The following is a 144179-nucleotide window of genomic DNA, read 5'->3' on the forward strand; positions in this document are numbered from 1 at the left end:
TTAGCGCTGTCGAATGCGATTTCTATTAGTGGTTGTGCCATCGTTTGTTTGCAGGAGACTAAAAAACCTATTATCAATCTAGCGTTTATTAAAACTTGCTACCCTAAGCATTTCGATAAATTTTCTTATATTCCCTCTCACGGGGCTTCGGGTGGTTTACTCACAGTTTGGAACAGCTCCATGTTTTCTGGTTCGGTAGTTCTTCAGGAAGATTTTGCTCTGGGAATTCAATTCACTAGCACCATTTCTGCCCAAGCGTGGACACTTTTTAACATCTATGGTCCTTGTACTGGGCCTGCGCGGGACACTTTTACTCAATGGTTCTATGACAGGGACATTCAGGCAAATGAAGATTGCTTATTTCTTGGGGATTTTAATTATATCAGAGGGCCAGAAAATCGCAACAAGCCAGGGGGTGATGTCAACGATATGTCCACCTTCAATGATATTATCCGCAAACATAACCTTGTCGAATTACCTAGTAAGGGTAGGCTATACACTTGGAGTAACATGCAACACGATCCACTCCTCGAGCAACTTGACTGGTTCTTTACTTCCATGCACTGGACAAGTGTTTACCCCAATACCATGGTCAAACCTCTCTGTAAGACCACATCAGATCACACACCATGTGTTGTAACCATTGAGACTAAAATCCCTCGTGCCAAGCTATTCAGGTTTGAATCCTACTGGCTTCTACACCCGGGCTTCATGGATGTGGTTAAAAGAGTTTGGGACAAACCCATTGTGGTGAACAATGCAGCCACTGTGCTCTGTCGTAAATTCAAACGTCTCCGACAGGAGCTCAAAGCTTGGAGCAAAGGTATCTCACGGCTCTCAGTGGCTATTGAGAACACCAACAAAACCTTGACAGAGTTGGATGATCTGGAAAATCAGCGGTCTCTCACACTACCAGAGAGCAACTTCCGCAAGATTATCAAAAATCATCTCCTTCGGCTATTGGACTATCAGAAACAATATTGGAAGAAACGATGTACCATCCGATGGGTTAAGTTTGGTGATGAAAATACTAAATTTTTCCAAGCAATGGCTACTGATAGATATCGCAAAAACAAGATTGCTAATCTGCAAACTCCGGATGGGTTAGTCGTGGAAGATCACAATGGAAAGGAGGCCCTGCTTTTCCACGCATATTCTGACAGACTAGGCACCTCTAGCCCAACTCAAATGAATTTTGATCTCCCGTCTCTAATCCGGCCCAATGCAAACTTGGATCACCTCACCCTTCCCTTCACACATGAGGAAATTGACTTGGTAGTTAAAGAGATGCCAGGCAATAGGGCACCTGGTCCGGATGGATTTAGTGGTCTCTTCCTTAAAGCATGTTGGCCAATCATCAAAAATGATTTCTACTCGCAGTGTGATCAATTCCATGCAGGAACACTTAACCTCCAGAGCATTAATGATGGATTGATTACTCTTATCCCGAAGAATGGATCCCCATCCATAGTTAATGACTACAGGCCAATCACCTTACTTAATTGCTGCCTTAAGCTCATTACTAAACTCCTGGCTAACCGACTCCAGAAGGTCATTTTGAAAATTATTCATCGTAACCAATATGGATTCATACGTGGGAGATCTATACAAGATTGTCTTGCTTGGACATTTCAATACATTCACCAATGCCAAGCCTCCAAGAGACTGATTGTTCTGCTTAAGTTGGATTTCGCCAAAGCTTTCGACACGATCGAGCACGATCCCATGATCAACATTATGAGTCATATGGGCTTTAATGAAAGATGGATGTCCTGGATAAAGGTTATTTTTTCTTCAGGCCGATCCTTAGTTCTCCTAAACGGTGTTCCGGGCAGACAGTTCCACTGCAAGCGTGGGGTCAGACAGGGCGATCCATTGTCTCCACTCATTTTCGTGCTGGCAGCCGACCTCCTTCAAGCAACCATTAATGAAGCTTATAGAGAGGGCAGAATACAGCTTCCTTTTCCATCCATGGGACAAATGTATTACCCTATTGTCCAATACGCTGATGACACAATCTTGCTTATGCCTGCCCGCCCTCAGCAAGCCTTGATCATTAAAGACATCCTTACCAAATATGCACAGTCCATCGGCCTTAAAATCAATTTCCACAAGTCCACATTAATTCCCATAAACTTGGAAGCGGATCTGGCTGCACAACTTGCTGATATCTTTGAGTGTACAATTGGCACCATGTCGTTCACCTACCTAGGCCTGCCTCTGGGCACGTCTCGGCCTACCATTCATGACTTTATGCCCCTAGTCAGCATGGTTGAAAGAAGCTTGTCGTCAACACTGTCCCTCATGTCCCATGCTGGCAAGTTGACTCTACTCAACTCCACAGTTACCTCATTACTCATCTATACTATGTGCACGTTACATCTCCCACCCAAGCTCATTGAACTCCTGGACAAAATAAGGCGTCGATGCCTATGGATCAAAAGACCGAACAAGGTGATAAGTGTAACTCTCTGGCGGCTTGGGACATAGTATGTAAACCTAAAAATAAGGGGGGACTTGGTGTGCTTAATCTTCGTGTACAGAATGAAGCATTGCTTCTGAAGATCCTGCATAAATTTTACAACAAGTTGGATATACCTTGGGTGCAGCTCACATGGGACTCCTACTATACCCAAAAAATTCCACATGCCTCTGAACCAGTCGGCTCATTCTGGTGGAAGGACATACTCAAGCTCACACCTAAGTTTCGTGGGGTTTCTCAAATCAAAATTGTGTGTGGCACCACGACTCTATTTTGGAAAGATTTGTGGTCAGGGCAAATAATTCAAGACTCCCATCCTCGGGCTTTCTCTCACTCTCTAGACGAAGATATCTCGGTCAAAAACTTCCTAGAGATCACATCGCTGGGAGAAACGTTCCACCTGCCCTTGACCCCTCAAGCCCTTGCGGAGGTTAGAGACATGCAAACAATTGCAGCTCAGCTACAGCCATCCACATCATCCACGGATATTTGGCACTATACTTGGGGCAAGACCATCTACAAATCAACGGATTACTATAAATTCTTCTTCAAGGACGTCCAAGTGCAATAGATATTCTGCTGGATTTGGAAATCAAAATGCACGATGAAGTTGAAGGTCTTTGCCTGGCTGCTCTTCCATGACAGGCTCAATACGAGGAACATGTTGAAAAGGAGGCACTATAACATAGGAGATGACCACAATTGCCTCTTATGTGGAGTGAATATTGAGGAAACAGTGGAGCACATGATCTTCACATGCTCTTTCAGTAAGCTTTGCTGGGCCAAACTTGGGTTTAACTGGGAACCTTTCCTTGGCCGAATACAAGCTGTTGAAACTCACAGAAACATTCATCCCACCCCACTGTTCCTAGAGAAATTCATTGTGGCAGCCTGGAGTATTTGGAAGGAGAGGAATAATAAACATTTTAGAGCAATAACACCTTCCCTCAATTCCTGGCTGGACAGATTCAAGAAAGACTTTGGGCTTCTTCAACATAGAGTCAAAGAGGAGCATAGGCTCCTTGTGTTGAACCTTGTGCACTCCCTTTAGTGGTTTACATCTGTTTTGTTTTTTAGTTCACTTGTCACAAAGTTGGCAAGTTGTACCTCCACCTCCCCCCTATGTAAATACCCATTGTACAGTTTGACTAATCTTTTAATATAGTAACACAGTAGGAGCCTTTCCTACTGTTCCTGGTCAAAAAAACAGAAAATGCCACCCCCCCCCACGACGCACTTTTTAGATTGCAACTTTCCCCTACCCCCCTTACCTCCCACGTAAGTATACCCTCTCTCACCCTCCCCACCACCCACACGCCCCTCCCCACCACCCACCCGCCCCTCCCCCCTACACAGCTACTCAAAATCAACACCAAAGACCTACCCCTCCTCCAGATCTGGATCAACCCAGAGCAGATCATCAGGGAAGCGGTGGAAATTACCAGGGATACGGCGAAGAAATCACCAGGCAACATCACCTCACCCTGGTAAGAATCAAGACTCATCCAAAATCTCCAAAAACATCTGCTTAATACAAAGACTTACCCCACCCCCACCCCACCCCCATCCCAATCTGTGCAAAAATTACTATCCTTCCACCTCATGGAAACAGAATAAGCAAACTTGTCTCATAATTCTGCCTATTGCAGTGACTTACCAATCAACTAACTGCAAAATTACCAACCCCTCGTAGTTTTTGTTACCAACTTTATGCAACATAACAGAGTACCCCAAAAAATACCCCATTCCCTTGCTACAAAAAACATAGATTTTGTGTCTACCATGGAAAAATAAAGACAAATAAAGGAAAGAGGAACCTTTATTGACCACAAAAATCATTCTCTCATACAATGGAAGATGCATTGCAAAAAAGGTTCATTTTTCAGTCTACAAGAATGTTATACTGTATGAAGTAAACAAGTTATCAATCTGTACATAGTAAAAGTTATCATCCACTTTAGCTAAGTACTAACATTGGATAAAGAAAAGTGATGCCTTTTAATGGAGATGCTCATGTTGTACTGTAATTGTCCTGTTTAGTGTTCTTCCCAATCACCCCTGCGATTCTTGCCTTCAAACAATTGTGTAAAGAGTAAACAAAACAATGAGTTTCAAAAAAAGAGTCAACGCGTGTAAATGTATACTAATGTGCAAACGTAAAAACAAATCAAGAAGGAGTAGATAAATGGATGCTAGCAGAGGAGATAATGCAGAAGATGGAGGAGGAGGGAGAATGCATGAAGAGGACGATGCAGCGCGCACACCAAGCAGCAATTCTGCATACCCAAACATCATGGGAACAGGTAAAATTACCAACATTATTGTTTACATATCATCATGGAATGAAAAAACTCAGTCTTATACTTTACTATTGAAGTGGGTTTGAAAATTACAAGCATTGGTGCACACATATTACCAGGTCCAAAAATGCAAATTGCCAGGTTTTTTTTGGGCAGAAATAATACTTTACTATTGAAGTGGGTTTGAAAATTACCAGCATTGGTGCACACATATTACCAGGTCCAAAAAATGCAAATTACCAGGGTTTTTTAGGCAGAAAGAATGCTTTACTGTTGAAGTGGGTTTGAAAATTACCAGCATTGGTGCAATCATAATACTAGGTTCAGAGTATGCAAATTACCAGGGTTGTTTAGGCAGAAAAGAAAGATACATTCACTGAATCTTCAGAAAACTACCATGATGGAAAACTGTTATTTATCATGTAATATTCCACTAATCTACCAGGCCAAATTGCAGGTGCTCGGGCAATCAGCGCAAATAACAGGTTGCCCAGTGGTGGAACAAGTGCACATAGTGCTGGAACAAATGCAAGCACAAGAGCTGGGAGCCTTGGAGAGCAGACAATAAGCGAACCAGCAACTCCAGAATCTGCTGGGATCGATGCTGATATGGAAGGCAGCAACATGGAGGTGTATTCCACACCTAAGCCACCTTTACAAGGGACAAAATTTGACACCCTGGAGAGCGCACGTGACCACTACATCACCTGTGCGCGCAGGACTAGCTTTGCAATTAGGCAGCAATTTAAGAAAGAGAGAGTTGATGGAACTATAAGCAGGGTGGTACTAGTTTGTACAAAATATGGCAAACAACGCAAGGACAGGGATGAGCTACAAGATGTGGAAAACCCATCTAGCATTGTCAAGAAGAGGAAAAAAAGAAAGTTGTTAGGACTGAATGTGAAGCACACATGTACCTATCCCACAATGATGCATGGTGGACTGTTGACCGTTTCGAGGACACCCACAATCACCCCCTGATCAAAAATCCGACCCTAACAAAATTCTTATCATCACATCGGTACATTCCGAAGGAGGAGCAGGACTTCTTGAGGGTTCTTCATGGATGCAACATTGAGACTGCGAGGCAGATGCAGCTGATGTCATGGTTCTACGGGAGCACTAAAGACGTACCCTACACGACACAAGACATTGCTAATCAACGAGCTAAGTTTCGCTTAGAGCACCGCCACGAGGACATTGGGAGCAAAATTTCATACTTCCAAGAGATGAGGGCCAGATATTCATATTTCTACTGGAGAATCAAACTTGATGATGAGGACAGGGTTGAGAACTTGTTCTGGTTAGATGGCGCATCATGCAGGACATATGCAAAGTATAATGACTGTTTGCCGTTTGACACGACATACATGACAAACATGTACAAGATGCCGTGTGCACCACTCATTGGAATTAATAACCATGGTCAATCCATCCAGTTTGGGTGTGGCTTCGTTCGAAACGAACTAAAGGAAAACTTTGCGTGGCTGTTTAACACATTCCTCCATGCAATGGGTGGTGTTGCCCCTAAAAACATCATCACAGACTAGGACTTTGCAATGAGGAGTGCGATCGACGAGGTCTTCTTGAACATAATACACAGAAATTGCCGCTGGCATATAATGAAGAAGGCACAGGAGAAACTTGGAAAACTTATGGCTGATGATAAACGACTAAACAAAGTGTTCAATGACTGTGTCGACAACACCTTGACTGGTACGTACCTAATCTGTTGACCCATTTTAATTACCATGCAGCGAACTTGAGAAGCCATATGAATATATGTGATGCACAAGTTACCATGTGAGGGTCTACACAAGTTACCATGATCTTGTTGGTTATATTACCAGGGGCAATTACATATGTTGATACCAACTATTGGTTTAGAAAAGTTACCAGATCTGGAAAAATTGTTCAACAAAGTTACCATCTAACAACTAAGAAAAGTTACCAGCATACTTGTACTTTAATTACCAATGATTGTGTATGATGTTATAATTGTCTCATGTTTTGTGTATCACAGAGGAAGAGTTTGAAAACAAATGGTGGGAAATGATGGATGAATATGGCCAGATCGACAACGAACATTTTCACTGGCTGTGGGAAAATAGGAAATGTTGGGCCTCAGTGTACTACATGAAGCATTTCTTTCCATTCTTGCAGACAACTGCAAGGAGCGAGGGATTCAATGTTGTGCTCAAGAAGTACGTGAACCCCAACAACTCATTGATTAAATTCGCAACTCAATACATTGCAATCTAGGAGAAAGTAATGGTGGTTGTGGCGAAAGAGCAAGTGGACACAATTTACAAAGTGGCAGACATGTATTCATTGAACCCAATCAAGTTACAGATACGAGGGATATACACACAAAATCTGTTCTTCAGGTTCCAGGTAGAGATGACGCTAAAGACTGCTTACGGATGCGACACTTTGCAAGATGGAACCTTCAGGATGTGGTCGCTCCGAGGCATACTACCAAAGTATGGGGATAGGGACTACCATGTGTAGGCAAACAAGGATGAAGGGGTATACTCATGCACTTGCTGCAAGTTTGATCGCGATGGGCTATTGTGCGCATACATACTACGAGTAATGGAACAGATTGGAGTCTATGAGATACCGAGGAGGTATATCCTAGATAGGTGGACATGGGATCCAGAAGAGGATCTTTGTTGAGCCTGATTACCAACAACCAACGGTTAAGAAGGGTATGACAGAGGAAGGAAAAAATATCATGAGATATACGTCTATTCTGAATGATTTCAAGAAACAAGCAAAAGACGCTTGCACTACTGATGAAGGGATGTCATTGGCAAGGAAACACATTAATGCTTTCAGAGACGACATGGATACACTAAAAAAAGAGGCAGATAAAGAAAGCAAGAAAGGAAAAAGATGAGAGAAAAGAAGCACAAATGTTTTCTTCACCACTAGGGACTAGTGCCACTGAAGGTGTCCCAGTAGCGCATCAAGGAAGCATTCCTGTCACGCATGTGTCTGGAAATATTTTCCAGTTCCAGGGCACACATGCCGAGGGATCCCAATCATCAAACACAAGAGTGATACTAGACCCACCAAAGTCTACTACGAAAGGGCGTCCAAGAGAGAAAAGATTCCAGCACCCATTTGACATAGCAAAACCAAAAAAAGAAAGGAAATGTAGAGTATGCGGGTCGACAGATCATGATAAACGCAAATGTACCTCACCCATCCCGCACTGAGAAACTTGAAGCGCAAAAAAGTTAGATGGGCATTGAAATGCAAGTTATCGATTTTACTTATCAATTTTAACCATTTTATTGTGTAAATGGTGTCAAGACACCATGTAATGAAAATTTATCAGCACTGGAACATGTAAGTTATCGTACAGAATGTAATGGGGATTTTTAGAAATGAGAATGAGATTAGTTATCGTTCTTTGTTTGTGAGCAAAATGTTATGACGCCATGAAATAGAAAGTTATCAGCACCTGATAAAGTATGTTATCATCATTGACTAACATAAGTTATCAGCAAAAATGTATAAAAAAGATAGTAATCAGCCCAGAAAAAATGTATAAAACTATCATCGTTCTTAAACATAAATTCAAAACTTATATTGGTGCAAATTTCTCACCTCAATTACTCTTTGTTGAACAAGTGATAGCGCCATTGCCTGCATTTGTTAAGAGGATGGTCCAGCCACATGCTTGTCAATATCTTCCTCAGCGTCATGATCTGCTCCTGAGTTATTGCCGGGATATTTTTACCATCCCAGAACTCCAAGATCTTGAACGTGAAGAAACCGCAATCAGTGTTGTAAGGAAAAAAATGTGTTAAAAGCAAAAATAAGATATGCAAAAGGATGAACAAACTTTTAAAATGCTACACTACTAAGTTACCAGGTATTTAGATGGGGGAAAATGATGGAGTACTAGCCAAAAAAACTAACCCATTGTCCTGTTTGAACACATCGATGTACACAAGATCATAGTCTTGATCTGCTTACTCGAGTCCTTGTACGCAATCAACTAGGCTTTTTAATAACATTCATAAGCTTCGTCGCATGTGTGACGAGCGAAGGGCTATCTTGTGGACGAAGAGAATGAAGAACTTCAAATCGTTTTGCCTTAAGATTAAGGCACAAGACATACCAATGCCCGTCCTTTGGTAGAGGTCCCAACATTTGCAGTGTTGGAAACATAAGCTGTTAAAAAATGTGAACACATTAACACAAGAAGTTACCAATGCATTTATAGTTAAAAGGCAAGTTATCAGAACACTGACAACATATGTTACCAGTAGCCATACATGAAAGTTACCACAGAAAAGTAACAGAACTAGGTACCAGCTAAATTCATTAGTGGTAGAATGTGTGACAAAACCAAATTAAGAGCCTACTAAAATTTCCTGTTATACCAACTAAAAAACAACTTGTAGGATTTAAAAGCAGAAAAGTATGTAGTTTACATAAAAAATTGTACCTGATTTTGGTGACTAAGTATGTAGTTTACATCATGACGGAAATGTTTGATTAGGAACTTGCTCGTCATATCAGGTATGTGAAGATATACTGACAACAACCATGGAAAGATGATCTCCCCTGGGGATACAGAATCAGAAAGAGTTCGGATGTGGAGCTCTGCAATATTATTCGAAACATGACCACCTTCTATCACACTATTAGCAAGCTCCTCCAATGTGACCCACCGCCCATCGATGTCAATAACCCTAATACTAGAAAGCAAACAAAGAAAAAAAGTATATAAGCCAATGTTTTGCCAGTGAGGGGTCAAAATACTAGAGAAAAGGAAAACAGTAAATGTCATTACTGATTTATCCTGGAGTCAACTGAATCAGTGGTGTGCTTGATAACTTCTACGTAAATAACCTCTTAGAGTGCTGATGCTGTGAGGCCACAATATGGAGGCAGAAGGAACTGCGATGGGCGGCTTACCCTAACTTTCCGAATGTACGATTTAGGAGTCACACTGGCTGAATGATTACCATTGGGAGGTTCAATAACTGGTGTAACAAATTCAGGGCTGGTGGGGTGGTCTAGAAGAAAAGTGAAGGGAGTTATCAGAGTTGGGATTGATGAAATGAAATATTATGGGGAAACAAAAAGAAAAGAAGTTATCAGAGTTTAGAACAATAAATTATCAACATGAAGATAATGATGTTATCAAGGTTGGCAGTAGGAAAAAGTTTGTTAAAAAAATCTTCCTATCAGTACCTTTTACAGAAGCGTAATTTGCTTTTGATCTAACAGTGGCACGTTCGACTTCTTCAACCCACATAATTACATCATCGTCTTTAACATTCTCATCATAAACTCGAAATCGACGCTCTTCAAAAAGTTGCGATCAGGTCAGTTTGCGAACCGAAAAAAGGAATGTCAAATATGTGGAAAAACAGCTAAAGAAAAAAGTGATAGATAGTACAGAATGACGATATAATTACTGTAGAGAGAAAAAGGGAAGAAAATGAGGGGGGTCGGGATAGTTAAAGGGGCAGCATAAATGTATTAGAATGGTCTGTGTGTGCGTGAAGGGAAAAGAGGGGGAGGGTGTATTTACAGCATCAACAAAGTAAAACAAAGGGTTGAAGTTATCAGCATGGTGATAGCAGAAGTTATCAGTGTATGATCACAAATGTTACCATTTAAGTAACTAGTTAGCAAAAAAAATGAAAACATGTAGGTATCTAGTTAGAACAAAAAATACTAGCACAACATTCACAAAAATTTATCATGGTGAAAGTTACCATACGATAAAATGGTAAGCTGGAAAACAAGGTACAAATATCTTTCATGTAGAGCGCGGTATTTATCAGTTAAAAGTAGAGCGCTACAATTATCAGTCAGATGTTAGTAAAAGTTACCAGGAATAAAGGAAACAAAGGGTTGAAGTTATCAGCATGGTGATAGCAGAAGTTATCAGGGTATAATCACAAATGTTACCTTTTAAGTAACTAATTAGCAAAAAAAATGAAAACATGTAGTTATCTAGTTAGAACAAAAAATACCAGCACAACATTCGCAAAGGTTATCATGCTGAAAGTTACCATACAATAAAATGGTAAGCTAGAAAACAAGGTGCAATGTATTTCATGTAGAGCGCTATAATTATCAGTGAAAAGTAGAGTGCAAGTAATTATCAGTCGGATGTTAGTGAAAGTTACCAGGAATAATGAACAATAATAATCACATATAATACATCCACACACCACACAACATAAAAATAAAAGAGCGCGAATGTGAAACGAAAACACATAGTTCATTACATAGCACACACGCAATACCAGAAGTCATTACATGTGAGAGGGGGGCTTGTTCATACATAGGATAAAAAAAGCATAAATATACACACAAGGATCAAACTAAAAGCATAAAAAAGGTCTTCGAAAAGCAGACATCCATCCCATCACTCTTTTGTGATAAAGCGAAGACACATATATGCCTTCACTTACCAAGGTCAGCAGGCTCAGAGCATGAAAACATATTGGAGTCAATAGGATTATCTTCTGTGTTCTTTAAATCTCATGGTTCTGCCACCATATGATCAATTGAGGATGCTGCTGCTCGGTCTTGCGAAGCATTACTAACCGCTGGGACCACTGCTGGTGCTTGAGTTGTCGAAACAACCACTGGGGGCGGCGTTGGAACTACAGCTGGGACTGCGGCCGTCATATTAATATCTGGTCTGGGCGGTGTGGGGCCAAAATCTAGGCCAAGAGAGCAAGATGGTGGGGTGAAATCCCAGTAGGCCCTATCAGCAACAACATCTTCTACATCTGCATTAATGCTGAATTCTTGGGTGGCGACTTGGTCATCCCCAGGTTGAGCTTCAACAAACAATGCATCTTCATTTTCAACTGGTTCTGCCCCATTGGATTGGGCAGATTCAACTTGAGCTTGAACAAGACATGGTATTTTGACAGGAGCTTGGTCATCTTTAGCTACGGTAGCGCTCATTGGAGGAGCAATTCCTTGATCTTGATCAGCACAATTTTCAGCTACGGCAACGCTCATTGAAGGAGCAATTCCTTAAGGTTGATTAGCAGAAGTTTCAGTGACAACAGCACTCATTGGAGGAGCAATTCCTTTAGGTTGATTAGCATAAGTTTCAGCTTCAGTGCCAATAACAACTTTGGCAACTTCTTCTACCACTTGAGTAATAGTAGCTGCTGCTGCGAGCTCATCCACAGCTCCAAAACCAGCATCTGGTGAATTCCTCACAGGGGCATTATCTTGCACAACAGCCATTGGAGAAGTGACCATGGGGGAGTCTTTAAAATCATATTTCCCGTCCTTGGAAGCAACACGAGGAGAATACCTAGTTGCAACTGCAACTTTAGAAGACTTCGTAACCTTCCTCATAGTAATCTTGGTCTTCTTGCTGCACACAAAGAAAAATAAACATGGACATTACCAGCTTATAAAAACATTAGTTACCAACTTATATTAACATTAGTTATCAGATTATATTTGCATACAATAGCTAAATATAACATTAGTTACCAGCTTATATTGACAGAAGTTACCAGCTAAAAAATAACTTCAGTTACCATCTTGTATTCAAATTATTTGACAGCTTATGGCCAACTTGGTTATCCACATAATGCAAAAAATCAACATCGTCACGAATCATTAATGAAGATGGTAACTATGAAGATAACAAAGTTACCAACAAATTTATCATGCTAAAAATAACAGTAATATTGTAAGAGCTTTGACTATAAAAACTACCAGTCATTCCCATACAGATTATGATGCCACGTATAAAAGAGTTAAATTACCGGTATATATTCACCTAATTTACAAATGAAAAATAAACAAATAGAGAAAATCATTTAGATATGATATAGTGAGGAAAAATAACATTCATAATCACCTGCGTGACGTGTCAGACGAGTCAACATCTGCCGAAGAACGTGCAGGATTACTAGGTATCTCCTCAGACGTGATACCCACACTGGTAGACCGCGTTTGCTGAAGGTCGGCAACACTAATAGATGGAGCATTCGAACACCTAACAAGTTATTATTTGAAAAGGATATAGTGCACGTGAGAAAAATGTTACCGTAGACAAATAACACATGCTTACCAGCATATAATTACTAAAATTATCATGCAAACATAGTTAAACTACATATTGTTCAAATAAAAAACTGAAGTTATTATCGTGAAAATAACTACTAAAAGTTATCAGCCTTACCATGATATAATTACTATCCATTCTAGACAAAAACACAGGCTTATTAAGGAATAGAAACTATCCATACATAGTTACTTCTAATTACTAGAGGCTAGGTGCTAGGAAAAGTGATAACATAAAAGAGTAACAACAAGTAAGTATTTACACAAAGAAAAACAAACATGGACATTACCAGCTTATAAAAACATTAGTTAGCAGCTTATATTAACATTAGTTATCAGATTATATTTGCATACAACAGCTAAATATAACATTAGTTACCAGCTTATATTGACAGAAGTTACCAGCTAAAAATGCAATATAACAAATGAAAATAAAAAGAAATCAACTAGCAGATGATAAGAAACTCACTTGCGAGGATGTTGCTTCTTCCGCGTGGGATTGGTAATTACTGAGTTAGTGCCCTTATTAGGGCCTACAATGCCAAGCTCATTGATGATTATTGCCTTGATAGGACGATGTGTATCATCCAACGACGGCTGGTCAGAAATAGTTGTACCAGTGGCCATGGGCGGAGAAGGTAGGTGTAATTTCTTGCGACGCCTGGAATATTGCTTATCCAAGTTACGGACGAGAGAAGAACCACACCTCTTCACAGAAGCATCAATAGCAGCCTCATTTTGAGTATCCGTCATATCTGGCTGGTTATGCAATCCATCACTAGATACATTCCCGGAACGTGCAGTAAGCATAATCTGATACTCGAGAGGTTGATCGGTTCCTGCAGTAGTAGTTCCATCAATTCCGGCTGACCTTACCGACACATTGGCAGTTGCAAACATGGTTGCACCCACATCTGCAATCGCTGCGCCACTACCTGAAGCATCATGGGCATTCGGTCCAGCACTACCCCCACTACCTGAAGCCTCATGGGCATTCGGTCCACCTGAAGAACCATGGTAATGAACGTGAAAATCTAGATCTTCGTCAGAGTGACCATCACCGCCACCATCACTATCCTCATGATCAAAATCTGAACCTTCGACCGTTTGCTTGCCGGTATCTTTTACTTCATGCAAGCGGGATGCGGGACGGGTGCTTGCAGTCTTCCCGGCAGCAAAAGATAAACCCTTTAGTTGGCTCTCTAACACACGGGACATCCATGAGCTGTCTTCATCATCCAAGGACATGAACTCATTAACAAGACCACCCAGGAGGCCAACCATGCCAGATGAAAAGCGACCCACAATAGCAGAAGCTTTAGCAAGTTTCTGAAAGAAAATCATGAATGAAAAAACAAATAACCAGGTTGTGAGAGACATTAAGTACCATGCAAAAACAACTAAAAATACCACACAAAGATAAGTTCAAATGAAGTTATTCCAAAGTGAGAATCTAAAAAATAAAAAAGAAGTTACCATCCTAAAAATAGTACAAGTTACCAGGTCTTTATAACAATATTTACCAGGAAAAGGAAAACAAAAATACCCAAACGCACAAAAAGATTAAAATACATGTTCAGAACAGTTTTGCGGTGCATGAACACGCATGAATTTATCTAGACCTTGTAAGCCACCAAACAAGCAATAGTCTTGACCATATTGGGGCTTAATCTGAAAAAAAATATGATAAAAAACAAATTAAAATCTTGATAAAAAAGATGGCAATACATAGAAGGTAAGAAAAATGACGAATGGGAAATTACCGGTAATTTCCCATAAGAAAGCTGTAACATCCCAAATTTTCAATTTGGAATGTTATACATTAGATCATCATGCATATCATATTTTATTTTGCTTTTTGGTTGATCCTAGAAATTCTACGCGACTTAATGACCCACGGAGAGAGTTGGGGATTTCGTTATTTCAATATTTGAGTTTTCTCAAATTTTGAGAATAGGATCATTTGATTTTATTTATTTTATCATCAATTATTTCTATTACAAAAATATGAGAGAGGGAATAAAATGACTTTCCCAAAATAAAGAAATATTGAGGATTTAATAATAAAATCAAATAAGATTTTATTTCGGAGTTTTTCGGTGTTTTATTTGAATTTAGGAAAAAAAAGTGTGTTTTTCAAAATTGCATTTAGGTCCAAAATAAATGTTCACCTTGTGCGGCTTGATTTTAGAAGCCCGTGAAAATTTATTTCGGAATTTTTGGAATCCGTTTAGTATTTCTTTTTATTTTTATTTCGAGCGTAATAATTAAAAAAACGAACCGACTTCAGGCCATACCCGAGCGGGACACCGCCCGGGGGCCGCCTTTAAATAGCGCCGCCCCGAGCCGCCCCAGCCCATCAGCCCCGCCTCGATCCGCGCGCGCCGCCGGAGCCGCCGCCGCCGACGACGATCCCGCCGCCCGAGGTTTGTCGCGCCTCGTTTTCCGTGCCAAAAAAAAGAGAAAAAAAATTCAGCGTTCGTCGTTTTTCTTTTTCTCGGATTAAATCCGTGATTTTTCTGATCGCGATTCCTGATCCGATTTTTGTTTTAGTTTAACTTTTCGCTCGTTTATCGGAATCAGGCGATTCAAGCGCCTAGAGTTTCGTCTCGAAACCCTTTATCCGTTTAACCAACTTAAACAAGTTTTTGTTACTATAAAATTTTCCCTAGATCCAGATTACTAGAACGAAGTTGTTTTCTTTCGCCATTTGTCTTTCGTTGCTTTGTTCGATTTGATTCTTTTTGCCAACCGGAGTTCTTAAGTTGAACCTTCTGGTTAGATCTCTTATTTGAGTTTTACATGTGCATTAGATGAGTACTTATTGTATGCTTGTTTGTTTGTCTGCGATAGAATACCCGGAGTGCACCGCTTGTTACTTCGAATCGTTAGGTTTCGCGGATCATCAGCAAGGCAAGTAACACTTTGATCATACCTTTTCTACTACCCAGTTTTATTGCATTAGATCAATCCTCACACATTGCATGATTAGGATCTAATTAAATTGTGGGATGGGAAGTAGATGAGGTAGTACCTATTACCTGTTATTATCAGACCTTGGGAGTTACTTCTACGTTTGCTTATTATGCCATGCTATGCTAGTAGACGTGGATTGGGTGAGTGATATCCATGACAGATGTGATATTGTTAATTAATGGTTTATCTAAGGTGGCAATTTAAACACACATCTGGGTAGATTGAGGCACCTGGGTGTTCCAGGACTTGCCTGTTTTCTTTTGGACTGCCACCCAGGCTCAAAGGGATCATGAGACTATTCATAGTAGAAACTTCCGTGTGCAGCCACAAGCTATTATGGGCTCTAGCATAGTTGACTAAGTCGTGCGAACTCTTACAGTGGTAGACTAGCAGATGTAGGGGATGTAGGTGGTACGGTCTACCCATCGTAAGGTGCTAGCGCTTCTGAAAGACTATGTCTCGGTCATCCGTCTTCTCAAACACCATGTAGTGCGAGAAACCAAACGGAGGCGATCGAGTCTTGTGGGGAAAAGTGCGCAAACCTCTGCAGAGTGTAATAAACTAATCATGGTTAGCCGTGTCCCCGGTTATGGACATCTTGAGTATCTAGTACCTGGATTTTCATGTGAATCTCAACATGTTACTCTAAATTAATTTTGTTGGGTTATGTTTAATGATGATGCTTAATTGGGATTGAGAATGCTGTCAACCATTCTCAATGTTTAACAACCACCATGATAGTTAAATAAATTTATTCCTTTGAAGTAGGGAAAAATTGGCTTTACGCAAAACTGTAACCATAGAGCTTTCCACCAGCCAAATATGCATATAGTATAGCTGTTTCATTTCATTACTCTCTATGTGTTACCTTGCCAGCATATTCCATGTGCCGACCCGTTTTCGGGCTGCAACGTTAATGTTGCAGACTTTTCAGACGACGATTAAGGAGTTTAGGTCGTGGTTCTATACTCAATGATGCCGTTGGAGTTGATGGACTCACTTATCTTCCAAGCCTTCCGCTGTTATCGTTATTAGATGGCCTTAAGCCATATTTATTGTAATAAGTTCTCTTTTGAGACACTCGATGTAATAAGTGTGCGATTGCTACTTTGTTATAAATCCTCCGAGTACTGTGTGGTGTCAGCATTACTGATCCAGGGATGACAGCGGAGCACAGAGATCAGACTGTTTGAGGTCTGGTCGCTACAGAGATGGTATCAGAGCACACGCTGACTGTAGGACACGGCCACTAAGCTAAAGACGTAGATCACTATTCACTCTCTTCTCTTCTGACCTCTCATCTTTTCTACTCTTTAGGATGGCGGATGCAAGGAACAAGTTCACACTACCGGATGAAGATACACCCTTTGGACGCCACTTGAAGGAAGTCACTAGATACCTGAATATAGGAGTACCAAGCTTCACGGGAACCTACAACGCCACTTTACCTGAAGAAGAGCGCTGGATGATTCAAGTTCAAGTTCCAGGAAGGACGTTCATGCCAGTCACTGAGCCCATAGAATTTTCTTTTGATGCACCAACTTGGAGTCTAGGAAAGAGCATGGCAGCTCACATCGCCATGGGACGCATTGGAGAAGTCTACCGCAAGGATCTCAAGGATACTACCTACCAGATTTGTGGACGCCGAGATGAACACTGGGAGATGATCAGCACCAGGAAGGATAGATCAATTGCAGCTTTTATCCAGGAGTTAAACCAGCATATTCGACGACAGGAGAACCAGATGTGCGTCGACATGATAGATCTGAAGAAGGCTAAGACTAGAATCAAGGAACTGGAGGAAGAACTCAAGGCTACACGTGAAGATTATGAAGAGGAAATTGAAGTATTGGTGGAGAAGAATGACGACCTAATCAAGAAGATTGGAATATTTATGGGAGGCCCTACGTCAGTAGATGAAGACGAAGAACCCCAGGAGATTAGCCTGGAAGACTACATCATCATCGACGGCACCGACTCGGAAGCGGATAGTAGCGATGATGACTATGTTGATGAAGCTGAAGCAGATATCATGGAGTCAACGACCGTAGAATATTTCTAGTAGACCACCTCATCAGTAGTAGTAGTCCACCATGTAAATATAGTAGTCCGAGCACTTTTGTGATAGGTAGATCGATTGTATGGCCTTGGTTGATTGATTGAAGTGAATTGTTTGTTTTGCCTCATGTGCATATGGGTAGTGTTTTCTCTTTAGACCCCCTCTATTCTTATATCTCATCTTTTCTAAACCCTCAGATGCCTCCGAGACGTGACCTCGGATTTACCTTTCCACCGGAGCTCACCCAGTTGATCCAGCAGCAGAACAGATTGATGCAGTTGCTAGTCCAGAATCAGAATCGGGGAAACAACAACAACCCACCACCACCACCACCACCTGTTGACCACTTAGCCCATTTTCTTAGGCTTAATCCTCCGGTGTTTTCCAGTAGCACCGAGCCGATAGTAGCAGATGATTGGCTCCGCAAGACAGCTAGGGAGTTAACCACAGCAGGATGCACAGATGCGGAGAAGGTGAAGTTTGCCGCACATCAGCTAGAAGGACCCGCAGCATCATGGTGGGAGAATTTCACAACCACTTTCCCAGTAGACACTGTCACATGGGACCAGTTTCAGCAGGCTTTTCGTACTGCACATGTTTCAGCAGGATCTATGGCCATGAAGAAGCGTGAGTTTCGCAACTTGCGCCAAGGAGGAAGGACAGTTGGCCAGTATGTGGAGGAATTTAGTAAGTTAGCACGTTATGCCCCAGATGACGTCGCTACGGATGCAGCGAAGCAGGAGAAGTTTCTAGAAGGACTGAATGATGAGTTGAGCATGCAGTTGATGGTAGCCACCTTCAACAACTACCAGGAGTTGGTAGATCATGCTCTTATGATTGAAGGGAAGCAGCAGCAGATTGAGAATCGCAAGAGAAAGTATGGACAAGGAAAGTACAATTCAGGAGCTCAGCAGAAGCCACGTTTTACCCCTAGACCGGGAGGACATTTTCAGCATACCCATGGAGGAGGTAGCTTGCACAATCACAATGGCACCAAGAATGGTAAATGGCAATGGAGGAAGCAACGGCCAGAACCGCACCAACCCCTCAACCCCAGCCAAGAAAGACCTAAGCCAAGTCACTTGTTTTAAGTGTTCGAAGACAGGACATTATGCAAATGAATGTCCTAAATTACAAAATGGAAATAGCAATGGAAGTTCTGGGAAGAAGCCAAACCCTTTCAATAGGGGACAGGTGAACCACGTTAGCGTGGAGGAGGTTGAAGCTCAGCCCGATGCAGTAATAGGTAAGTTTTTGGTTAAGTCATTTACTGCACTCGTTCTTTTTGATACTGGCGCATCACATTCATACATCTCAAGGGGATTTGTGGATAAGTATAACCTACCAACCCAAGCCCTTAGGTCACCCATGTTAGTAACCTCGCCCGGAGCAGAGTATGTGGCTAGTCTATGGTGTGATCGGTTACCATTAAGGATTGGTAACCATGTTTTTCCCTCAGACCTAATAGTATTGGAATCTCAAGGATTGGATGTGATATTAGGCATGGATTGGTTATCAAAGTATGAAGGGAATATTGAGTGTTCTAGTAAGTCAATTTTGCTTACCACACTAGAAGGGAGAAGGATCAAGTATGTATCCCGGCATGTGCCAAAGAGGACTCAAGTAAATTTCCTAACAGGAGTTGTGCAGGAGGAAGTACCAGTGGTAAGGGATTTTCCTGATGTATTTCCGGAAGAGTTGCCAGGCATGCCACCGGATAGAGATATTGAGTTTTTGATTGAGCTATTGCCAGGCACAGGTCCTATATCAAAGAGACCATATAGGACGCCAGCAAAGATTTGGTGGAAGTTAAGAAGCAGATTAAGGATTTACTAGATAAAGGATATATTCGCCCAAGTTCTTCGCCTTGGGGATCGCCAGTACTTCTGGTGGAGAAGAAAGATGGATCGTTAAGGATGGTTGTTGATTATCGAGGATTGAATGAAGTAACGATCAAGAACAAGTACCCATTACCAATGATCAATGATCTGTTTGATCGATTGCAAGGAGCTAAGGTATTTTCCAAGATCGATCTGCAATCAGGATACCACCAGTTGAAGATTCGAGAACAGGATATTCCTAAGACAGCTTTTACCACCAGGTATGGGTTGTATGAGTACACCGTTATGTCATTTGGTCTGACTAACGCACATGCCTATTTTATGAACATGGTGAACAAAGTGTTTATGGAGTTTTTGGATAAGTTCATCGTAGTGTTCATTGATGATATCCTGGTTTATTCGAAGAATGAAGAGGAACATAAGGAGCATTTGCGTTTGGTACTTGGAAAGCTCAGAGAACATCAATTATATGCCAAGTTCAGCAAATGTGAGTTTTGGTTGAAGGAAGTAGGATTCCTCGGACACGTTATATCTGGAGAAGGTATAGCAGTAGATCCCGCTAAAGTTGAAACCGTGACCAAGTGGGAAGCCCCAACAACAGTTGGAGAGATCCGGAGTTTTCTTGGACTCGTAGGATACTACCGGAGATTTATTGAGAATTTCTCAAAGATTGTGAAGCCTATGACGGGGTTATTAAAGAAAGATACCAAGTTCATATGGATAGAGGAGTGTGAGGCTAGTTTCCAGGAGTTGAAGAAACGCTTAGTTACCTCACCAGTATTGATCTTGCCAGACCAGACTAAGGATTATGAGGTGTATTGCGACGCTTCACGTCGAGGACTTGGAGCAGTGCTTATGTAGGAAGGGAGAGTTGTTTCATATGCCTCAAGACAACTAAAGCCTCATGAGTTGAATTATGCCACACATGATTTGGAGTTAGCAGCCGTAGTGCATGCATTGAAGGCATGGAGACATTTTCTCATTTGAAATCATTGTGAGGTGTACACTGATCATAAGAGTTTGAAGTACATTTTCACACAGAAAGAGTTAAATCTCAGACAAAGGAGATGGTTGGAGCTTATCAAGGATTATGATATGAAATTGCATTATCACCCCGGAAAGGCTAATGTAGTAGCAGACGCATTAAGCCGCAAGAGCCATGTCAATACATTAATGACGGGAGGAATACCAAGGGAGTTAGCAGAAAATCTTCATGAACTATGTTTGGAAATAGTTCCGAGAGGCTATGTAGCAGCATTGGAGATCCAGTCAACCTTGATGGATAAAATCAGGGAAGCTCAGAAAGCTGACAAAGAGATTGCCGCTATAAAGGAGAAACTAAGCAAAGGAAAAGCTAAAGGATTTTGTGAGGATGAGCATGACACCCTATGGTTTGAAGGCCGCATTTATGTGCCCAATGACCCGGAGATCAGGAAGTTGATTTTGCAAGAGGCACACGACTCACCGTATTCGATTCACCCAGGAAATACCAAGATGTATTTGGATTTGAAAGACATTTTCTGGTGGACCGGAATGAAGAAGGGTATAGCGGAGTATGTAGCAGTTTGTGATGTATGTCAGAGAGTAAAGGCAGAGCATTAGAAGCCAGCAGGATTGTTACAACCATTGTCGATACCCGAATGGAAGTGGGATAAGCTAGGCATGGATTTTATCATGGGATTGCCCAAGACTCGTTCAGGCTATGACTCGATTTGGGTTGTAGTTGATCGATTGACGAAAGTAGCTCATTTCATCCCAGTAAAGACCACTTATACCAGTGCTAAGTTGGCAAAGATATACATGACCAGGATCGTATGTTTGCATGGAGTTCCAAGGAGTATCGTATCGGATAGAGGAAACCAGTTTACCTCAAAGTTCTGGAAGCAGTTGCACGAAACTTTGGGTACCAGGCTAGAATTCAGTACAGCTTTTCATCCACAGACAGATGGACAGACCGAGAGAGTCAATCAGATTTTGGAGGATATGCTGAGAGCTTGTGTGCTAGATTATGGATCTAGTTGGGACTATAATTTGCCATATGCAGAGTTCTCTTACAACAACAGTTATCAAACCAGTTTAAAGATGGCCCCTTTCGAAGCTTTGTACGGAAGGAGGTGCAGGACACCGCTGTCATGGGACGAAGTTGGAGACCGCCAGTTGTTCGGGCCTGACTTGATTAAAGAGTCTGAACAGAAGGTGAAGTTGATTCGCGATAGGCTCAAGGTAGCCCAGTCCAGACAGAAAAGTTATGCAGATTCTAAACGCAAGGAGACAGTTTACGAAGTAGGAGACAGAGCTTATCTTCGAGTATCTCCACTTCGGGGAACAAAGCGTTTTGGAGTTAAAGGGAAGTTAGCACCATGATTTGTAGGACCATATCGAGTTTTGGAGCGTATGGGAGAAGTGGCCGACAAGTTGGAATTGCCCGAAGGATTGTCAGGAGTACATGATATGTTCCACGTTTCTCAGTTAAAGAAATGTCACGCGGAGATGGCTGACATACCGTTGAGAGACACAGTGCCATTGGAAACTATTCAGTTGGATAACGATTTGACCTACGAGGAGAAACCAATTAAGATCCTCGAGTTTGCCAGCCGAGTCACTCGCAGCAAGGTTATCAAGTTTTGCAAAGTTCAGTGGAGCCACCACACAGAGGATGAAGCCACCTGGGAACGAGAGGAAGATTTGCTCAAAGACCACCCTCACCTATTTTCTAGCCAACCCGAACCTCGAGGGCGAGATTCATCTTAAGGGGGTTAGGTTTGTAACATCCCAAATTTTCAATTTGGAATGTTATACATTAGATCATCATGCATATCAAATTTTATTTTGCTTTTTGGTTGATCCTAGAAATTCTACGCGACTCAATGACCCACGGAGAGAGTTGGGGATTTCGTTATTTTCATATTTGAGTTTTCTCAAATTTTCAGAATAGGATCATTTGATTTTATTTATTTTATCATCAATTATTTCTATTACAAAAATTTGAGAGAGGGAATAAAATGACTTTCCCAAAATAAAGAAATATTGAGGATTTAATAATAAAATCAAATAAGATTTTATTTCGGAGTTTTTCGGTGTTTTATTTAAATTTAGGAAAAAAGTGTGTTTTTCAAAATTGTATTTAGGTCCCAAATAAATGTTCACCTTGTGCGGCTTGATTTTAGAAGCCCGTGAAAATTTATTTCGGAATTTTTGGAGTCCGTTTAGTATTTCTTTTTATTTTTATTCCGAGCGGAATAATTAAAAAAACGAACCGACTTCGGGTCGTACCCGAGCGGGACACCGCCCGGGGGCCGCCTTTAAATAGCGCCGCCCCGAGCCTCCCCAGCCCATCAGCCCTGCCTCGATCCGCACGCGTCGCCGGAGCCACCGCCGACGATCCCGCCGCCCGAGGTTTGTCGCGCCTCGTTTTCCGTGCCAAAAAAAAAGAGAAAAAAAATTCAGCGTTCGTCGTTTTTCTTTTTCTCGGATTAAATCCGTGATTTTTCTGATCGCGATTCCTGATCCGATTTTTGTTTTAGTTTAACTTTTCGCTCGTTTATCGGAATCAGGCGATTCAAGCGCCTAGAGTTTCGTCTCGAAACCCTTTATCCGTTTAACCAACTTAAACAAGTTTTTGTTACTATAAAATTTTCCCTAGATCCAGATTACTAGAACGAAGTTGTTTTCTTTCGCCATTTGTCTTTCGTTGCTTTGTTCGATTTGATTCTTTTTGCCAACCGGAGTTCTTAAGTTGAACCTTCTGGTTAGATCTCTTATTTGAGTTTTACATGTGCATTAGATGAGTACTTATTGTATGCTTGTTTGTTTGTCTGCGATAGAATACCCGGAGTGCACCGCTTGTTACTTCGAATCGTTAGGTTTCGCGGATCATCAGCAAGGCAAGTAACACTTTGATCATACCTTTTCTACTACCCAGTTTTATTGCATTAGATCAATCCTCACACATTGCATGATTAGGATCTAATTAAATTGTGGGATGGGAAGTAGATGAGGTAGTACCTATTACCTGTTATTATCAGACCTTGGGAGTTACTTCTACGTTTGCTTATTATGCCATGCTATGCTAGTAGACGTGGATTGGGTGAGTGATATCCATGACAGATGTGATATTGTTAATTAATGGTTTATCTAAGGTGGCAATTTAAACACACATCTGGGTAGATTGAGGCACCTGGGTGTTCCAGGACTTGCCTGTTTTCTTTTGGACTGCCACCCAGGCTCAAAGGGATCATGAGACTATTCATAGTAGAAACTTCCGTGTGCAGCCACAAGCTATTATGGGCTCTAGCATAGTTGACTAAGTCGTGCGAACTCTTACAGTGGTAGACTAGCAGATGTAGGGGATGTAGGTGGTACGGTCTACCCATCGTAAGGTGCTAGCGCTTCTGAAAGACTATGTCTCGGTCATCCGTCTTCTCAAACACCATGTAGTGCGAGAAACCAAACGGAGGCGATCGAGTCTTGTGGGGAAAAGTGCGCAAACCTCTGCAGAGTGTAATAAACTAATCATGGTTAGCCGTGTCCCCGGTTATGGACATCTTGAGTATCTAGTACCTGGATTTTCATGTGAATCTCAACATGTTACTCTAAATTAATTTTGTTGGGTTATGTTTAATGATGATGCTTAATTGGGATTGAGAATGCTGTCAACCATTCTCAATGTTTAACAACCACCATGATAGTTAAATAAATTTATTCCTTTGAAGTAGGGAAAAATTGGCTTTACGCAAAACTGTAACCATAGAGCTTTCCACCAGCCAAATATGCATATAGTATAGCTGTTTCATTTCATTACTCTCTATGTGTTACCTTGCCAGCATATTCCATGTGCCGACCCGTTTTCGGGCTGCAACGTTAATGTTGCAGACTTTTCAGACGACGATTAAGGAGTTTAGGTCGTGGTTCTATACTCAATGATGCCGTTGGAGTTGATGGACTCACTTATCTTCCAAGCCTTCCGCTGTTATCGTTATTAGATGGCCTTAAGCCATATTTATTGTAATAAGTTCTCTTTTGAGACACTCGATGTAATAAGTGTGTGACTGCTACTCTGTTATAAATCCTCCGAGTACTGGGTGGTGTCAGCATTACTGATCCAGGGATGACACCGGAGCATAGAGATCAGACTGTTTGAGGTCTGGTCACTACAAAATCTTGTCCCTCTGGACATCCATCCGGAGAACTTTCGATGCCAACTCATTCGTCCACACATTAATTGCAAAAGGACCATTAGGCAAGATGATACCAAGGCCAGTTAAGTCAATAGCATCTATATACAGAAGCTGGAAAAACAGAAAAGGTCATTACAATCTAGCTGTTTGGCGGAATAAGATGTACAATCCAAAAATCATGGGAACAAAAAAAGAATAGGGGGACTAACATTGTAGAATAGGAGGCAGCCCGTCGTAGGCTTTCCTTTTGAAAGGGCTTTGTGAAGCTGATCCGCAATAAATTTGCACCAGTTGAGGTTTTTTACATTGCCAATATTTTGCTGCGAAAAAAGGAAACACATGAAACATAGAGGAATGTATGCACACAAGTTAGCAGGGGACATAAGTAGACACTTATAACACTGTTAAAGCATTGAATCACCAAGTACATAAGCATACAATTACCACATTATTGAGAAGTAAGTCAAAATTACCATATTGCAAGGCATAAATAAATTACCAGGTGCATTACTACATAATTACCACACTTTCAGAAAAAGTTATCAGGCGCATTACTACATAATTACCACACCTTCAGAAAAAAGTTATCAGGTGCATCACTATGTAATTGCTACACCTTCATAAAAAGTTATCCGGTGCATTACTATATAATTACTACACCTTCATATAAAGTTATCAGGTGCATTACTACATAAATACCACACTTCAGATCATAGAAAAATCAAAGGGACAGAAATTACCACACTCCAAAAATCAGGGAAAGTTATCAAAGTGCATATGTGCATAATCATTAGACTAAGAAGCAAAAAAGTTACCAGGTAAAAAACAAAAAAGAAAAGAGATAAAAAGTGTGAACTAGAAAGATAGCCAGATGTGCTTACCAACACAGGATACCATCTGGTGCTGATCTTGTTGGAAGTCGTCGGCACCATCACGGTGCTGGCAGCAAGCACAAGCCACAAGCACTTGAAATTGTCGTCATGTCGGTTAGTGCTCAAGATAAAGTTTAATACATCCACAGTTTTAGGAGCATATCCAAGATCAGCAAAAAGATCTCCCGCAAGCTCAAGCTGTGCATCTATAGGAACCTTGAAATCCACCGCAATATCACCTCGGGGCACACCCATTATACGATGCAAAGACTCTTCACTGACCGGTAACCTTCCGTTACCAGGTACAACAACCTCACGTGAATCAGGGTCATATAGACCAGCAAGCCATTGAGAAAGCCGATTGAACAGATTATCACACTTGATATTCCACAGACTAGTGAAATCCATGCCATCGATCGCGGCCATTCTCTCATCTGACATATCCTTACAGACAGTCACAAGAGCACTAGGAGAAGCCATGTTCCGATCTGCGGGAGGCTTATGCTTCTTTAAGGGGTTCACCTCCTCAAAGTCATCATCTAATTTGCGCTTCCTTGGCATTGTGACCTGGCACACAAGAATAACAAAAGAGAAAAAAGTGAGCATAAAGGATGCACATCTGTTGAATTAATAGTCACACACATATTCTTATGATACATTGGTAACTTGTGAACATGCAACAAGATAACTCATCCACAACAGAGAATGACAAGGACATGTGTGCTTCTACTAGATATTGAATACCTAAATTTTTGTTTGCTTATAATACACCGATAAAATGTATGTATCGGGCAAGATAACTTATGCAAATTAGGGATGGCAGCAACTTACACACAAACACATATATTGGACATCACAGAACTAAGTATTCAGTGACATGATAAATTTTACAGTGGACTCCTGATAAATTATTCACACCACATATGGTAATATTCACAATTAAAGTTCATGTGAGTTAAATGATGGCACATCCATCAGTTAGAAACACAAAATGCATCATGAAACGAGAAACCACTGATAGTGCTAACAAAGATCAGGGAAATCGAGCCGTGTAGCATTTAGAGAAAACCCTAGAAATCAGAATCATGAATGGATACATCACTGATGGCGAATCATGAATGTATACATAATGGTTTTGCATCTAGAGAAAACCCTAGAAATCAGAATCGAGCCGTGTAGCAGAGGGGATTAGTTCAAAAATTACGGCAACTAGCCACGAAATCGAAAACGGCAAATTAATCACTGGAACGATGTGCATGCGAAACAGGGCCTAACATAGGGATGGCAATGAGTAGGGTATGGGCGGGTACAACCTCCTTCTACCCAAACCCATACCCATAGAAACTTTTTATACCCACCCACTCCAATACCGATGGGTATAAACTAACACCCATGCCCATACCTATCGGGTATCCTATACCCAATGGGTATCCATTGGGTACAATATATAGCATTCAAATTCTTAAGAGGTAGAGAAATGAGTTCAAAATTCAAGTGATCATGGTAGAGTAGTATAGCACGTATGTGGCCTCCTCCAGTGGGTGGCCTCTTGGAGGCATCAGGGGAGTATGAGCAGCGGTTGGTGGAAGGCCGATGTAGTGGAAGGCGATGGTGGGAATTGGGGATCGCTGAATCGAGTGTTCGACAAGAGTCTGGTAGCGAAGAGTCGACATTTCATCTTTTTGAGGAGTCACATAGGACGTATGAGGAGTGGAGAGCAGGTGATTATGAGCCTATGAGCTATGACTTGATTAAGGAATACGAGATTTAGGGTTGGACCATATGAGTTGGATGTTGACCCCACATGTTATAGGAGTTATTTTCATTTATTAATTTTTTTGAGTATCCATTGGGTTACCCATGGGCGCTGAGGGAGTCCTGGATTCGGGGGTCTCCAGACAGCCGGACTATGTCCTTTGGCCGGACTGTTGGACTATGAAGATACGAGATTGAAGACTTCGTCCCGTGTCCGGATGGGACTCTACTTGGCGTGGAAGGTAAGCTAGTCAATACGGATATGTATATCTCCTTCTTTGTAACCGACCTTGTGTAACCCTAGCCCCCTCCGGTGTCTATATAAACCGGAGGGTTTTAGTCCATAGAACAACATACAATCATACCATAGGCTAGCTTCTAGGGTTTAGCCTCTTTGATCTCGTGGTAGATCAACTCTTGTAATACTCATATCATCAAGAACAATCAAGCAGGACGTAGGGTATTACCTCCATCAAGAGGGCCCGAACCTGGGTAAACATCGTGTCCCCTGCCTCCTGTTACCATCCGCCTTAGACGCACAGTTCGGGACCCCCTACCCGAGATCCGCTGGTTTTGACACTGACATTGGTGCTTTCATTGAGAGTTCCACTATGTCGTCACCATAAGGCTTGATGGCTCCTTCGGTCATCGCTAGCGATGCGGTCCAGGGTGAGGCTTTCCTCCCCGAATAGATCTTCATATTCGGCGGCTTCGCACTACGGGCCAATTCGCTTGGCCATCTGGAGCAGATCGAAAGCTATGCCCCTGGCCATCAGGTCAGATTTGGAAACTTGAACTACACGGCCGACATCCGCGGAGACTTGATCTTCGGCGGATTCGAGCCCATGCCGGACGCGCCGCACAGTCGCAACGAGCAAGACGTAACTCTGTCGTCGGACAGTGTTCGAGAGATCGCATCCGCAGCTACTCCGGTCGTTAATCCGAAGCAAATCGCGCCATCCGGGAGTAGAGGGATAGACCCCGCCATGGAGGCCGCACTCTCAGTGGCGATAGAGCCAGATACTGACTTCACCCCTTTCGAGAGCCGCATCGCCGAACCACTGGATTTATCCCCGCCACGGACTCCGAGCCGCCTACATCCGTGCCTGTCGAATCTGACGGGGCGCCAATCATGGAGTTCACCTCCGCGGATATCTTTCAGCACTCACCTTTCAAAGATGTGCTAAATTCATTAAGGTCTCTCTCCCTGTCAGGAGAACCTTGGCCAAACTATGTCCAGCTAGAATGGGATGCGGACGACGAAGAAATTCGCTGCCCACCTACCACCCACTTAGTAGCCACTGTCGACGACTTAACCGACATGCTCGACTTCGACTCCGAAGACATCGATGGTATGGACGACGATGCAGGAGACGAACAGGAAACACCGCCCACAGGGCGCTGGTCCGCCACTTCATCACATGACGTATACATGGTGGATACACCCAGAGAGGACAATGGCAAAGAGATAGCGGAGGATGCCCCCTCCAAGCAACCCAGGCACCAACGTCAGTGGCGCCGCTCTAAGTCTCGCCATAGCAAAAACAACGATAACAGCGCAAGAGGAAATAACAGTCCAGTGGACTCTAGAAGAAACGACGATTGCACCACCCCAGTGGCAGAGCACGATCAAGATGCAAACTGCAAACATAGTACGGATCCAACTTCCGACCACGACGACGCCAAGGATAAGCCTCATCAAACCCCGTCTGGGGAAGAAAACAGTCCGGACGAAGATGCACACATCATCCCGGAAACGCACTTGGAGCAAGAAAACCTCCGCAGAAGGCTTATTGCCACAACGAGGAGCCTAAAGAAACAGAAGCAAAGGCTCAAGGTCGCACAAGATACGCTTAACAGCAAGTGGAACAAAGTAACAAAGTATGGTGGAAGTTACCATAAAAATAGCTATCCAAGCGCAAGCTATTACCGGAATTCGACGATGAGGCCTTAGAGCCCATACAGCCGAAGAGTGATACGGCCAACCGGCCGGATCCACCACCTTCTGAACGCGATAGAGCGGCTAACAAAGTCGTGCATAAGTCAACACACGATCTACGTGAGAACTTGCGTCAAAAATCCGGCGCGACCAGATCTATCTATGGATCTAGGAAGCGCGCTATGGTACAAAACCAACACCGAATACTACAACCGTCCAAACACCATGGCGCATCCCAATACAGGAGTGCCGCACACCCCTTATGTTTCACTGATGAGGTGCTGGATCACGAATTCCTAGAGGGATTCAAACCGGTGAACATAGAGGCGTACGACGGAACCACAGACCCTGGAGTCTGGATAGAGGACTTCATCCTCCATATTCATATGGCTCGTGGAGACGATCTCCATGCCATTAAATACTTGCCCCTCAAGCTTAAAGGGCCAGCTCGGCACTGGCTGAAAAGCCTCCCCGAAAACTCAATTGGAAGTTGGGAGGAGCTCGAGGATACTTTTCGGGCCAATTTTCAAGGGACTTATGTCCGACCTCCGGATGCAGACGATTTAAGTCATATAATCCAACAGTCCGGAGAGTCCGCCCGAAAGCTTTGGAACAGGTTCCTCACCAAGAAGAACCAAATCATCGACTGTCCAGACGCCGAAGCCTTAGCAGCTTTTAAGCACAGCGTCCGAGACGAATGGCTCGCCAGACACCTCGGTCAAGAAAAACCGAGAACAATGGCAGCCCTAACAAGCCTCATGACCCGCTTTTGTGCGGGCGAGGACAGCTGGTTGGCCCGTAGCAGCACCAGCGACCCAAGCACATCCGAAGTCAGGGATGGCAATGGTAAACCACGATGCAACAAAAACAAGCGTCGAAATAAAGAAGGTAGCCCAGATAACACGGCGGTAAACGCCGGATTCAGGGGCTCCCGACCAGGTCAGCGGAAAAAGCCTTTCAAAGGCAGCAGAGAAGGGCAATCTAGCCTAAACAAAATTCTTGACAAACTCTGTCAGATTCATGGCACCCCAGACAAACCTGAAAATCATACCCACAGAGAATGTTGGGTCTTCAAGCAAGCCGGTAACCTAAACACCGAACACAAAGGGGAAGAGACACCAAGCGAAGACGAGGATGAGCCTCGCCAGCAAAGCGCCGGAGGACAAAAAAAGTTCCCACCAGAGGTTAAAATAGTAAACATGATCCATGTGACAAAGAGGAGAAGCAAGCATGCACTCTGAGGCACACGCGCCATAGAGCCCGTCACCCCTAGGTTCAACCCCTGGTTGGCCTGCCTGATCACTTTTGATCGTAGGGATCACAAGACAAATATCCGGCATGAAGGACTGATGGCCTTGGTGTTAGACCCAATAATAAATGGGTACCATTTCACACGAGTCCTCATGGACGGCGGCAGTGATCTAAATCTGATATATCAGGACACAGTCCGCAAAATGGGGATAGACCCGACACAAGTAAGCCATAGTAATACTACCTTCAAAGGAGTAATACCAGGCCAAGAGGCCCGCTGTACGGGCTCTCTACCACTAGAGGTGGTATTCGGTTCTCCCGATAACTTCCGAAGTGAAATGTTAACTTTTCACATCGCCCCATTCCGAAGTGGCTATCAAGCACTACTCTGAAGAACGACTTTCACTAGTTTTAACGCAATACCGCATTATGCTTTTCTCAAGCTTAAGATGCCCGGTCCACGTGGCATCATCTCAGTTAGCGGAAATACCGAACGTTTCCCACATACGGAAGAGGATGCGGCGGCTCTAGCAGCCGCAAACTAGATGGCCTCACCAACCAGAAAAATGGCAGGTCGTCAAGACCACGGACACGGTCAAATGAATCCGGTGTTCCATCATATATACATGAGATTGGTTTGATGATCAAACCCTCATAAATGATACCAGGGGCTTCCCGCGTGTAATCAGGGCCAGCCCGGCTCAACTTGGCTTCTCTTGAATTTTGATAGTTCATTGATAATAACCAACTCTTCTTTTTGGCACGGCAACTTTCACCTAAGTTCTTTCCTTTTGCAGATGACAATCGTGCTACACCCGTCCATGACACGGCACAACAGAGAAACATGCGCAGACGTGCAGCAGGGACCCGCTCAAAGGTTTCTTTTTAGATTAAGACCCTGCGTAAACCTTTTTTACTGTCTCTTGTTGCTCATATCCTCCGGATACTCCACAAAACCGAGAAGGATGCTGGCGTGATGTCTACTACACAACCTTCTTCTTGTAGACGTTGTTGGGCCTCCAAGTGCAGAGGTTTGTAGGACAGTAGCAAATTTCCCTCAAGTGGATGACCTAAGGTTTATCAATTTGTAGGAGGCATAGGATGAAGATGGTCTCTCTCAAGCAACCCTGCAACCAAATAGCAAAGAGTCTCTTCTATCCCCAACAGACCCAATACAATGGTAAATTGTATAGGTGCACTAGTTCGGCGAAGAGATGGTGATACAAGAGGTATATGGATGGTAGATAAAGGTTTTTGTAATCTGAAAATATAAAAACAGCAAGGTAACTAATGATAAAAGTGAGCGTAAACAGTATTGCAATGATAGGAAACAAGGCCTAGGGTTCATACTTTCACTAGTGCAAGTTCTCTCAACAATAATAACATAATTGGATCACATAACTATCCCTCGATATGCAACAAAGAGTCACTCCAAAGTCACTAATAGCGGAGAACAAACGAAGAGATTATGGTAGGGTACGAAACCACCTCAAAGTTATTCTTTCCAATCAATCCGTTGGGCTATTCCTATAAGTGTCACAAACAGCCCTAGAGTTCGTACTAGAATAACACCTTAAGATACAAATCAACCAAAACCCTAATGTCACCTAGATACTCCAATGTCACCTCAAGTATCCATGGGTATGAGTATACGATATGCATCACACAATCTCAGATTCATCTATTCAACCAACACAAAGGACCTCAAAGAGTGCCCCAAAGTTTCTACCAGAGAATCACGATGAAAACATGTGCCAACCCCTATGCATAGGTTCATGGGCAGAACCCGCAAGTTGATCAAAAAAAACATCAAGTGAATCACGTGATATCCCATTGTCACCATAGATACGCATGGCAAGACATACATCAAATCTTCTCAAATCTTTAAAGACTCAATCCGATAAGATAACTTCAAGGGGAAAACTCAATCCATTACAAGAGAGTAGAGGGGGAGAAACATCATAAGTTCCAACTATAATAGCAAAGCTCGCGATACATTAAGATCGTACCACCTCAAGAACACGAGAGAGAAAGAGAGAGAGAGAGAGAGATCAAACACATAGCTACTGGTACATACCCTCAGCCTCGAGGGAGAACTACTCCCTCCTCGTCATGGAGAGCATCGGGATGATGAAGATGGCCACCGGAGAGGGATTCCCCCCTCCGGCAGGGTGCCGGAATGGGTCTAGATTGGTTTTCGGTGGCTACGAAGGCTTCTAGCGGCGGAACTCCCGATCTATTGTGCTCCCCGATCATTTTAGGGTATATGGAGATATATAGGCGGAAGAAGTACGTCAGGGGGGCATGAGGGGCCCACAAGGGTGGAGGGCGCGCCCAGGGGGGTGGGCGCGCCCCCCTACCTCGTGGCCTCCTTGAAACTTCCCTTGCGTGGACTCCAAGTCTTCTGGGCTTCTTCTGATCCAAAAATAAGTTCCGTGAAGTTTCAGGTCAATTGGGCTCCATTTGATTTTCCTTTTCTGCGATATTCTAAAACAAGGAAAGAACATGAATTGGCACTGGGCTCTGGGTAAATAGGTTAGTCCCAAAAATGATATAAAAGTGTATAATAAAGCCCATAAACATCCAAAACAGTAGATAATATAGCATGGAGCAATCAAAAATTATAGATACGTTGGAGACGTATCATGGCGTTATTGGCATGTGGCCACGCCAGGATTTTGCACATACTCGGACACATGGGGTTTCTTATTAAGGGAATTGTTTAGCCCGGTATATGTTATAAAGACCGAACACCTTAGGGAGTGTTCGGCGTCGCGAGTTTGGCCCTATATGCATAAGCTCCGAATCATGTCTTTGGTCAAATGTTGGGTTTGCCCGGCTCCCACGTTTTGGTACCTTACGTTCCGTTATATCGGCTAAGGTAGCACTGGGAGAACTACTACGATTGTGCCCTGGTTCATCCGGATGAGCACCTCAGTAGAGAAAGCCGAAAACTGACTATCATGATATAGCGAGAGACTGGTCAACCACTCGATGACTCATCGGAATCTTCGGGATTCCTCCGCATTAACGAAGGGCCGTTTCCCGGTCATGTATGTACGCGCCCCGTATTAGGACGAGCGCAGAAGTACCAGGGGCTATATAGTAGCCCCACTGTCAAACTCCTATGGCTAAGTGAAAGTGTTAAAGCAATATAGTCCGATTGCCTCGTTCGATGCGCTATCACCTCCTTAACGGACCAAGACGTTGGATCAAGTGTGGATATGCATTTTTGCGAACACCCCCGCATTATATGCATGGGGGCGGAAGCCGACGACTGCAAACTTTCAGGTTATATACATATATACATAAACGGCCGCACAGGAGGCATCATAGTACTTTCGGGAAAAAGTATAAATACAACCTTGATAATTCAATAAAACATTGTTTTTACAATGGGAATACATGTCACTAGAACATAATATTCTTCGAGCACTGAGCCTCTATCGAACGAGCGCCTTCAAGAACTTCTTCAAAGTAGTGCTCGGCAGCCACTCGGCCTACGGCTGAACCCTGTGTCGCAACATTGGTGGCCTCCATCTCCGCCCAGTATGTCTTGACACGGGCAAAGGCCATCTGCGCACCCTCTATGCACGCCGATCTCTTTACAGCATCGAGGCGTGGCACAGCACCAAGGAATTGTTGCACTAAACTAAAGTAGCTATTCGACCTTGGCCCTCCCGGCCACAGGTGATCCATGACGGACCTCATGGCAAGTCCGGACAACCTATGGAGCTCGGCCCACTCGGCCAATCGCTCATTCAACAGCAGCGGATAGACTGGAGCGTGAAACTGTGACCAGAATAGCTTTTCCACTTCGGGACCTTTCTGATCCTTGAAGTACTCGGCCGCATCAGCAGCACTTGCAGCCAAATCCATGTAGGCGTCCGCAGAACTCCATAGCCGGTCCAGAGGAGCATACTTCGGATCTCCGAACTTAGTCTGCAACAAGAAGGGCTTCCTAGACACGATATCTGCAGCTTGATTTAGCTCCTCCTTCGTCGCTCTAATTTTGGAGCGGGCTTCCTTGGCAGCCACCAGGGCCTTCTCCAGGTCCGTCGCCTTCGCCCGGTTTTCTTATCCAAGAAGCTGGTAACGGTCAGCGGCTGCTACCTCTTGAGCACTGCATTGGTTTTCCCCGAAGAGGAAGGGATGATGCAGCAAAGTAGCGTAAGTATTTCCCTTAGTTTTCGAGAACCAAGGTATCAATCCAGTAGGAGGCTACGCGCGAGTCCCTCGTACCTGCACAAAACAAATAAATCCTCGCAACCAACGCAAATAGGGGTTGTCAATCCTAATAAGGCCACTTACGAGAGTGAGATATGATAGATACGATAAGATAATATTTTTGGTATTTTTATGATAAAAGATGCAAAGTAAAATAAAGGCAAAGTAAATAGCAAAGGAAATAACTAAGTAGTAGGAAATCAATATGATAAAAATAGACCCGGGGCCATAGGTTTCACTAGTGGCTTCTCTCAAGAGCATAAGTATTCTACGGTGGGTGAACAAATTACTGTTGAGCAATTGACAGAATTGAGCATAGTTATGAGAATATCTAGGTATGATCATGTATATAGGCATCACGTCCGAGACAAGTGGACCGACTCCTGCCTGCATCTACTACTATTACTCCACTCATCGACCGCTATCCAGCATGCATCTAGAGTATTAAGTTAAAAACAGAGTAACGCCTTAAGCAAGATGACATGATGTAGAGGGATAGACTCATGCAATATGAAGAAAACCCCATCTTGTTATCCTCGATGGCAACAATACAATACGTGCCTTGCTGCCCTTACTGTCACCGGGAAAGGACACTGCAAGATTGAACCCAAAGCTAAGCACTTCTCCCATTGCAAGAAAGATCAATCTAGTAGGCCAAGCCAAACTGATAATTCGAAGAGACTTGCAAAGATAAACAATCATACATAAAAGAATTCAGAGAAGATTCAAATATTATTCATAGATAGACTTGATCATAAATCCACAATTCATCGGTCTCAACAAACACACCGCAAAAAGAAGATTACATCAAATAGATCTCCACAAGAGAGGGGAGAACGTTGTATTGAGGTCCAAAAAGAGAGAATAAGCCATCTAGCTACTAACTATGGACCCGTAGGTCTGAGGTGAACTACTCACACTTCATCGGGGGGGCTATGGTGTTGATGTAGAAGCCCTCCGTGATCGATGCCCCCTCCGGCGGAGCTCCGGAACAGGCCCCAAGATGGGATCTCGTGTATACAGAAAGTTACGGCGGTGGAATTAGGGTTTTGGCTCCTGTTCTGATCGTTGGGAGTACGTGGATATATATAGGAGGAAGGAGTATGTCAGTGGAGCAACAGGGGGCCCACAAGGGTGGAGGGCGCGCCTGGTGGGGGTGGGCGCGCCCCCTACCTCGTGGCCTCCTGTTTTATTTCTTGACGTAGGGTCCAAGTCTCTCGGGTCTTGTTCGTTGAGAAAATCACGTTCCCGAAGGTTTCATTCCGTTTGGACTCCGTTTGATATTCCTTTTCTTCGAAACCCTAAAACAGGCAAAAAAACAGCAATTCTGGGCTGGGCCTCCAGTTAATAGGTTAGTCCCAAAAATAATATAAAAGTGGATAATAAAGCCCAATAATGTCCAAAACAGTAGATAATATAGCATGGAGCAATCAAAAATTATAGATATGTTGGAGACGTATCAAGCATCCCCAAGCTTAATTCCTGCTCGTCCTCGAGTAGGTAAATGATAAAAACAGAATTTTTGATGCGGAGTGCTACTTGGCATAATTTTAATGTAATTCTTCTTAATTGTGGTATGAATATTCAGATCCGAAAGATTCAAGACAAAAATTCATATTTACATAAAAATAATAATACTTCAAGCATACTAACTAAGCAATTATGTCTTCTCAAAATAACATGGCCAAAGAAAGTTTATCCCTACAAAATCATATAGTTTAGTCATGTTTCATTTTCGTCACACAAGAATGCTCTCATCATGCACAACCCCGATGACAAGCCAAGCAATTGTTTCATACTTTAGTAATCTTAAACCTATAAACTTTCACGCAATATGAGCGCGAGCCATGGACATAGCACTATGGGTGGAATAGAATATAATGAGGGGGTTATGTGGAGAAGACAAAAAAGGAGAAAGTATCACATCAACGAGGCTAACCAATGGACTATGGAGATGCCCACCGATTGATGTTAATGCAAGGAGTAGGGATTGACATGCAACGGATGCACTAGAGCTATAAATGTATGAAAGCTCAACAAAAGAAACTAGTGGGTGTGCATCCAACTTGATTGCTCACTAAGACCTAGGGCAGTTGAGGAGGCCCATTGTTGGAATATACAAGCCAAGTTCTATAATGAAAATTCCCACTAGTATATGAAAGTGACAAAACAAGAGACTCTCTAACATGAAGATTATGGTTCTACTTTGAAGCACAAGTGTGGCAAAGGATAGTAACATTGTCCCTTCTTTCTTTTTTATGGCCTTTCTCTTTTTTTATTCCTCACTTGGGACAATGCTCTCGAAAATGATGATCATCACACTTCTATTTATTTACAACTCAATGATTACAACTCGATACTAGAACAAAAGATGACTCTATATGAATGCCTCCGGCGGTGTACCAGGATATGCAATGGACCAAGAGTGACATGTATGAAAGAATTATGAACGGTGGCTTTGCCACAAATACTATGTCAACTACATGATCATGCTAAGCAATATGACAATGATGAATGTGTCATGATGAACGGAATGATGGAAAGTTGCATGGCAATATATCTCGGAATGGATATGGAAATGATATAATAGGTAGGTATGGTGTCTGTTTTGAGGAAGATATAAGGAGGTTTATGTGTGAAAGAGTGTATCATATCACGGGGTTTGGATGCACCGGCGAAGTTTGCGCCAACTCTCAATGTGAGAAAGGGCAATGCACGGTACCGAAGAGGCTAGCAAGGATGGAAGGGTGAGAGTGTGTATAATCCATGGACTCAACATTAGTCATAAAGAACTCACATACTTATTGCAAAAATCTACAAGTCATCAAAAACCTCGGTACTACGTGCATGCTCCTAGGGGGATAGATTGGTAGGAAAAGACCATCGCTCGTCCCCGACCGCCACTCATAAGGAAGACAATCAAATAACACCTCATGTTTCAAATTTGTCACATAACGTTTACCATACGTACATGCTACGGGACTTGCAAACTTCAACACAAGTATTTCTCGATTTCACAACTACTCAACTAGCACGACTTTGATATTATTACCTCCATATCTCAAAACAATCATCAAGCATCAAACTTCTCTTAGTATTCAAAACACTCTTAAGAAAATTTTACTAACTTTGAATACCTAGCATATTAGGATTTTAAGCAAATTACCATGATATTAAGACTCTCAAAATAATATAAGTGAAGCATGAGAGATCAATAGTTTCTATAAAACAAATCCACCACCGTGCTCTGAAAGATATAAGTAAAGTACTAGAGCAAAACTATATAACTCAAAAGATATAAGCGAAGCACATAGAGTATTATAACAAATTCCAAATCATGTATGGCTCTCTCAAAAGGTGTGTACAGCAAGGATGATTGTGGTAAACTAACAAGCAAAGAATCAAATCATACAAGACGCTCCAAGCAAAACACATATCATGTGGCGAATAAAAATATAGCTCCAAGTAAAGTTACTGATAGAAGTAGACGAAAGAGGGGATGCCTTCCGGGGCATCCCCAAGCTTTAGCTTTTAGGTATCCTTAGATTATCTTGGGGGTGCCATGGGCATCCCCAAGCTTAGGCTCTTGCCACTCCTTTTTCCATAATCCATCAAATCTTTACCCAAAACTTGAAAACTTCACAACACAAAACTTAAAGTAGAAAATCTCGTGAGCTCCGTTAGCGAAAGAAAACAAAAGATCACTTCAAGGTACTGTAATGAACTCATTATTTATTTATATTGGTTTTATACATACTGTATTCCAACTTCTCTATGGTTTATTAACTATTTTACTAGCCATAGATTCATCAAAATAAGCAAACAACACACGAAAAACAGAATCTGTCAAAAACAGAACAGTCTGTAGTAATCTGTAGCTAGCGCAAGATCTGGAACCCCAAAGATTCTAAAATAAATTTCTGGACGTGAGGAATTTATATATTAATCATATGCAAAAATAATTAACTAAATAGCACTTTCCAAATAAAAATGACAGCAGTTCTCATGAGCGCTAAAGTTTCTGTTTTTACAGCAAGTTCAACAAGACTTTCCCCAAGTCTTCCCAACGGTTCTACTTGGCACAAACACTAATTAAACACAAAATACACAACCAAAACAGAGGCTAAATAAATTATTTATTACTAAACGGGAGCAAAAGTCAAGGAATAAAATAAAATTGGGTTGCCTCCCAACAAGCGCTATCGTTTAACGCCCCTAGCTAGGCATAAGAAGCAAGAATAGATCTAGGTATTGCCATCTTTGGTAGGCAATCCATAAGTAGCTCTCATAATAGATTCATAAGGTAATTTAATCTTCTTTCTAGGAAAGTGTTCCATGCCTTTCCTTAATGAAATTGGAATCTAATATTTCCTTCCTTCATATCAATAATTGCACCAATCGTTCTAAGGAAAGGTCTACCAAGAATAATAGGACATGAAGGATTGCAATCCATGTCAAGAACAATAAAATCTACGGGCACATAATTCCTATTTGCAACAATAAGAACATCATTAATTCTTCCCATAGGTTTCTTAATAGTGGAATCCGCAAGGTGCAAGTTTAAAGAGAAATCATCAAAATCACGAAAACCTAACAAATCACACAAAGTCTTAGGAATCATGGAAACACTAGCACCCAAATCACATAAAGCATAGCATTCATGATCTTTAATTTTAATTTTAATAGTTGGTTCCCACTCATCATAAAGTTTTCTAGGGATAGAAACTTCCAATTCAAGTTTTTCTTCACAAGATTGCATCAAGGCATCAACGATATGTTTAGTAAACGCTTTATTTTGACTATAAGCGTGAGGAGAATTTAGCACGGATTGCAACAAGGAAATACAATCAATCAAAGAGCAATTTTCATAGTTAAATTCCTTGAAATCCATAATAGTGGGTTTAGCAACATCTAGGGTTTTAATTTCTTCAATCCCACTTTTATAAATTTTAGCATCAAGATCAACAAATTCCGAATTCTTGGAACGCCTTCTAGGTAAAGGTGGATCATATTCAGTCTCATAATTATCAAGATTCATATTGCAAAACAAAGATTTAATAGGGGACACATCAATAACTTTTAGATCTTCATCTTTATTTTCATAGGAACAAGAAGAACACGCTCTTATAAAGGCATCTTTCTTAGCACGCATCCTAGCGGTTCTTTCTTTGCACTCATCAATGGAAATTCTCATGGCTTTGAGAGACTCATTGATATCATGCTTTTAGCGGATGAAATCCTTTCAATTACCATACCCATTAGCATACGATGCGCTTTCGAGACGGCCGCTTGCCCCAGAAGATCCTTCAGCGCGTCCGACCGCACTCTGTACGGATCCTTGTTGTCGCCCTCCTTAGGAGCCGGATACTGGGGATCCCGGGTAGCCAAAGGGTTATCCTCTGGCCTTAGTGGATCCGGAGATACCATTCGCGATGACACTTCCAGGTCGCCCGCTTCATGAGGCGGGGTGTCGGGGGGAGGCGTTTCGCTCTCCATCATCTCCGGAAGAAGATCCCCTGAAGACAAACTCTGTCGAGACGGGCTACGATCCGGACTAAAATTTATAAGCACTGGTTATTGTCTTTGGAAGTAAGGTAGGATATTTCCACTATTAAGTACTTTTCGACTACTTACAGCTCGGTAGAGGGCTGATCCCCGCGCAGACATTGTGCGGCAAGAATACCCTCCGAGGCAGGACCCTCTGATGAAGATTTCTTCTCCTGTTTGGAAACCTTAGTTTCCGAATCTTCAGAGGTAGTCCTCTTCTTTCCCCGGGGAGCGAGAATGTCAGACTCTTCCCTTTGGTTGTCCTCCCTCGCGGAGGCGCTCATTCCCCCGGTTGGAATGAGTAGCGAGTGAGGCCCGCTTTCGCCCTCTCTATTCCCCCCATCATCTTCCTTTGAGGGCACTGGATAAGGCGCCGGCTCGAGCATCTTGTCCAGTACCGGATTGTCCAAGCCCTCAGGAAGGGGGGCCGAACACGTGATCATCATCGCCTTTGTTATCCAGTCCTGGTCAAAGAGCGGCTCTTTAGAATGATGCCATGATAAATAAAAGGATAGCAGGTTCGGCATGGGATTACTTACTTGGGCAGCGGGGCGGTTGCAGCTCGGGCCCACGTCCTCGGTGATGTCCGGACACTCTATTTGGGGTCCGAAGAACGATTTGTACATATCTTCGTGCGTCATAGCGAGGAAATGCTGAATAGCTCGCGGTCCTTCTGGGTTGAATTCCCACATGCGGAGGGGCCGGCGTTTGCAAGGCTGGACTCGACAAACTAGCATAACTTGCATTACCATAACCAGACTGAAATCTCTCTCAAAGAGATCTCGGATACGGCTTTGCAGTATTGGCACGTACTTAGCTGGACCCCAGCTCAGCCCCCTGCTGATCCATGACATCAGTTGTGGTGGGGCCCGAGCGAAAGGTGGGGGCAGCTACCCACTTGGCACTTCAGGGAGCTGTGGCGTAAAACCACTCCCGCTACCACAATCCGGACACCTCTGGGAAGGAACCCTCTGGCCATGGAGCGTCAGCGAATTTGCTTATTAAAGCACCTCCGCACACTGCGTGCTGCCCTTCGATCATCTTCGGCTTCACATCGAAGGTCTTGAGCCACAGGCCGAAGTGAGGGGTAATGCGGAGGAAGGCCTCACATACAACAATAAATGACGAGATGTGAAGAAGGGAATCCGGGGCCAGATCATGAAAATCCAGCCCATAATAGAACATAAGACCCCTAACAAAGGGATCCAGAGCGAGGCCTAGTCCTCGGAGGAAGTGGGAGATGAACACAACGCTCTCGTTGGGTTCGGGAGTAGGGATGACCTGCCCTCGGGCGGGCAGCCTATGCGAAATTTCGGCGGTCAGATATCTGTCCTCTCTCAACTTCTTGATTTCCTCCTCTATGACAGAGGAAGGCATCCATCGACCTTGAAGGTTGGATCCGGACATAGTTGAAGGTCCGAAGCACCTGACCTGAGCTTTGGGTGTTAGAACTCGAGGTGGGGGAAGGATTCGATTGAGCGCGGGAGGGAAAAAAGAAAAAGCCTTGTCCCCTTTTATAAAGAGGGTGAATATCAGGCGTCCTCCTCGTGGCCGTTTGGGACTTACCTAAGATCTAGGAGTCATACCAACTGGCACGGTCGGGTTACCCACGATGCAAAGTAAAATAAAGGCAAAGTAAATAGCAAAGGAAATAACTAAGTAGTAGGAAATCAATATGATAAAGATAGACCCGGGGGCCATATGTTTCACTAGTGGATTCTCTCAAGAGCATTAGTATTCTAGGGTGAACAAATTACAGTTGAGCAATTGACAGAATTGAGCATAGTTATGAGAATATCTAGGTATGATCATGTATATAGGCATCACATCTGAGACAAGTAGACCGACTCCTGCCTGCATCTACTACTATTACTCCACTCATCGACCGCTATCCAGCATGCATCTAGAGTATTAAGTTAAAAACAGAGTAACGCCTTAAGCAAGATGACATGATGTAGAGGGATAGACTCATGCAATATGAAGAAAACCCCATCTTGTTATCCTCGATGGCAACAATACAATACGTGCCTTGCTACCCTTACTGTCACTGGGAAAGGACACCGCAAGATTGAACCCAAAGCTAAGCACTTCTCCCATTGCAAGAAAGATCAATCTAGTAGGCCAAACCAAACTGATAATTCGAAGAGACTTGCAAAGATAACCAATCATACATAAAAGAATTCAGAGAAGATTCAAATATTATTCATAGATAGACTTGATCATAAACCCACAATTCATCAGACTCAACAAACACACCGCAAAAAGAAGATTACATTGAATAGATCTCCACAAGAGAGGGGGAGAACGTTGTATTGAGATCCAAAAAGAGATAAGAAGCCATCTAGGTACTAACTATGGACCCGTAGGTCTGAGGTGAACTACTCACACTTCATCGGAGGGGCTATGGTGTTGATGTGGAAGCCCTCCGTGATCGATGCCCCCTCCGGCGGAGCTCCGGAACAGGCCCCAAGATGGGATCTCATGGATACAGAAAGTTACGGCGGTGGAATTAGGGTTTTGGCTCCTGTTCTGATCGTTTGGGGGTACGTGGATATATATATAGGAGGAAGAAGTACGTCGGTGGAGCAACAGGGGGCCCACGAGGGTGGAGGGCGCGCCTGGTGGGGGTGGGCGCGCCCCCCTACCTCGTGGCCTCCTGTTTTATTTCTTGACATAGGGTCCAAGTCTTCCGGGTCTTGTTCGTTGAGAAAATCACGTCCCCGAAGGTTTCATTCTGTTTGGACTCTGTTTGATATTCCTTTTCTTCGAAACCCTAAAACAGGCAAAAAAACAGCAATTCTGGGATGGGCCTCCGGTTAATAGGTTAGTCCCAAAAATAATATAAAAGTGGATAATAAAGCCCAATAATGTCCAAAACAGTAGATAATATAGCATGGAGCAATCAAAAATTATAGATACGTTGGAGACGTATCAGCGGCATCTTTTAACTCTACAGCCATCTTGGCTATTTTTTCCTTGCTCTCGCAATGCGCGGCCTGTTCGGCCCTTAACTCTTCAGGCGCCTTTAGAGCGGCCGCATTGCTACTCCTTGCTTGCTCCTTGGCTCAGGCAAGCTCCGCCCGAAGGGTCTCCACGGTGGCAGCTCCATCTGCAGTCACAACATATTAAAGATACTGGCATCATGCTACTCTTATTATGTGACGATCACCAGAGAAATCACCCACCTTGTGCCTCATCAAGCCGCTTGTTGACAAGCATGATGTCGGCATCTGCCGCATCAAGTTGCCGCTTTAACTCGGCAAACCCATCAGTGCGGCTAGCCACCGGAGCTTCAGCCACCTGCACATAAAGGCGGTCTGGTTATTACGTGTCAGCAGATTAGATTTGTGAAAATATTATTCTCTCTACGGTGGTATGTGGAACTTATTTTGCAGGGTCGGACACTATCCTTATATTTCAAACTCTTCCATGGTGTATTCGGAGGAGGAACCCGCCTTGCAATGCCGAACACAATACTGTGCGCCGGACTCATTGTCATTGAAGTCTGGTTCAGGGGCTACTGAGGGAGTCCTAGATTAGGGGGTCTCCGGACAGCCGGACTATATCCTTTGGCCGGACTGTTGGACTATGAAGATACGAGATTGAAGACTTCGTCCCGTGTCCGGATGGGACTCTACTTGGCGTGGAAGGCAAGCTAGGTAATACGGATATGTATATCTCCTCCTTTATAACTGATCTTGTGTAACCCTAGCCCTCTCCGGTGTCTATATAAACCGGAGGGTTTTAGTCCATAGAACAACATACAATCATACCATAGGCTAGCTTCTAGGGTTTAGCCTCTTTGATCTCGTGGTAGATCAACTCTTGTGATACTCATATCATCAAGAACAATCAAGCAGGACGTAGGATATTACCTCCATCAAGAGGGCCCGAACCTGGGTAAACATCGTGTCCCCTGCCTCCTGTTACCATCCGCCTTAGACGCACAGTTCGGGACCCCCTACCCGAGATCCGCCGGTTTTGACACCGACAAGCGCAATTTCTTACCCATGCCCTACCCATATATTTTGCGGGTATGGGTACCCATTACCCGTGGGTAAAAAATCTCTACAAGTCTTGCCCATACCCATTATTTTCGGGTAGGGTACCCGCGGGTACCCATACCCATGGGCAAAATTGCCATCCCTAGCCTAACAAATAGCATCTGCACCACGAATTGAACGCATTCGGCGCATTTCTCGTCTGTTCTAACATGTGACCATCCCGACGAACATCCCGCCACTGATGGCGTCAAGAAACAGAGCACGAACTACTAGGGGCGGATGTGAGAGCGATTGAGTCAATACTCACCGGTGGAACAGAAGACCAGCGCTGAGAATCGATCGGAGAAGGCGTCGCCGCTCGCCGTCGACGGAGAGAGAGCGGGCGCGGAGCGACAGAGAAGTGGGCGTGCCGTTACCAGAGGAAATGAGGCGAGTGGTGGGGGAGGGGAGAGTTAAGTCGCGCACGACGAGGGAGACGGTTCGAGCGAAGCAGGCGATGGAGCGATGGCCCACACACCAGCGACAGAAAAACAAAACTACTCGCTGGAACGTGTCGCGTGTGTTGGATTTGAAATGGACGTCATTCAGGTGGTGTGGTGATTTTGCAATCGGGCACAGGGTTACCAAATACATATTTCGTTTTGATAGTAGATATAAATAGTTTTCTCTATAAATTTTGTTAAAGTTTACAAAGTCTGACTTTTCAAAAACTCTATACGCATGACATTATGGAAGCGGAGGGAGTACTACAGCAGAGCACAGAAAAATGAGGAGGGAGCATCAACCCAAGCCGCAACATCGAACATCAGCAGAGAAGTCATCAGGCACCTACTCATATGCGCTCACTCGTCGTCTTCCTCCTCGTCGGGGAAGAGCCATGTGGGCAGCACTGGACCGTCGTAGTCCTTGCTCCACTTCCGCGGCAGGAGGCCGGTGACATTCCCGATCGGCATGTCATAGACGCCTGCGTGGTACAAAGGCTGATTCGGACGGTCCATCGCCCGGAACCACATGCCGACCGTATCATCAAGGAAGAAGATCTGATGACCCTCCAATCCTTCCCGGTCCGCCCGCACAGCCCGTGAGCCCAGCCGGCCCAGAAAGAGCGCCTCTTCGCCGCCGAGGGCAGTCTGGCCCCATCGTGATCCCGAGAGATCCGCCTTGTACGCCTAGAACGCATACGCCGACCTACCGCCCTCCATGTTCCGATTGACCATGAGCAGCGCGCCGCTGCGTGACTTGACGAGGTAGTTCATCGCCCCCACGCCGACGTAGCCACAGCCTTCGATGACGGTCTCGACGGCGGAGATCTTGGGCTCGCCGGTGTTCTCGTAGCCGACGTCGAACGCGAGGAGTTCCCCGCTGTTGGTGATGGCGTGGAGCTTGCCCTCATAGTAGATCAAGTCCTCGTTACCACCGCCACTTGTCGTCCGCGCCGAGCGACCACGAGAAGCACTCGAGCGTGCAGAGTGCGACCTTGGCGAAGTGTTCGCGTCCGACGATTGCGGCGATCAGGCCGTCCGGGCACAGCACCAACTTACGCACGCACATATCCGGACCCATCGCCTCGTCCTGTATATAGGCGAGGCTGGGGAGAGCCCTCGTCCTCCCGGTGAAAGGGCTCGTCAAGCGGTAGCAGAAGAAGTCTTCGTCGATAAACAGAAGCCGGTCGTCACACGCGCCGCAATAATGCGCGCAGCCGTCGGCTGACGGTGCGGGCTTGGCGCCCGGGAAGCTGAACGTCTTCCCGTCCACGAGCGCGAGGTACACCACCGGCCCGTTGCCATGCCGTAGTCGCCGCCGCCGTGCGGCGGCGCGCCACTTGCGGCAGACGGCGCCGGCGCGGAGACGGTCGTCGCCTGTAGAGAGGCGACCAACGACTCTGTGCATGATGTTGATTGGGAGCGCAGACCAGTTTGGTGCACGTGTTGGTGCCATGGCCTGTAATCCCTTCGGCGGCGACAAAGACAACGATGCCATGTATTGATTGATAGTATTGACGGATAGTATTGACGATGAAGCCGTGGCATGTATAGGCCGTGTCCTGGAAAAGGTCGGCCAAAGGTTGGAATCCGGATTACTTGGAGTCCAAGCCGTATACGACTAGGATTAATTAGGTAGGACTTGTACGTAGGTCTAACACTGCTTCCATAGACCTGTTATTTGCCCTGCACCACCATTCGCATTTTTCGCGTCCGAGTGCGGACTTATGGCGGTCGTTATCCAGCACGTTCATATGCGTCTCATGATATGAAATGAGTCATAATGGTGCCAGGGCTAGAAAACGGATACCTGACATAATACAACCTACCGAGGTGAACAGGCGTACATGTTTAGCACATGTCAGGGCGACATTAGAGCATCTTCAACAGGCGCCTAACGCGCCGTGCGGTAAAAACAGATTTGGCGCGCTCATCGCCTGGTTTGACGCGGCACGCAGCGTTTGCTCCAGCAGCCGCGCTGAAAAGCCGTGCGCGCAGCTCCAGCAGGCGCGGTAAAATGCAGCGCGCGCTCATTCTACAATATTTTTTAAATTAAAATTACATAGATAAAAAAAACCATACAAAGATATTTTACATAGGTGCAACTACTATGACATAGATAGATAGATAGTTCGACATACATAAATAGATAGATACTACTACGGCATAGATAGATAGATAGAAACTACAACGGCATACATAGATAGAAAACTACTCCAAGTCGCTACCATCACCATCATCATTCTTGTCGGTGTCGTTCGAGGTTGAGAGCCATATGTCGTCCCAACGTTCATCGTCCGAGGTGAAGAACGACCTCTCACCTGCGGAGACGATGTCGCACTGCTCGTTCGCCACTGCCTTCCGCTGACGCCGGTCCGCCCGCTCCGAGCGGTGTCTTGCCGTCTTCTTCGCCCAGTAGGCACGCTCGGCGTCGACGTCCTCTGGGTGACGACGGCACCACTCCGCCATGGCTCGCTCGTCCTCCTCGGCGACGAGGAGACGGCGCTGCCGCCGAGAGTGGTCGGCACGGTGCATGTCCGTGATGAGACACGGTGGAGGGGCGACGCGCTGCGCCTCCTCGCGCGTGAAGACGTCCCGGAAATTCATCTGCAACCGGGGCCTCTCCAAGCGCCACGCCGTCGCGTCGTACGCGCGGGCCGCCTCGCGCGCGCTCCGGAACGTCCCGAGGCCAAGCCAGACGTCGCCGGCCCGTATCTCGGCGGAGTACCAGCCGTTGGGGCGCTCGCGGACGCTGCGAAAGCCCGAAGCACCCCGGCGGCGCGGCGGCATGGTGGCGCGGTGGTGGCGCAGAAAGCGGCGAAGCGGCGAGGTCGCGAGGAGGAGGGCGCGTGGATGTTCTGTGCGCGTGGCGAAGCGCGGGACTTTATAGGCGCGCGTGAAGCGGCGCGCCAAATCTACCGCGCCGCGTGTCGCTTTCTCCCGTGCGCGCGCAAACGCTTCCCGCGCGCGGTAACTTCCCGCCACCGCTGGAGCGCGCGGAACCAATCGGCACGCGCGAAAAACTGCTTTTACCGCGCGGGCGCTGTTTTGCCGCGCCTGTTGGAGATGCTCTTAACCAGCACAAATCCCGCTCCTCTCTCTCTGTGTCTCTCCCATCCATTCCGATCTCATCCTCCATCTGTTATAGTTTTAGATTCTCCTAATCATCTACTGCTAATTGTGTGCAAACTAGTGTTTTAAAATTGGAGTTTCTTTGATTTTTTTTTTCTGTTCGGGCAAGTTTGTTGTAGTATCAGACATCTGTCCTTGAACATATAACTTTCATGAGCCAAAAATCAACGACATGTAATACAAAATGTGGCATTTGTGCCAATTAATTTTTACAGAGAAATAACTTATGTGAAATTCTTTCTTTTTTTGCATCAATTTTGTAAGCGTTAATCATTGTTACAAATTATGTGCAGTAAATATTGCACTGCTATGCTGTTGACTTGAGATGATGGTTATAGTAAGCAATCCACTTATGGTGTGCTAATGTTTGGATCAAGGGACTATGCAGTCTGTGCTGAAAAGTGCAACGCCTTGTGCTGTGACGTGACGGCACAAACAACAGAACAGAGAAACTTTTTTTTAGGGAAGGCCTTATGGCTAGCTTTATTAACTTTTAAATAATGCTTACATCATCCGCAAGTAAATTTAAAATAAAGCCAGGTGGGCTGTCCAACCACACAGACGGTGGATCATCCCGACCATGCTGAGCTAGCGTATGAGCTACCGTGTTTGAATCTCTGTTAAAAAATTCAAAGAGAACCTTCCCGAAGTCTGCGCATATTTGCCGACATTCATCTAGTATAGGGCCAGCCACCATAGAATGACCAGTACTGTTCACCATTGCATCCATAATTGTCGTGTTATCCGTCCGGGCGACAATGGAGTTAGCTCCCACTGACCGAGCAAGCTTCAAACCCTCCGGAAGTGCTGCCGCCTCTGCTGATTCAACATCCCCTACATGCTCCAATTTCGCCGTGGAAGCCGCAATAAAGAAACCAGCGCCATCACGGATAACTGCACCACATGATCCAGAGTAGCCTTCTTCTAGGAAAGAAGCATCTGTATTTAGAACCAGCTGGCCAAACAAAGGTCTCTTCCAGATATTAGTCATTGGGGTAACTGCCTTTTGTGTTGCCGCTCGAACAACGTTTAGGGCAACAGCTCGTATCGCTTGTGCTGAACGTTCCGGGTTCTGCACCTCCTCTCCCTTCTCGACTTGACGCCTCTGCCACCAAATATACCAAGAGGTCACGGCAATCATCTCAGGTAATTCAATTACATCAAAATAACTTTGTTGGTTTGATGAATCACACAGAAGAAATTCAAGGATCTCCGCTCCTGATCTGCCAGGCAGTGTTGCTGTTCGTATCATTTCATGCAGGTTAAGGCGTGACCAAATCAGCCTGGCTCTGGTGCAGCCAAAAATCGCATGTGCCACATCCTCCGCGTGGATCCTACATACTGGGCATTGTGATGTTGTGGAGATATGGCGATCTGCCAGTACGCCAAAGCAAGGGATGGCATTGTGTAATGCCCGCCATACGAAGATCTTCACTTTACTTGGCACTTTTAGGTTCCATAGCTTTTTCCAAACAGGATGGTAGCCTGAAGCGTTTGAAATAGAGCTAGGATTTCTGCTACCATACGAGTCTTCCCACTGCTTAAAGTACGCCGAGCGTACACTAAAGTTGCCCAACTTTGTCAAGTGCCATGCCACATAGTCCTCTGTATCTTCCTGGTGCAACGGGATCTGTAAAATCCGATCAGCGTCAATGGGCCAGAAGTTATCTCTAACGAGTTGTTCATCCCACTCCCCGGACGTTGGGTCAATAAGTTCGTTGACACGAGTCAGCACTCTATTGCCTCGAGGCATCACAATTTTCCTTGAGGAACTGCTAGGAATCTAGCAGTCCTCCCATATATTTAACTTTAAGCCGTTACCAACCCTCCAAATACAACCTTTTTTAAACGTTTGAGCTCCTGCCCATATGCTCTGCCAAACGAAAGAGGCCCCCTTCTTCAGTCCGCAATTTAGCAACTCTCCCGTGGGGTAGTATTTAGATCGTAGCACTCTTGCGCACAAGGAGTCGTGATGCTCAATAAGTCTCCAGACCTGTTTTGCTAGGAGCGCCAAATTAAAGCTATGAACGTCGCGAAAGCCCATACCCCCTCTTTCCTTGAGGATGCACATCTTCCACCAAGCGAACCAATGCATCTTACGTTGGTTTTCCCCGTCACCCCACCAGTAGTGCGAAATAGCATCCGTGATCCCCTTGCAATTTTTTCGGGAATTTGAATACACTCATCGCATACGTCGGGATGGCTTGGGCCACCGCTTTGATTAATGCTTCTTTACCACCATAGGACAGTGTCCTCTCCTTCCATCCATTGATCATCTTCTGGATCCTCTCAATGATGTGCTTAAAACAGTCAACACGGTCCACCTCAATCATGGAGGGGAGACCCAAGTATTTATCCGAGAGTGATTCCGTCATGATATCCAAGATTTGACACACTTCAACTTTCCTATCCACATCAGTATTGGGGCTGAAATAAATTGATGATTTTGCTGCGCTCACCATCTGTTCGGAGGCCAAACAGTAGTCATCAAGTATTCTCTTTAGGGTATTGGCATTTTCTGAGTCAGCTCTCATCAAGATCAACGAATCATCAACAAATAATAAGTGTGAAATAAAAGGTGAATCACGACACACCTGAACACCTTTAAGGTTTCCTGCCTCTTCCTCATGTGCAATCAGATTTGAGAGGCCCTCGGCACATAGAAGGAATAAGTAGGGGGAGAGAGGGTCCTCTTGTCTTAAAACTCTCGTTGGGCTAAAAGGAGCAGTCTCATTAGAATTAAACCTTATTTTGTACTCAACAGATGTCACATAGGCCATGATTAGATCAATCCATCTTTCATCAAACCCCAATCTTCCAAGTATTGCCTTCAAGAATACACATTCAACCCGGTCATAAGCTTTGTGCATATCAAGTTTTACTGCACAAAGTTCCTACCTTCCCTTTCTTCTTATTCTTCATTGTATGGAGGCATTCATACGCCACAATAACATTATCTGTGATAATCCTCCCCGGCACAAAGGTGCTCTGTGTCTCGCTGATTATGTTCGGAAGAAAGACTTTTAACCTTGCTGCCAACATCTTTGCGATCACCTTATAGACAACGTTGCAAAGGCTAATAGGTATGAATTCCGTCACTTTCTCTGGGTTGTCAACCTTTGGGATTAATGCAATAGTGGTAGTATTCCATCCCTCATGTATAACTCCACTATTCACTGCCTCCAAAACCTCCTTCACCAAATCTTGTCCCACGAGGTGCCAAAATTTCTTATAGAAACGCATGTAGCCCATCTGGCCCTGGTGCTTTTAGGTCGCCGATACTGAACATAGCTCGTTTAACTTCCTCCTCTGAGTACGGCGCCAATAGAGCTTCATTCATATAAGGGGCCACACGCGTTTTTACTTTATTAAGTACATCCACATGTGGTACATCAACCTCAGAGGTAAATAAAATTTTAAAGTAAGCCTCTATGATATTCCTCATTGAGTCATTATCCTCTAACCAATTACCATTTTCATCCATCAAGCGCCGAATGAAGTTTCTTTTCTTACGCGCAGAAGCAAAATTATTGAAAAATTGAGTGTTTCTATCACCGAACTTCAACCAATTTGCCCTGCTATACTGGACCCAATAGATTTCTTCCTTCTCCATCGTTTCTTCAATCTCAATGAGCAAACTGCGCTGTCGATCTGCCGACTCATCAGAAAGCGGCCCCGACCGCAGCAAATCCAACTCCTCCTTTAGTTCTTTCAAGCGCCGGTGAGGGGCTTTCAGAACCTCGCGATCCCACCTATGGAGGTCCTGGTGTACCGCTGCAGTGCGCTGAGCAAGGGTGTCCGAGATGCAAGTACGCTCCCAAGCCTCAGAAACACGCTGCATGACCTCCTCCTCCTGTAGCCAACGGGCTTCGAACTGCTTGGGTCTGATGTATGATTGTTGGTCCATGCCAGCAGCACCCTCTAGATCAAGGATCACCGGTCGGTGGTCAGATTTTGTATGCGGTGCATTGGTCACCGTCGCAGCTGGGAACAGCCCATGGAAAGGTCCATTACACACTGCTCTGTCTAGGTGTTCCCGCAGTCCGCGCCTCCGCCATGTGAATTGATCACCTGTAAACCCCATGTCCTCCAGCTCGCAGTCCACCAGCGCATCTCTAAAGTTTTGCATCATATTGACTGGCCGAGGAGCTCCGCCTTCTTTCTCATGTGAGTATAGGATCTCGTTAAAATCTCCTACGACCACCCATGGGATTTGTCCCTCATGATGCAGACCCCGCAGATAGCCCCATGTTAGATGTTTATCCTCCCATCTAGGCTCACCATAGAAGCCAGTAAGTCTCCAATTTCCCTCTGTTGGCCCTCCAACCATCGCATCGATGAAGTTTTTTTGTTTTATCATTTATGTGGATCACAACCGGGCTACGGCAGAAAAGGAGTAATCCACCGCTTGCACCCACACTCTCTACCACCTCCACGCGGTCCATCTTTAGTTTCATCATTAGTTTGTTTGCCCTAGCTGTGTTCAGATGCGTCTCGAACAAGAAGATCACATCCGGCCCCCACTACTTCTGGGTATCTAGAAGAGCCCTTTCTGCCGCAGTACTGGCCATACCACGGTAGTTCCAGCTGAGTGTTTTCATTGCGCCCGGCGATCCTCCTCACGGGAGGTCGCCGATCCTAACGTCGTTTCGTTCACTTCAGAACTTACCTCAGATCTCTACCTTTTGGGGTCATGTATATTTTGCGGGGTGCCCAACAAACTCTTGTCCACTAGTTCAGAGGTGCTGCTCTCGATTAGGTTCACTTTGTCATTTACATACCCCAAAGGAGGGATCTGCGGCGGGCCTACAGTTCTCACAGAGACAACACCATCCTGGCCTATCAGTCGTTTGCGCGCCATGGGAACCACTGCTCCCTCATTCTGAACCGAATTGGGGTCTACAATCATGTCCTCTTCGTCTTTCATGTTGGGCTCCCCTCTACTACCTCTCCCTCCTCCCGCAACTCCCCCACTCCCACTTGAGCCGCTTCCACGACCCATTCCATTCCCTCCTCCTCGGTTAGCCTGTTGCTCAAAATTCACGAGAAGCCAATCACCCCATTCGCAGTCCTCCTACTTATGAATGCCATCGCCACATTCAGTGGCCGTATGGCCCATGAGTCCGCAGAAGTAGCAGAACTCCGGGAGTTTCTCATACTCCACTGGATATTTCCTTCTCTCTTTCAGATTCAGCGGAACAAATCTCACCAGAGGCGTATCAAGCTTCACGAAGACGCGAGCGCGAAGATACTTCCTGGGATTAATTATCCCTTCATTAACAACAACACTGAACGGAGGAATTCCAACTTTTGCAGCTATCTTCTCAGCAATCTCTTTCTTCTTCATAAGTCCATCAGGTATACCAATGATCCTCGCCCACAACGGGATTCGATCAAGCTTGTAGTCCTGGACGTTGCTGATACTGTCATATTCCTCTATAACCACAGCATAATCTCAAAACAGCCACGGGTCATTGTTCATGTCCCGGTTCCAGTCACCCAAACATATAAATTGTGCCAGGAAAAAATTAAGGTTCATTGTTTTGAAGATCACGCCCTGTGCCGGTGCCCAGCCATTACGCAAAGATTTGAACAACGCTACATGGCTAAAGGGGCGTTGGGTGTGAACCCTAAAAATTGCGATCCATCTAGTCTCTTCGATGAGTTTTTCAACTTCACCCGACAGATCTAGATCCTCCTCCTCCTCGCCATGGAGGTTTAGTCCAACGAAGCGATCTTCCAAGTTGCAATCCATGTCGTGAGGACCACGGGGTCCCCCACTTCCAGATGCCGCCTCCGCTGAGGGCGTGCTCGCCGACGGCCCAGCCATGGGAAAACGCTCCTAGGGAGACTGATGCGGTGATGATCACGCGAGGAGCAATCCAAAGGAGCGATCCAACGTGAGAAAATTGGTATTTTTTGGTGTAGATGGGAGAACCCTAGCAGCCGCCAGGGGAAACAGGGAACCTAGCGAGACGCCAGGGGACATGATGAACAGGGGCAACAGAACAGAGAAACTAGTATACTACCATATGCATGTCTCGTGACTAAATTAGTACTGTATGTGTCAGTGGGTCCTGTTTCCTTTAATTAAGGATTGGTTTTGTGAATGTTCATGAGACACTCATGGTAACCATTTCCTACAAACTTGGTATAGCTAAGCCTTGTGATGTGCGTGACCAATGGGGCCTATTAATAACAAATGATAGCTTTTTAATTTCTGGTTTTGTTTGTTTCGTGAACCTCGTGCAGTAGTATATTACTCCTTAATTAAAGCCTTTTAATTTAAGGAGACAATTTTAAATAACAGCCTTCAGTTATACTTCATTTGTAACTGAAGGCTATTATTTAAAACTGTCTCCTTAATGACGCGCTATTTTGTGCCAAAGACGGGATAAATATACATGTGAAATTCATAAACTCTATTTGTGTGGGCAGCCATTCCTCCACGTACTACTCAACCAAAAATCTAATACCGATGGGACTGTGCATGCGTGTCAGATCTGTTGGGCACAAGAATTGGTTGGAGGGTCTCAGAGATTCTCTAGCTAGCGATAGGGCGCCTTTCAGCCTGAATACACGCATGCACTGCAGCATACGGTGCCAGCTGGACGCAGTATCCTCGCTAGTTGGGGATCACGAGGAGGGAGGACGGTCAGGACAGCACCCACCATGGTGGTCAACCACCATTCGCATTTTTCGCGTCCTGGTGGCCCTATATCCCGGAAATTCCTACTTGAGGCATTCCGTGTCAAGATGTCGGAGCTCGAGCGATCGCTGCGATTGGGTCGGCCAGTTTAAGCGTTCCCGGTCTTTTCTGGTTTTGAGAACCTTCTAGAAGGTTTCCAGAACCTTTTTTTTCCATTATCGGTTTTATTGTTTGTTTTTGGTATTTGACGATTTTTCCATTTTTCGTTTTTCTGTTAAATTTTCTTCTTTCTTTTTTTTTTTATTTTCTTCTTCCTTTTCTGTTTCTTTTTATTCATTTTTAGTTTCTTTTCTATTTTTCATGTTTTTTCCTTTTTCAAAAATTTCATAATTCATAACTGTTCGCAATTTGTATAAAATGTTCGGGCTTTTAGAAAATGTTCAGTTTCTCAGAAAATGGAAGTGTTTTAAAAAGTTGTTCAAAATTCAAAAAATGTTCCCATTTTAAAAAAATTATCACAAATTTTTTAAAAAAATCTTATTTTCAAAAAAAATTCAGGTACTAAAAAATTGTTCATGTTTCCAATTTTTGTTCAAAAAATTCAAAATATGTTCGTCATTTAAAAAATCATTCCCGCTTTCAAATTTCGTTCACAAATTCAAAAAATGTTCGTGTTTAGAAAATTTATTTGTAAATTTAAAAACAGTTTGCATATTTTCACAAATTCAATCTTGCTCAATTTTTCAAGTTTTGTTTATAAATTCAAAAAATGTTTGGGAATTGAAAAAAATGTTCCAGCTTTCCAAATTTGTTCATAAATTCAATAATAGTTCATATTTTTCAATTTTGTTCACAAATTCAAAAAATGTAAACATTTTTATTTTTTATTCACAAATTCAAGAAATGTTCCCTCTTTCCAAATTTGTTCACATCATTAAAATGCTCATGTTCTACAAAATTTGTTTAAAAATTCGGAAAATGTTTTTGTTTTGATGGAAATATTCGTAATTTCGGAAAATTCAGTTGTAGGAGGTCGTCGGTTCGACCCAATACATGGACTGTACTTTTTGGGATTTTTTGCTAATTAATGTTTAAGTTTTGTCATTGTCGTATAAATCTTTAATTGTCGCGCTGCATATTGAACATGAGAACATCTAGGTCCCAGTGGTTTGCATGCATGGCCAATTAGCATAGGATATCCCTCTCCCCGGCCCCTGATTTCAGCCGTGGGGTGCCCAGGCGCTAATACTGGCCCAACTAATTTGGGTCACATCAGCACGTAGGATTAATTACGTAGGACTTGTAGGTAGGTCTAGCATTGCTCCTTGGATAGAAGCCAATTACAATCCCTACCAAAATATTAGCCGTCCTTGTGCCCACATTTCTTAGCTGTCATGTTTAAATTTTTTTAAATGATTCAGATCTATTGTCAAAGTTTTTTTGTGTTGAGATCTATTATCAAAGTTGACCCAAAGTAGACTGTCAAAAAAGAGTTGATTGAAAGTACTAAATACCTCAAACATAATAAAAACTAAACGTTTTTGCACGCTTTGCTGCGCTATTGGTTTAGTTGGATTTTCAATTTTTTTACTTCCTATGTTTAAAAATATAAGGTGTATTAGTTTTTTGATGGAAAGTCAAACATTTTTAAGTCTGACCAAATTTGTAGAGAAATATATCAATATCAATAATCAAAGCGGTGTCATTAGATTCATTTATTTATTACTCCCTCTCTCTCAGTTTACAGGGCGTGCGCGTACCCCTAGGTCTTCAATTTGACCAACCTAATACAAGACATATATTACAAAAAATATACTAATATAAACTTCAGATGTTCTATTTTCAAACGATATAATTTTTGTGTTATATAGTCTATATTGGAGTGATAAAATTGGCAACCTAGGTATACGTGTAGGACTTGTAAACTGAAACGAAGGGAGTATTGTGGATGTCGATATTTTTGGCATTGAACTTGGTCAAAGTTAAAGAATGTGACTTTTCAAAACACAAATGCACCTTATATTCAGGAACCGAGGGATTATTTGGTTTGGCAAGTGGGGGAGATGATGGCGTGCGTTTTATTTTTGTTTATAATGCGGTGTTTTGGTGGACCTTTTGTGGTGTGATCTCGTGTTATCTGCTAATCGACACATACTTATGTGGCGGAATTTTCTCTGTTGGTGACCGCATGTACTATCACATGTAGGTACATCTTTTTCTCTAGGTGGTGAGAGGGTGTGCCCAATTGAATCTTTTTTATTGCCAATTGATTTTAAAAATTATTGACGTGGTGAAAATCATGAACCAAATGCAAAATTCAATGACTGAATCAAATGAACATCTCCAAAATTAGGGTGCATACTATATTAAAAGAGTTGAATGAGAAAGCTCACTGAAAAATTGATCCGCTCAAAATCGGATGACCCAAATCAAAATTAGAGATCTGAATTGATTGTGAGACCTTAAAAATTAGGGAGCACGGAAATTGTCAAAATTTAATGACCGTATTCCAAATTCAAGACCTCAATTGATTGTGGGACCTTAAAAAATAGGAAGCATGGACGCGCTTTACTGCGCCTTTGGTGTTGTTGGATTTTTAAAATAATTTTATAATGTTTTAAAATATAAGGTGTATTAGTTTTTTGAAAAGTCAAACCTCTTTAGGTTTGACCAAATTTATAGAGAAACATATCAATATCCAAAATATCAAATCCATATCAATAGATCCATCATGAAATGAATTCTCATATTTTAATTATTTAGTATTGTGGATGTCAATTTTTTGCTCTAAAATTGGTTAATATTAAGGAAATTTGACCTTTCATAAAATAATACCCCTTATATATTTAAATTGGAGGAGTATTTGGTTTGGTGAGTGAGAGAAAAGATGCAGTGTTTTTTTATTTACAAATGGGATGTTTTGGCGAGTATTTCACGGTGTGATTCTGTGTTATATGCTAATCAACTCATATTTATGTGAGAAGATTTTCTATGTACTAACTGCATATACTATATTGATACTACAACATCACATGTTGGCGTTTCTTTTCTTTAGATGATGAGAGAGTGTGCGAGATTAATTTGTTTTTTATAGGCCGGTAGTTACCGAACCAAATCCAAAATTGAACACATCAATCAAATGAGAGAGAACCAAAACTAGGAGAGCTCCTTGAACAATTGTGAACCTAGTCAAAATCGGGTTTTTCACATCAGAGACATCAAATGATTTTGAGGACTTGCAAATTAAGGAGCACAGTGTATTTACTAGATTACATCGAGATTCTGAGTCCACCAAACGACTACTACTGCCGTCAGGACGAGCTGCCAATGTGCCGTGATCGCTGCTCCCCTACAGGAGTTGGCTTGATCTTGTCGATGACAGCCGAAAAGTCTTTGTGCACGTGCCCCTATGGACCAGAGCCCTAGAGCCGTAGTCGTCGTTGAACCCTTGAATAGATCTGAAGCACTTATACACCAAATATCGTTACATGACGAGAAACCCTAACCTCGTCGTCCCTCCCAAGGAGACGACAAGAAGCTATGTTGGAGCTCTGTCGACTACGTCTAGATGGATGAACTTGAGCAGGATCGAGGCCCGGAAGACACACTCGAAGAAGATGAAGGAAATATGCCCTAGAGGCAATAATAAAGTTATTATTTATTTCCTTATATCATGATAAATGTTTATTATTCATGCTAGAATTGTATTAACCGGAAAAATAATACATGTGTGAATACATAGACAAACAGAGCGTCACTAGTATGCCTCTACTTGACTAGCTCGTTAATCAAAGATGGTTATGTTTCCTAACCATGAACAAGGAGTTGTTATTTGATCAACGGGATCACATCATTAGGTGAATGATCTGATTGACATGACCCATTCCATTAACTTAGCACCCGATCATTTAGTATGTTGCTATTGCTTTCTTCATGACTTATACATGTTCCTATGACTATGAGATTATGCAACTCTCGTTTGCCGGAGGAACACTTTATGTGCTACCAAACATCACAACGTAAATGGGTGATTATAAAGGTGCTCTACAGGTGTCTTCAAAGGTACATGTTGGGTTGGCGTATTTTGAGATTAGGATTTGTCACTCCGATTGTCGGAGAGGTATCTCTGGGCCCTCTCGGTAATGCACATCACATAAGCCTTGCAAGCATTGCAACTAATGAGTTAGTTGCGAGATGATGTATTACGGAACGAGTAAAGAGACTTGCCGGTAACGAGATTGAACTAGGTATTGAGATACCGACGATCGAATCTCGGGCAAGTAACATACCGATGACAAAGGGAACAACGTATGTTGTTATGCGGTCTGACCGATAAAGATCTTCGTAGAATATGTAGGAGCCAATGTGAGCATCCAGGTTCCGCTATTGGTTATTGACCGGAGACGTGTCTCGGTCATGTCTACATTGTTCTCGAACCCGTAGGGTCCGCACGCTTAAGGTTTCGATGACAGTTATATTATGAGTTTATGAGTTTTGATGTACCGAAGTTAGTTCGGAGTCCCGGATGTGATCACGGACATAACGAGGAGTCTCGAAATGGTCGAGACATAAAGATTGATATATTGGACGGCTATATTCGGACACCGGAAGTGTTCCGGGTGATTTCGGAGAAAACCGGAGAGCCGGAGGGTTACCGGAACCCCCCCCCCCCCGGGAGAAGTAATGGGCCATATGGGCATTAGTGGAGAGAGAGAGGGGCAGCCAAAGGTGGGCCGTGCGCCTCCTCCCCCCTGGTCCGAATTGGAATAGGAGAGGGGGGCGGCGCCCCCCTTTCCCTCTCCCTCCCCACTTCTATCCCCCTCCTAGTAGGAGTCCTACTCCTACTAGGAGGAGGACTCCTCCTTGGCGCGCCATAGAGGGCCGGCCGGCCTCCTCCCCTTGATCCTTTATATACGGGGGCAGGGGGCACCCCTTGACACACAAGTTGATCCACGTGATCATATTCTTAGCCGTGTGCGGTGCCCCCTTCCACCATAGTCCTTGATAATATTGTAGCGGTGCTTAGGCGAAGCCCTGCGACAGTAGAACATCAAGATCGTCACCACGCCGTCGTGCTGACGGAACTCTTCCCCAACACTATGCTGGATCGGAGTCCAGGGATCGTCATCGAGCTGAATGTGTGCTAGAACTCGGAGGTGCCGTAGTTTCGGTGCTTGATCGGTCGGGCCATGGAGACGTACGACTACATCAACCAAGTTAACGCTTCCGTTGTCGATCTACAAGGGTACGTAGATCACACTCTCCCCCTCTCGTTGCTATGCATCACCGTGACCTTGCGTGTACGTAGGATTTTTTTTGAAATTACTACGTTCCCCAACAGTGGCATCAGAGCCTAGGTTTTATGTGTTGATGTTATATGCACGAGTAGAACACAAGTGAGTGGTGGGCGATATAAGTCATACTGCTTACCAGCATGTCATACTTTGGTTCGGCGGTATTGTTGGACGAAGCGGCCCGGACCGACATTACGCGTACGCTTACGCGAGACCGGTTCTCCCGACGTGCTTTGCACATAGGTGGCTTGCGGGTGACAGTTTCTCCAACTTTAGTTGAACCGAGTGTGGCTACGCCCGGTCTTTGCGAAGGTTAAAACAGCACCAACTTGACAAACTATCGTTGTGGTTTTGATGCGTAGGTAAGATTGGTTCTTGCTTAAGCCCGTAGCAGCCACGTAAAACTTGCAACAACAAAGTAGAGGACGTCTAACTTGTTTTTGCAGGGCATGTTGTGATGTGATATGGTCAAGACATGATGCTAAATTTTATTGTATGAGATGATCATGTTTTGTAACCGAGTTATCGGCAACTGGCAGGAGCCATATGGTTGTCGCTTTATTGTATGCAATGCAATCGCGTTGTAATGCTTTACTTTATCACTAAGCGGTAGCGATAGTCGTGGAAGCATAAGATTGGCGAGACGACAACGATGCTACGATGGAGATCAAGGTGTCGCGCCGGTGATGATGGTGATCACGACAGTGCTTCGAAGATGGAGATCACAAGCACAAGATGATGATGGCCATATCATATCAACTATATTGATTGCATGTGATGTTTATCTTTTATGCATCTTATCTTGCTTTGGTTGACGGTAGCATTATAAGATGATCTCTCACTAATTATCAAGAAGTGTTCTCCCTGAGTATGCACCGTTGAGAAAGTTCTTCGTGCTGAGACACCACGTGATGATCGGGTGTGATAGGCTCTACGTTCAAATACAACGGGTGCAAAACAGTTGCACACGCGGAATACTCAGGTTATACTTGACGAGCCAAGCATATACAGATATGGCCTCGGAACACGGAGACCGAAAGGTCGAGCGTGAATCATATAGTAGATATGATCAACATAGTGATGTTCACCAATGAAACTACTCCATCTCACGTGATGATCGGACATGGTTTAGTTGATTTGGATCACGTAATCACTTAGAGGATTAGAGGGATGTCTATCTAAGTGGGAGTTTTTTAAGTAAATTAATTGAACCTAAATTTATCATGAAACTTAGTACCTGATAGTATCTTGCTTGTTTATGCTTGATTGTAGATAGATGGCTCGTGCTGTTGTTCCGTTGAATTTTAATGCGTTCCTTGAGAAAGCAAAGTTGAAAGATGATGGTAGCAATTACACGGACTGGGTCCGTAACTTGAGGATTATCCTCATTGTTGCACAGAAGAATTACGTCCTGGAAGCACCGCTGGGTGCCAGGCCTACTGCTGGAGCAACACCAGATGTTATGAATGTCTGGCAGAGCAAAGCTGATGACTACTCGATAGTTTAGTGTGCCATGCTTTACGGCTTAGAATCGGGACTTCAACGACGTTTTGAACGTCATGGAGCATATGAGATGTTTCAGGAGTTGAAGTTAATATTTCAAGCAAATGCCCGGATTGAGAGATATGAAGTCTCCAATAAGTTCTATAGCTGCAAGATAGAGGAGAACAGTTCTGTCAGTGAGCATATACTCAAAATGTCTGGGTATAATAATCACTTGATTCAATTGGGAGTTAATCTTCCAGATGATTGCGTCATTGACAGAATTCTCCAATCACTTCCACCAAGCTACAAGAGCTTCGTGATGAACTATAATATGCAAGGGATGAATAAGACTATTCCCGAGCTCTTCGCAATGCTGAAAGCTGCAGAGGTAGAAATCAAGAAGGAGCATCAAGTGTTGATGGTCAACAAGACCACTAGTTTCAAGAAAAAGGGCAAAGGGAAGAAGAAGGGGAACTTCAAAAAGAACGGCAAGCAAGTTGCTGCTCAAGAGAAGAAACCCAAACCTGGACCTAAGCCTGAAACTGAGTGCTTGTACTGCAAGCAGACTGGTCACTGGAAGCGGAACTGCCCCAAGTATTTGGTGGATAAGAAGGATGGCAAGGTGAACAAAGGTATATGTGATATACATGTTATTGATGTGTACCTTACTAATGCTCGCAGTAGCACCTGGGTATTTGATACTGGTTCTGTTGCTAATATTTGCAACTCGAAACAGGAACTACGGATTAAGCGAAGATTGGCTAAGGACGAGGTGACGATGCGCGTGGGAAACGGTTCTAAAGTCGATGTGATCGCAGTCGGCACGCTATCTCTATATCTACCTTCGGGATTAATATTAGACCTAAATAATTGTTATTTGGTGCCAGCGTTAAGCATGAACGTTATATCTGGATCTTGTTTGATGCGAGACGATTATTCATTTAAATCTGAGAATAATGGTTGTTCTATTTATATGAGTAATATCTTTTATGGTCATGCACCCTTAAAGAGTGGTCTATTTTTGTTGAATCTCGATAGTAGTGACACACATATTCATAGTGTTGAAGCCAAAAGATGCAGAGTTGATAATGATAGTGCAACTTATTTGTGGCACAGCCGTTTAGGTCATATCGGTGTAAAGCGCATGAAGAAACTCCATACTGATGGATTTTTGGAACCACTTGATTATGAATCACTTGGTACTTGCGAACCGTGCCTCATGGGCAAGATGACTAAAACACCGTTCTCCGGTACTATGGAGAGCAACAGATTTGTTGGAAATCATACATACAGATGTATGTGGTCCGATGAATATTGAGGCTCGTGACGGATATCGTTATTTTCTCACCTTCACAAATGACTTAAGCAGATATGGGTATATCTACTTAATGAAATATAAGTCTGAAACGTTTGAAAAGTTCAAAGAATTTCAGAGTGAAGTTGAAAATCATCATAACAAGAAAATAAAGTTTCTACGATCTGATCGTGGAGGAGAATATTTGAGTTACGAGTTTGGTGTACATTTGAAACAATACGGAATAGTTTCGCAACTCACGCCACCCGGAACACCACAGCGCAATGGTGTGTCCGAACGTCGTAATCGTACTTTACTAGATATGGTGCGATCTATGATGTCTCTTACTGATTTACCGCTATCGTTTTGGGGTTATGCTTTGGAGACGGCCGCATTCACGTTAAATAGGGCACCATCAAAATCCGTTGAGACGACGCCTTATGAACTATGTTTTGGCAAGAAACCAAAGTTGTCGTTTCTGAAAGTTTGGGGCTGCGATGCTTATGTGAAAAAGCTTCAACCTGATAAGCTCGAACCCAAATCGGAGAAGTGTGTCTTCATAGGATATCCAAAGGAGACTATTGGATACACCTTCTATCATAGATCCGAAGGCAAGACTTTTGTTGCTAAGTTCGGAAACTTTCTGGAGAAGGAGTTTCTCTCGAAAGAAGTGAGTGGGAGGAAAGTAGAACTTGACGAGGTAACTGTACCTGCTCCCTTATTGGAAAGTAGTGCATCACAGAAAACTATTTCAGTGACACCTACACCAGTCAGTGAGGAAGCTAATGATGATGATCATGAAACTTCAGAACAAGATACTACTGAACCTCGTAGATCAAGCAGAGTGAGATCCGCGCCAGAGTGGTACGATAATCCTGTTCTGGAAGTCATGCTACTAGATCATGATGAACCTACGAACTATGAAGAAGCGATGGTGAGCCCAGATTCCGCAAAATGGCTTGAAGCCATGAAATCTGAGATGGGATCCATGTATGAGAACAAAGTATGGACTTTGGTTGACTTGCCCGATGATCGGCAAGCAATTGAGAATAAATGGATCTTCAAGAAGAAGACTGACGCTGACGGTAATATTACTGTCTACAAAGCTCGACTTGTCGCAAAAGGTTTTCGGCAAGTTCAAGGAATTGACTACGATGAGACCTTCTCACCCATAGCGATGCTTAAGTCTGTCCGAATCATGTTAGCAATTGCCGCATTTTACGATTATGAAATTTGGCAGATGGATGTCAAAACTGCATTCCTGAATGGATTTCTGGAAGAAGAGTTGTATATGATGCAACCAGAAGGTTTTGTCAATCCAAAGGGAGCTAACAAAGTGTGCAAGCTCCAGCGATCCATTTATGGACTGGTGCAAGCCTCTCGGAGTTGGAATAAACGCTTTGATAGTGTGATCAAAGCATTTGGTTTTATACAGACTTTTGGAGAAGCCTGTATTTACAAGAAAGTGAGTGGGAGCTCTGTAGCATTTCTGATATTATATGTGGATGACATATTACTAATTGGAAATGATATAGAATTTCTGGATAGCATAAAGGGATACTTGAATAAGAGTTTTTCAATGAAAGACCTCGGTGAAGCTGCTTACATATTAGGCATTAAGATCTATAGAGATAGATCAAGACGCTTAATTGGACTTTCACAAAGCACATACCTTGACAAAGTTTTGAAGAAGTTCAAAATGGATCAAGTAAAGAAAGGGTTCTTGCCTGTGTTACAAGGTGTGAAGTTGAGCAAGACTCAATGCCCGACCACTGCAGAAGATAGAGAGAAAATGAAAGATGTTCCCTATGCTTCAGCCATAGGCTCTATCATGTATGCAATGCTGTGTACCAGACCTGATGTGTGCCTTGCTATAAGTCTAGCAGGAAGGTATCAAAGTGATCCAGGAGTGGATCACTGGACAGCGGTCAAGAACATCCTGAAATACCTGAAAAGGACTAAGGATATGTTTCTCATATATGGAGGTGACAAAGAGCTCATCGTAAAAGGTTACGTTGATGCAAGCTTTGACACTGATCCGGACGATTCTAAATCGCAAACTGGATACATGTTTACATTAAACGGTGGAGCTGTCAGTTGGTGCAGTTCTAAACAAAGCGTTGTAGCGGGATCTACATGTGAAGCGGAGTACATAGTTGCTTCGGAAGCAGCAAATGAAGGAGTCTGGATGAAGGAGTTCATATCCGATCTAGGTGTCATACCTAGTACATCGGGTCCAATGAAAATCTTTTGTGACAATACTGGTGCAATTGCCTTGGCAAAGGAATCTAGATTTCACAAGAGAACCAAGCACATCAAGAGACGCTTCAATTCCATCCGGGATCTAGTCCAGGTGGGAGACATAGAGATTTGCAAGATACATACGGATCTGAATGTTGCAGACCCGTTGACTAAGCCTCTTCCACGAGCAAAACATGGTCAGCACCAAGGCTCCATGGGTGTTAGAATCATTACTGTGTAATCTAGATTATTGACTCTCGTGCAAGTGGGAGACTGAAGGAAATATGCCCTAGAGGCAATAATAAAGTTATTATTTATTTCCTTATATCATGATAAATGTATATTATTCATGCTAGAATTGTATTAACCGGAAACATAATACATGTGTGAATACATAGACAAACAGAGTGTCACTAGTATGCCTCTACTTGACTAGCTCGTTAATCAAAGATAGTTATGTTTCCTAACCATGAACAAGGAGTTGTTATTTGATTAACGGGATCACATCATTAGGTGAATGATCTGATTGACATGACCCATTCCATTAGCTTAGCACCCGATCGTTTAGTATGTTGCTATTGCTTTCTTCATGACTTATACATGTTCCTATGACTATGAGATTATGCAACTCCCGTTTGCCGGAGGAACACTTTGTGTGCTACCAAACGTCACAACGTAAATGGGTGATTATAAAGGTGCTCTACAGGTGTCTCCAAAGGTACATGTTGGGTTGGCGTATTTCGAGATTAGGATTTGTCACTCCGATTGTCGGAGAGGTATCTCTGGGCCCTCTCGGTAATGCACATCACATAAGCCTTGCAAGCATTGCAACTAATGAGTTAGTTGCGAGATGATGTATTACGGAACGAGTAAAGAGACTTGCCGGTAACGAGATTGAACTAGGTATTGAGATACCGACGATCGAATCTCAGGCAAGTAACATACCGATGACAAAGGAAACAACGTATGTTGTTATGCGGTCTGACCGATAAAGATCTTCGTAGAATATGTAGGAGCCAATATGAGCATCCAGGTTCCGCTATTGGTTATTGATCGGAGACGTGTCTCGGTCATGTCTACATTGTTCTCGAACCCGTAGGGTCCGCACGCTTAAGGTTTCGATGACAGTTATATTATGAGTTTATGAGTTTTGATGTACCGAAGTTAGTTCGGAGTCCCGGATGTGATCACAGACATAACAAGGAGTCTCGAAATGGTCGAGACATAAAGATTGATATATTGAACGGCTATATTCGGACACCGGAAGTGTTCCGGGTGATTTCGGAGAAAACCGTAGAACCGGAGGGTTACCGGAACCCCCCGGGAGAAGTAATGGGCCATATGGGCCTTAGTGGAGAGAGAGAGGGGCAGCCAAAGGTGGGCCGCGCGCCTCCTCCCCCCTGGTCCGAATTGGACTAGGAGAGGGGGGGGCGGCGCCCCCCTTTCCCTCTCCCTCCCCACTTCTTTCCCCCTCCTAGTAGGAGTCCTACTCCTACTAGGAGGAGGACTCCTCCTTGGCGCGCCATAGAGGGCTGGCCGGCCTCCTCCCCTTGATCCTTTATATACGGGGGCAGGGGGCACCCCTTGACACACAAGTTGATCCACGTGATCATATTCTTAGCCGTGTGCGGTGCCCCCTTCCACCATAGTCCTTGATAATATTGTAGCGGTGCTTAGGCGAAGCCCTGCGACAGTAGAACATCAAGATCGTCACCACGCCATCGTGCTGACGGAACTCTTCCCCGACATTATGCTGGATCGGAGTCCAGGGATCGTCATCGAGCTGAATGTGTGCTAGAACTTGGAGGTGCCGTAGTTTCGGTGCTTGATCGGTCGGGACGTGGAGACGTACGACTACATCAACCAAGTTAACGCTTCCGTTGTCGATCTACAAGGGTACGTAGATCACACTCTCCCCCTCTCGTTGCTATGTATCACCATGATCTTGCATGTACGTAGGATTTTTTTTTTGAAATTACTACGTTCCCCAACAGAAGAAGCACCGTCATCCACAAGAGCGCTGCACCTGAATTGATGAAGGGAGAGGGGCAATATATTTAAACACTCCTCCTCACGTCTAGACTATTTTAGTCCTTAGGCATGGGATAGATGTAGGCCGTCGAATCATTTTTATTTAATACTACATTGGCAGGGTTTTAAACTCAAGACCTTTTGGCTCGGATATCATATTGAATTCATGCACAAGCCAACTCATCCAAAAGTCCAAATTGATAAAAGACGGGCAATATATTTCAACAGAGACGAATCCATAGACTCATTGGTCAAATCTGAAGGGGAGAGTTTATCCTAGTTGCCGAGGGATAGGGGCGGAAAAGGGTCCTAGTGAAGCGTTGAATAGCATGCTGACTTCATTTTTATCTCATCAAGGATGGTCCTAAAGCGTGAACTCTATTTTGTTTATGTATGAGAAAACGGTAAAGCTAAATTACAATCGACTGTAGTTTAGCAATAGTCACGTACGATCTCAGTCAGGGAACAGAATACATGTTGTCTGCAAAAATAATTGCCCTTCATAAGATTCGAACCATGGCATCTTCATCCGAAGACGAGGTCAATAACCAACCCGCCAACAAGTAGTCTGTGTCTTATGTAATCCAAGTACTTTATTTGACCTTGTATCAATACTAAATGCGAGTGAAAAAGAAAAAAAAAACAGCTAGTGGGATTTGAGCCTACTAGATGACGTTCCAGGATCGCTTGACTAATTCTCTCTTATGACTAGGTATAGGTACTTTTTGTACATCATTTAAAATACAAACTTGAAAAAAAGAACCCAGCAACCTAGGTTTTCATTAACCCTTCTGGCTATAAAATAGGTACACGTAAACGACAAACTCATATGTACATGATTTTTCACGTGGGATTTTTTCTTTGAAACACATCTTCGGTAATTTGTATGTAAATAGCACGGCAATTTATGCACCTCATGCATGTTAATTGACTTACAGATGTCGTGGTAACTTTGATCTGAGGAACTTATGTGTAAATAACATGCTAACTTACACATCGCAGACCCGAAAACACACTTTCCAGTAACTTTTGTGCATATAACATGCTAATTTATGCACCGTAGACCTTATAAGTTTTGTACAAACACCGCGGTAACTTTGATCCAATGAAAAAATGTTGATAACATCCCCTGATAATTTCTGTGTAAATAACATGGTAATATATGCATTGTTTGACTGCATGTCGTTCGGATCCGTTTACTAAAAGCGGAACGATCGGAAGTTAGCAAAGCCTAATAGCACGGTAACTCACACATCACATACCTGATAACTTATGTACCCCGGTCCTGGTAACTTTGGCGCCGGGGAGGGAGGGTGATAAAATATCCCCGTGGTAACTTTTATGTGAATAGGATGTTAAGTTGGTGACTCACACATCACAAACCTAATAACTTATGTATCGCGGTCCTGATAACTTTGGCATGGGAAGTGGGGGTTGATTAAATATCCCCCTGGTAACTTTTGTGTGAATAGCATGATAACTCACACATTGCAGACTTGATTACTTATGTGCACTCACACATCGCAGACATGATAACTTATGACCCCAGTCCTGGTAACTTTGGCGACCGGGGGGGGGGGGGAGTGGGTTGATGAGATATACCCCCGATAACTTTTGTGTGGATAGCATGATAACTCACATGTTGTAGACCTGATAACTTATGTGCCTCGGTCCTAGTAGCTTTGGGGGCGGGGGAGGAAGGGGTGATGAAATATACCCACGGTAACTCACACGTTGCAGACATGATAACTTATGCACCCCAATCCTGGCAACTTTGGCGATGGGGGGGGGGGGGGGGGGGGGTTGATGAAATATACCCCCCGGTAACTCACACACCACAAACCTGACAACTTTTGTACCCTAGTCTTAGTAACTTTGGCAACGGGTGTGGGATGTGGGAAGGTGTTTAAAAAACCCCGAGAACTTTTGTGTAAATAGCTTGGTACTGTACGCACCTTATACGTGATAACTTATGCATAAATACCACGACAACTTTGACCCAGGGTGGTGGGAGGGAGAAATTAGTTTGAAAACATACTCCTCCCGATAACTTCCGTACAAATGTCACGATAATATACGTACCATAGACTTGATAACTCATGTACAAACACCATGATAACTTTAACCTTGGGGGTGGAAGTTGTTTGAAAACATAAATTTGATAATTTATGCATAAATAGCATGGTAATATATGAACCACAGACATGGTAACTCGTGCACAAACACCGCGGTAAATCTGTCCCGGAAAAAATAGTTGTTGGAAATGTACCACGGTAACTCATGTGTAATAACATGATAATAGACACACATCCGAGCTGATAACTTACTTAACCCAGGCCCGGTAACTATTTGCACGGAAAAAAGTCGTCAAAACATATCAACATGGAATCTAGTTTCGTAAGTCTTGTCGCAACTGATTTTTTATGTGAAAACGATTTTCTAATCAGACCGACGCTTTGACCTATAACACATTTAAAAGTTTTAAAATATGTAGAATCAAGGATGCATCCATTTTTTCCCTTCTAATGCATGCATCCATGTGCATGTGAAGAGAAAATTACAAGAACTATCTTTTATGTCCCAGTAATTTCTGCGTAAATAACATGATAACTTATATACAACCGTATGATAACTCGTGTAGCACACGCGTGGTAATTTTTGACCTGAAAAAAAATATCGTCGAAACATACCAACATGGGATCTAGTTTCGAAGGTCTCGTCGTGACGAATTTTTTATATGAAAACAATTTTTCAATCGGACCAACGGTTTGAGCTACAAAATATTTTAAATTTTCGCATTGGGAAGAATCTTTGATGGCATCATCAATTTCGTTTTTTCTGCATGTACGTATATGATTAGTAGCTGCTAATTAATTGCTAATGGACAGTCACGCATAAAAAATAAAAAAAAGAAAATAAGATGAAGCTAATGCATGCATGCAAGCTAGGGAGAAATCGTGGGGATCTATTGCTTAACTTCAGTACGTGTGGAAGTTAGCACAGTCCATGAGAAAAATATATACTAGCAATTTGTATGGACTGAGTCTCACATGCAATGTCTTTACCGAGTCCAAATGCACCACTTATTTTCCACAGAAAAATAAACCCGCTGTCGTATTGGCTTCTTCCCGGGAATTAGAATTTTGGAACCCAACCAAAACATTAGCCAATCTATGTTGCCCTCCCGCAAGCTATATGGTTCCAAACCAAGCATAGGCCTGTGATTTTGCCAAAATGTTGGCAGATCCAAAGGCTACAACCCAAACAACCAAAGCAAACATGAAATGTGATGTCAATCCTTACCAGCCCAAACATACCATATAAGCCGTGTGATCTTTTAGCTAACAAAAATACTAACTGACGAACATTCTCTCAGTCCCTAAAAGGGCATGTCAAGCGACACATTTTCTTGCTAGTTTGAGTTGCGACGTGAGATCAAACGGTGACAGTTTTAGAAGAAAAATGTCTTCTTTTGAAGAAACTGTCATGCTGTTTTGAAGAAAAATGTCATACGAATCGGAAGAAACAGCCAGAAAAAAGTTCGCAAATGTCATCCCTCCTGGCGAAGGTTCTCTATTTTGAACAACTTCGCTGGTAATTTAGCTGTGAAGAGATGACGATTTCTTCGGAACAACATGGCAGTTTCTTCAGAAAAACACACTTTTTGTTCAGAATTGCCATCGTTCGAAACTGCCAGAAAAAAGTGTTCACCTGCCATCCACTTCTCAGCTGACGTTCGTCAGATAACATTACAGCAGCTAAAAAGGGGGAATGCGATGACCGGAGAAACTTCAAAGTAAAACAACGTGGGTCTTCCAGTAATAGGAGTAACAATTTAACATTTCCACAAGCTTTATAATAAAAGGAGCCATATAATAAAAAGGCACATACACACGGAGCACCGCATCTACAACTTCGATGGTGCTCTAGAACTCCGGCCTTGTATAAACTTCTGCATATTTGCGAATTGCTCCTTTGTCATGCCATTGTAATAGTTGACAGCTCTTTCCTGAAACCATAGCACCAATGCTAACATTAGAGGTGTGTCTTCACTGAGTATTGAAAGTTGGAAACTATAACAAGAGCAATTTCCGTTTCTTTCAGCTAGAATGCTCGCCCCTATCAAATTAAGACTTTATACGTTTCTAAGAACACTATTTCTAATGTACAATAAATATACTGTGGATGCTAACATATGATCTGCCGAGTTCTTCATGACCATATATCGGTTAAAAGTTTGCACAAAACAAAGCTGGGATTGCTAAAGAGATCCTTGAAGCATTTACAGCTCAAACTGGATTGGTATCAATTTCCACAAATTCATCTTAGTGCCCATATGACAACTGAAGAGAGCGTTTCTGTCTCCCGAATGACCCATGACCTCCTTTCCTCAAACTTATCTAAGATGACCCATGCCAGGCAAAACACTTCCCCAAGAATGCATATCTCCCTACCCTTGATGATTTTTCTTTTTCTTTTACGGAAGTACCCTTGATGCTATTGACTAGGGGTGCAGAGCGGTGCCCGATCCGCCCGCTTCGTAGTATACACAGATCAACTTAACTATAATTTCCTCACCCAGATTTAACTTAGTTTACACTATTTTCCTACTTATGCGGGATAAGCGGGACGCCCACTTGCATCCCTACTATTGACCGAAGACTTCTAGTGTCCTCCGTGAATCATATCATTATTATGGGAGGTAGGTTAACCTAAAGTCTGTTATCTTTTCAAAAGATGTATTACAATGGTTTCCAGAGAAGATTGATAAAATATCATTCTACTGCAAGAACGGCAACAAGGGTGCAATAGCTGAATACATAAATAGCAACAAATAAATTTCATTTTCTTTTTCCTGTTTCAAATCCCAACAAGGGCTACCAAAAACAGGAACACAAATTAACTAGAATGCATGGTCGTTGATACCGAAGAGGATTTAAGACTGTAAAGCAGTTTCATGGATATTCTGTCAAATTTCTAGTGTACCAAATCAATCTAATTCTGCCTGGTTTTTCATTAACACACTGTTGCTAACATTCACAAGATCACCTCAGAGTTTCATAATTTCAGCACCATATAGAATGGAAACAACAAATATTGGCTGTAAGTTAAGCCATGGATACATAATTGTGTCATGCACTTCATAAATTCGCACCTTTTCAAGAGCTCGGGCATGTTTCATGTCCAGCTGAAGCCCATCATTTATAACTGACTTGTATAGCACCACCAAGTTGCGGTTATTCCTCGCAATGGCCTCCGCGACCTCTATGGCCTTACTCAGCACCTGACTATCATCCACAATGTGGTTAGCAAGCCCCCACTTCTCAGCCATTTCAGCAGTGACAGGCATGCAAGCTAGTGACACTTCTCGTGCTCTGTTTGGCCCAATGAGACGAGAGAGCTTCTGTGAAAGACCCCAAGAAGGAAATATCCCAAACCTACATCAGATTGGACAAAGGCTGATTAGAAGACAACAAGCAAAGCACACAGATGAAACGGCAATGGCATGAGCAGGGTTTGTAAGTTGTAGGACAGTGCAGACACGCCCAAATTCAGGTAGTACAAACATAGGTGTTGAACACTAGCAACTCCAATGTATAAAATTTCCCCATACTGAATTGCAGGAGTACAAAAAGATTTGCAGCAAATCTTGTGTTTCATTTGCTCTGCCCACAGAAGAATTTCACTGGCATGGGTATATTGAGTTCGAGTGAGATTTTCCAGCTCAACTAGTAGTAAGAAGTTTTAATTAGCGTCTACTGAGAAACTAAACAGATTGACCACCAGCCAAGTTGGATTTTACTTCCGTGCAGAAATGAGATGGAGAAGCGTGTGAGGAGAGCTAGCTCACTTGGCGTGGGTGTCGAGGAATTTGGCGGAGCGGCCAGCGACAAGGAGATCGCAGGCGAGGGCGATCTCGAAGCCCGCGGTGACGGCGAACCCGGCGACGGCGCCGACGATGGGCTTCCGGCAGAGCTCCATCTGGGCGACGGGGTTAGCGGCGGGGTCGTTGACGTCGCCCTTGAAGACCTCCTCCGCCGCCGTGAGGTCCACCCCTGCGCAGAAGGAGCGGCCGCGGCCCGCGAGCACCACCGCGGCCACGCCGTCGTCGGCGTCCAGCCGCCGGAACGCCGAGGCCAGGGAGATCATCATCGAGCGCGTCAGCGCGTTCAGCGCATCGGGGCGGTTGATGGTCACCATGGCGACCTTGGACCCCGGGCTCGCCGGCTCGACCAGGATGAGGTCGCCGGAGTCCGGCGAAGTGGCGCCCATCAAGCTGGGCGGATGAAATCGGGCTAGCGTCTGGAGTTGGTTGATCGATCGCAGCTTGGGACCATGTGCTTGTGCAAGCAACCTTTTGACTTTTGAGAACTATACTCTAAATTGCGAAGTGCTGCACCGAACTGAAGAGTCAGGGCGGTTTAGCTTTGGTCAAGCTTTACAAACTTTGACTAAATTTATATACAAAAATATTAAAATATACAATAACAAATCAACAATACTAGATTTATTATTAAATATATTTTCACATCGTATACATTTATTATGATAAATGTCTATATTGTTTTCTATAAACTTGGTCAAACTTTATGAAGTTTGACTTCAGTCAATTTTAATATGCAGAGTAAATAAAAATGGAGGGAGTACTAGTCTACTATCACTATAAAAGAAAGAGAGGGCGAAGAACCAAATCATCCTATCCATCAAAACCTGCAATATGATGGTCTACATCCCTCCAACATACTAAACGCGTTTTACGCTTTAATTACCCATCATTGCCATTACTTAATTAATTACCAATCATTGTCATTGGGTTAACATCGTTCCCCGACCACGTCGCTCCCCTCTGCCCTCACGCAACCAGCAGTTTTGGCACCGCCCCACCCCTCGCCCGCCCTCTTGCTACAGCCGTGCCAGCCATCGCCTCGACCGCTGCCGGAGAACCTCCGCCTGTGCCTCCTGCGCTACGCACCGCCGCGCCGTCCGCACCCGCGCCTCCGCTCCGGGCTTCCTGTTGATAAACTCGAAGGCCGCGGAAAACGAGAAGACCACCAACCCTCCTCCGATGCATCTGAGAGCAGGTCGTCGCCCCGGGCGATCCACTTCCGACGGACGCAAGAGTAGGTCGCCGTCCTCGCCGCTCCTCCGACGGAGACGAGAGCAGGACGGTGCCCCCGCCGCTCCTCCTCTGCTGTCGCATGTAGGCCGCCGGTCCTCTTCCGTTGGACGCGGGTGCAGGCCGCCGCCCCCGCCGCTCCTCCTCCAGTGGACGCGAGAGCAGACCGCCGCCCCACGAGTCTTCCTCCAACGGATGCGAGAGCGGGCCGCCGCGCCGCCGCTCCTCTTCTGCTACCCCAGGTACCTCGCCGCTGAACAGACATCACGGCCGCCGCCCGCGGCTCCTCATCGTCTGCACCCATGAAGATGCCACTAATTAAGGTGGCTTAGCGCTCTGCGGGTCGATTGATTTGTAGGATTTGAGTTCATAGGATTTTAATGGTTTCTTAGCGCTTTATTTGGAGGTAATTTCTGTCAATTTCTGATTCAAATTCTTGTGGTTCTTCAATCTTGGGCAGCGTCACCAGAATAGGAGGAGCGCAGCGGAAGGAGCATCAGGCTAGTGCTTGCGGTGACCGCGAAGACCAGAAAAGAGATGGATGGGTTCTCGCCAAGTTTTTGCGGCTCACGGTTTTCTTCCAGCTCTCTACAATAACTAGAAGATGAGTTACAACAACTTTTTACATAAAAGGTTGGATCTTTCAGCAGTTTGTTGTTGGCTGTGCCTACTTACTAATTTGATTTGATAAGTCAACCTGGGGAACAGCCGATTGGGTGTGAATGAAGTTGTTAATATGATTTTATTTATGTGTGCTAATGATAGATCTTGCATTTCTCTACTATATTTGTTTGAATGAGCTACTGCAGTGGATAAGGCCGACGTGCATCATTGTAAACTTTAGATAAAGCTTACAACACGGCGAGGAATAACCTTGATTTATGCATGAGTATTGTACCTGTACAATTTCATGCCGTGTTCCTGGAGTACCAACATTTGAGAATGATAAGCATTATGCATCAGATTTTTCTCTACATGACAATTAGTATGGTAGTTGCTTGACTAAATGATTTAAAGGTGTAAATTGATTCGAGAACATATCATGTGTTCTAATTTCTGAATCATATAGTTCAATATTTTGAAGTTGGACTAGATTGCTCTTTGAGTTTGCCACTTACTGCACCTGCACATGTACATGCTAAATTTGTAGCATGTTACCTTACAATAAAATGAATCAGATAAAAATAAGTGGATGTAACAAAATTAATTTAGGTAACATGTTACCTCTCTTTCGATGTTATTGGCAATTCCAATTGGATTGAATGTTCAGAGTTTCTTTGCAGCCTGTGTGATGTACAACACTTACATTATTAGTAAAGAAGAATAAATTTAATCGGAGATGCTTCTATTTATTATCTAATGATGTAATCATGTAACTTGTATGCTTTATCTTGTCAACAAGCAAGGTACTTCTTCCAGCAACTACTTTTGGAGGTCTGCTACTGCCATTTCATGGTACGCTTTGCTTTTGAAAATTATCAAAGGAAACTGATGCAGAAAAAATTGCCCATGAACTGAAGCTAGAAATGCAGGAAATCTGTCACCGTCATCTTAACATGATGAGAGTCCAACATCCCAGTAAAAAAATTTAGCTTTGGTTACTCAAAGGTGCTAAAACTTATGTCATGTATCATGGATTGCTTGAATTGATCTTTCCGTTTTATGCTCTTTAGTTCATATACCATATTCGGCTATGTATCTCTTGCTTTCCATACACTTCTTTAGCAGAACATCATCATATATTTTGCTCCTTAAAGAGACAACTTTGAATGAAAAATGAGTGAAGACATTGACTATTATCACAGCCAATAGCTTTATTTGTTGTGCCCTTCCGAACTGGAATACCCTTAATGCTAATAATTTATTAATTTTATTTAGATGACACCTCAACCCGTAAGTCATGTTTCCTGCAGTGTATTTTTTTACACTTCCTTAAAATTAATCATATAGGTCTAGAATAGTTGCTTCTTTAAATTAAAGTAGTCTGCTTATGAGCGATATAAAACTATCCAGTTCTCTGGCCATGAATAATGTGGGAAACTTCAAATTATTTGATGGAAAATTCTAAACACTTGAAAAGTAAAATAGGGTATTTTTGAAACGGAAGATTCTCTTGCATGCATTTTCTAAGTTGTCATACTCTGCCTTCACTTCCACAATAACACTGCTCATAGATGTACTATGCCTTGACATGCACAATAGCATTGCCTTGATGTACTATTTGGAAGGAATATGTAAAATTATATTTGCTCAAAGAATCATTTTAATTGTCTTCCTAACATAAATATATTAGTGGCACGGTATGCCTCACTCCAGGAACAATGTACCATTGCGGCCGCTTCTAATTGAATTTTATGTTTAATCATTTTTCCTCAAAGCGCATTGAACACCCATGTATCTTTCTTGAACTGATCGGTTCCTGGACTTCGGCAAATACATTTCTGATCTGGTAGTTTGGCTGTTGTTCTTTGGTTATTTACATATTGTTACATGTATATATACCAGTTGTAAAGTGCTCGCCTGTGTGGTCACGCCTGGATCAATATTGTTAGCATCCAACTATGGTGTGGCTCTGCATGCCAAGGGTGGTGTGTTGGCTCTGCATGCCAAGGGTGGTGTGTGGTTGGACAGGGTACAGGTTGTCGCCAGTGACGAAAGGATGAAGGAGAGCGTAAAGGAATTGGTGCTGGTTGTCGTGGTGATGGCGCATCACTGATGTGGTTGAGCACAGTTTGTAGGCAGTTAAGAGGAGAAAATAGAAGAGTTGGGTGCAGCTGAATCCGAACATGTATTACTGGAGTTACCTCCACATTGACTGGAGCCTAAACTAGAGGACATATTCATTCGTTATTTTCTTGATTTTGTGACTCTTCCACAAGTTTTATAGATTATCTTTTTATGGTACATGTTTTTCCTTTTTTGTTCTTTAACACAAGTTGCATTGCATTGTGAAATGGGTGTACCTATTATTATTATTTATGTGATCAGTGGAATTTTCAAAATACTATGTATATGATCTAAACAATGAATGGAAATCAATTTTAGTTGACACGATATTTGAAGTTATGGCTAAATTGTACAACATCCAATATAGTTTATAAATTTATGTGACCGTTATCATTTATATTAGTCAAGACGTGCGTTACACGTGCACGCTTACCAGTACTATTAGTATTACTTGGATGTTTTTGTTTTCTCCGGAAAAAGGAACTGATAAGGTTGGTGACGTGTCATGTGTCAGTTACGTGCCGTGCGCATGGTTTCGCTTCTACTCCTACAAACAAAAACATCAACGGCTACTCTGATTCCTGTGAACTGCAATTTTTCTTCTCCTCAAAACAAAAAAAAAAACAAAAAGAACTGCAAAAATTTTTTTTGGGGGAAAAAGAACTGCAATATCTGTTTGGTTGGAAACACCGGCGTCACAGCCGAAACAGCACGTCTTTGTCGGATCACAATATGTCAGCACGCGATCGATTCGTTTCGTTCGACAATACTTTTTTAAATACACACAAGCATGTGTATGATATATTCATAGAAAAAATAATCAAGATGACCAATACAACGCCTTTCGGCAAAGTGCTACATCAAATGGTTAACACCAACATCCACTAAGATAACACCGACACACAACTCGCCTTGCTCAAACTCAAACCAAATAATGACGGAGAGGGTGGACACAGAGCACACAGGCCGCGTCCCAACCGAACTGAACACCTCAGAGCTCGACAAAAACGCCAAAGTAAACTAGATCAACGCAGTCTCCATCATGGCGCCTAAGAGATCGGCAAGTGGACAACAGGAGCTAGCCCAATTCAATGAAGATGTCGCAGATGAGGCGTCGATGATGGAGTACATAGTGCCCAGGATGCTCATGCCCATAGCAAGAACCGGTACATGACAACCCTGCACCCCCAAGCCCCGCCGCCGAGGCGAACGAGACACCAACACCAGTTACTCCTTCGAAAGACACATCGATCACATAGGCAACGCCTTCAAGAAGGAAACGACGTTGTAACGTCGCCGCTGTCTGGCCCGACGAACTTAGCCTAGGGTTTCCCCCGGTGTCGAGCAGGGGATGGACAAGGCCATGGCAACGCCTAAAGGAGGAGACGGCGCCCACAGGCGTCACCGTTGCCCGCTGCCACAACAACGCATGAATTTCTCCTTGGCCTTGTCAATAACGTCTTCGGAGCGCAGCAAACTGGGAAGTAGGGGGCAAAGTCATCACATTTGGCCATCACCATGGAGAGGGGAAGTCGTATGCCGCTGCGCTGCCGCCCATGCCGTTGGAACAAGCGCATCCACCACCATCGCACCACCGTGCCACCTTGTCGCACGATTTTTCGGGGTCGCCGCCCCGGCTTCCCCCGAGAGGATCCGCCGCTCGGGAGCCACAACCCCACCATGGAGCCGTCCGACACCGAGCTAGGAAGAGCCCCAGCTAGACGACGCTACCACACGCGCTACCACCACTCTCCAGGGCTGCCGGATGAACCCCCGATGCCACCAACTGGATCTAGGCAGGAGACCCCAAATCCGTCGCCACCATGTCCTAGCCCGTGCCCAGGCAAGCTGCAGGGCAACGGGAGCAAGGCCGCGCTGGTTGGGCCACCACGACGTCGAAGAGGAAGCGCTGAAGCCGAGATAGGACCACCGCCCCGTTCTGTTGACATGCGCGCAACCCCCCGCTGTCCCGCATCTATCAGGGAGGGAGACCGCCCCGCCGCCGCCCACGTCACGAAGGCTTTGCCCCGGTGGCGCCCGCTGGTGGCGCCGAGGGGAGGAGGGGTTGCTGGCCGGCGGCAAGGAGGGCTCTCCCTGGTGGCCTGCGGGGGGAGCGACACGGGAGCAGGGACTGTTGTCAACCGTCGTCCTAAGAGCAACTCTAGCAGACCCCGCATCCGGCCCCGGCCCGCAAAATAACCGCCAAAGTGCGGGTCGGGGCGGGAAAACCTGCCCGACCAGACCCCGCATCCCGCCCCGGCCCGCAAATATTTTTGCGGAGCATGGCAAATCTTCTCCCCCAACCTCTAGTTTCATGGGTTGGGAGGCCGACCCGAGCTCAGCCCCTATCCGCAGCGAGATTTGGCGGGAGGGACATTTTCGCGCGCCCTTTCCCGCTCCCCCCACCCTCCGCCACCATTGCCCCGCCTCCCCACGCTCCGGTGCTTTCTCCCCGGCCGTCCCTCTGTTGGGGAACGCAGCAGAAATTCAAAATTTTCCTACGTGTCACCAAGATCTATCTATGGAGAAACCAGCAACGAGGGGAAGGAGAGTGCATCCACATACCCTTGTAGATCGCTAAGCGGAAGCGTTCAAGAGAACGGGGTTGAAGGAGTCGTACTCGTCGTGATCCAAATCACCGGAGATCCTAGTGCCGAACGGATGGCACCTCCGCGTTCAACACACGTACAGCCCGGTGACGTCTCCCATGCCTTGATCCAGCAAGGAGAGAGGGAGAGGTTGAGGAAGACTCCATCCAGCAGCAGCACAACGGCGTGGTGGTGATGGAGGAGCGTGGTACTCCAGCAGGGCTTCGCCAAGCACCGCAAGAGACGAGGAGGGAGAGGGGTAGGGCTGCGCCAAGAAGGAGAGGAACTCGTGTGTCTTGGGCAGCCCAAACCTCAAGTATATATAGGGGGAGGGGAGGGGCTGCGCCCCCACCTAGGGTTCCCTCCCTAGGGGTGGCGGCAGCCCCCAGATCCCATCTGGGTGGAGGCCAGGTGGAGGGGGAGAGGGAGGCGCACCAGGCATGGGCCCTAAGGCCCATCTGCCCTTAGGGTTTGCCCCCCTCCTCCCCTTAGGCGCCTTGGGCCCTTGTGGGGGGGCGCACCAGCCCACCTGGGGCTGGTCCCTTCCCACACTTGGCCCATGCAGCCCTCCGGGGCTTGTGGCCCCACTTGGTGGACCCCCGGGACCCTCCGGGTGGTCCCGGTACGTTACCGATAAACCCCGAAACCTTTTCGGCGACCAAAACAGGACTTCCCATATATAAATCTTTACCTCCGGACCATTCTGGAACTCCTCGTGATGTCCGGGATCTCATCCGGGACTCCGAACAACATTCGGTAACCACGTATATCTATTCCCTATAACCCTAGCGTCATCGAACCTTAAGTGTGTAGACCCTACGGGTTCGGGAAACATGCAGACATGACCGAGACACCTCTCCGGTCAATAACCAACAGCGGGATCTGGATACCCATGTTGGCTCCCACATGTTCCACGATGATCTCATCAGATGAACCACGATGTCAAGGACTTAATCAATCCCGTATACAATTCCCTTTGTCTAGCGGTACGATACTTGCCCGAGATTCGATCGTCGGTATCCCGATACCTTGTTCAATCTCGTTACCGGCAAGTCTCTTTACTCGTTCCGTAACACATCATCCCGTGATCAACTCCTTGATCACATTGTGCACATTATGATGATGTCCTACCGAGTGGGCCCAGAGATACCTCTCCGTCACACGGAGTGACAAATCCCAGTCTCGATTCGTGCCAACCCAACAGACACTTTCGGAGATACCCGTAGTGCACCTTTATAGCCACCCAGTTACGTTGTGACGTTTGGCACACCCAAAGTATTCCTACGGTATCCGGGAGTTGCACAATCTCATGGTCTAAGGAAATGATACTTGACATTAGAAAAGCTTTAGCATGCGAACTACACGATCTTGTGCTATGCTTAGGATTGGGTCTTGTCCATCACATCATTCTTCTAATGATGTGATCCCGTTATCAATGACATCCAATGTCCATGGTCAGGAAACCATAACCATTTATTGATCAACGAGCTAGTCAACTAGAGGCTTACTAGGGACATGGTGTTGTCTATGTATCCACACATGTATCTGAGTTTCCTATCAATACAATTCTAGCATGGATAATAAACGATTATCATGAACAAGGAAATATAATAATAACCAATTTATTATTGCCTCTAGGGCATATTTCCAACAGTCTCCCACTTGCACTAGAGTCAATAATCCAATTCACATCGATATGTGATTAACACTCAAGGTCATATCCCCATGTGACCAACACCCAAAGAGTTCTGGGTTTGATCATGTTATGCTTGTGAGAGAGGTTTCAGTCAACGGGTCTGCAACATTCAGATCCGTATGTACTTTGCAAATCTCTAGGTCATATTATAAATGCTGCTTCCACACTCCACTTGGAGCTATTCAAAATGGTTGCTCCACTATACGTATCCGGTTTGCTACTCAGAGTCATTCGGATAGGTGTTAAAGCTTGCATCGATGTAACCCTTTACGGCGAACTCTTTATCACCTCCATAATCGAGAAACATGTCCTTATTACTCCAAGGATAATTTTGACCGCTATCTAGTGATCCACTCCTGGATCACCTTTGTACCCTCTTGCCAGACATGTGGCAAGGAACACATCAGGTGCGGTACTCAGCATGGCATACCGTATAGAGCCTATGACAAAAGCATAGGGGACGACATTCGTCCTTTCTCTTTCTTCTGCCATGGTCGAGCTTTAAGTCTTAACTTCATACCTTACAACTCAGGCAAGAACTCCTTCCTTGACTGATCCATCTTGAACACCTTCAAGATCATGTCAAGGTATGTGCTCATTTGAAAGTACCATTTAGCATTTTTGATCTATCCTCATAGATCTTGATGCTCAATGTTCAAGTAGCCTAATCCAGGTTTTCTATTGAAAAACACTTTTCAAATAACCCTATATGCTTTCCAGAAATTCGACATCATTTCTGATCCACAATATGTCAACAACATATACTCATCAGAAATTCTATAGTGCTCCCACTCACTTCTTTGGAAATACAAGTTTCTCATAAACTTTGTATAAACCCAAAATCTTTGATCATCTCATCAAAGCGTACATTCCAACTCTGAGATGCTTACTCCAGTCCTTAGAAGGATCGTTGGAGCTAGCATACCTTTTAGCATCCTTAGGATCGACAAAACCTTTCTGATTGTATCGCATACAACCTTTCCTTACAAAAACTGGTAAGGAAACTCGTTTTGACATCCATCTGCCAGATTACATAAATGCAGCTAATGCTAACATGATTCCGACGAACTTAAGCATTGCTACGGATGAGAAGATCTCATCGTAGTCAACTCCTTGAACTTGTGAAAAACTCTTCGCCACAAGTCGAGCTTCATAGATGGTGACATTACAGTCTACGTTCGTCTTCTTCTTAAAGATCCATTTATCTCAATGGCTTGCCGATCATTGGGCAAGTCCACCAAAGTCCATGCTTTGTTCTGATACATGGATCCTATCTTGGATTTCATGGCTTCTAACCATTTGCCGGAATTCAGGCCCACCATCGCTTCTCCATAGCTCGTAGGTTCATTGTTGTCTAGCAACATGACTTACAAGACAGGATTACGTACCACTCTGAAGTAGTACGCATCCTTGTCATCCCACGAGGTTTGGTAGTGACTTGATCTGAAGTTTCATGATCACTATCATAAGCTTCTACTTCAATTGGTGTAGGTGCCATAGGAACAACTCCCTGTGCCCTGCCATACACTAGTTGAAGAGACGGTTCAATAACCTCATCAAGTCTCCACCATCCTCCCACTCAATTCTTTTGAGAGAAACTTTTCCTCGAGAAAGGACCCGATTCTAGAAACAATCCCTTATTGCTTTTGGATCTGAGACAGGAGGTATACCCAACTGTTTTTGGGTGTCCTATGAAGATGCATTTATCCGCTTTGGATTCGAGCTTATCAGCTTGAAACTTTTTCATATAAGCGTTGCAGCCCCAAACTTTTAAGAAATGACAGCTTAGGTTTCTCTAAACCATAGTTCATACGGTGTCATCTCATCGGAATTACGTGATGCCCTATTTAAAGTGAATGTGGTTGTCTCTAATGCCTAACCCATAAACTATTATGGTAATTCGATAAGAGACATCATGGCATGCATCATATCCAATAGGGTGCAGTTATGATGTTCGGACACACCATCACACTATGGTGTTCCAGGCTGTATTAGTTGTGAAACAATTTCCACAATGTCTTAATTCTGTGCCAAACTCATAATTCAGATATTCATCTCTATGATCATATCATAGACATTTTATCCTCTTGTCACGACGATCTCTCACCTTCACCCTGAAATTACTTGAACCTTTCAATAATTCAGAATCATGATTCATCAAGTAAATATACTCAACATCTACTCAAATCATCTGTGAAGTAAGAACATAATGATATCCACTACACGCGTCAGCACTCATTGGACTGCACACATCAAAATGTATTACTTCCAACAAGTTGCTTTCTAGTTCCATTTTACTGAAAACGAGGCTTTCAGTCATCTTGCCCATGTGGTATGATTTGCATGTGTCAAGTGATTCAAAATCAAGTGAGTCCAAATGGTCCATTTGCATGGAGTTTCTTCATGCATATACACCAATAGACATGGTTCGCATGTCTCAAACTTTTCAAAAACGAGTGAGCCCAAAGATCCATCAACATGGAGCTTCTTCATGCGTTTTATACCGATATGACTTATGTGGCAGTGCCACAAGTAGGTGGTACTATCATTACTATCTTATATCTTTTGGTATGAACATGTGTATCACTACGATCGAGATTCAATAAACCATTCATTTTTGGGTGCAAGACCATTGAAGGTATTATTCAAATAAACAGAGTAACCATTATTCTCCTTAAATGAATAACCGTATTGCGATAGACATAATCCAATCATGTCTATGCTCAATGCAAACACCAATCTCGATGGTAGAGGGAGCGTGCGATGCTTGATCACATCAAGCTTGGGAAAAACTTCCAACACATATCGCCAGCTCACCTTTAGCTAGTCTCCGTTTACTCCGTAGCCTTTTATTTCGAGTTTACTAACACTTAGCAACCGAACCGGTATCTAATACCATGGTGCTACTAGGAGTACTAGTAAAGTACACATCAACACAATGTATATCCAATATACTTCTATCGACCTTGCCAGCCTTCTTATCTACCAAGTATCTAGGGTAATTCTGCTCCAGTGGCTGTTCCCCTTATTACAGAAGCACTTAGTCTCGGGTTTGGGTTCAACCTTGGGTTTCTTCACTAGAGCAGCAGCTGATTTGCCGTTTCATGAAGTATCCCTTCTTGCCCTTGCCCTTCTTGAAACTAGTGGTTTCACCAACCATCAACAATTGATGCTCCTTCTTGATTTCTACTTTTGTGGTGTCAAACATCGCGAATATCTCAAGGATCATCATATATGTCCCCGATATATTATAGTTCATCACGAAGCTCTAGCAGCTTGGTGGTAATGACTTCGGAGAAACATCACTATCTCATCTGGAAGATCAACTCCCACTCGATTCAAATGATTGTTGTACTCAGACAATCTGAGCACAAGCTCAACAATTGAGCTTTTCTCCCTTAGTTTGCAGGCTAAGAAAATCGTCGGAGGTCTTATACCTCTTGATGTGGGCACAAGCCTGAAATCCCAATTTCAGCCCTCGAAACATCTCATATGTTTCGCGACGTTTCAAAACGTCTTCGGTGCCTCAACTCTAAACCGTTTAACTGAACTATCACGTAGTTATCAAAATGTGTATGTCAGATGTTCGCAACATCCACAGACGACGTTCGAAGTTCAGCACACTGAGCGGTGCATTAAGGACATAAGCCTTCTATGAAGCAATGAGGACAATCCTCAGTTTACGGACCTAGTCCGCATAATTGCTACTATCAACTTTCAACTAAATTTTCTCTAGGAACATATCTAAACAGTAGAACTAAAGCGCGAGCTATGGCATAATTTGCGAAGACCTTTTGACTATGTTCAGGATAATTAAGTTCATCTTATGAACTCCCACTCAGATAGACATCCCTCTAGTCATCTAAGTGATTACATGATCCGAGTCAACTAGGCCGTGTCCGATCATCACGTGAGACGGACTAGTCATCATCGGTGAACATCTTCATGTTGATCGTATCTACCATACGACTCATGCTCGACCTTTTGGTCTCTTGTGTTCCGAGGCCATGTCTGTACATGCTAGGCTCGTCAAGTCAACCTAAGTGTTTCGCGTGTGTAAATCTGTCTTACACCCGTTGTATGTGAACGTTAGAATCTATCACACCCGATCATCACGTGGTGCTTCGAAACGACGAACTTTCGCAACGGTGCACAGTTAGGGGGAACACTTTCTTGAAATTTTAATGAGGGATCATCTTATTTACTACCGTTGTTCTAAGAAAATAAGATGCATAAACATGATAAACATCACATGCAATCAAATAATAGTGACATGATATGGCCAATATCATATAGCTCCTTTGATCTCCATCTTGGGGCTCCATGATCATCTTGTCACCGGCATGACACCATGATCTCCATCATCATGATCTCCATCATCGTGTCTCCATGAAGTTGTCTCGCCAACTTATTACTTCTACTACTATGGCTACCGGTTAGCAATAAAGTAAAGTAATTACATGGCATTGTTCAATGACATGCAGGTCATACAATAAATAAAGACAACTCCTATGGCTCCTGCCGGTTGTTATACTCATCGACATGCAAGTCGTGATTCCTATTACAAGAACATGATCAATCTCATACATCACATATCATTCATCACATTCTTCTTGGCCATATCACATCACATAGCATACCCTGCAAAAACAAGTTAGACGTCCTCTAATTGTTGTTTGCATGTTTTACGTGGCTGCTATGGGTTTCTAGCAAGAACGTTTCTTACCTGCACAAAACCACAACGTGATATGCCAATTGCTATTTACCCTTCATAAGGACCCTTTTCATCGAATCCGTTTCGACTAAAGTGGGAGAGACTGGACCCGCTAGCCACCTTATGCAACTAGTGCATGTTAGTCGGTGGAACCTGTCTCACGTAAGAGTACGTGTAAGGTCGGTCCGGGCCGCTTCATCCCACAATACCGTCGAAACAATATTGGACTAGTAACGGTAAGCATATTGAACAAAATCAACGCCCACAACTACTTTGTGTTCTACTCGTGCATAGAATCTACGCAATAGACCTAGCTCTCATACCACTGTTGGGGAACACAGCAGAAATTCAAAATTTTCCTACGTGTCACCAAGATCTATCTATGGAGAAACCAGCAACGAGGGGAAGGAGAGTGCATCTACATACCCTTGTAGATCGCTAAGCGGAAGCGTTCAAGAGAACGGGGTTGAAGGAGTCGTACTCGTCGTGATCCAAATCACCGGAGATCCTAGTGCCGAACGGACGGCACCTCCGCGTTCAACACACGTACAGCCCGGTGACGTCTCCCATGCCTTGATCCAGCAAGGAGAGAGGGAGAGGTTGAGGAAGACTCCATCCAGCAGCAGCACAACGGCGTGGTGGTGATGGAGGAGCGTGGTACTCCAGCAGGGCTTCGCCAAGCACCGCAAGAGACGAGGAGGGAGAGGGGTAGGGCTGCGCCAAGAAGGAGAGGAACTCGTGTGTCTTGGGCAGCCCAAACCTCAAGTATATATAGGGGGAGGGGAGGGGCTGCGCCCCCACCTAGGGTTCCCTCCCTAGGGGTGGCGGCAGCCCCCAGATCCCATCTGGGTGGCGGCCAGGTGGAGGGGGAGAGGGAGGCGCACCAGGCATGGGCCCTAAGGCCCATCTGCCCTTAGGGTTTGCCCCCCTCCTCCCCTTAGGCGCCTTGGGCCCTTGTGGGGGGGCGCACCAGCCCACCTAGGGCTGGTCCCCTCCCACACTTGGCCCATGCAGCCCTCCGGGGCTTGTGGCCCCACTTGGTGCACCCCCGGGACCCTCCGGGTGGTCCCGGTACGTTACCGATAAACCCCGAAACCTTTCCGGCGACCAAAACAGGACTTCCCATATATAAATCTTTACCTCCGGACCATTCCGGAACTCCTCGTGACGTCCGGGATCTCATCTGGGACTCCGAACAACATTCGGTAACCACATATATCTATTCCCTATAACCCTAGCGTCATCGAACCTTAAGTGTGTAGACCCTACGGGTTCGGGAAACATGCAGACCTAACCGAGACACCTCTCCGGTCAATAACAAATAGCGGGATCTGGATACCCATGTTGGCTCCCACATGTTCCACGATGATCTCATCGGATGAACCACGATGTCAAGGACTTAATCAATCCCGTATACAATTCCCTTTGTCTAGCGGTACGATACTTGCCCGAGATTCGATCGTCGGTATCCCGATACCTTGTTCAATCTCGTTACCGGCAAGTCTCTTTACTCGTTCCGTAACACATCATCCCGTGATCAACTCCTTGATCACATTGTGCACATTATGATGATGTCCTACCGAGTGGGTCCAGAGATACCTCTCCGTCACACGGAGTGACAAATCCCAGTTTCGATTCGTGCCAACCCAACAGACACTTTCGGAGATACCCGTAGTGCACCTTTATAGCCACCCAGTTACGTTGTGACGTTTGGCACACCCAAAGTATTCCTACGGTATCCGAGAGTTGCACAATCTCATGGTCTAAGGAAATGATACTTGACATTAGAAAAGCTTTAGCATGCGAACTACACGATCTTGTGCTATGCTTAGGATTGGGTCTTGTCCATCACATCATTCTTCTAATGATGTGATCCCGTTATCAATGACATCCAATGTCCATGTTCAGGAAACCGTAACCATCTATTGATCAACGAGCTAGTCAACTAGAGGCTTACTAGGGACATGGTGTTGTCTATGTATCCACACATGTATCTGAGTTGCCTATCAATACAATTCTAGCATGGATAATAAACGATTATCATGAACAAGGAAATATAATAATAACCAATTTATTATTGCCTCTAGGGCATATTTCCAACACCCTCGCCGCCATGGATGACTCCCTGCTGTCCCCCGTCACGCTCCTTCCCCTCGGGCGGATCTCGTCGCTGACCATGTTGGCCCCGCCGCCGCCGCCCAAGCTAACGCCGTGCCTGCCCGCAAGTGGCAGGGCAACGTGTTCGTGCAGGGCGGGAATCCGGCTGCCCCCGCCGCGATGGCCCACGCTCTGGGCGTTAATGCCGCAGCGCGATCCCGGCCAGCGGTGGAGAAGGTCGGCAAGGTCGCCGGCGTAAAGCGGAGGAAGATTCCGGCTACAAAGAAGCCGCCTTCTTCATCCTCTCACTCCATCCCGGAAGATGTAAGTGGAACACTAACATTAGTGGGAGAAGCACCCTAGACGGGTCTCCTCCCAGGTGACGCGCCCCACTCCCACCTCACGCCGCAGGCCGCTCCGGTCGTGGCGTCCACCCACCACCGTCTAGCATGGGCTTGATACATCTCCAACGTATCTATAATTTTTGATTTCTCCATGCTATATTATCTACTGTTTTGGACATTATTGGGCTTTATTATCCACCTTTATATTATTTTTGGGACTAACCTATTAACCGAAGGCCCAGCCCAGAATTGCTGTTTTTGCCTATTTTAGGGTTCCGAAGAAAAGGAATATCAAACGGAGTCCAAACGGAATGAAACCTTCGGGAACGTGATTTTTGGAACAAAAAAGATCCAGGAGACTTGGACCCTATGTCAAGCAACCAACAGGGAAGCCATGCGGTAGGCGCACGCCTACCCCCCCTTAGGCGCGCCCTCCACCATCGTGGGCCCCCAGTTGCTCCACTGACATACTCCTTCCTCCTATATATACCTACGTACCCCCAAACGATCAGATACGGAGCCAAAAACCTAATTCCACCGCCGCAACCTTCTGTATCCATGAGATCCTGTCTTGGGCCTATTCCGGAGCTCCGCCGGAGGGGGCATCCATCACGTAGGTCTTCTACATCAACACCATAGCCTCTCCGATGAAGTGTGAGTAGTTTACTTCACACCTTCGGGTCCATAGTTATTAGCTAGATGGCTTCTTCTCTCTTTTTGGATCTCAATACAATGTTCTCCCCCTCTCTTGTGGAGATCTATTCGATGTAATCTTCTTTTTGCGGTGTGTTTGTTGAGGCCGATGAATTGTGGGTTTATGATCAAGATTATCTATAAACAATATTTGAATCTTCTCTGAATTCTTTTATGTATGATTGGTTATCTTTGCAAGTCTCTTAGAATTATCAGTTTGGTTTGGCCTACTAGATTGATCTTTCTTGCAATGGGAGAAGTGCTTAGCTTTGGGTTCAATCTTGCGGTGTCCTTTCCCAGTGACAGTAGGGGCAGCAAGGCACGTATTGTACTGTTGCCATCGAGGATAACAAGATGGGGTTTTTATCATATTGCATGAATTTATCCCTCTACATCATGTCATCTTGCTTAAGGCATTACTCTATTTTCATGAACTTAATACTCTAGATGCATGCTGGATAGCGGTCGACGAGTGGAGTAATAGTAGTAGATGCAGGCAGGAGTCGGTCTACTTGTCTCGGACGTGATGCCTATACACATGATCATACCTGGATATTCTCATAACTATGCTCAATTCTGTCAATTGCTCAATAGTAATTCGTTCACCCACCATAAAATACTTATGCTCTTGAGAGAAGCCACTAGTGAAACCTATGGCCCCCGGGTCTATCTTCATCATATTAAATCTTCCAATACTTAGTTATTTCCTTTGCTTTTTTACTTTGCTTTTATTTTACTTTGCATCTTTATCATAAAAATACCAAAAATATTATATTATCATATCTATCAGATCTCACTCTCGTAAGTGACCGTGAAGGGATTGACAACCCCTTATCGCGTTGGTTGCGAGGAGTTATTTGTTTTGTGCAGGTACGAGGGACTCGCGCGTAGCCTCCTACTGGATTGATACCTTGGTTCTCAAAAACCGAGGGAAATACTTACGCTACTTTGCTGCATCATCCTTTTCTCTTCAAGGAAATCCAACGCAATGATCAAGAGGTAGCAAGAAAATTTCTGGCGCCGTTGCCGGGGAGTCTACGCAAAAGTCAACATAACAAGTACCCATCACAACCCTTATCTCCCGCATTACATTATTTGTCATTTGCCTCTTGTTTTCCTCTCCCCCACTTCAACCTTGCCGTTTTATTCGCCTTCTCTCTCTCTCTATCCTCCCTCTCTTTCTCTATTTGCCTCTTTTGCCCTCTTGCTTTTTGTTTGCTTGTGTGTTGGATTGCTTGCTTGTCACGATGGCTCAAGATAACACTAAATTGTGTGACTTTACCAATACCAACAACAATGATTTTATTAGCACTCCGATTGCTCCTCTTACCGATGCTGAATCTTGTGAAATTAATGCCGCTTTGCTGAATCTTGTCATGAAAGATCCATTTTCCGGCCTTCCTAGTGAAGATGCCGCTACCCATCTAAATAGCTTCGTTGATTTGTGTGATATGCAAAAGAAGAAAGATGTGGACAATGATATTGTTAAGTTGAAGCTATTTCCTTTTTCGCTTAGAGATCGTGCTAAAGCTTGGTTTTCGTCTTTGCCTAAAAATAGTATTGATTCTTGAAACAAGTGCAAAGATGCTTTTATCTCTAAGTATTTTCCTCCCGCTAAGATCATCTTCCTTAGAAACGATATTATGAATTTTAAGAAACTTGATCATGAACATGTTGCACAAGCTTGGGGGAGGATGAAATTAATGAAACGTAATTGCCCTACTCATGGTTTGATTTTGTGGATGATTATACAAAAAATTTATGCCGGATTGAATTTTTCTTCTAGAAATCTTTTAGATTCGGCCGTGGGAGGCACTTTTATGGAAATCACTTTAGGAGAAGCTACTAAACTCCTAGATAATATTATGGTTAATTATTCTCAATGGCATACTGAAAGATCTACTAATAAAAAGGTGCGTGCGATAGAAGAAATTAATGTTTTGAGTGGAAAGATGGATGGACTTATGAAATTATTTGCTAGTAAGAGTGTTTCTTGTGATCCTAATGATATGCCCTTGTCTACTTTGATTGAGAATAATAATGAATCTTTGGATGTGAATTTTGTTGGTAGGAATAATTTTGGTAACAACGCGTATAGAGGAAATTTTAATCCTAGGCCTTATCCTAGTAATCCCTCTAATAATTATGGTAATTCCTACAACAATTCTTATGGAAATTATAATAAGATGCCCTCTGATTTTGAATCTAATATTAAAGAATTTATTACTTCACAAAAAAATTCAATGCTTTGATTGAAGAAAAATTACTTAAAGTTGATGATATGGCTAGGAACGTTGATAGAATTTCTCTTGATGTTGATTCTTTAAAGCTTAGATCTATTACTCCTAAGCATGATATCAATGAGTCTCTCAAAGCCATGAGAATTTCCATTGATGAGTGCAAAGAAAGAACCGCTAGGATGCGTGCTAAGAAAGATGCCTTTATAAGAGTGTGTTCTTCTAGTTCCTATGAAAATAAAGATGAAGATCTAAAAGTTATTGATGTGTCACCTATTAAATCTTTGTTTTGCAATATGAATCTTGATAATGATGGGACTGAATATGATCCACCTTTACCGAGAAGGTGTTCCAAAAATTCGGAGTTTTTAGATCATGATGCTGAATTTGATGAAAGTGGGATTAAAGAAATTAAAACCCTAGATGTTGCTAAACCCACTATTGGATTTCAAAGAATTTAATTATGAAAATTGCTCTTTGATTGATTGTATTTCCTTGTTGCAATCCATGCTAAATTCTCCTCACGCTTATAGTCAAAATAAAGCGTTTGCTAAACATATCGTTGATGCCTTGATGCAATCTTATGAAGAAAAACTTGAGTTGGAAGTTTATATCCCTAGAAAACTTTATGATGAGTGGGAACCAACTATTAAAATTAAGATTAAAGATCAGGAGTTCTATGCTTTATGTGATTTGGGTGCTAGTGTTTGCACGATTCCAAAGACTTTGTGTGATTTGTTAGGTTTCCGTGATTTTGATGATTGCTCTTTAAACTTACACCTTGCGGATCCCACTATTAAGAAACCTATGGGAAGAATCAATGATTCTTTTATTGTTGCAAATAGGAATTATGTGCCCGTAGATTTTATCGTTCTTGACATAGATTGCAATCCTTCATGTCCTATTATTCTTGATAGGCCTTTCCTTAGAACGATTGGTGCAATTATTGAAATGAAGGAAGGAAATATTAGATTACAATTTACATTAAGGAAAGGCATGGAACACTTTCCTAGAAAGAAAATTAAATTACCTTATGAATCTATTATGAGAGCCACTTATGGATTGCCTACGAAAGATGGCAATACCTAAATCTATCCTTGCTTTTATGCCTAGCTAGGGGCGTTAAACGATAGCGCTTGTTGGGAGGCAACCCAATTTTATTTTTATTTATTTATTTTTGCTCCTGTTTAGTAATAAATAATTAACTAGCCTATGCTTTGGTTGTTTTTAATTAGTGTTTGTGCCAAGTAGAACCGTTGAAGACTTGGGGAAAGTCTTGTTATCTTGCTGTAAAAAACATAAACTTTAGCGCTCACAAGAACTGCTTCCATTTTTATTTGGAAAGTGATATTTAGTTAATTCTTTTTGCATATGATTAATAGATAAATTACTCACGTCCAGCAATTTATTTTAGAATTTTTTGGGTTCCAGATCTTGCGCTAGCTACAGATTACTACAGACTGTTCTGTTTTTGACAGATTCTGTTTTTCGTGTGTTGTTTGCTTATTTTGATGAATCTATGGCTAGTAAAATAGTTTATAAACCATAGAGAAGTTGGAATACAGTAGGTTTAAAACCAATATAAATAAATAATGAGTTCATTACAGTACCTTGAAGTGGTGTTTTTTTCTTTCACTAACGGAGCTCACGAGATTTTCTACTTTAAGTTTTGTGTTGTGAAGTTTTCAAGTTTTGGGTAAAGATTTGATGGATTATGGAACAAGGATTGGCAAGATCCTAAGATTGGGGATGCCCGTGGCACCCCCATGATAATCTAAGGACACCTAAAAGCCAAAGCTTGGGGATGCCCCGGAAGGTATCCCCTCTTTCGTCTACTTCTATCGGTAACTTTACTTGAAGCTATATATTTATTTACCACATGATATGTGTTTTGCTTGGAGTGTCTTGTATTATTTGAGTCTTTATTTGTTAGTTTTACACAATCATCATTGCTGCACACATCTTTTTGAGAGAGACACTCATGATTCGGAAATTGTTAGAATACTCTATGTGCTTCACTTATATCTTTTGAGTTATATAGTTTTTGCTCTAGTGCTTCACTTATATCTTTTAGAGCACGATGGCGGATTTGTTTTATAGAAACTTTTGTTCTATCATGCTTTACTTAGATTATTTTGAGAGTCCTACAAAACATCATGGTAATTTGCTTTAATTATGTTAGGCATTCAAGATTAATAATAAAATTTTCTTATGAGTGTGTTGAATACTATGATAAGTTTGAAACTTGATAATTGTTTTGAGATATGGAGATGGTGATATTAGAGTCGTGCTAGTTCAGTAGTTGTGAATTTTAGAAATACTTGTCTTTAAGTTTGTGATTCCCGTAGCATGCACGTATGGTGAACCGTTATGTTAAGAAGTCGGAGCATGATGTATTTATTGATTGTCCTCCTTATGAGTGGTGGTCGGGGACGAGCGATGGTCTTTTCCTACCAATCTATCCCCTAGGAGCATGCGTGTAGTACTTTGCTTGGATAACTAATAGATTTTTGCAATAAGTATGTGCGTTCTTTATGACTAATGTTGAGTCCATGGATTATACGCACTCTCACCCTTCCACCATTGCTAGCCTCTCTAATACCACGCACCTTTCGCCGGTATCATACACCCACCATATACCTTCCTAAAAACAGCCACCATACCTACCTATCATGGCATTTCCATAGCCGTTCCGAGATATATTGCCATGCAACTTTCCACCGTTCCGTTTACTATGACACGCTTCATCATTGTCATATTGCTTCGCATGATCATGTAGTTGACATTTTAGTTGTGGCAAAGCCACCGTTCATAATTCTTTCATATAAGTCACTCATGCATCATTGCTATCCCGGTACACCGCCGGAGGCATTCATATAGAGTCATACTTTGTTCTAGTATCGAGTTGTAATCATTGAGTTGTAAATAAATAGAAGTGTGATGATCATCATTCATAGAGTATTGTCCCAATAAAAAAAGGCCCAAAAAAAGAATAAATAAAAAGGGGCAATACTACTATCCTTTTTTTCCACACTTGTGCTTCAAAGTAGCACCACGATCTTCATGATAGAGAGTCTCCTATGCTATCACTTTCATATACTAGTGGGAATTTTTCATTATAGAACTTGGCTTGTATATTCCAACGATGGGCTTCCTCAAATGCCCTAGGTATTCATGAGCAAGCAAGTTGGATGCACACCCACTTAGTTTCTTTTGTTGAGCTTTCATATACTTATAGCTCTAGTGCATCCGTTGCATGGCAATCCCTACTCACTCACATTGATATCTATTGATGGGCATCTCCATAGCCCGTTGATACGCCTAGTCGATGTGAGACTATCTTCTCCCTTTTTGTCTTCTCCACAACCACCATTCTATTCCACCTATAGTGATATGTCCATGGCTCACGCTCATGTATTTCGTGAAGATTGAAAAAGTTTGAGAACACCAAAAGTATGAAACAATTGCTTGGCTTGTCATCGGGGTTGTGCATGATTTGAATACTTTGTGTGGTGAAGATGGAGCATAGCCAGACTATATGATTTTGTATTGATAACTTTCTTTGGCCATGTTATTTTGAAGAGACATAATTGCTTAGTTAGTATGCTTGAAGTATTATTATTTCTATGTCAATATTAAAATTTTGTCTTGAATCTTTCGGATCTGAATATTAATACCACAATTAAGATAATTACATTGAAATTATGCCAAGTAGCACTCCACATCAAAAATTCTATTTTTATCATTTACCTACTCGAGGACGAGCAGGAATTAAGTTTGGGGATGCTTGATACGTCTCCAACGTATCTATAATTTTTGATTCTTTCATGCTATATTATATCCTGTTTTAGAAATTATTGGGCTTTATTATACACTTTTATATTATTTTGGGACTAACCTATTAACCGGAGGCCCAATCCAGAATTGCTGTTTTTTTGCCTATTTTAGGGTTTCGCAGAAAAAGAATATCAAACGGAGTCCAAACGGAATGAAACCTTCGGGAACGTGATTTTTGGAACGGACATGATCCAGAGGACTTGGACCCTATGTCAAGCAATCAACCAGGAAGGCACAAGGTCGGGGGCGCGCCTACCCCCCAGGCGCGCCCTCCACCCTCGTGGGGCCCATGTTGCTCCACCAACGTACTCCTTCCTCCTATATATACCTACGTACCCCCAAACTACCAGATACGGAGCCAAAACCCTAATTCCACCGTTGTAACTTTCTGTATCCACGGGATCCCATCTTATGGATTGCCTTCCAAAGATGGCAATACCTAGATCTATCTTCGCTTTTATGCCTAGCTAGGGGCGTTAAACGATAGCGCTTGTTGGGAGGCAACCCAATTTTATTTTTATTCCTTGCTTTTTGCTTCTGTTTAGTAATAAATAATTTATCTGGCCTATGTTTTGCTTGTGTTTTTTGTGTTTAATTAGTGTCCGTGCCAAGTAGAACCGTTGGGAAGACTTGGGGAAAGTCTTTTTAATCTTGCTGTAAAAAACAGAAACTTTAGCGCTCACGAGAACTGCTGCCATTTTTATTTGGAAAGTGCTATTTAGTTAATTCTTTTTGAATATGATTAATAGATAAATTCCTCACGTCCATCAATTTATTTTAGAATTGTTGGGGTTCCATATCTTGCGTTAGCTACAGATTACTACAGACTGTTCTGTTTTTGACAGATTCTGTTTTTCGTGTGTTGTTTGCTTATTTTGATGAATCTATGGCTAGTAAAATAGTTTATAAACCATAGAGAAGTTGTAATATAGTATGTTTAACACCAATATAAATAAAGAATGAGTTCATTACAGTACCTTGAAGTGGTGTTTTGTTTTCTTTCGCTATCGAAGCTCACGAGATTTTCTACTTTAAGTTTTGTGTTGTGAAGTTTTCAAGTTTTGGGTAAAGATTTGATGGATTATGGAACAAGGAGTGGCAAGAGACTAAGCTTTGGGATGCCCATGGCACCCCCAAGATTATCTAAGGACACCTAAAAGCCAAATCTTGGGGATGCCCCGTAAGGCATCCCCTCTTTCGTCTACTTCTATCGGTAACTTTACTTGGAGCTATATTTTTATTCACCACATGATATGTGTTTTGCTTGGAGCGTCTTGTATGATTTGAGTCTTTGCTTTTTAGTTTACCACAATCATCCTTGCTGTACACACCTTTTGAGAGATCCATACATGATTTGGAATTTGTTAGAATACTCTATGTGATTCGCTTATATCATTTGTGTTATATAGTTTTGCTCTAGTACTTCACTTATATTTTTTAGAGCACGGTGGTGGAATTGTTTTATAGAAACTATTGATCTCTCATGCTTCACTTAGATTATTTTGAGAGTATTAAATAGCATGGTAATTTTCTTAAATAATCCTAACATGCTTGGTATTCAAGAATAGTAAAAACTTTCTTATGAGTGTGTTGAATGCTATGAGAAGTTTGATGCTTGATAATTGTTTTGAGATATGAAGATGGTGATATTAAAGTTGTGCTAGTTGAGTAGTTGTGAATTTGAGAAATACTTGTGTTAAAGTTTGTGATTCCCGTAGCATGCACATATGGTGAACCGTTATGTGATGAAGTCAGAGCATGATTTATTTTTTTGATTGTCTTCCTTATGAGTGGCGGTCGGGGACGAGCGATGGTCTTTTCCTACCAATCTATCCCCCTAGGAGCATGCGTGTAATACTTTGCTTTGATAACCTGTAGATTTTTGCAATAAGTATATGAGTTCTTTATGACTAATGTTGAGTCCATGGATTATACACACTTTTCTTTCTTCCACCATTGCTAGCCTCTCTAATACCGCACACTTTTCGCTGGTATCATACACCCACCATATACCTTCCTCAAAACAGCCACCATACCTACCTATTATGGCATTTCCATAGCCATTCCGAGATATATTTCCATGAAACTTTCCACCGTTCCGTTTATTATGACACACTCCATCATTGTCATATTGCTTAGCATGATCATGTAGTTGACATCGTATTTGTGGCAAAGCCACCATTCATAATTCTCTCATACATGTCACTCTTGATTCATTGCATATCTCGGTACACCGCCGGAGGCATTTATATAGAGTCATATTTTGTTCTAAGTTTCGAGTTGTAATTGTTGAGTTGTAAGAAAATAAAAGTATGATGATCATCATTATTAGAGAATTGTCCCGGTGAGGAAAGGATGATGGAGACTATGATTCCCCCACAAGTCGGGATGAGACTCTGGACGAAAAAATAAAAAAGGGAAAAGAGGCCATAAAAAAGAGAAAAGGCCCAAATAAAAATAAAAATAAATGAGAGAAAAAGAGAGAAGGGACAATCTTACTATCCTTTACCACACTTGTGCTTCAAAGTAGCACCATGATATTCATGATAGAGAGTCTCTCATTTCGTCACTTTCATATACTAGTGGGAGTTTTTCATTATAGAACTTGGCTTGTATATTCCAATGATGGGCTTCCTCAAAATGCCCTAGGTCTTCATGAACAAGCAAGTTGGATGCACACCCACTTAGTTTCTTTTGTTGAGCTTTCATATACTTATAGCTCTAGTGCATCCGTTGCATGACAATCCCTACTCACTCACATTGATTGTTGGGTTTCGTAGTAATTTCAAAAATTTTCCTACGCACACGCAAGATCATGGTGATGCATAGCAACGAGAGGGGAGAGTATGATCTACGTACCCTTGTAGATCAACAACGGAAGCGTTGACACAACGTAGAGGAAGTAGTCGTACGTCTTCCCGATCCGACCGATCCAAGCACCGTTACTCCGGCACCTCCGAGTTCTTAGCACACGTACAGCTCGATGACGATCCCCGGGCTCCGATCCAGCAAAGCGTCAGGGAGGAGTTCCGTCAGCACGACGGCGTGGTGACGATCTTGATGTTCTACCGTCGCAGGGCTTCGCCTAAGCACTACAACGATATGATCAAGGTGGAATATGGTGGCAGGGGGCACCGCACACGGCTAAGGAACGATCTCAATGATCAACTTGTGTGTCTATGGGGTGCCCCCTGCCCCCATATATAAAGGAGTGGAGGAGGGGAGGGCCGGCCCTCTCTATGGCGCGCCCTAGGGGAGTCCTACTCCCACCGGGAGTAGGATTCCCCCTTTCCTAGTCCAACTAGGAGTCCTTCCATGTATTAGGAGTAGGAGTCAAGGCAAGGGAAAAGAGGAGAGAAGGAAGGAGGGGGCGCAGCCCTTCCCCCTAGTCCAATTCGGACTAGGCCTTGGGGGGGCGCCCAACCTCTCCTATCTCTTTCCCCTAAAGCCCAATAAGGCCCATATACTCCCCGGCGAATTCCCGTAACTCTCCGGTACTCCAAAAAATACTCGGATCACTCGGAACCTTTCCGATGTCCGAATATAGTCGTCCAATATATCGATTTTTACGTCTCGACCATTTCGAGACTCCTCGTCATGTCCGTGATCACATCCGGGACTCCGAACAACCTTCGGTACATCAAAATGCATAAACTCATAATAACTGTCATCGTAACGTTAAGCGTGCGGACCCTACGGTTCGAGAACAATGTAGACATGACCGAGACACGTCTCCGGTCAATAACCAATAGCGGGACCTGGATGCCCATATTGGCTCCTACATATTCTACGAAGATCTTTATCGGTCAGACCGCATAACAACATACGTTGTTCCCTTTGTCATCGGTATGTTACTTGCCCGAGATTCGATCGTCGGTATCCAATACCTAGTTCAATCTCGTTACCGGCAAGTCTCTTTACTCGTTCCGTAATACATCATCTCGCAACTAACTCATTAGTTGCAATGCTTGCAAGGCTTATGTGATGTGCATTACCGAGAGGGCCCAGAGATACCTCTCCGACAATCGGAGTGACAAATCCTAATCTCGAAATACGCCAACTCAACATCTACCTTTGGAGACACCTGTAATGCTCCTTTATAATCACCCAGTTACGTTGTGACGTTTGGTAGCACCCAAAGTGTTCCTTCGGCAAACGGGAGTTGCATAATCTCATAGTCATAGGAACATGTATAAGTCATGAAGAAAGCAATAGCAACATACTAAACGATCGGGTGCTAAGCTAATCGAATGGGTCATGTCAATCAGATCATTCAACTAATGATGTGACCTCGTTAATCAAATAACAACTCTTTGTCTATGGTTAGGAAACATAACCATCTTTGATTAACGAGCTAGTCAAGTAGAGGCATACTAGTGACACTCTGTTTGTCTATGTATTCACACATGTATTATGTTTCCGGTTAATACAATTCTAGCATGAATAATAAACATTTATCATGAAATAAGGAAATAAATAATAACTTTATTATTGCCTCTAGGGCATATTTCCTTCAGTCTCCCACTTGCACTAGAGTCAATAATCTAGATCACATCACCATGTGATTAACATCGACAGTTCACATCATCATGTGATTAACACCCATAGTTCACATCACCATGTGAGCAACACCCAAAGGGTTTACTAGATTCAGTAATCTAGTTCACATCGCTATGTGATTAACACCCAAGGAGTACTAAGGTGTGATCATGTTTTGCTTGTGAGAGAATCTTAGTTAACGGGTCTGCCACATTCAGATCCGCATGTATTTTGCAAATTTCTATGTCAACAATGCTCTGCATGGAGCTACTCTAGCTAATTGCTCCCACTTTCAATATGTATCTAGACCGAGACTTAGAGTCATCTAGATTAGTGTCAAAACTTGCATCGGCGTAACCCTTTACGACGAACCTTTTTTTTTCACTTCCATAATCGAGAAACATATCCTTATTCCACTAAGGATAATTTTGACCGCTGCCCAGTGATCTACTCCTAGATCACTATCGTACTCCCTTGCCAAACTCAGTGGTAGGGCATACAATAGATCTGGTATACAGCATGGCATACTTTATAGAACCTATGACTGAGGCATAGGGAATGACTTTCATTCTCTTTCTATCTTCTGCCGTGGTCGGGCTTTGAGTCTTACTCAACTTCACACCTTGTAATACAGGCAAGAACTCTTTCTTTGACTGCTCCATTTTGAACTACTTCAAAATCTTGTCAAGGTATGTACTCATTGAAAAAACTTATCAAGCGTCTTGATCTATCTCTATAGATCTTGAAGCTCAATATGTAAGCAGCTTCACCAAAGTCTTTCTTTGAAAAACTCCTTCAAACACTCCTTTATGCTTTGCAGAATAATTCTACATTATTTCCGATCAACAATATGTCATTCACATATACTTATCAGAAATGCTGTAGTGCTCCCACTCACTTTCTTGTAAATACAGGCTTCACCGCAAGTCTGTATAAAACTATATGCTTTGATCAACTTATCAAAGCGTATATTCCAACTCCGAGATTCTTGCACCAGTCCATAGATGGATCGCTGGAGCTTGCATATTTAGTTAACACCTTTAGGATTGACAAAACCTTCTAGTTGCATCATATACAACTCTTCTTTAGTAAATCCATTAAGGAATGCAGTTTTGTTTATCCATTTGCCAGATTTCATAAAACGCGGCAATTGCTAACATGATTCGGACAGACTTAAGCATAGATACGAGTGAGAAACGCTCATCATAGTCAACACCTTGAACTTGTCGAAAACCTTTTGCGACAATTCTAGCTTTGTAGATAGTAACACTACTATCAGCGTCCGTCTTCCTCTTGAAGATCCATTTATTTTCTATGGCTTGCCGATCATCGGGCAAATCCATCAAAGTCCATACTTTGTTTTCATACATGGATCATATCTCAGATTTCATGGCCTCAAACCATTTCGCGGAATCTGGGCTCATCATCGCTTCCTCATAGTTCGTAGGTTCATCATGATCTAGTAGCATGACTTCCAGAAAAGGATTACCGTACCACTCTGGCGCGGATCTTACTCTGGTTGATCTACGAGGTTCAGTAGTATCTTGTTCTGAAGTTTCATGATCATCATCATTAGCTTCCTCACTAACTGGTGTAGGTGTCACAGAAATAGTTTTCTGTGATGTACTACTTTCCAATAAGGGAGCAGGTACAATTACCTCGTCAAGTTCTACTTTCCTCCCACTCACTTCTTTCGAGAGAAACTCCTTCTCTAGAAAGTTTCCGAATTTAGCAACAAAAGTCTTGCCTTCGGATCTGTGATAGAAGGTGTATCCAATAGTTTCCTTTGGATATCCTATGAAGACGCACTTCTCCGATTTGAGTTTGAGCTTATCAGGATGAAACTTTTTCATATAAGCATCGCAACCCCAAACTTTAAGAAACGACAGCTTAGGTTTCTTGCCAAACCATAGTTCACACGGTGTCGTCTCAACGGATTTAGATGGTGCCCTATTTAACGTGAATGCAGCTGTCTCTAATGCATAACCACAAAACGATAGTGGTAGATCGGTAAGAGACATCATAGATTGCACTATATCCAATAAAGTACGATTATGACGTTCGGACACACCATTATGCTGTGGTGTTCCATGTGGCATGAGTTTGTGAAACTATTCCACATTGTTTTAATTGAAGGCCAAACTCGTAACTCAAATATTTTACCTCTGCGATCATATCGTAGAAACTTTTATTTTCTTGTCACGATGATTTTCCACTTCACTCTGAAATTCTTTGAACTGTTCAAATGTTTCAGACTTATGTTTCATCAAGTAGATATCCCCATATCTGCTCAAATCATCTGTGAAGGTCAGAAAATAATGATACCTGCTGCAAGCCTTAATATTCATCGGACCACATACATCAATATGTATGATCTCCAACAAATCTGTTGCTTGCTTCATTGTTCCGGAGAACGGCGTTTTAGTCATCTTGCCCAAAAGGCATGGTTCGCAAGCATCAAGTGATTCATAATCAAGTGATTCCAAAATCCCATCAGCATGGAGTTTCTTCATGCGCTTTACACCAATATGACCTAAACGGCAGTGCTACAAATAAGTTGCACTATCATTATTAACTTTGCATCTTTTGGTTTCAATATTATGATTATGTGTATCACTACGATCGAGATCCAACGAACTATTTTCATTGGGTGTGTAACCATATAAGGTTTTATTCATGTAAACAGAACAACAATTTATTCTCTTACTTAAATGAATAACTGTATTACAATAAACATGATCAAATCATATTCATGCTCAACGCAAACACCAAATAACACTTATTCAGGTTCAACACTAATCCCAAAAGTATAGGGAGTGTGCGATGATGATCATATCAATCTTGGAACCACTTCCAACACACATCGTCACTTCACCCTTAACTAGTCTCTGTTTATTCTACAACTCCCATTTCGAGTTACTAATCTTAGCAACTGAACTAGTATCAAATACTGAGGGGTTGCTATAAACACTAGTAAAGTACACATCAATAACATGTATATCAAATATACTTATGTTCACTTTGCCATCCTTCTTATCTGCCAATCACTTGGGGTAGTTCCGCTTCCAGTGACCAGTCCCTTTGCAGTAGAAACACTTAGTCTTAGGCTTAGGACCAGACTTGGGCTTCTTCACTTGAGCAGCAACTTGCTTGCTGTTCTTCTTGAAGTTCCCCTTCTTCCCTCTGCCCTTTTCTTGAAACTAGTGGTCTTGTCTACCATCAACACTTGATGTTTTTCTCGATTTCTACCTTCGTCAATTTCCGCATTACGAAGAGCTTGGGAACGTTTCCGTTATCCCTTTCATATCATAGTTCATCACGAAGTTCTACTAACTTGGTGATGGTGACTAGAGAATTCTGTCAATCACTATCTTATCTGGAAGATTAACCCCCACTTGATTCAAGCGATTGTAGTACTCAGACAATCTGGGCACATGCTCACTAGTTGAGCGATTCTCCTCCATCTTTTAGCTATAGAACTTGTTGGAGACTTCATATCTCTCAACTCGGGTATTTGCTTGAAATATTAACTTCAACTCCTGGAACATCTCATATGGTCCATGACGTTCAAAACGTCTTTGAAGTCCCGATTCTAAGCCGTTAAGCATGGTGCACTAAACTATCAAGTAGTCATCATTTTGAGCTAGCCAAACGTTCATAACGTCTGTATCTGCTCCTGCAATAGGTCTGTCACCTAGCGGTGCATCAAGGACATAATTCTTCTGTGCAGCAATGAGGATAAACCTCAGATCACGGATCCAATCCACATCATTGCTACTAACATCTTTCAACACAATTTTCTCTAGGAACATATCAAAATAAACATATGAAAGCAACAACGCAAGCTATTGATCTACAACATAATTTGCAAAATACTACCAGGACTAAGTTCATGATAAATTTAAGTTCAGTTAATCATATTACTTAAGAACTCCCACTTAGATAGACATCCCTCTAATCTTCTAAGTGATTACGTGATCCATATCAACTAAACCATAACCGATCATCACGTGAGATGGAGTAGTTTTCAATGGTGAACATCACTATGTTGATCATATCTACTATATGATTCACGCTCGACCTTTCGGTCTCCGTGTTCCGAGGCCATATCTGCATATGCTAGGCTCGTCAAGTTTAACCTGAGTATTCCGCGTGTGCAAAACTGGCTTGCACCCGTTGTAGATGGACGTAGAGCTTATCACACCCGATCATCACGTGGTGTCTGGGCACGACGAACTTTGGCAACGGTGCATACTCAGGGAGAACACTTCTTGATAATTTAGTGAGAGATCATCTTATAATGCTACCGTCAGTCAAAGCAAGATAAGATGCATAAAAAGATAAACATCACATGCAATCAATATAAGTGATATGATATGGCCATCATCATCTTGTGCTTGTGATCTCCATCTCCGAAGTACTGTCATGATCTCTATCGTCACCGGCATGACACCATGATCTCCATCATCTTGATCTATATCAATGTGTCGTCACGTGGTCGTCTCGCCAACTATTGCTCTTGCAACTATTGCTATCGCATAGCGATAAAGTAAAACAATTATTTGGCGCTTGCATCTTATGCAATAAAGAGACAACCATAAGGCTTTTGCTAGTTGCCGATAACTTCAACAAAACATGATCATCTCATACAACAACTTATATCTCATCACGTTTTGACCATATCACATCACAACATGCCCTGCAAAAACAAGTTAGACGTCCTCTACTTTGTTGTTGCACTTTTTACGTGGCTGCTACGGGCTTTAAGCAAGAACCAATCTTACCTACGCATCAAAACCACAACGATAGTTTGTCAAATAGACTCCGTTTTAACCTTCGCAAGGACCGGGCGTAGCCACACTCGGTTCAACTAAAGTTGGAGAAACTGTCACCCGCTAGCCACCTTTGTGCAAAGCACGTCGGGAGAACCGGTCTCGCGTAAGCGTACGCGTAATGTCGGTCCGGGCCGCTTCATCCAACAATACCGCCGAACCAAAGTATGACATGCTGGTAGGCAGTATGACTTATATCGCCCACAACTCACTTGTGTTCTACTCGTGCAAATAACATCAAACCATAAAAACCTAGGCTCGGATGCCACTGTTGGGTTTCGTAGTAATTTCAAAAAATTTCCTATGCACACGCAAGATCATGGTGATGCATAGCAACGAGAGGGGAGAGTATGATCTATGTACCCTTGTAGATCAACAACGGAAGCGTTGACACAACGTAGAGGAAGTAGTCGTACGTCTTCCCGATCCGACCGATCCAAGCACCGTTACTCCGGCACCTCCGAGTTCTTAGCACACGTACAGCTCGATGACGATCCCCGGGCCCCGATCCAGCAAAGCGTCGGGGAGGAGTTCCGTCAGCACGACAACGTGGTGACGATCTTGATGTTCTACCGTCGCAGGGCTTCGCCTAAGCACTACAACGATATGATCGAGGTGGAATATGGTGGCAGGGGGCACCGCACACGGCTAAGGAACGATCTCAATGATCAACTTGTGTGTCTATGGGGTGCCCCTGCCCCCGTATATAAAGGAGTGGAGGAGGGGAGGGCCGACCCTCTCTATGGCGCGCCCTAGGGGAGTCCTACTCCCACCGGGAGTAGGATTCCCCCTTTCCTAGTCCAACTAGGAGTCCTTCCATGTATTAGGAGTAGGAGTCAAGGCAAGGGAAAAGAGGAGAGAAGGAAGGAGGGGGCGCAGCCCTTCCCCCTAGTCCAATTCGGACTAGGCCTTGGGGGGGCGCCCAACCTCTCCTATCTCTTTCCCCTAAAGCCCAATAAGGCCCATATACTCCCCGGCAAATTCCCGTAACTCTCCGGTACTCCGAAAAATACTCGGATCACTCGGAACCTTTCCGATGTCCGAATATAGTCGTCCAATATATTGATTTTTACATCTCGACCATTTCGAGACTCCTCGTCATGTCCGTGATCACATACGGGACTCCGAACAACCTTCGGTACATCAAAATGCATAAACTCATAATAACTGTCATCGTAACGTTAAGCGTGTGGACCCTACAGTTCGAGAACAATGTAGACATGACCGAGACACGTCTCCGGTCAATAACCAATAGCGGGACCTGGATGCCCATATTGGCTCCTACATATTCTACGAAGATCTTTATCGGTCAGACCGCATAACAACATACGTTGTTCCCTTTGTCATCGGTATGTTACTTGCCCGAGATTCGATCGTCGGTATCCAATACCTAGTTCAATCTCGTTACCGGCAAGTCTCTTTACTCGTTCCATAATACATCATCTCGCAACTAACTCATTAGTTGCAATGCTTGCAAGGCTTATGTGATGTGCATTACCGAGAGGGCCCAGAGATACCTCTCCGACAATCGGAGTGACAAATCCTAATCTCGAAATACGCCAACTCAACATCTACCTTTGGAGACACCTGTAATGCTCCTTTATAATCACCCAGTTACATTGTGACGTTTGGTAGCACCCAAAGTGTTCCTCCGGCAAACGGGAGTTGCATAATCTCATAGTCATAGGAACATGTATAAGTCATGAAGAAAGCAATAGCAACATACTAAACGATCGGGTGCTAAGCTAATGGAATGGGTCATGTCAATCAGATCATTCAACTAATGATGTGACCTTGTTAATCAAATAACAACTCTTTGTCTATGGTTAGGAAACATAACCATCTTTGATTAACGAGCTAGTCAAGTAGAGGCATACTAGTGACACTCTGTTTGTCTATGTATTCACACATGTATTATGTTTCCGGTTAATACAATTCTAGCATGAATAATAAACATTTATCATGAAATAAGGAAATAAATAATAACTTTATTATTGCCTCTAGGGCATATTTCCTTCATTGATATCTATTGATGGGCATCTCCATAGCCCGTTGATACGCCTAGTTGATGTGAGACTATCTTCTCCCTTTTTTGTCTTCTCCACAACCACCATTCTATTCCACATATAGTGTTATATCCATGGCTCACGCTCATGTATTGTGTGAAGATTAAAAAAGTTTGAGAATGTGTCAAAAGTATGAAACAATTGCTTGGCTTGTCATCGGGGTTGTGCATGATTTAAATACTTTGTGTGGTGAAGATGGAGCATAGCCAAACTATATGATTTTGTAGGGATAACTTTCTTTGGCCATGTTATTTTGAGATGACATGATTGCTTTGTTAGTATGCTTGAAGTATTATTATTTTTATGTCAATATTAAACTTTTATCTTGAATCTTTCGGATCTGAATATTCATACCACAATTAAGAAGAATTACATTAAAATTATGCCAAGTAGCACTTCACATCAAAAATTATCTTTTTTATCATTTACCTACTCGAGGACGAGCAAGAATTAAGCTTGGGGATGCTTGATACGTCTCCAACATATCTATAATTTTTGATTACTCCATGCTATATTATCTACTGTTTTGGACATTATTGGGCTTTATTATCCACTTTTATATTATTTTTGGGACTAACCTATTAACCGGAGGCCCACCCGAGAATTGTTGTTTTTGCCTATTTTAGGGTTTCGAAGAAAAGGAATTTCAAACGGAGTCCAAACGGAATGAAACCTTCGGGAACGTGATTTTTGGAACAAACAAGATCCAGGAGACTTGGACCCTACGTCAAGCAACCAACAGGGAGCCACAAGGTAGGGGGGCGCACCTACCCCCCTAGGCGCGCCCTCCACCCTCGTGGGCCCCCTGTTGCTCCACCGACGTACTCCTTCCTCCTATATATACCTACGTACCCCTAAACGACCAGATACGGAGCCAAAAACCTAATTCCACCTCCGCAACCTTCTGTATCCACGAGATCCCATCTTGGGGCCTGTTCCGGAGCTCCGCCGGAGGGGGCATCCATCACGGAGGGCTTCTACATCAACACCATAGCCTCTCCGATGAAGTGTGAGTAGTTTACTTCAGACCTTTGGGTCCATAGTTATTAGCTATATGGCTTCTTCTCTCTTTTTGGATCTCAATACAATGTTCTCCCCCTCTCTTGTGGAGATCTATTCGATGTAATCTTCTTTTTTGCGGTGTGTTTGTTGAGACCGATGAATTGTGGGTTTATGATCAAGATTATCTATGAACAATATTTGAATCTTCTCTGAATTCTTTTATGTATGATTGGTTATCTTTGCAAGTCTCTTAGAATTATCAGTTTGGTTTGGCCTACTAGATTGATCTTTCTTGCAATGGGAGAAGTGCTTAGCTTTGGGTTCAATCTTGCGGTGTCCTTTCCCAGTGACAGTAGGGGCAGCAAGGCACGTATTGTATTGTTGCCATCGAGGATAACAAGATGGGGTTTTTATCATATTGCATGAATTTATCCCTCTACATCATGTCATCTTGCTTAAGGCGTTACTCTGTTTTCATGAACTTAATACTCTAGATGCATGCTGGATAGCGGTCGATGAGTGGAGTAATAGTAGTAGATGCAGGCAGGAGTCGGTCTACTTGTCTCGGACGTGATGCCTATACACATGATCATACCTAGATATTCTCATAACTATGCTCAATTCTGTCAATTGCTCAACAGTAATTCGTCCACCCACCGTAAAATACTTATGCTCTTGAGAGAAGCCACTAGTGAAACCTATGGCCCCGGGTCTATCTTCATCATATTAAATCTTCCAATACTTAGTTATTTCCTTTGCTTTTTTACTTTGCTTTTATTTTACTTTGCATCTTTATCATAAAAATACCAAAAATATTATCTTATCATATCTATCAGATCTCACTCTCGTAAGTGACCGTGAAGGGATTGGCAACCCCTTATCGCGTTGGTTGCGAGGAGTTATTTGTTTTGTGCAGGTACAAGGGACTCGCGCGTAGCCTCCTACTGGCACTACAAAAAAAATACACTTCCGTGATGATACGTGTTTGTCACAGTAGGTCGCTTTTGTTGTCATGCATGTACATCCATGACAAATTTATGACAAAATCAAGATAGTCATACCTGTGCTGTCGTAGAAGTGTTCCATGACATTACCAAAATTATCATCACGGAAGTATCCACTTCCATTACGATAAATTGCGCGTCACGGAAGTGCTTTCGTCAAGGGTGACCAACACGTGGCATCCACCGTAACGGAACGCTGTTAAGCTATCAGGTCGGGTTTTGGATCCGATAACCCGTTAACAACCCCGACCAATGGGGATTTTCCACGTGTAAAATCATCATTGGCTGGAGGAAACACGTGTCGGCTCATCGTTGGGACAGATGTCAACCACTCATTGGACAGAAGGCGCCTATGATACGTCGACACATGGCACGGCCCAACAGAGGCCCATTCCTGTGAAAAGGCCGGCCTGTTTGACTTGGTCAAAACTGGCAGGCCGGCCCATGGAAAGCCTGCTAATGGCATGTTCGAATATAGCCCATTTACAGCCCGCTAACCCAAGGCCCGTTATGCCCTATCCGAATTAGGCCCAGTAGCGTCATCTGGGCCATCCAATATGATTCCAGCCCGTTTTCACTTCTACCCCATGTATGGCCCATGACGTCTTTCGGCCCATATGAGGCCCTATGTAACTCTTGGCCTACTAACGACCCGTGGTGAAACTGGCCCGTAATGAACAGTGTATCACTTTACACCCATTAACGGCCCGTGGTGAAACTGGCCCATAATGAACAGTGTATCACTTTATACCCATTAACGGCCTGTTATTCTGTTGGGCCATTTCCAGCCCATGTTATCTTTCGGCCTTCTCAGAGCCCATTTATTCTTGGGCTCATTTTCAGCATTCGTTTACTTACGGCCCATTACTGTCATTTTCTGCTTGTGGGCCAAATTCAGCCCGTGGTTATAGTCGGCCCGTTTGTGGTCCGTTAATATGTTGGGCCGTTTTCATAGCGTCATCAAATACGGCCTATTAACGATGGCCCGTTATGGTCGGCCCATGAACGGACGATTCCAACTCTAGCCCGTTTACGGCCATAATGCGGCCTGTTATTGGCCCATGTTTGGCCATCGATCATACTGCCCGTATAAGGCCCATTGATGATACGGCCCGTAAAAGGCCCACTGTTTCTACGGCCCGTAGGAGGCCCAGTGTCACTACAGTAAATATTAGCCCATGGTTATTGTGGCCTAGTTTTAAAAAATAGGTTATTGCAGCCACTAGAAAACCGCGGAAAAAGAACTGCAATGACTAGAAGCAAACAAATAAACAAGACAACAAGGAAATAAATAAGCAAGCAACTTACGCTAGGCTATCACGGCTATCACACATATTACATCCACTGGGCATCAAAGTTTGACACCAGTGCAAATAAACGCGCCGACAAAAGAATATACAAAAACTGAGAGCACTTCAGAAGACACTAGGCCTGGCCAGGTTGCCCCCCCAAATAGTTGAAGAAGCTGAGTATACCTCAGTTGTGTCAACGATAGATGCATCAACACTAGATTTAAGGCATGATGGTGCGCACGACAGTCCTCTGACATCTTCATTGCATCTTTGACTTCAAGTCGGAGCTGAGCTGAAGCAAGCCTTTCCGCTTTAAGTCGAGACTGAAGAAGTCGAACTGATTGAGGCAGCGACTGCACAGAGGTTGTCTCACACCTGCTGGTGAGTAGCTTCAACTCACTGTCTTCATCAAGACAGGACCTTGGGGTCATCTCGATGTCCTCAAGATGGTTTGGCTCACTATCTTCCCTAAAGTTCTGCCTGGCGTAAGAGATACGAGTCTGAAAGAGAAACAAGGAGACACGTAACAGGTTTCACAATTATATAAGCAAATAAATGGATCTGTTCTGCATAAGGAACATGTTTTTACAACTACAATTTGAAACTGGTAGTTGTTGCAAACATCCAATCAGATGTAAACAACAAAGAAAACAACAATGGAGGAAATGATGCCTATCCAAATCTATACTAGAACAAAGTTTGAAGGCTTGGGAAGGATGAACTTACATTACATGTTAACACGGGCTGGACAAAGCCCTTCTCCATGTTGATGGAAGGATAATTCAATAAATTCCCCAAAGAAAATTCTTTATAAGCGTTGCCATTATTCTACATTTTGCAAAGAGTAAATATAGATCAAATAATATTGGAAGAAACAGAGGATAATGAAGCTTAGGTGCAGACTGATGATACATAATCAAATAGCAATTAATTAAGTACATCGTTACAAGGCAAAAGAGAGAGAGGTACTGACAAGAGCAATGCAGAGCCCATTATTGTTTTGAGATCATATGATCCTTTGAGCAAGGAGATTCATCTGAAATTAGTTTTCATACAAGAGAGAAGGTAAGGCACAAGCAGAAATTTAGGAGTTCAAATTTTGAATTGATATCATAGACAGTACCTGACGCTGGGCTCCCAGCAGTTCTAATAGGGGTTTGGCCACTGGAGTAGGGGTAAAGTGTGGTACAGTTGGGCCTGTGTTTTCTATGGCTGCTGATCTATCTGATTTAACAGGTATCACTACCTTTTCCAAATACCTAGTTTGTACTCCTTGACGACCTGCACTCACCCTCTTCCTTTTGGACACCTATTATTAAAGAACAACATTTGACTGGAAAAACATAGTGTGACGACACATGGAATATGTACAGAAAATGGATAGGTATGGCATATACTCATATATGATGCTTAAACTAAGCAGATGGTGTAACAAAGTAGAAGTAATGCAAGAGGTCAGAAGCAAAATATGTGCGACCAATACAACTTTGCAAAGTTAGAGCAAGCACCTTGATGGGTGAATAAGATAGGCCATCCTCCACCATGCCAAGTTTGTTAGGCAGTGGATCATTCTGCAATATTCCTCTCATGCGCCCATTCTCATATTCATTTTGATAATGTTCAATATCTGACATGCATGAAAACATAAAAACAAGTGAGATTTTCTTTGTAATGCAGAAGTGATTCTAATCCAATACCGCCTCCCTGTAAACCCCTTTGTGCTATCTCTGCAATTCTTTTAAAAGATGCCATGCATGCTGTAATTTGTTGTGTGCATTAATATAATGTGGCCTACTACTCAAAATATGAGAGCTCCAGAAGTGATGACACTTCGCAGATGATAGCTTCAACATATAGTAAAGAAGAACAAGTTGACCTGACCTAACGGATTCAAAATATATTAAGGGAGAACAACTCGACCTGACCAGTCGACCGCAAGAGAAGAGTATCATCTTAAAGAAGAGCAGAAGAGCAAGCCGATTGAAGATATTACAAGTCTTTTAATACAATGTCGGTTGGCCACCCATGATGAACCAGAGCACACAGAGAAATACTATTCTTTCCGGCCTCTCCATATGTGGCTCACATGCATTTCGAAACTAAAGTAGGAACATTTAGCTAACCAATTAAACATCTCTCATTTTTACTAATATCAGCAATAATATCAGATATGAATTTGTACAACTAAGCTTGTTTAGCTCGATGGGTGGAGTAGTGCTATTACGACACGAACCACGTAGGCTGATTATGGTCATCATAAAATGGGGAAAACATAAGCATGATGAGTACAATGTTGACCGTGGCAGTGGGATGGCAGATCTGAAGCTGCAAACCGTGCAAAGGGTAGTTAGCAACCGATGTTTGCTTTGAAATAACAACTAAGATTTGGTATGGACAAGAAAGTACGGGCAACAAGTGACAAAGAAATGCAATTATGATGTCTCTCTATATGTCGTGACATGCATTTGGAAACTCAAGTGGGACCTTTAGCTAACCAATTAGATGTGTCGGTTAACTAATATCAGTATCATATCACAATCATATTTGAACAACTAAGCTTTCAAATTCCGAGTGCTGTGTTGTTTAGCTTGAAGGGTGGAGTAATGCTAGTACGACAGAAAGCACCTACGCAGATCATAGTAGAGTAGATAAAAGGGGAAAACCCTAAGCATCAAGAGAAAAATCAGGAAAGTGGAACTAGCTAGACCAGTGGGTGGCGCACATGCTTTTCGAAACGAATATAGGAACATTAGGTGACCAATTAAACATTCTCTGTTTTAGTGATATGAGCATCATATCAGATTCGTATTTCAACACGTAAGCTTTGGGTTGAGGTCTTGAGGAGCAGTGCTAGCACGACACGAAGCACCTACGATGATGGTAGTGAATATAAAGGGGGGAAACCATAAGCTTTACGAGTATAGTGCCCGTGCCATGGCGGATCTGAAGGTGCAAACCGGACAAAGCTACTTCGCAACCAATGTTTGCTTTCAACTAGCCACTACGATTTGGTACGGACAAGAAAAGTACAGTAAACAAATTACGATCTATTTTCCGGGTGAGATCAATAACTTAAGCACATATGGAAGAGTACCACCTCTCTTGTGACGCCGTGTAGGCCTATGCTGATACGTTGAGGGTGCTGCGGGTGCGATGGCTGTCGATGGCAGGGAAGAAGACTTTAGACGGCAGGCGGCTGGGTCGGGGGATATATCCTGTTGCCGTGGATGAGGCGGTCGTAGGAGCGGCAACGACGAGGTGGACGACGGCGCCGATGAAGCGAGAGGAGGCGATGAAAGGATGCTGGTCCAGCGCCGTGGATGAGAGACGTCCATCTCTTGAAGTGGACGACGGGGTAGGGGTAGCGGCTCCAGCAAGGTGGAGGATGGGGTGGCGGACGGAGGAGGCTGGCCGCAGTGCGGAGGTTGTCGTGCCACCGACGGTGTATGAATGGGGAAATGGAGGGGAGGGGGGATCTCAAAATTTGGGACACGCTTCTCTGAAATGGGGGAAAGTTACGAACTTATCCCCCGTTTAAAATTTCGGACATCGCGTCGGTTGGGGATAGGACGGTAATCTCGCATCTCCCAAATATTTGCTGGTAACTATTTCGGGCGAGGAGAGGGTGTTTTTCCGCCCACGGTTGGCGCCCACGGTGTACGAACGGGGCTGACAGGTAGGGCGGTTGTGTCACGTCTGATGGAAGTTACACATCTGCCCCTATTTAAAATATAAGCCTACATCGATTTCGAACGAGGAGAGTTTGTTTCGCCGCCCACCGTGTATGAATGGGGAAATGGAGGAAGAGACACATGTCTTTCAGACGAGCTTGAATCAAATGTGTTTTGCCGCCCACGTTTGGCGCCCACCGTGTCTGAATGGGCTCAGAGGCCGTCGTGTCACGTCTGATTGAAGTTACTAGTCTACCCCTATCGACAGTAGTGTAAATCCTGTCGATAAGGATGTCAAGTGTCAGGGGTAGACAGTAATTTCCATCTCGCAAACACTTGCTTCGAGCAGCCCACAAATTATAGTGGGTGTTTAGCCGCTTCGTTCAAAACTTGGGAGAATTAGCATTCATGTTTGCCCTGGGACCTGGCAAACTAAATTCAAATCCAATTTGTATTCGATTACGAATATCCACAGATAATTATACGTTTTGTTATTTATTTCTTCAAAACCACAACAAAGATTTATTCCACCTTTATATATGATTATAATTTAGAAATGCCGTGATCTTCGAATTCCGTAGGTTGGATACACTCTAAGTCAAACAGTTATTTCATCCAATACAATATGCTCACACGACAAACAGTTCACCTTATGTCAATCATACAAGTTCTGAGGATTACCTCGCCTAAAAAATTCGGATCATTACAACACATGGACAACATAGGGGGTCTTGCAACATAATCCATTCAGAGACATGACACAACATGCAAGTACAATAATCTAATGAAAATTTGAACTGGTATCTAAAGAAGATCCAGGATTATCTTGGGCTTCAGATAGCAGAAACAGCAGGACCTCCTCCATCTTCAAATGCAACATTCTTACTTCCTCCAATTCTTGGGTTGCTTGCATAATGCGTGCCGCTAATTCTGTAATTTCCAGCCTCAAGATAAATATTACCTCATTCATGGCAGCCACACCATCTCTTTCTGCCTCTAGTAGAGCCTCAAGCACTATAATATCTGTGCTCAGACTGCTCTCCGGCGGTGTTGCCTCTGAACTGCTACCATCTGGTAACATGGATGGCGCACTGCTTCCACAAATAGATTCTGGGGTTGTACATTGTGTCCTAGTGTGAACGGCATCCTAAAAGGTTTCCGCTGGACATCAGTAAGAGATAGTTATCATATGATCCAGGCAGTAAGCTTACATGGTAAACGACGGACGGATTATTGCCGAGCATGGCAAACTATATTTAAATGGTTCGAAGCAGCATCAGCCGAAAAGAAATTAAAATGGTAAGATGAAACTAGGGATGTAAGTGGCAAATAAACGAAATCCGCCAGTCCCATCTAGTTAGTTTTTGCTACCTCCCTAGTTCATTTTCCTCAAAAAAAACAAAAACTCTTTTGAACTATCATACCACTAGTGGACTTTAATCGGGATTAAACCAGACCCAGTTGACATCCCTAGTTGAAAGGGAGTGTACAACCGCTATATTTAAGTTGCCAAGGCATCTAAGCAGTTGAAATAATCTGAGAAAGCACTTAACAGTGTGGCCTCATATAAACTACGAAGACAGTCATGTGATGAAGTTGAGAGGAAAAGTTAAGGACTCCAATGAAATAGGCATGCATTTCTTTACGATAGTACAACAGGAACAGCTGACATATTGGCCAACTCGGGTATAGCGTAACAACAAATAAGCATTCGAATCAAGCAATACAACAAAGCAGATAAGTGAACTATTTGTAATTCAGCATGATTACACGTTGAGGGCACAAGCCAAGAAAGCAGCCCACTCGCATTACATTTCATATGTACTAAAACACACTGGCTTACCATATGTTGCTATGAAGCCTAGCTGCTGTTGCAATGTTCTTTGAAGATATCATCAGCATCCCGTGGTTGCAAATCTAGTTGTTGTAGTTTATTCTGCACCACCTATTTAGGTAAAATTAATTTTAATTGCATGCACTAGTCCGAATTGATCATCAATGGTTCATATAAACTAATGAAAGAAGGGTGTGTGCATACACGACAATACTCCCTCCGATTCTTTTTACTTTGCGTATAACTTTTTCTCAGTTTTCTCGTATTAGTCTGCGCGTTGCCGATTCCTAGCTCTGGTTTCCTTTTGTGCCCTGCCCCATCCGTCTCTGCCCTAATTAATTGGAAAATTAGTCCAGAAAAATTAAACCAGTGCCCTCCTTGGTATGCGGGTCAAGAGTTATGGGCAGAGTAAATAGAATCAGAGGGAGTATATCTGCTTCCCTCTATTTTTATGCTTGTTCGAGGTGCCAGCCCCAAAAGAAAAAATATTTTGCTTGATGGGGTTGGCAGCTCCATAATTAATAGAAGCATCAAATTAGTCATGCAACTTGGGAAGATCAAGAACACACAAACAAGTAATGAACAGAGGCTCGGAGCAGTGATGTAATAGCTAGCATCAGAAAATGTAGGGTAAAACGAACAAAAAGCAGTGGAACCACATGCTAGTTTGCTGATGTGTAATTAAGCATAGAGAACATTAAGTAGTCTGATGGAACCAACAGGTGGCATCAGGACAAAACTAAAGCATATTAACTATATGTGCACTGGTATGTAATTTAGCACATGTAACATGTTCACTGCCAGAATTATGGCCCTACAGGTGCAAGCAGAATAACACGTCTCATGAAAAATTGAATGATGCCCTGAAGAAATTCAAAGGTGCGGTGCTTATGCTAGGAAAGTGAACGTAGGCGCCGGCCGTTGGATAATAGTACCTGATTCTCGGCGGCGTATGGGTATAGTTGTCATACTTGATAGCTAAGGATCGTCGATGCTGCTCGTGTTGCGGTTGAGTTTGGGCCGGCTGTCACCGTCGCTGAAGCGGCTCCGGTGCTATGGTTGCGGTGCCTGTCGACATACAAGAAAGCTCATATGTGGTAAGTGAACAGTTGCACGATAAAGAGAAAAACCGAAGGAGTACAAATCGAAATAACCTGATGAGGCTGCGGCGTCGGTAAAGCAGGGCCGATGGAGTTGAATATGGCGTCCGTGGAGCGGGTCCGGTGCAGTGGACGAAGGCTTCGGCGGGCGCGTTGTACAGTGCTTTCGGTGAGGCGGATCTATTGCGGCGGACGAGGGCTTGTATGAAGGGCCAGCGGAGGGGCGGACGAGGGAGTCAGTGAAGGGCCTACGCTGTGGTGGACGAGGGCGCAGGTTAAGCAGATCCGGTGCGGTGGACCATGATGGCGGTCAAGGAGATCTGGAGCGGTGGACAAGCCAGTCGCTGAAGCGGCTCCGGTGAAGTGGTGAGTTGGCAGTTGGGGGTTCCAAGGTGCGGAAGGTAGATCCGACGGGGTGTGAGGTCCACCGCTGCGGCGGAGGACTAGATTCGGCGGCTTGCCTTGGTTGGGGGGGGCGTGGGGAGGGGAAGGGGAGGGGCTCTGGGGAAGAATGTTGGGGGGCAAAGAGGGGAAAACAATGGAGTTACCAAAGCAGCCTTTTTCCGTTCATGTGGCAGGGGTAAAACAGGAATATCGCAGGGCTAAACTTTCGGGCGCGTGATATTTCGATGTGAGAGGGAAGTTTGAAAGCTTTTGGCACCTAAAATTATAAGTATTCTGCTCTCGTACGGCCGACTATGATATCATGGCCAGAAATTTGTTTGTTTTGCACGCAAAAAAATGTGCAAGTTCTGAAAATCAATGTCTCCAACTCGAAACTTAGATTGTCCATTCAATTCAAATATGGATCATTGAGCTACTACAAGCAAATACCATCATACGGTCCAATTCAAATGAAATTCCAAATGTGTTTATCCTAAATATGATGACAAAAGCAAAAATGTGTATGTGTATGAATAAAGTGGATGATTATAAAGTTTGAACATGCCCGTATGTGTATATCTCTAGGTTTGATATATGAATTTGAAATCACGAAATCCCGGCTTAAAAAATGTACCTCCATTTAAATGAATTACAAAAGCTAATGATGGAGTCGAATTCCAAAATTCCAATCCTAGGTTTGTAATTCTGGTACATCAAGGTATATCACTCATGTTCAAAAGTATCGTTATCTCATAGTACAAACTGTGAAACAAATTGATCAACCATGAGTGCACAATATCTCAATTACGCTAAAGTGCCTCAAATATAGACACCTCACTCTTTATCTAAAGTCAACCCCCCCACCACACACACACACAGAGAGAGAGTTCGTCGTTCTCTCCCCCAAACACCAACACACGAGAACATTAACACCCCTCTCTCTTGTAAAGTCCGGACCCCAACATAGGTTTCTATCACTTTGTTTCTCGGGCATGCACACATCTCTTCCCTCACTCTCTAGGTCTCCCGCTATCTCTCTTACCCAAGCACACGCACTATGTAGAGTGTATATTTCCCATACACACAAAACATCGTCCCCAAACGTTTATCTCCCTAGTTATGTGGTTCTCGCGCACTCACCTCACACACCACCCCCACTGCAAACAAGCACACTTTGTCTCCTTGTGCACCACTCTCCTCTTTCTATCTCTCCCACATGCGGACCCGCCCCAACTCCTTCCCTGTATACATATATGTCGTGATTCTTTGCATAGCTCCCTAATGTATAATCGTTCTCGATTTCGCACATTGTTCTCTACACCATCTATTCTAGCTCTCTCATGAAGTCCCTATCACACACATGATGACTCGCTTCCCTTGCATCTCTGTTCATAGGCCAATTTCGGACAACATCAACATTGTCTCCCTATCTATACGCCATTTATGGACACAAACGACCCCTCTCGCCCCTCTCTTCCTCTCTCTCTCTCTCTTTCTCTCTCTCTCTCTCTCTCTCTCTCTCTCTCTCTCTCTCTCCGGCGCTAGCTCTCTCTTTCTCTCGTTCTCACACCCCTCTCCCCCACACACACTCGATATCTCTTCCAAATAGTCTGCTCCCCCCGCCCGCACCCGTGCTATCCCGCTACTACACATGTCACACCATTCCCCCTTCCCTTATACTAGGTTTACATCATCAGTGGTCTCTCTACTCCACATACACTCTCTCCCTCTCACACACAAACGCGTGCACAAACACACACAGACACGCACAAACACCCATTTACCTGGATCCTCATCTCTCCTCATGTCTGTATGTGTATCTCACACACTCACTCTCTAATTATGTATACGTGTCTCCATGTTACACAACACAAAGCCCCATGTACATGTCTCTCTCTATCCTCCACACACATAGACACAAAGAATCTGTTATCATTGCCTCAGTCTCTAACATATCACACACGCGCGCGCGCACACACACACACACACACTCTCTCTCTCTCTCTCTCTCGCAAACACGCTCAACAAGGGTTTCCCCGTGAATAACTTACCGTCTATTCATGAACAGTTGTGGCACTACGGCGAACACGAGACATGAAAAAGAATAAATCTACACGTGCTTAGACCACCTAGTATGACTACTAGGACTAGAGCAAGCCAAAAAGTGCGCCGCCATCACCCCTCCTTGTCGGCGACGGGAAAATCTTCATTTTACACAGTCGAGAAGTCATTGTGCTAAGGGCCCACATGCCGAGGCATTGAATAGAATGTAGATGCTAGTTTACGGAAGCAAGTATCGATAATACGTTTGTATCTCCATACTTATATTTCTTCTCTTATAAAAAACCGAGTTGGTGATGATGGTACGTGTGCCATCTTGCAATATAGACCGTCCGATCTATATCTGATGGATGGGAATTAAACTAAAAGATACCCGCACCCCTCTCCACATTTGCAGACAAGGCCTTCCCTCGTTCATCCTTATCTCCAAGAAACCTCATTGTTGAGCAATTAAGGAAGGAAGCCTCTCGAACAAACTGGCCTGGTGGCCGCTGCCGGCATCGTCAATCCCCATGCCTCCGCTCAGTTCGACCACCAACCACCACCACACCCCACTCCTCTTCACCTTATCTCATATTTCTCGAGATATGATTAGTTTTTACACATGGGATTACTCCCACAAGGGTCAATCACAACAAGTGTTTTATAAAAAAATTGCATCTTGATGTTCCGTGTAATGCACGGATCTTGCTAGTACTCCTACACAAGACTAAGTTGGTGATGCTGGTGTGTTTGCTATCCGTCGTTTCTGACCATTAGATCTACATCTAACGATTGTGAGGTAAGTTGTTGCCTTTTCTCACCAACATCCAACTTGTCTACCAATTTGCAGAAAAACTCATAATTAGTATCTTAAAACCAACCACATCCCTCCCTGACCTCACCAAAACAGCCCAAGGAATATATTCTAATTGAAACATAATATATCTCTAGTGACATATGTATATCAAAATTAGAGTGTTTTGTACCAAGTTTGTGAATAAGTATTATTATAATTATGATTTGTTGCAACGGACATGAACATTGCTAGTATTTCCAACCATGCATTTCTTTTCCTAGTATTCCATAGTTTCGAGTTTTCCATCAAGATATTAGTCACTCATGGTTGATATTTACTTTCAATCATGTACACATATGCACTATGTAAATAGCCTTGCTTATTGGCTTCCAAAGCTTAACTTTCACTCCTACTTACAATATGTAGAGTATTTAACAAAAAACTACCACTTTCAACCAGCCCTAGGAGGAATCTATTGTACAAAAAATAGCAAAAACATACCCAAAATTTCTTAATCCACGCCAAAAACTACCTAGTACTCCTACCGATTAGGTTCATTTAAACCCATTTATGACAGGGTTGGCCCACATGTCCGTGCTGACGAAGCAGCTTAAACCAACACATTTTGTTTGATCGTTGACATGAGGGACCCACATCTGACCTTCTATCCTGTTATTCCCCCTCAAATCATTATTTTTCCTGAACATTACTTCAAACAATACTGATGCGTGTTCGTCGGTGGCGCCGGTGATGAGCGAGTTGGCCGCCGCTCCGCCGGACGGGCTGGACGCCGCGCTGGCCTCCGCACGGGTTGGCAGGCTGGCCCGAGCGTGACTCAGGAGCGAGCAAGCCGCCGCGCTGGCCTTCGCTCGAGCCAGATGGCTGGCCTTAGCGCGGCGCGCGCGAGCAAGCCGCCGCGCTGCCTTGCCAATCTAGCTAGCAAACCTTGCAGACAAGCAGCTGGACGGAGCTATCTTGGCTAGCTAGCGGCCGCGAGCGCCAGACGGAGCTGGCATCCGGCCTGCCGCAACATGGGCTCCGCACCGCCGGTGGTTTTGACCTCGCCTTCTGCCGGCGGCGGTAGCTGCGTCCCATGGCCGAGGATGACTAGGTGGACGGCCCGGAGGTAGGAGGTCACTCGAGGATTTTTGTTGGTAAGAGCATGTATAATGGTTGATAAGGTAGTCTTATCTTAAGTCTGACTCGTATGCAAGTGGTAGTAGTTTCTTGGCATTTTAGTGGTTTCTTGCATTATTAGAGCAAGTACAATAGAGCTGAGTCAGCGGGCTATAAGAAATAAACTACTACTACATGTTGGCTATAAGATGGGCTGTAGATGACATGGCACTGGCTTATAGCCAGCAGCTGGCTATACTATTAACCATGCTCTTAGGGGTTTCTTGTAAGGAACAATGTATGTACTACTAGCGACAAAAGGCGATTCTAGGTTGCGTTGTACTCCAACGAGTATTACTAGTGGTCGCGGGAGTGTATACCTCGTTTTGTGGGTTCGATCCCGGCCGAACGCACGACGGCCTTTAAAAAAAATTAGTACTACTACACTTCGCTGCGAGCCAATATTTTACATGGGTAGTTTGAGTTTTGAAGTCAAACGGACGTGCGGCCCCACAATCTGGGTGCACTGGACAACCTAGCCACGTGAACGGGTTTTCCTTCCCAGCATCCCGTGGCTCGCATGCTCGCCCTAGCCGCACCTCGCTTGCAGCTTCCAGCTAGTAGCATATTTAAACTAGCGCCTACCAATTAAGCCCGAGGAGCCGGAAAAGCCTGGCGGGGCATTGGGAATTGTGCAATATGGCTCTGTACGTAAAGTGCTCTACTACTACTCCGTAGCTTGTGGCGTTGCATGCATGGACTTCACTCCGTTATCGGCTCTACTATAAAAGAAATTCCTCTTATCATGTTTTTTTTGAAACGGAGGCAAAAGCTTTGCTTCATCTCATTCATAAAGAAGGAACTACTAACAAAGTTCAACGAGATCCATTACACCTCCACAAATGGAAGCGAAAAGCCTAGTCTCGCTGTATCAAATAACTCAAATGTTCTGCCCCCGCAGTAACCGTCGCTGATAAACATGCTGCTAGTGTGTGCGTGAGAGGAGCAGCTGAGTAGGCCAGCTACGTGAGAGGAGCGGCTGAATAGAGCACCGAGAGTACCCACTAGGCCACTACGCAGGTGTACTTCCCCTGCATTGATAGTACAACGATGGTTCTAGAGAATAGTAGTACCCTCCACTTCCAACTGTAGCTCCTTGGCCCTGAGATTCAGGAGTTCAAAACTGGTGCACTATACTAGACTAGACTAGAAGTACAGTACATCGCACTACTAGTTGAGAAAAGTAGTACTAGTACTGCTACAGTACAAGTACGTACTCCTCCGTCACATAATGTAAGACGTTTTTTGACACTAGTTGGCGTGTACAAAAAATGGCAAAAACATACCCAAAATTTCTTAATCCACGCCAAAAACTACTACCTAGTGCCAAAAATTTCTTACTAGTGCTATTATTTACAGTATAATGCAATCCCATAACGTTCCATAATCCCTTTCTTTCAAAAAAATCACTTCTAGAGAGAAGATTGCTATCTCCACGCGAGCTTCTCATAGGCCAGCGCCACCGCATGCAGTCATGTGAGAGAGAGGGAGACATCCATGCAGCATGCAGAGAGAGGAGAACGCGGGCGGACAGCCAATGGGCTGCATGGGGCATTTATAGCTGCTAACTCCTCCCATCCATGCGCCAGGGGTATTTCCGTCCAGAAAGCATGCAGCGAGCCCCTGCCTTGGTATCTGGGTCTGCTCTTATGCGCAGAGTAAAAAGAATCGGAGGGAGTACTAGTAAATAATAGCCTCACCCCTTCGCCGAGGAACGATCTACAGTTGGAAGGGACGAGGCCCTGCGGTTACTATGCTCTTATCTCCTCCTCGCCAGTTCCCCTCCCCCGAAGAGAAGGCGGTTCGTCGCTGCTCCCATGGATTCGCCAGGCGGTTCTCCTCCTCGTCGGGGCTGGGAGACCTTGGACGGCGATCCTGTGGGAGAAATCGCACGCCGCTCCGACGTCCTCACCGCCACAAGACTCGGTGCTTCCTACACCAACTTTTTCAAGACGCTGCTTAAACAGGCCATGCTTGTTGGTCTTCCATGCATCCTCGAGGAGAAGGTTATTCTATGGGACAATCCTTCGAACAGTCCACCACTCCCTGGCCATGGTTGCACGTTGACTCCGCTAGAGTTGCCGACGTTGAGAGGTAGTCGGATTTTGTCCGACGAGCAGGTTAGTAATGGAGTTTGATCATGTAGTACATAGTTATTCCATTTCCATCCCGTAATTTCTCTACTGCCCACCGTCTTATATATAGGTCTGGGTCGGTGCCAACGAAGATTGGCTTGCATACCTCCGGCCGGATACCACCATCATTTTGCACAACATCCACAGCAGTGCGGCCATTCCGGTAGACCCCTTCTACACCATTGGGATCGGCCTTCCGGACTGGCTGGGCAAGAATATGTACGATGATGCCTACATGAGATTGAAGAAGATAGCAATTGCGGACCCGCCGACAAAGCGACGCGGCTACGACGATTACTATCTCATCGCGGTGTTTGACATAAGGATTGCCATCAATGCAGGAGGCAGTAACGGCAGAGGCTGGCGCATGTTGGCGGCGGCAGATTTGTACCCCTACACGTTTGAAGACGCCGTGCGCCATCTAGGCCGCATCTTCACGGTGACAAGCTAGGGGAGTTGTTTCATCTGGTTGACATCCTACGGTACGGGAGATTACAAACGGAATGCACAAACCATCATTTGCATCCCTAACGGTACTCCATTATTTTGCAGGGACCAGTCATCCCCCGATCAAAATAAGATCGTCGATCCTGGATGTGCATTTGCATCCGTGATTCGGTCTAAGCTGGAACCGTGTAGCTGACTTTGGCATATTGGGATCAACTATCTTAGTAGTCGTTACCCATGGTACCACTGATGTGCAACATGGTCACATAATCTACCACGATCGAACCGTCACCATCTACCCAGGTATTCCATTTTTTAACCCTCTCGCCTTCTCTTTCATTGTTGTACTAGTAGTATACTTTGTAGTACTAGTAGGAGTACTTTTTACCTTGGAGGACGCGTATAGCTAGCTAGGCCCTTGAAGACTTGAACCCACCATTTTTGTTTTTCCATGTGTTACTATCTCATCCATGTAGCCAAGAGTGGCTATATATAATAAGCCGGTTATTTTACTTCCTCTATACCGGAGTAGTACTATTTGCTGCACAGTATTACTGACCGCCACATTTGAGCACAACATTATTATGCATGGACCTTGACTATGTACGTCACCATGTGTCCAGATCTGGGATGCCACATGTACCAGATGAACGGCGCCGAGTTCGACCCCCGTGATGCTACGTGGGTGCCGAGGAACACTCTTGGAGAGTACTCGCTTTTCGTCGGGGACAGCTACCCCATTGTGAAGCGGATGCCACCTTCCGTGGACGACACGAAAGGCCTGCCATTCATGAAGCATGGTTGTGTCTTCAGTGCGCACCGCCGGATGAACGACATGCTGGGACACGTTGTCCCTGATTTATGCCGCTTCAGCTTGGATGAGTCTCCATCATGTGGAACAGGACTAGAAAGCTGCGACAATGATTCCCGTTGCCCACCGCTATGGATTGTGCCATCCATGAAGAACACCTGGGAATGGAACCTGGAGGAGGACATGTATCCCATCTATAACATGTATGTGGAGTACGGTAATTGTGAACGGTAGCGCTGTGAATATATGTAGACTAGTCGTGCACAAATTTATCACATGAGTTGGAGATGAACTTGTGTGGCATACTGGCATTTGTCCTTTAGAATTTATTACTAGTAAATGTGTTATGTGTACGTGCAACTTGTGTGGTTGTTGCACGGGCTCCAACATGCTCTTTGAGAAAAAAAGGTGGCATAGCTTTGGATATACGTGACGCGGCGGCATCATACAGTAGCATCGTTCGCTATAGTTGTACTAGTACACTCCTACTAGGACGACAACTCCTATAAAACCTTGCGCTTGGCTCTTTGCCTCTTCGGGAGGTCCAACAGTTCGTACTCGTGTGAACCTTGCACTTGGCTCTTCGCCTCTTCGGAAGGTCCAACAATGATGATACTAGAGTACAATATGCTTATGGCACTGACACCGATTGAACTGTTGCACGTCCATCGCGAGGGCGAGGGCGAGGGAGAGGGGGAGGGAGAGGGCACTGTAGTCAAAACCCTCTCCTCGTCCTGCGAACCACCGCGCGCGTGGGCGAGGGAGAGGCGTAGTAAGCAAGCTTCTCCTCGTTCCGCGAGTTGACGGGACACATCAAAGCAGTACTAGTACTAGTAGTAGTAGTCCATACTGCGTCCTTTCCGATTAATATGTCTTAATTTGAAACGAGAAAAATACACTGGCGGTCAACGTATGTAACAGTACGCTCTTTACGGTCACTATATATAGTTTTGCGGCGATTATGCGATCACTAGCTCATCGTAGAGCACCGTATTGCACCCTACTGACCGGCCACATAGTCGACGTGGCACTTTGTTGTCTGGTTAAATTGCCACTTGGTTTCTGGGTCCCACCTGTCAGTTGGCAGATCAAAGAAATCAGTTAAACAAAACTTTACGCAGGCGCGACACGAGTCCAACCCTTGCGCGCGAACCGCCCTGGCTGTGTATATGAGTGCATGCACGTGTCCTCCCTCGGTCTTCCAACAAAGAGTGTACTACATGATGTACATCTACACTTCCAATGTGTTTAGCCTTTAATCTAAATCGATATTGATTGACTAATGCACCAACTTGTGCTGTAGGTATAGGCTACATGTCTATCCTTAATTACAACATGCAACGGCCTTCATTTAATCTTCTTATCTCAATGGTCGCATGCACACATAAGTCTGCTACTTTTGGGCGTTAATTATGCCCTGGTCAATGTGTATATCTCTAAATGTACAGTCTTTCACGGATGTAGGGAGTAGGTTGAGCACTTGAGCGTGAGCGTGTGTGTTGCGTCGTGTGCTGTGTGCCGCATGGGTGCGTGAGTGTTGCGTGCGTCCATGTGTACGTGTGAGTGTTGCATGTTGCATGCATGCATGCATGCATGGGGCTTACTCCCTCCCATTGACACGTCCATTTGGCTATAGATTTCAACAAGTGACTAGGTACGGAGCAAAATGAGTGAAGTGAGCGTAGAGGCATAGGGATACTGTAGAAAGGAAGTCCTCGCGATCCATTTATTCCCCATCTCAGTCAGAGAGAACTATTCAACTAGTCTTCACAGTGAAGTGACAATACACACTGCAGCAGATGGGACACGTAATTAATAAGCTGAACCAGCGTGTTGGTGTTACTAAATCAGTCGGTTATGTTTGGTAGTCTCAAGTCATTGAAAGCATGCACAGCCCACATATCTTATTGGTTGATATGCCACAAAACAAAAAACGAGAAGGGAGTTAATGTACGGTGCCTAAGTGTTTTGGGATTATTTGGTTTTCGTAAGGTGACTTACACACCTAGACGGAGGGAGTAGTAGAATTGAGATTGAATGCACTTTCTTCCCCGTCTTCCACTATTCTGCCTCCTCTCTTCTTCCTCCTCCTCTCTTCCCCATCGTCGACCGCACACCATTTACCCCTGCTCACTGCTCGCCCGCCCGCGCCATCTTCCTTGGTACATCGCGCGTACCATATCCCCCCGCTCACTGCTCGGCCACACGAGGAGAAGCTTCTTCGCTCGCTCGCCCGAATCCACTTCCCCGATGGCTCACAGGCACCGAAAACCCCAATGGCAGAACCGACTGACACGCAGAGCCGCGATTGGAATTCCCTCCCCGATGTTCTCTTGGAGCAGATCTGTAGTCGTATGGACCTACTCAGCACCGTCCGCCTGGCCGCATGCTCGGTGTCTTTGTACCGTCTACTCGTCTGCAACCGGTCGGCTCTTTTCAAGACACCCTGCTTGCTGATGCCCGATCCTCGCAGGTGGCCCAGACACCGACTTGACGATCCTACGGAGGTTGCCGTGGTGGCCTTCGACATGATACCACTACCCGTCCACCTGTCCTTCATGCGCGGCCACTACTGGGCGGGCATGAAGGCCAACTGGATCATCCTCATCCACCACACCGGTAGTCAGTGGCGTCTCGTGGATATCTACACCCAGCGAGAGATCACCCTTCCATCATTGGATACCGCCACCATCGAGCCTCGCGGCCCGCTGGACACTCCTGCCTACTACGCACGAGACGCGTCAAGCTTTTGGCTCGACCTCTGTTTGCAGAAAGTTGTAATCTGCGAAGTGCCCACACCATCAGAAGACTACATGGATTACAAGCTCATTGCCTTGTTCAACAAGGGATTAGTCTATCTGGAATCCGGTCGCCATACATGGTTATGGCTCATCATCAATCTTGTTGAGGAAACATTTCTGTCTGATTCTATAGTGCACGATGGCATCATTTACGCGGTCGACGCACAGATTGGCTACCTATATTGGTGGAATCTATCATCGTGTAATTGTTCTATCTCATCTCATCTTTACCTTATGAATACGATTGCCTATTAATTTGTTACAAATTTAGAATGCATAGCATGTCTATAACCACATCATTGCTATATGTTCCTCTCATTTCCTAGATTTTTATGACCACACATGTTATTGTTAGAGTTGATATGAGAACAATTGGCATCTAATGATTGTTAGAATACATATTATGAGCATAACATCATGATTGCTATATGTTACTCTCGTTTACAAGATTTTTATAACAACGCATGTTATTGCTTAGAGTTGATATGAGAACAGTAGTAGTAAGTGCTATGGTAGAATATGAGTAGGCGTTGTCATAGATGTTTTCCTCTCATTGTTACATGATGTTTGAACCATGACATATTGCTAGAATATGAAAGCCATTGGCTTATTTATTTTTAACTTGGGGTATGATTATGACCACGGCATTGCAATTCTCTATCTATGATATGTGTCACTGTTATAGTAATCTTAATTCCACACATACTCTAAACATGATTGTTTATTTTTGTCCTTTTGGTCTCCAATTTGAATTGTTGCAGCAGACGCAAATGCGCTGGCCTTCATGATTCCAGGACCTGGAATCATACCAGCCGATGGGTGGTGGTTTATCGCTCGTTCAGCTGACGGCGGTCATTTGATGCTCATTCGCACGTACCAAATTAACCAAACCATTACATCAAACCACATGCAGTACAATGCATGGGGCGTTCGTGACATTGATGGCTATGGCTGCTTCGTGTTCGAGAAAGATCCCAGCTCCGTTGGGCCAGGCGTATTCAACTGGAGGTGGGTTTACAGCCTCGACAACCACTCCTTGTTCCTGGGGCTCAATTATCCGATCATCCAACCAATCATCGATTATACCACCGGTGATGATTACTGTGCTATGCAACTTCCATTCGAGAGGGGGGGGGCTGTGTTTACACATCATACCATGGGTTTCATGAATCACCATATCCAGAGATTCATCGACACAACTTGTTGCCAGATAATCTTCAGTGTGTGAAAGGCATCAAGCTTCCATGCGATGGATGGCTTTTGCAAACCCGACATGCGGCGATGTGGTTCATGCCAACAGCAAATATGCACAACTTGATTCGTGCTGATATCTAGACTGAGCCATGTATTCTGCTGCTGTAGCATGACCCTCTTTTGTTGGATATTATGTACTGTTGTTAGTTTGAAGCACTCCTCTGGTTTGAAGGATAGATACCTTCCTGGGATCAAGTGCATCCTAACTCACCTACGTAGGATGTACTGATAATGATAATGGAGATGCTGTGCAGAAGCCACATATATATATATCAGTTAGGCTTCAAGTGCGTACTTGTTAGTTAAACCTATGTATAAATCGTGACACTAAATACGACTAGTAAGTAGTACAGTAGCAGTACTAGTATACGTCGGTCAAATTATTCATCATGTCCACACATTGAATTGACGTGACAACATGCTGCGCGTGAGGTGACACAAGAATCCCGGCGGCGTGTTCGGGTATTCTGGACTTCAGATTTGGAGTACCACTTATCTGTTGAAATCTTTCATCATTCACTTAAAACAGTCGATTGATCATACACTGAGTACCATATAACTGGAGTTACCGATGCAAGTTGAAGAAGGATTGGCCCGTGCCGCCGGCTGGCATCAAGTTCGATCCCACGGATCAGGAGCTGATCGAGCACTGTCGGTGTCAAAACCGGCAGATCTCGGGTAGGGGGTCCCGAAATGTGCGTCTAAGGCGGATGGTAACATGAGGCAGGGGACACAATGTTTTACCTAGGTTCGGGCCCTCTTGATGGAGGTAAAAGGACTACGTCCTGCTTGATTAATATTGATGATATGGGTAGTACAAGAGTAGATCTACCACGAGATCGGAGAGGCTAAACCCTAGAAGCTAGCCTATGATATGATTGTATGTTGTCCTATGGACTAAAACCCTCCGGTTTATATAGACACCGGAGAGGTTAGGGTTACACAAGGTCGGTTACAAAGGAGGAGATACACATATCCGTATTGCCTAGCTTGCCTTCCACGTCAAGTAGAGTCCCATCCGGACACGAGACGAAGTCTTCAATCCTGTATCTTCATAGTCTAACAGTCCAGCCAATGGAGATAGTCCGGCTGTCCGGAGACCCCCTAATCCAGGACTCCCACAGTAGCCCCTGAACCAGGCTTTCAATGACGATGAGTCCGGCGCGCAGTATTGTCTTCGGCATTGCAAGGTGGGTTCCTCCTCCGAATATACCACGGAAGAATTTGAATAAAAAGATAGTGTCCGACCCTGCAAAATAAGTTCCACATACCACTGTAAAGAGAATAATATTTCCACAAATCCAATTTGCTGACTTGTTTTGGCAACACGACATTATTTCATGGCCCGGTGATTATTCGAACCGTTTCCTTTAACTAGCCCCGCACATAACGCGAGGCAGTTTTTTGACACGTCTTGTCAAAGCAGAGATCGTGTCCCCTTATCACGGGATTCTCATCAATACGGGCGTGGGTAACCCAACCGCGCCAACGATTATGGCGCTTGGGGGATAAGCGAGTTTTACCAGGCTAGTGGGGACGCATAGTTTCGTCCGCCCATATAAAGGGATAAGGATTCACCTTTTCATCCACGCCTTCTTCCTCCTTTGCTCATCCATTTTCGCACACTCGAGCCCCAGCGCCCAAGTCCGCACTTCCCACCTCAACCTTCTCCAACCATGTCCGGAGTGGGAGGCAGGTGGATGGTCTCCTCCGTCACGGAGGGACACATCAAGAAGCTGAGGAGAGCCGGATACCTGCCCGACAACATCGCGCACCGGCTCCCAAATGAGGGGCAGCTCATCCCCACCCCCAGGCCCCATGAGAGGGTAGTGTTCCTTACCCATTTCCTTCGTGGACTGGGATTCCCTCTCCACCCATTCGTCCGGGGGATCATGTTCTACTACGGCCTGGATTTCCACGATCTGGCCCCGAACTTCATCCTCAACATCTCGGCGTTTATCGTCGTGTGCGAGGCCTTCCTCCGCATCAAGCCCCACTTCGGCTTATGGCTGAAGACCTTCAATGTCAAGCCGAAGGTAGTGGGCGGCCGCTAGGCGGAATGCGGAGGTGCCATGGTGGGCAAGATGCCCAACGTCACATGGCTCGAGGGCTCCTTCGTGGAGACCATAAAGGGGGGGGGGCAATTGGGGTGGTTCTACATCACCGAGCTGCGTGACCCTGCATGGGCAGCGGCCCCTGAGTTCCGATCTGGCATCCCCACACGGCTCACCTCCTGGAAAGAGAAGGGCCTGTCCTGGGGTAGTTCGGGAGAGCTGATCGGACTCCAAACATGTATTCAAAACATGGTGAACAAGAAGCTCAAACTCGTTAACATAGTCCAGGTCATGCTCATCCGCCGGATCCTCCCGTGTCAACAACGGGCCTTCAACTTGTGGGAGTTCGACCCGGCCCAACACCAAACTCTGAACAGGCTCTTCGATAAAACACACGAGGATGCCTGGAAGGTGCTATTCAAGGGCGCTGAGGTTCCTCCTCCTACTACCGAGGATCGCGGATTCTGTGCGAAGCGCCAAGCCAGCGCGGTAAGCTATTTTACCTCTTACAAGATACTTGTTTTACATAGTTTGACTCTATGCGGGATCTAAGATCCCGTTCCTTTGACAGGACTGGCAGGAAATGGCCGGACAGATCAACTGTCCGGCTCCTTTGCCCGAAGGCCCAGCAAACGCTCTCCTGATGGAGATGCTGACTCCGGCTCCTTACAAGGTGCCAGAGAAGACCAAGAAGGCCAAGGGAACCCGAAAGAGTTCCCGACGCCAGGTGTTATCGGACTCATCGTCCGATGACTCTGCGGCACACTCCTCCCCCGAAGACGAGGAGGAAGAAGAAGATGCTCCCCCTCTAGGCGGGGGAGACAAGAAAAGGAAGGCCGTCCCAGGGGTGGGGGGCGAAGGGTCCAAGAAGGGAAGGACTCTCCTTCCGGACAGCTCCACCGCCGCCGCCGAAGGCGAAGACGAGTGGTTACCCAGGGCCAAGCCCCTGGGGAGGTCGTAAGTATTCGACTACCAGAGTAACTCATAGCATCCTTTGTCGCACTACTTCCCCTAACGCCGAACATGATTATGCAGGCCGCCACGAGCCAGTATCGATGTATCGTCGGACGGCTCCCTGGGCTCGTCGGATATGGATAGCGATCCACTTCCGACCGCCACCTCCCCTTGCCCTGCGGATGACGCCGAGGTGTTGTCTCAAGAGGCACCGGGTCGAGGGGAGACAGTCCCGAAGGCGCCTCAAGGCGACCTTCCGGACTCCGGGAGCCGAGGGGACAAGGCCCCTAAGGGCCCCGAGTTCGGCCCTCAGCCGAACACCGCGCTGGAACCTCCAGTGGTTCCGGACTCGGGTAGGCAGCCTCCTTCTAAGAGGGGCGAGACGCCTGTGCCAGTGACCTCTGTCCATCTAGAGGCGCCGGATAATCTGCTGGAAGCGCTTTGCAGCGCTTCCATCGACGAGGAGCACCGTACTGTTATGAGTGCGGTGGTCCAGAAGGTTCAGTCCGCCAAGAGCGGATTGACTGAAGCCTGTGCCAACCTTCTAACAGGCTTTGAGGTAAGTGTTTTGAAATATAGGAAAAATATTACTACATAGACAGTAGCCCCTGATGCTCTGTTCGGTGTTCGAAAAGAAAAGCCGAAGAGAGGATCAAATAATACCGCAGGAGTCTAACATAAGTATGTCTATATGCGTATGCAGGCTTCGCTACTGGCCTCAGCCGCACTGACTGTGGAGGTCACCACACTGAAGCAGGACCTCGAGGGGTCCAAGAAAGAGCTCGGCCTTGCCAAGAGGCAGCTCGAGGAGAACAAGGGTAAGTAATACCCTGTCTATAGATATGTATATATAAAAGAAGACGCGATTGCAGAATGACAGGATCATCTTATATTTGCCAGGGGCCACGACCGAGGTGGCGTCCCTGAAGCAAGCGCTATCCAAGGCCGAAGATAAAGCGGCCAAGGAGCGCACCGAGCGGGAAAGGCAAGAGGCTCGGGTGGGCGAGGTGTAGCGAGAGCTCCAGGCTCTCGTGACGAAGCACGAGGCGTTGGAGCTTGACTCGAAGATGCGAGAGTCTGAGCTTGCCGCGGCCCTCGAGAGCGCAAAGAGTGCCAAGGCCGAAGCCCAAAAGGCCCTCCAGGAGATTGACGCGATGAAGAAAATAGCGGTGGGTAAGGCATTCTATATGCAAAGCAAGCATGTGAAAGTAAATTACCTATTACTTACCCGGATCCGGAGCTCTCCAGGAGCATTCACAGATTTGCCCCGCAGCGTGTCGGATGCCGCACAATTTTACCAGGCCGAGGAGGGAAGCTCAATAGAGAAGTTGTTCTGGTCTCAGTATATTGGGACCGAACACCCGGTGCCTATGAGCGACCAGCTGGAGCAGCTGGTCGAGCTCCACAAGGCGGCCGAACAGGCCATGAAGGGCTTTATAGTCCGGCTGCGGCCTGGCGATGCCCTTCCGAACAACTACTTCGGCCTGGTGAGGCGGCTTGTGGATGCCTGCCCACGGCTGGAAGTCGTCAAGCGGTCCGTCTGCATCGAAGGTGCACGCCGGGCATTCGCCCGTGTGTAGGTGCAATGGGCCAAGCTAGACGCCGTGAACCTAATCAAGGAAGGACCGCCGCAGGGCAAGGAGCATCGCACCCCCGAAATTTATTATGAGGGTGTCCTGAAGGGTGCCTGTCTTGTAGCGGACGAATGTTCAAAGGATGTAATATTTGAGTAAACTTGCTCGTGTGATCCTGTATGATGAAAACTTGTTTCATATGCGCTATGCAACGCTTGTGTGAATTTAAAATATTGCCTTATGTTTGGCTGTTTATCCAATCTGAGAGATGGCTAGTCCTTGGCTTCTGTCCCCATGCCACGAGTGCTGGGGTGTTCGGGATAAACCTGAGCACTCTTGTTCCCATGTTTGGGTCCTTCGAGGGAGGTGCTCAGCACAACGAACAAGGCAACCGGACTAATAATGCTTTATCACTCTCACTTAGCCATAGAATTCTATAATTTTAAATTTCGGCGAAGCCCCTGGTATTCGGAAGGCCGAATTCGGGGCGCGATACACGCCTTTAAGCCGGACAGGGCCAGCCCCTCGCTCTAAGCGGCATAAGTCTTTAGGGACTCGAAAACCTCGCCGAACAGCGACCAGTCTCTCGCCTTATCATGACAGTCAGTTTTAGCTTTCTCTACTGAGGTGCTTAGCCCAGCAGAACCGGGACACAATCGCAGTAGTTCTCCTAGCGCTACCTTAGCCGATAGAGCGGAACGTAAGGTACCAAAACATAGGAGCCGGGCAAACCCAACATTTGACCAAAGACATGATTCAGAGCTGATGCATATAATGCTATAAGTTCGGGGTGCCGCACTTGTGAAAGTGTTCGGACTTTTCACACCATACTGTGGGGTATGTAAGCCCCTGGTCTATTGGCCGTACCAAAGTGTATGGTTGCAAGGCGTCATTAATGAACACATATATGTATAACAAGAATGCAATAATAGTCGTAATGTTATGCATTGTTTATTCAAAAAGGTGCGTTTAAAGCAGAATGATACAGATGGTGCGATAAGCAAAGAGTAGGACTATGTCCCTTCCAAGGGCAAGCTGAGGAATAGTATTAAATCAAATATTTCGCTCGTTATTGTAATCCACCTAGGAATTCCGTGGTGTGACGTAGCTCTCTGCCTCCTTGGTTGCTGCATCATGTGCTCGGCAATAGTGCTGCCGGGCAGGGTTTCCAGAGATTAAGGTCCTGCAAAAGAGAAAAATAACCAAATGGGAAGCCCCTAGTGCGGTTTAAGCCGTGTCTTGGGGCGTGCCGCAGTTGTGCCCCCCTCCCCACCTGTGCCCATGGTATTTTTAATGCGTAATTGTGTACGCGCGGCACGAGTTTCGCCGTTTGGCTGGGACTGGGGTGGGGCTGCATTGCTACGCGACCTCAGATCATGCCAGGCGGTCTAGTTGTCGATTGCTCTGAGCGCGCTTGAAGGTGTCCGGGTCTTGACACGCCGAACTGGTGGATTGCCTTGAGAGGCTGCTTTGCGCTTCTGCTGCGAGGGCCGCGGTGTGCTCCTCCGTTCGGAGAGAGCGCTCTGTGTTTCCATTTACTGTAATAGCCCCGCGAGGTCCTGGCATCTTGAGCTTGAGGTATGCATAATGCGGTACCGCATTGAATCTCACAAATACGGTTCGCCTGAGCAGTGCATGATAACCACTGCGGAACGGGACTATATCGAAGATTAACTCTTCGCTTCAGAAGTTATCCGGGGATCCGAAGACCACTTCCAGTGTAATTGAGCCTGTGCAATGGGCCTCTATGCCTAGAATGACGCCCTTAAAGGTCGTTTTTGTGGGTTTGATCCTTGAGGGGTCTATACCCATTTTGCGCACTGTGTCTTGATAAAGCTGGTTCAGGCTGCTGCTGCCATCCATAAGGACTCGAGTGAGGTGAAATCCGTTAATGATTGGGTCCAGAACCAGTGCGGCGAATCCGCCATGACGGATACTCATGGGATGGTCCCTGCGATCGAAAGTGATCGGATAGGAGGACCATGGGTTGAACTTTGGGGCGACTGGCTCCAACGCATATACGTCCCTGAGCGCACGCTTCCGCTCCCTCTTGGGGATGTGGGTTGCGTATATCATATTCACCGTCCACACTTGTGGGGGAAACCTCTTCTATCCTCCGGTGTGTGGCTGCCGGGGCTCCTCCTCGTCATCGCTATGTGGCCCCTTGTCCTTGTTTTCGGCAATTAACTTGCCGGCCTGCTTGAACACCCAATAATCCCTGTTGGTGTGATTGGCTGGCTTTTCTGGGGTGCCGTGTATTTGACACAAGCGATCGAGTATACGGTCCAAGCTGGACGGACCCGACGTACTTTGTTTAAATGGCTTTTTCCGCTGACCGGGTTTAGAGCCTTTGAATCCGGCATTGACTGCCGTATCCTCGGTATTATCGTTGTTAATGCGGCGCTTATGTTTGTTGCGACGTGACCTACTATTGCCGTCCTTGGTATCCGAAGTACCATGGTTCTTTGATATGTTATTACTGCGAGCCAGCCAGCTGTCTTCTCCCGCACAAAAGCGGGTCATGAGTGTCGTGAGGGCTGCCATAGATTTCGGCTTTTCCTGACCAAGGTGCCGGGCTAGCCATTCGTCGCGGATGTTGTGTTTGAAAGCCGCTAGGGCCTCTGCATCCGGACAGTCGACGATTTGATTTTTCTTTGTTAGGAACCGAGTCCAGAATTGCCTAGCCGATTCTTCTGGCTGCTGAATTATGTGGCTCAAGTCATCGGCATCTGGTGGCCGCACATAAGTGCCCTGAAAGTTGTCGAGGAATGCGGCTTCCAGATCTTCCCAATAGCTAATGGACTCTGCTGGCAAGCTATTAAGCCAATGCCGCGCTGGTCCCTTGAGCTTTAGTGGGAGGTATTTGATGGCGTGTAAGTCATCACCGCGGGCCATGTGGATGTGGAGGAGGAAATCCTCAATCCATACCGCGGGATCTGTTGTGCCGTCGTATGATTCAATATTCACAGGTTTGAAACCTTCTGGGATTTGATGATCCATTACTTCGTCTGTGAAGCATAAGGGGTGTGCGGCGCCTCTATATTGGGCTATATCGCGACGCAGCTCGAATGGGTCTTGCCCGCTGTGTTCGGCCCGGCCGGATTTACTTTTACTGTATCCGGCGTGATGTTTATCGTCTCGCATAGTGGCGCGCCCTCGTGATCCATAGATTGATCTTGCATGCTTTGCTTTGTCCTCCAATATGTCTCGCAGGTCTGGCGTATCTCCCCATGCCTTTTTATTTGAATGCCGTCGGGGTGCAGGCTGAGTTTTTTGATGGAATGCCTCTCTATCGCGGCCACGAGGTGGCCGATCAGCCGCGTCATACGCTTGTTCCTCCAGTCGGGGTAGCAACCTACATTTTGGGTAACTCTTGGAGGGGCGCTCGAGTTTGTATTCCTCGGCCGTGAGGACTTTAGTCCATCTGTCAGCTAGCAGATCTTGATCAGCTTGAAGCTGCTGCTGCTTTTTCTTAAGGCTATTTACCGTGGCTATAAGCCGGCATTTGAAGCGCTCTTGTTCGACAGGATCCTCTGGTACGGCGAATTCGTCGTCGCCGAGGCTTGCCTCGTCTTCGGAGGGGGGCATGTAATTATCATCCTCCGCCTCTCCATCTGCCGCTCTCTCAGGAGGGCTGGCTCTTCCATCCTCCTGCTCTAAATCTTGCTGGAGGGGATTGTTGTTGTCTTCGGCACTATCCGGAGTGTTATTATCTCCTGTGCCGGTATCACCACTTTTGCTTTGGCGGGACTTAGAGCGGCGCCGTTGACGTCGGCACTTGGGTTGCTTCTTGGAGGGGTCATCCTCCGCTATCTCGTCGCCATTGCCTTCTTTGGGTGTATCCACCATGTATATATCGTATGATGAGGTGGCTGTCCAGTGCCCTGTGGGCAGTGGTTCCTCTTCGTCTCCCGTATCGTCGTCCATACCGTCGATGTCTTCGGATTCGAAGTCGAGCATGTCGGTTAAGTCATCGACAGTGGCTACTAAGTGGGTGGTGGGTGGGCTGCGAATTTCTTCGTCGTCCGCATCCCAGTCCTGCCGGACATAGTTCGGCCAGGATCCTCCTGGCAAGGAGAGAGACCTTAATGAGTTCAGTATGTCGCCAAATGGCGAGTGCTGAAAAATATCCGCGGAGGTAAACTCCATGATCGGCGCCCAATCAGATTCGATAGGAACGGGCGCAGGCGGTTCGGAGTCCGTGGTCGGAGAAGGATCCGGCAGTTTAACAACACGACTCTTATGCAAGGTAAGGTCGATGTTTGGCTCCATCGCCGCTGAGGGTAAGGCCTCCGTGGCAGGGTCCATCCACCCGTCCATGGACGGCGCAACTGGCTCCGAATTGAGGGTCGGAGCGACTGCCTATGCGATCTCCTGAACACTGTCCGATGGTAGAGCTAAATTGTACTCATCGTGACCACGTGACACACAAGGCAGAGGCTCGAATCCGTCGAAGATCAAGTCTCCACGGATATCGGCCGTGTATTTTAAGCTTCCAAACCTGACCTGGTGGCCAGGGGCGTAACTTTCAATCTGCTCCAGATGGCCAAGCGAATTGGCCCGCAGTGCAAAGCCGCCAAACACAAAGATCTGTCCGGGGAGAAAAGTCTCACCCTAGACTGCATCACTATCGATGATAGTAGGAGCCATCAAGCCTAACGGCGACGACACAGAGGAACTCTCAATGAAAGCACCAATGTCGGTGTCAAAACCGACGGATCTCGGGTAGGGGGTCCCGAGCTGTGCGTCTAAGGCGGATGGTAACAGGAGGCAGGGGACACAATGTTTTACCCAGGTTCAGGCCCTCTTGATGGAGGTAAAACCCTACGTCCTGCTTGATTAATATTGATGATATGGGTAGTACAAGAGTAGATCTACCACGAGATCGGAGAGGCTAGACCCTAGAAGCTAGCCTATGGTATGATTGTATGTTGTCCTACGGACTAAAACCCTCCGGTTTATATAGACACCGGAGAGGTTAGGGTTACACATGGTCGGTTACAAAGGAGGAGATACACATATCCGTATTGCATTGCTTTCCTTCCACGCCAAGTAGAGTGCCATCCGGACACGAGACGAAGTCTTCAATCCTGTATCTTCATAGTCTAACAGTCTGGCCAATGGAGATAGTCTGGCTGTCTGGAGACCCCCTAATCCAGGACTCCCACAAGCACCTTGAGGCCAAAGTGAGTGCTGACAGTGCGAGATTTTAGTCTCTCATCGATTTGTTCATACCAACCATCGACAGCGAGCACGGCATATGTTACACCCAACCTGAGAAACTTCCAGGTAAGACACCGATCGGCCATCTACTTGCACAAACATATTCCTTTGTTTATAGCTCTATTTTTCTTTTTAGACGCAGACCTGGTGAAGCAATTACAATTTGACAGTTAATAAAAAGTGAAACAAGTGACTACAACATGCCAAAGATGTTATGAAAATGCCAACTAGGTACACTAAAACTTGTATTCCACAATACTGCAGGTATCACACTGAGTGGCCTAAGGAAGCATTTCTTCCAGCACAATTCCAGGGCGTTCAAAAGGGGCGCGTGGATGCGTCGCAAGATACAGTCGGAGTGCGGCATGCACGCGATGTGGCACAAGACCGGCAATACCTTGCCAGTGATGGTCAACGGCCGGCAGACGGGCAGCAAAAAAGGTTCTGGTGCTGCACACCAACAAGAACTTCGACCAGCAGAGGACCAACTGGGTGATGCACTAGTACCACCTCGGGGAACTGGAGCAAGATAAGGAGCAGGAGCTGGTCCTCTGCAAGATTTTCTACCAGACGAACACTAGGGCCAGGAGTAAAAAGATTATAAGTTAGTTTGGCATTGGTAGTTGTACTACCTTATCGTCCGCAAGTTGGTATTGTTGTTAACGATCTTTTGGTATGAACTTGCATTTGCTTCCAACCATCATGTCGAGGGTCGACGTGGATATAAAGCTGAATCATTTGTTTCGAAACGAAGTTTCAGGCACCTGATTTTTATTTGATGGGTAGCACAAGCACCCGACGTTCGAATTCCCAGTTCTCCAATTTTTTCAAAACAAGTGCATGCACTTATTATCACGATAAAAAAATATCCGTGTTGCATCCCAGTTATTAGTCTGTACTTGCAGAATTCTCTCGTTTATTGAGCACGTATATTGTTTTTTCAGGTCGAGCAAGTTTCAACTGGGCTGTAGATTGTCCAGGGTTGTTTTGTTTTTAACAAGCCCAGCCCATGACGACAACGGGGCACAAAGATCCAGCAGGTATCTACTGGCCTCTGGCCCGCCAGCGTTAGTTATATTTTGTCTTACAACATCCGCAGGCAGTTTTTTTACTGAATCAAACACGCAGCCCAGTTCTATTTTCCTCTTGAAACGCATGTCCTACATCCGTTTTCTAATCTCTACCTATAGTTTTACTAGTTCATATACACATATCATTATATTGAAAACACATAAAATTCCCTTTTCATATTTACATCCTTATTTTTGTTGTTTTTCCCACCCGGCGCTGATTTTGTTACCACTGGTTTTCCCTTAAACCAACTAAATTGTCCCACGTCTTATTTGCTTACAAAAACAAAATGATTTTTTGGCAAATCAATAAGTTCTTAAAAAATGTTTATCATTTCAGGATTACAACAGTTCGGACTCCACCGAAATATGCAAAATAAGGTTGGACTTTTTGACCATGGTCCTGGGCAGAAAATGGGCTGTAATAAATTACTTAAGAATTAGCAAATGGGCTGCAAATTATAAAAAATAGCAAATGGGCTTTCTGTTGTCTGCCACAGATTTGGAGGCTGACTTGTGGGCCTACTAAGTTCATGTGTACACAAGGTTTCTCAAAAAAGAAACTTAGTCAACAATCGACTCTACCAGCGTTAGACCGTTAGATGTCAATCTAACGGCAATCGTGCTTCTTCAGTCTCTGATCTTCCTGCCCCAGCCGCCCAAACCAGCGCTGTCGGAACCGCCTGCTCCCGCCTCCCGTGGCCGGCAGTGCTGCCGGGAAGGCCTCACGGCCCCATCATACTCGCATCCCTGGCCTGTCTATCCCTCTACTCACCCACACCTCCCGTTATTTTCCGGCGACGGCAGCCGAACCAGTCAACCCTCGTACTCTCCACCGCGTGGGCAGCTACTATCGTGTCTTCCCCGGCTCCGTGTCGTTCCCTTCGTAGGCCTCGCCGTCCTCCACCGCTGTGGTGCTCTCGACGCGGCGTGGTCAACGATGTCCATCCAACGGCTGTAGTGCTTCTTCAACCTCTGGTCTTCTTGCCCCAGCCGCCCAAAGCAGCGCCGGTCGTGTCGCATGCTCCTGACTCCCGTGGCCGGCTGTGCTGCCGCGGAGGCCTCACCGTCCCCATACTACTCCCACCGCTAGCCAGGCCATCCCTCCACTCACCCACTCCCCTCGTTATTCTGCGGCGACGGCAACCTCACACCACAGCCGAACCAGTGAACCCTCGTACTCCTCTCCGCGTGGGCATCCACTGCCGCGTCTTCCCCGACTCCGCGTCGTCCCCTTCCTAGGCCTCGTCGTCGTCCACCGCCGTGGTGCTCTCGGTGCGGCGTGGTCAATGTGGTCAACGACCGACTTCCATCGGAAGAGTACTATACGTGGAGAGGCTCACAGCTGGGTCCACGGCAGCCGCAAGGAAGTGCCTCCTTATTACGCGCAAAATAATTATTCCTCCACCTGACAGCAGGGACCCACCGGACGGGCCACTAGTATTTTGTGGAAAAAATGTTTCCCCCCTGACTGCTGGGATCCACCGGACGGGCCACCGCATTTCATGAAAAAACGTTTGCCCCTGACTGCTGGGACCCACCAGACGGACCACAGTCGTGAAAAAAACGCCCCCCCCCCGCTGTCAGCTCAGACCCATCGGAAGTGCCTCCTTATTACGCACAGAAAAATGATACCCCCCTGCTAGCTGGGACTGGTGGGAGGCTGACTTGTGGGCCTACTAAGTTGACGAGGATGGAGGGCTTTGTCAACTTAGTCAATATGAACGATTCTAGCTCCAGTGACCGTACGATGTCCATCCAACGGCCATAGTGCTTCTTCAACCTTTGGTCTTCTTGCTCCAGCCACCCAAAGCTGCGCCGGTCATGCCGCGTGCTCCTGCCTCTTGTGGCCGGCTGTGATGCCGCGGAGGCCTCACCGCCCCCCTACTACTCCCACCGCTGGCCCATGCCATCCCTCTACTCACCCACACCCCCTATTATTCTGCGGCGACGGCAGCCTCACGCCGCAGCCGAACCAGTGAACCCTCATACTCTTCTCCTCGTGGGCATCCACTGCCGCGTCTTCCCCGGCTCCATGTCGTCCCCTTCCTAGGCCTCACCGTCGTCCACCGCCTTGGTGCTCTCGGCGCGGCGTGGTCAATGTGGTCAACGACCGACTTCCATCGGAAGAGTACTGTACGTGGAGAGGCTGACAGCTGGGTCCATGGCCACAGCCCAGTTTTTTTGTGATTTGCCAAGTAAGTCACTTTGTCAGGCCTGTTGGGCAGCAAATCGTTCAAGACGAGGAGAGCTTCATTCGGCTGGCCGAGAAAATGGCCCATCAGTAATGAGAAATGGGATGTACATTTTTAAAACACATCAAATAGGCAATTAGTTTAAAATATCTTTTTTTTCATTTCGAGATTTTAAATTACATTAATTTTTATGCGTGGAGAATTTGTTGGATTTTATATTGATATACATTTATTTTTAAAATTAGTTTGAATGTAAGTCGAAATTTCGGGATTAAAAACAGTTCGGACCGCACCAAAATATGCAAAATTTCGTTATTTTTTTAACCGTGGCCACAATATGGGCTGTAATGCTAACAAAAAGAATATGGGCTCCAAAAAAACCTTAAGAATTAGCAAATGGGCTGTAAATTATTAGAAATAATGGCAGATGGGTTGTATGCTGTTTTCCACAGATTTGAGGCTTTCCTAAAAAAAAGGCTGACGCACAAGCACTGACTGTTGGATGCCCATCCAATGCCCGTCGTGCTTCTTCAATCTCTGCTCTTCCTACTTCAGCCGCTCAAACAAGCACCGACGGGACTGCCTGCTCCCTCCTCCTCGCGGCCGGCTGTGCTGCCGCGCAGGCCTCACCACCCGACCGTACTCCCATCGCTGGCCTAGCCATCCCTCTACTCACCCACACCTGTTGTTATTCTCTAGCGACGGCAGGCAAACCAGTAAACCCTCGTACAGTCGTACTCCCCTCCGCGTGGGAAACAACTGCTGAGTCTTCCCTGCCTCTGTGTCGTCCCCTTCCTAGGCCTCGCCGTCCACGGGCTACGGTCGAAACAGGGGTCTTGTTCATCGGGAGGGGTGTGGCATACTGCAAAACGGGACTCCACGGGATACTGTTCATCTCCACCATCGACCTCCTCCCGCCTCCACGGGCTCCTGTTCATCCAGCCTCCACCGCGCGCTACTCCACCGGCTACTGTTCAACCACCCCTCCACCGTCTACTGTTCATCCAGCCCTCCACACCACGGGGGCCTGTTCAACCACCCCTCCACAGGCACCCCTCCATCGTCTACTGTTCATCCAGGCCTCCACACCACGGGGTCCTGTTCAATCACCCCTCCACCATCTACTGTTCATCCAGCCCTCCACACCACGGGGTCCTGTTCATCCACCCCTCCACGGGCACCCCTCCACCGTCTACTGTTCATCCAGCCCTCCACCACACCACGGGGTCCTGTTCATCCAGAGGCAACGCCACCGCTCACTGTTCATCCACCCCCCCGCAACGCTCACTGTTCATCCCATCGATCGGCTTCAGTTAGCAGCAGTAGCGAAGGAATCGCTCGATCGGGTTCAGTTAACAGCCATCGATCGATCGCTCGGGTTCAGTAACGCGTAGCCTGCAGTGCAATCGCTCGGGTTCAGTTAGAGCCCAACGCCTCGCTCGGGTTCAGTTAGAGCCAACGCATCGCACACACGCGCGTACGTGTACGAGAGAAACGCACATCGCTCAGCCCCCGACCTCCCATCATAACCGGGAACTCCCCAAAAGTTTCCTCCCCCTCGCTTCTACCATGGTTTTTTCCGTTATGGACGGCCCAAAGAATGTCATGCATAAGGATGGCAATTTTACCCATGGACATGGATACCCATGGATATCCGACCCGAATGGATAGGGTTTGGATATGCTTTTGTGCCCATGGGCTGTGCCCAAACCCGACCCGACTGCTCGCGGGTAGGGCATGGATATAATCTTGTACCCGTGGATATACCCAAACCCGACCCGATAGTATGCATTAGTGGGCAAAATCTGCTATCCCTACCCCATAATCACATGTCCCACTGCAAATTTAAACTTTGTTATGTAAAGCTTGCAAAAGGAAATTGTACAATCCCCACCGTAACTTTCATTAGTTGACATTCAATCCCCACCAATGTACTCCATCGCCCCTTCCCTTATTTTTATCTCCTCATTAAATGACTCGTCATTCTCATCTTTTCAAAAAAATACTAAATGATATTAGGTTGTTACTGGACGTTGATTTACCATAAGTTGATGTTTATAGTAAGTGAAGTCTAGCTTGCCACGAGGTGAAGAATGGAAGATCTTATGTTAACATTATATTATGTCTTATTTGTATATCTTGAGAGGACCCAATGGATATCCAGTGGGTATGGATATCCATCGGGTTTGGACATGGACACAATTTTTCACCCGTGGATTTTTTCATGGGCAGGCAAAGACTGTCTTCATGGATATGGATATGGATTTTATATTGTTCAACCCGATCCAAACCCGACCCCCTGCCATCCTTAGTCATGCAGCTGCATCTCCAGCCTGCCCAGGACGAAAAGCCCATTTTCTGTCATGATTTTTTGTCATAGAAGTAGGAGCCCACCACATCTATGATGATACCGGGTTTTGTCACAATTATCGTCATAGAAGTGTCATATGTATGACAGAAAAAAATTCGTTTGGCCCAAAATGTCACGGATGTGTCTTTTTTTGTAGTGTGGATTGATATCTTGGTTCTCAAAAACCGAGGGAAATACTTACGCTACTTTGCTGCATCATCCTTTCCTCTTCAAGGAAATCTAACGCAGTGCTCAAGAGGTAGCAGGGCTCGCCGCCCCCTCCGCTCAGGGGCTCTGGGTACGGACCGTGGGGCGCCTCTGCCCCCCCCCCCCCCGCGATGCCGCCTCGGACACGGCCCCGCCCGCATCCCCGCCGCGTCTCCTGCTGAGGGGTGAATGCTC

The 144179-nt window shown here is 44.7% G+C and overlaps 5 protein-coding genes and 1 pseudogene across 5 annotated transcripts; all 6 read right to left on the reverse strand.

Moving 5' to 3' along the window:
- Positions 1-25627: 25627 nt before the first annotated feature.
- On the reverse strand, positions 25628-27183 carry LOC147976047 (uncharacterized). The gene is made up of 2 exons (XM_087520700.1): positions 27160-27183; positions 25628-26356 (listed from the first exon to the last, which is right to left on the reverse strand). The coding sequence occupies exons 1-2, from the start codon at positions 27181-27183 to the stop codon at positions 25628-25630; spliced, it is 753 nt and encodes a 250-aa protein (XP_087376826.1).
- Positions 27184-45267: 18084 nt separating this feature from the next.
- Positions 45268-46499, reverse strand: LOC147976048 (uncharacterized; annotated as a pseudogene).
- Positions 46500-47205: 706 nt separating this feature from the next.
- Positions 47206-47784, reverse strand: LOC147976049 (uncharacterized). The gene has a single exon (XM_087519715.1). The coding sequence runs from the start codon at positions 47782-47784 to the stop codon at positions 47206-47208; it is 579 nt and encodes a 192-aa protein (XP_087375841.1).
- An 835-nt stretch (positions 47785-48619) lies between these two features.
- On the reverse strand, positions 48620-51168 carry LOC147976050 (uncharacterized). The gene is made up of 4 exons (XM_087520701.1): positions 51025-51168; positions 50721-50954; positions 50307-50588; positions 48620-49756 (listed from the first exon to the last, which is right to left on the reverse strand). The coding sequence occupies exons 1-4, from the start codon at positions 51166-51168 to the stop codon at positions 48620-48622; spliced, it is 1797 nt and encodes a 598-aa protein (XP_087376827.1).
- Positions 51169-51355: 187 nt separating this feature from the next.
- Positions 51356-52456, reverse strand: LOC147976051 (uncharacterized). Its single transcript, XM_087520702.1, has one exon. It carries the CDS (start codon positions 52454-52456, stop codon positions 51356-51358), a length of 1101 nt encoding a protein of 366 aa, XP_087376828.1.
- An 18454-nt stretch (positions 52457-70910) lies between these two features.
- Positions 70911-73517, reverse strand: ECHIA (enoyl-CoA hydratase/isomerase A). Its single transcript, XM_048695414.2, has 3 exons — positions 72972-73517; positions 72276-72558; positions 70911-71129 (listed from the first exon to the last, which is right to left on the reverse strand). The coding sequence occupies exons 1-3, from the start codon at positions 73391-73393 to the stop codon at positions 71028-71030; spliced, it is 807 nt and encodes a 268-aa protein (XP_048551371.1). The 5' UTR covers positions 73394-73517; the 3' UTR covers positions 70911-71027.
- Between the last annotated feature and the right edge of the window lie 70662 nt (positions 73518-144179).

The sequence above is a fragment of the Triticum urartu genome, chromosome 4A, assembly GCF_056163025.1.
Source record: "Triticum urartu cultivar PI428250 chromosome 4A, HENAU_Tu73, whole genome shotgun sequence".
Classification (NCBI taxonomy): domain Eukaryota; kingdom Viridiplantae; phylum Streptophyta; class Magnoliopsida; order Poales; family Poaceae; genus Triticum; species Triticum urartu.

Coding starts and splice junctions, on each gene's coding strand:
- LOC147976050 (XM_087520701.1), bottom strand. CDS start 51,168: ATGTTGGCAGCAAGGTTAAAAGTCTTTCTTCCGAACATAATCAGCGAG. Junction 50,589..50,720: donor GAAACCTTAAAGGTGTTCAG/GTGTGTCGTGAT, acceptor GCCTCCGAACAG/ATGGTGAGCGCAGCAAAATC. Junction 49,757..50,306: donor TCCCGACGTATGCGATGAGT/GTATTCAAATTC, acceptor CGGATTTTACAG/ATCCCGTTGCACCAGGAAGA.
- ECHIA (XM_048695414.2), bottom strand. CDS start 73,393: ATGGGCGCCACTTCGCCGGACTCCGGCGACCTCATCCTGGTCGAGCCG. Junction 72,559..72,971: donor TTCCTCGACACCCACGCCAA/GTGAGCTAGCTC, acceptor AATCTGATGTAG/GTTTGGGATATTTCCTTCTT. Junction 71,130..72,275: donor ATGCCCGAGCTCTTGAAAAG/GTGCGAATTTAT, acceptor CTATGGTTTCAG/GAAAGAGCTGTCAACTATTA.
- LOC147976051 (XM_087520702.1), bottom strand. CDS start 52,456: ATGGTTGGAGGGCCAACAGAGGGAAATTGGAGACTTACTGGCTTCTAT.
- LOC147976049 (XM_087519715.1), bottom strand. CDS start 47,784: ATGCCGCCGCGCCGCCGGGGTGCTTCGGGCTTTCGCAGCGTCCGCGAG.
- LOC147976047 (XM_087520700.1), bottom strand. CDS start 27,183: ATGGGTGTTAGTTTATACCCATCG. Junction 26,357..27,159: donor GTGTTAGTTTATACCCATCG/GTATTGGAGTGG, acceptor CTTGTGTGCCAG/GTCACAATGCCAAGGAAGCG.